A 144,179-nucleotide genomic window follows, 5' to 3' on the forward strand; every position below is an offset into this window, starting at 1 on the left:
AATAATAACGAGTTGAGTTCTAACAAAGAACGTATTACATGCTAGGTAGGCTGATAGAGTAAACTATGATATGAATATGATATGATATTATTATAAGGTATACTGGTCCGTCCGCGAGGATAGCGAGGAGTCGGATAGCCATTAAATGCCATTTGAGAATATAGGCTATTAATGCGAAGCAACGGCCTATATAGCCTATATACATATTATCTAATGTTTTCAAAAGCGTAAAGATACAACAGCTAGATTAATGATCAAGTTAATTTACTGTATGCAGGCTTCGCAGGGCTGTGCCATGTGTTATTATATATGCGCAAGTTACTGTTGCATAGGCTATGGCTGCTATTATATGTAATTCATAGGCTACCTAATACCGACAACAAAATAGATGCCTCTACAAATCATATTATACCCGGTAGCCAATAGAACTAAACGAATAAAGGCATTCATATTCCAGCATGGTTATAATGACACACCAACGCCAAACAGTGGTTAACGAACGGTCTTTATTAGTATTTTGAGCTGTCCAGGCAGAATTGCAGCAATGGTCTTAGGGAGTCGTTGATATCCGACATCACTGTGTACAAGTCCGCCTTTTATTTATCCCATAACACGGGTTGTGTCTTCTTGGTTGACAGCGCCTCAGTGAACAATCTCGCTCGTGGAGTTTCTCATAGTTCGCTCGGGTCAGTCCATTATTTCACATCCCATGGGGGGTGTTTCATTACCATATAATCATGCACGAGCATTGACGGTAGAACAAAGAGGTTTTATCAACGCGGAGGAGCGTAGGACCCGTGTACGCGCGGTTGATAAATCCCAATATTTCTGTGCGTACACACATTCTAAATTCTGTGCTTACGTACGAAAATAGAACACTTTCTAAGAATTGTTGATAAATGAGGGCGTCACCTAATCAGGAGATCGCATATTTTCGTCAAGAAAGCAGATTAAGGCTAACCCTCTCTGCCTCTTGGGCCATTTCAAGGTGCTCTGGTCTTTGGCTTCTGTGCGGATGCTTATGTATGTGTAGTTGTATGGCTATATTTTGCCCTAAAGGAATGTATTCACCTAACAAAGCACTTGTTTTGTCTTGTTCGGTTGTTCCTTTATTCGCTGTGATTTTGTTTTCTACTGCTCCCATGTTCTGGTTTGCAGTATCTGCTTTACTCAGAGCTTTCAGAAGCTCTGTCATGTTTCAATCTGTGTTTCTCGAGATATCTTTTTCCTTTTCCTTGATTATGTTTCTCATGATCAAAATAAAACGTTTAAAATCTGCAACGTCCAACACGTTATTTTGTCTGATGCAATTTCTTGTTTTGCTTAACAGGGACAGGTCAATACTTTCGTGAGTACTGATAAATACTGAACTCATGATACTGAATACCAATATGAGCACTTGACAATGGCATTTACCATTTCGGCAAACTTAGTCTTATAAGGTCACATTTGAATGACTTTGTACATATTAAAGGGGAAAAAACAACTAAAACTCGAAACAGTTTTGCACACATTCATTTAGTTTGATAGTTATTGAGAGTAAATTAGTTTGAATATGGCCATCAGTGATGTAATCGGGGACATTGGATCCTTGTGTTAATTACAGCACCATGATGTAGATGAAATAGCAATATCTTGTCTTATAGGGACTGCTACCTTATCATTTAATTGAGCTGTGATTAACACAACACAAGGATTCAGTGTCCCCGATGACATTACTGGTTGCCATATTAAAACTCATTACTCTCAATAGCTGTCAAACTAAATTAATATTTGCAAAACTGTTTAGAGTTTTTGGATGTGTGTGAGATTATTTGTAAAATAAATTGCCGCTGTTGTTTTGGTGAAATGCCTCTTTAACCTAATCAGATGGCAGCATTCCAGCTAATTTTGCAATGTAAAATATCTGCATCATGTCATTGTGTCTTTACCAGCACAGCACTATGTGGCGTCTATTCGAATCCTAACGCATTTATGCTTCTGCGTTCGCGTTTTGCAAATCTGATTGGCCACTGCCGTTTCTGGGCAGCAAACTACCTAACGCCTAGTTTATCACTGGTTAAGCTTAGGCGACTCTTTCGAAGTTGGTTAAGGTTAGAGTTTGGAATCAGGGCTGGCGTTCTATCGCCCTGCTCTAAGACAAACTCTAACCTTAACCAACTTCGAAAGAGTGCCTAAACTTAACCGGCGAAAGAACTTGCCGTCAGACGATTGGCGCGAACAGAAACGTCAGTGGCCAATCAGAGCGCAAAACGTGAACGTGGAAGCATAAATGCGTTAGGATTCGAATAGGCGCCACCAGGTGGCGTTATTTTTTTCCGTAGCCGCAGTTTGCGGAGACGCTCTCTGATTGGCCACTGACGTTTCTGGTCATGTGACATGTGCGCCCAATCGCGTGACGAGCTGTGTCTTTGCCCATTTCCGCCTCGAACAGCATGCAAACTACCTAACGCCTAGTGTATCGATAGGTTATGAATATAACCGTAGTTCTATGAGTATTAGTGACGCTCAGCGTCAACTGCACATATCTCACTCCAGTGACGTGCACTGAATAAAAACTTCACAATGTACCTTTACATACCAACATCCGTCTGGCCACACCCCCATCTACTACCTACATAAGCAGGGGTGGGGCCACACACTCATCTCCTTCTCAATCATTTCACCACAAGGTAAGATCAAGGGCCGCAGTGGCGTCTAGACGCTGAGCGTCACTAATACTCATAGAACTACGGTTATATTCATAACCTATCGTTCTATATCGTATTAGCTGCCGCTCAGCGTCAACTGCACAACGGGAGCTGAGCGGGAGCTGAAGCTCGACAAATGTACCCCACTGAGGCCCCCCACAACCATCAGAACCGGGGAGGACCGAGCCCCCCGACCCTCCCTAATGGAGGGATACCCTCCCTATTGGAGGACGGGAGGGAGACGGATCCGACCGTGTGAAGAGGAACTCGAGCAACTCAACGCACAGGGTGAGCAGACCGTGGCTTGACCCGACGACTACGCACACGCACAACCCGCATGCCACCAGGGAACGAACGGAAGGAACAAACCTCGTTACTGCCCCCAAAAATCACGGGGTCAAGAGCAAACTCAACCCCGTGGCAAGGCCGTAGCAGCGGAGCGCGAAGGAAGACCCAGACCCAGAAGGGACTGGATCCCCCCGGAAAAAGGGGGCCCGGAGAGGCCAATGACGCCACAGCATCAAGACCTCACCATGCGGTCACTAGTGACACCGCCCCCCACATCGCCAGCGTATTCGGACAGGGCCCATCCAAGAGCAGGCCCTTCCCCCCACTAGCACGCCGCCTGGCACACTGACCCTGGCATACTCAGGCAGTCAGCATGGCCGTAACTCGAAGCACTCAAGAGGCTACACTACAGCGGGAGCAGGCAGCGCACCGGGGAGACGACCTCCAGAAGAGGCCGATCCCTCAATCCAGGCAGCAGGCACTTGACCCGAGCCTGGAGCACTGCGGACGAGACAGGCGCCAAAGGGGTCAACTGAAAACAGCACCCCGGCGGAAGGGGCGTATGCTGGCATTGTTGAGCACCATGTCAAAGCCTCCACCAAAAAACCCCGATGCTCTAGAGGGGCCGAGGCAGAGAAGGCTGACACGATTGGCAGACGTCATGAACGTGCAGGGGGTACACTCAACCGGGTAACCCGGGAGTTGACTCCGCTCCAACACACCAGGGAATCAACCACCCTCTTGGTTCAACATGCGGTGGTTGTTCCTATAACCCCTCAGGAAGAAACTCCAAAACACACCTGCGGGTATACACTGGCTATACCGCAGTACAAGTGTTTCAGTTTTCAAAAAGGGGTTATCCCAGGCCTACGGGTCGACGAAAACGACTTCGGACCGGGCCCGGCGGACCGGGACGTACACAGGGATGCCAGAGGAGTACTACAAAAACCACCTCAACAGCCCCCTCTCAGCCATGCGTAAGCGGGAGAAGAGAGGGGCGAAAAGAATGGAGAACGAACATCTCCATAATATCAAACCCTGTGACACCCGGGCCGACCCGGCATTTTTCCCCCCGAAAAAAGCACAAGTCCCTCAGGGTACCAGAACAGCAGATCTGCGTCCCCGGCGGACAACGGGTTAACTGACCTGGACCAGCATGACCAGAACCAGTCCCGGGTCCTAATCACGCCGACATCCCCAACTCTAGGAGGGGGGGTAGCCCGCGTCTCCTGCGTTGGTGACGAGGGTAATGTCCGCTGCGCCACCCAGCTGCCGTTCTCCATGTTGACGAAGTCCTCGCTGGCATGGCACCCGGTGTAGGGTCGACTAACATCCTCTGTCAAAGATGACGTCGTAGTCAGAGAGTTTAAGGCATGTTATACTCACAGTAACGTTCAACAGTGTAGCATTAAGCTAACAGCTGCTCCCGACTGATAGCAACAAGCTAACGTTTCCTAGCCTAGTGAACACAACGAGCTAGCGCCGCAGCTAACAGCTGACTGGCTAACAGTAGGCCACAAACTAGCACGCAAGCTAAGCAGCTATCACCTGAACTGTACACAACGACATAACAAGCCACACTTCAGACAGGCCGCCGCCTGAAACCCTCCTCATCCTAAGAGGGAAGAGAAAAAGAAATGTCAACACTGTTTTCAACTGTGATTTACCAGACATACAGTGGAGTCTGCACAATTCCCATACGGGCTGCAGCCGACTTGAGCATGGAACTACCGATAAAGAAGATCCAGACCCACATTTCCTCGTGTTTAGGGTGTACTCTCACATTCATGTGAAAGATGGGGCCTTCACGGGACAGAGAAGCATCCGCTTGTCCAGAGAATCCCGGGTTCAAACCAGATCTCGGTCGCGGCCCACTAGTTTGACCATTATGGGCGTCAGACCAGGACCCTCCGTCCGCCGCCTAAGAGGCCGAGCAGAGGACCCCAATCTGGGGCCGGCCTTCGTAAAATTGTCAACTAACCCCCATAGCATTAACAGACAACTGGCGCCCGCATAGCAAAACATTACTCACCCACCCAGAGGCAACCAATGTCTCACAAACAGCCGGTGTCTCCGACAGTCCAGCTGTATAACCGGAGGTTCAATACCTATCCAGCCGCAGCAAGGAGGACTGCAGGTGGGGAGTAGATCAGCGACGCAAGCCCCTAATACGAAAAAGCCGGTGGAGGTCAGAATGATCATCATCTTCCAGACACTCCAGTGACGAAGACATTATCGCCGTATTTTCTCGAAAATAGTGAGAGAGAAAATAAAGATATAACGTCAACGTATCTCCTTGTTCTTCTGTTTTCCTTTCTTCAGCTAAATACTTTCTTTTCCCACGTCAAGTGATTGGTATACAGGCACTCTCTTGGGGTGAAATTTGAGAAGGAGATGAGTGTGTGGCCCCACCCCTGCTTATGTAGGTAGCAGATGGGGGTGTGGCCGAGACGGATGTTGGTATGTAAAGGTACATTGTGAAGTTTTTATTCAGTGCACGTCATTGGAGTGAGATAAGTGCAGTTGACGCTGAGCGGCAGCTAATACGATATAGACCACTGGTTAAGCTTAGGCGACTCTTTCGAAGTTGGTTAAGGTTAGAGTTTGGAATCAGGGCTGGTGTTCTATCGCCCTGCTCTAAGACAAACTCTAACCTTAACCAACTTCGAAAGAGTGCCTAAGCTTAACCGGTGAAAGAAACAAGCGTCACACGATTGGGCGCACGTCACATGACCAGAAACGTCAGTGGCCAATCAGAGAGCGTCTCCGCAAACTGCGACTACGGAAAAAAAAAACGCCACTGGTGGCGTGTATGCTTTTACCAACCAAGTTGTGTTTCCGGGTTCCCGTTTTGCGCTCTGATTGGCCACTGACCTACACGCGTACGCCCCCCCTCGCTATCGCCTTTGGGGGGTGAGATATGAAGACAGATTTAACTGGGTATAGGAAGGCAGTAATAATAAACACACTCGAAACAGCTATTACCAGACAATTACAACAGCAGTGGTGCCTGCTTCAAATGTCACGTATTATAGGCTATAAGCCCGTCACTTGCCACACTATAGTAATCTATACTATTTTTATTCTTATTCTTTATTCCGCCGATTTTCGCCAACAAACTCCTCCCAGAGCGTTCGCGCCCCATACACGTGAAAGGTATCAAAACGACCGGCTTGCTCCAACTCGAGGAGCTATTGCTTTTCGGAAAGTTTCACCGCACCGTTTGGCTACAAATCGACTTTAAACAGGAACATTTCGGTCCCATTGGGAATGCATTGCAATTTAGAGTGTAAGAGCTGAAATAATTTTTTTACCACCACCTTGGGTAAATTGCGACAGTGATCTCAATTTTGGACGTAGATATAAAAACAACACATCAAAACGATGACACGGCTGTCGCCTCGCTCACAAAAGAATAAATGGAATTGGACATTTCTATCTCAACTGATGACCATTTGTTTGAAAGTTATCCTCCCCATAGACACCAATGGCGTTCCACTCTAAGAAAAAGCCGATTTTTGAGCTTTTCCCCCCTTGTGTTATGATCGCCACCGGGGCCACAATTGTCGACGAAATGACACAATATCGCACACAACCCTTCATTGGGATTCTCAGGTGCTCATGTGAAAGTGCCAACGCTTCATCTCTTATCGTTTTCTTTTAATCATCGTGAGAATGAAGTCATGCGTCTGCCCTCATTGAAATACATTGGGTCGAAAGTGCAAGTCATTCGTGATTGCATCAGCCTAATTAGTGGTAACAGGTGTGTGGCTCATGGCTCAAAGGAAGCTGTCAATCAACTCAGTACAGCTGACCTGGCAATGACCGCTCATGGAGTTAACCCTTCATCGCCCCTCTGTGTAGCAGTACTGAATTGATTGACAGCGCCCTCTGTCTTGCGGGTTGTGTCATTGTACTCGTTAGGGATATCCTCTTTCATTGGTCGATGTTGACCACTCCCCCGATCCTTAGACACGCCCCCTTAGGCCACACCCCCTTAGTGTATCTCTTGAACCGTTTGTCGTAGAGACTTGCGGGTTGTGCCATTGTACTCGGTAGGGATATCCTCTTTCATTGGTCGATGTTGACCACTCCCCCGATCCTTGTTTTTTTTTGATCCACTTTTTCTCCTATTTTTCTATATTTTCTCCCATCCCAATTTCGTATCATCCAATTCAACCCTCCCCTGTCACGAACGCTGTTTCTTGCCTCCCACAAGCCGGCTGCAATGTGGACTAAGTCATACATAGCACAAGTCCCCTCCGGTACTTGAGGTAACAGCAGTCGCATCTTTTCACCTGCGCAGCTCGATCTCTCAGTGTCGAGGAGTAACGCGTGGGAGGCTCACGCTGCCCCCGACACTTCCTGATTCTACTGCGCAGGCGCACCAACCGACTTGTAGGAGTCGCTTGTTCACAACGTTCGATCCCCACCCTTCAGTTTTCCCTCCCCGTAATACGGCCAATGTGTATTACTGCGGACGACCAGCTAAACTGAAAACAATGTGGAGAGCTGGATTCGAACACGCGAATCCTAGCGTCTCCACACTGGTGGCGAGTGCCTTGCCCACTACACCACCTAGCCGCCCTCCCCGATCCTTGTAATAGTGTAGTGTGTAATAGTGTGTAATAGTGTGTAATAGTGTAATAGTGTGTAATAGTGTATAATAGTGTGCTATGCGACTTGTGTCATTGCACTCAGTAGGGATATCCTCTTTCATTGGTCTCTGTTGACCACTCCCCTGATCCTTAGGCCACGCCCCCTTTTTGTATCTTTTGAACCGTTTGTCATAGAGACTCGCGAGAGACCCTCTCCCATTGGCCGGCGGTGCACAGGCGTCACCCACACTTTCACAATTTCCCCCTCGTGGAATTGTCTAGTTTTATTTTATACCCAATATCATTATTGTCAATGACTGAGAAACTACATAAACCACAATGCATTTGTGCGTATTTATATGTGCAAGCTCTACCTAGATATATGACAGAGGCTATACCATACATACAGTCATCTGAGCCTAGCAGCAATTTATAGTCGCAGTAGTAATAGTACCCTTGATTTTGTTTTAAAAATGTCTTTATTTGTGATTTTCCTTGCATTCGATCTACAATCATATTATTACAGAAATGATTACAGAAACAGAAATTGCCACGCAAACTCCTGATCATAAGCCACATTATTTCATTGCAGTTACACTCTATGTACTCTTTTCTTCCATGAAACCTCAAATACCATCTTTAACCCTTTCACTACCACACTACAGAAGGTTAACCTTTCACTACCACACTACAGACGGTTAACAGTCTGTAGTGTGGTAGTGAAAGGGTTAAGTGAAGCACGTGTCCCCATAGGATGATGTCAGTGACACATTTTGGTTGGTGAAGATTAAGGAGATGTGCTCATCCTTGAGACGGGTCACCCATTCGACCTGCATATGGAGCGAGCCTTATCTTTAGACACACTAGCAGACAGAGTATCAGCCCTGGGCCGTCGTGCTGCAGAGGCCTTGGCCATGACGGTGTCGGCTAACGCTCTTGATGTTGATATTTGGAAGCCGCAGACATGTTGTTCATAGACCCGTCGTTAGTGGTTGAGGCTGGCAGGCTATATGGAGGATAAGGACCCAACAGCTAGCCGGTCTCCGATCAGTCTCCACTCTAATAGGAAGTCAGACCGTGTGGTGAAAGAGATGCTTTTTGTATCCGTGAACGCCCTTCAACCATATTGAACCTCTGCGATATTTGATTCTTAAGAATGTACAACTTAATTCATGGATTAAAATTAAAATGTGTGCACTGCACGTATGTGTGCGTGTGCGTGTGTGTGTGCGAGCATTCCCTGGTCTATACATGTTAGGCTTTAATGACTCCCAATAAAATAAGAAAGGAATGTGACATTCAAGTATTACAGCAGGTCTGACCAGTGGTGGATATTAGGGTAATCACAACCCATATTAACCCTTTTTTTCTCAATGATGTCAGTCTACTAGATTAACTAGAAGAAGTACAGTATCATTCTCAAAACAATCATTAGTTCAGCCACAGAGGCCACCGGCTGTCTTCCGTCACCGCGCCCCTTCAAAAGGTGCCAGTGTCCCAAAAGACAAACTCCGCCCCAAGTCCTCTTGATCCTCGGGTCACACAGACTCCAGTTCCCCCCGCTGGCACATCATCATCCTCTCTCCAAGACATTCACCGATATATAAAAGCTGCGAACATTCGTTTTAAGTTCAAGTACCTCTGGTCCCCTCTCTCCGTGATACAGTCTGCATCTGTATCTATATCCATATCTATACCGATCCGAACTCGGACATCCAGGACTCGTACTTCTCCAGGTCGCCTGCGGAGACCGACTTGGAGATCTTCTTGAGCGTGAGGGTGAAGTCCTCCATGGTGACGGGCATTTGGAGCTCCTCTTTGGACAGGGCTCGGATCTCCTCGGGGCTCAGGCCTTGGATGCGGCGACGCATAGCCATCATGGACGCGTCCCTGTGGTGGAGACAGGGGTCAGGATGTGGGTCAGGACACCATTATGTTAAATCATCATCAACCTTTGTTTGGAATTCTCAGAGAATCGATTGAGGGTGGCCCTCATTTACAATGATGCCGAGATTACACAGAGGAAAGAAAACACAAATGTACAAAATCAGCAAACAATCAGTTCAAATAAAAATACAACCATATGAATCAACGAGCAAAACAGTTGCAGGCAGGTAATGGACAGTTAAGTGCAAACCATTTACAAATACCACCAACCTGGTTGTGTGGCAATAAAGGTATCTTGTCTTGAACCTGAAGCGTCCAAGAGGTATAAAAGTATTACGTTTTAGGTCACTTTGCAAGAGAGTCCACGAGTCTGCTGCACTAAAACTAAAAGCAGCCAGCCAGTCACTGAACAGTCACTGGAGTGAGATAAAAGTGGACCAGGGTTCCAAAGCAATATAGATGTAACATATGATGGTCTTTTTCCAACCAGGGTTTTGTAGATATACAGATACCAGTGGTTATTGCATTTCTCAGTCAGAGAAAAACAACCAACTTCATCATAGAGAATACAGCGGTGAGTATTGTAGCCATTACTGGCAATAATCTACAGAATCTAAGGGCCTATGTTTTATTTTTATCAATTTCAACAAAACAAAAACACAACATCAATAATAACAACAATAATAATAATGATACAACAATAAGAAATAAGAAATATGTGTTATATATAAACCTAGACTAAAATACTAAATACAAATTAAAAAGTAAAAATACCAATTCAAAATAATAAAGACATCACAAACAACACAAAGACATTAGACAGACAGACATTCCTCCCCCCCCTCCCTAGACCGCCGGCCTCCCCAGGACCAACACCCCACCCCCATTCCGTCAATCTAAGGGCCTATGTGTGGAGGCAGCAGCATATCTGTAAATGACATCCCCATAATCCAGAATTGATAGGGACGTTGATTCACCAATCCTCTTCCTACAAAACAAAGGAAAGCTAGTTTTATTTCCGTAGAAAAAGACACTCTTCTGTCGTAATTTGCCAACAAGGTTCCTGATGTGTTTTTAAATGTAAATTTGTTGAGCCAGATGCCAAGATACTTATATTCTGTAACCCTTTCAATGTTTGATCTGTTGACAGTAGATATATGAAGATTACAGCCGTCTATGTTTTTATTTGCATTAAACACCACCTTAAGATTAATAAGAGCTTCCTGGAGAGCATTAAAGACAAGTTGCAGGTTCTCCGTAGCCAGTTATACAGAAACACCATGTTGGTTTTCTGTTGGTCCGTCTTAACACATTCCCGGCCAACCACGGACATGTCCGTGTTTCGGATCCAACGGTTGAGGGCCAACCACGGACATGTCCGTGGCAAGGTTGTTTTGGCCTTTATTCCATTTTAATAACCTACTCAATGTCACAGAGTGGCACTGCAGAATTACCCTACTCTTGGAATTCGGAAAAGTGCATTACCGGCCAGATCCTCGTAGGGGCGCCGTCTTGATAATGCAGTGTTCCCTGTGGCAGAACGGTCTTTTTTTTCTTTTTTTTTTTTATTATCTTGAATGGACTTTCCTGTTAGGCTGAATCTATGCGTGTAGCATGTAGCATGGAATACGTTTTGGGAGCTGAATTCAGTGTGCAGTAAAGGAATATAGAATCAGCCAATGGACATATGGATCTACCAGATGGCGATCGATAACTGGGAAATCCTTTTTGCAGTCAAACCGGCCCACGGTAAGATCTTTTTCACGTAAATGACAGCCAATCGGGCCTTGCTTTGATAGCCATCCACCCGGTCAGCGAATACGGCTACTGAGGCTAATGCCGTTATTGGTAATCAATAATCAGAAACAACATCCCCCGCCCCCCCCCCCCTTTCATGCATTCATGGTGGAACATGATATCGATCATATGCATTTTGATTTTTAGCTCTAGCTTCTGTAGGGCCGAAACGCCATTCAATTTAACCTTATTAGCTTAGCAGCCTGTATCTTGTTTTGCAGGAAATATACCAGACCAATCCCATATAACGCTTATATTCAAGACGCTATAAAATGGGAACGTATTGATGAAAAAATTATTTCTTTAAGCCATTTTGAAGGGACGGTTTATAGTGTCAATTGACAATGAGAATGGACAGATAGCAATAATATAAAGTATAGATTTAGTTCTACAAACAGCCTCACGCACAATGAAACCTTATTATGATATGCTGGCCTTATAGAGTGGGGCCGTCTAATACCTGTGGCCGTCAATGTGTTAAGGGACAGTGTTAAGACACGTGGTGGGTGTCTTTTGGGATGCATATTTGGCATAATATGTAGTATATTATACTGGCAAGTATTTCATAGCACTTGACCAAAATTAACTATGTCTTTAATTTGCCATGTAAGAGTATAACGAGAGATAAGAATCGAGTGCTGCTTCATTTGCTATGATTATCTCCATTTAAGACAGAGTTTGTGGACTTATAGGACATCACATTGGATGTTCCGTTCAAATGAGCTTTATTAGATTGTAGTGCAGTAATGCCTTTGTTTCCGGCTGGATTTTCTCTTTCATTCTTTCAGCCCACTAGACGTGCTTCCCAGGGCCTGTTTCTCCATCCCCAAATCTAAAGGTAACTATTAGGGATGCTCGATATTGGCTTTTTTACCGATACCGATATTCCGATATTGTCCAACTCTTAATTTCCGATACCGATATATGCAGGGTTTCCCCCCCCCAAAAAAACGGAATAATTTGACTGGATATATATATAACAAATATTGTTATTGTTTTTTTCTTTTTTTAAACCGATACCGATATTTTCCGATATCACATTTTACTGCCGATATCGGCCGATAATATTGGTCGGCCGATAATATCGGACATCCCTAGTAACTATGAAACAAACAGTAGCATTCAGAGTTATCACATAGTATCTCATATATTACTCAAACAACAAGCAAACTGACCGTTAAGAAAATAAACTAGAAAACCTAGAAAATGAATAATAAATTATGATAATGATGATTGATGATACAAAATAATAATGATAATAGTAGCTTGACAGGAATCCAAGTGTTTGGGATGACACTAGAACCTTCTTTGTGGGCTGTGGTTCTGGGAAACGGTCTATAAGTAATGTAATGTACTGCAATGATGCAGTACAATGTAATTGAATTGAGTTTTGTTGTTAAGCATCTTTGAGCATTTGGAAAAGCGCTATATAAATCCGATCCGTATTATTATCATTATTATCATTATTATCATCATTATCATTATCATTATTATTATTATTATTATTATTATTATTATTATTATTATTATTATTATTATTATTATTATTATTATTATTATTATGTGCTGTGTGGACCCCAGGAGGAGTAGCTGTTGCACAAAACCACAGCTACTGGGGACTAAACCAGCCTTTTCTTGAAAGCTATGCCTAATGTGTGCGGGTCCCATGCTGAATTAGGCCCAACCCATACAGTTTTCTTTGCATGCAGTACAAAAAGCCTTTTTTATATAATATATATGCATATATACTAGGGCTGTCAGTTTATCGCATTAATTAGATTAATTAATTACACAGCTAATTATCTTGTTATGAAAATTAACTCAAAATGAATTACAAAAACAAAACAAAAAACAAAAACAAAAAAAGGGTATTTTTTTTATCTCATTCATTCCACGTAGAATAAACATTTACAGACTTTTTTTAAATGGTCCATTTGCATGTTCTTGGTATCTGAATCTATGGATCTCAGGGAATGTATTCCCAGTGTCAGAAATACTGTGTCTGTTACTAGGCGTGAGTAAATTGTAATGAACCAAATGAGAATATCAATTCAATTATTTATTTTTACTGTGAATAACACCATGCTAAAATTGACCAGACCTGAAAAATCTAAGCAAATGAATAAAGGGAAGATGATTAAACAGGTTTTGTAGATACAGCACTGAATTCTGCCATCCGGACACATGCAATTTGAAATATGATTATAGAATATAAAATATCGGGCCTAAAATGGTTATGCGATTAAAATGCGATTAATTAGATAAATTAATTACAAATCCTGTAATTAATTAGATTAATTTTCGCCTGACAGCACTAATATTTTTTGTATTTTATTTTTTTATTATTTTTTAAACAAACACATAAACAAACATGACAACACACAATAAGATATACAAGCATTAGTTGACAGTGTACATCCAATGAAATCACATTTTAGTTAATTGTCATATATAGGATATACCCTTAATACCCGTTATCTAAAAACCTACACACATATGCTCCAGCTCGTACCCCCCCCTCCCGGACCCCCCATTGGATAATCCATCCATTTTCCCTCGCTCCTAACCAGACATTACCATTATATGCTAGCTTTTATTTTCTCCACCACTTCTAACCACAATGTCATTTTGGATTCATTGCGACCCAAAATTCTTGCTGTAGATATTTCTTGATAGATCACATCGAGATATGTAAGAATCCAGACCTTCCGGCACTGACAGCACTAATATATACATTTACATTTTAGTCATTTAGCTGAGGCCTTTATCCAAAGAGTCAGCAGGAAGGGTACAACTCTGGCAGCTAAGTGTAAGTAACATTGTTCATCAAACAATGTCGAACTTGAGAGCTACACTCTGAGTGCATAGTAGTATAGATATATTAGTATGTAGTAGTATAGGCATAGTAGCATAGTACATAGTGGTATAGACCAGTTAAAGATTTGGTTAAAATAAGTGTTAAATAGTTCCAACAGCCATCAATGATATAGAGTGTTTTGTTTGACTTATTTCAATAAATCTTGTCACGCTAAATTAGCTTACTGCACTGGCAGATTATTTTACTTGTTTCAAGCACATATTTGCTTAAAACCTGTTTTTATTTATATTTGTCTAACCATTTGTGCAGTGTGGAGTTCTTTCTCCTGATTGGATAAAGTTGGAACGGGATACCAGAACATTTATTTTCTGTTTACTACAGAGCAGAGGGACTGGGAGACCCACGTTACTGACCAGACAATTTATATCAGTGACGGCTGTCGGAATGTAGAGCTATTATTTAAACATGTAGACCACTTATTTTTATTTTATTTTTTTTAAATCTTTTTTCCCCTCCTTTTTCCTCAGATTTTCTCCCATCCCAATGTTAGTCGTTATGCCAATTCCCAATCCCCTTCCTGGTCGCTGCGCACTTACCCCCCACAGTCGGTCTGGGAGAGTGGAGGCTATCACGTGCTTCCTCCGACACACGTCTAGCCAATCAACCGCTTCTTTTCACCTGGCAGCGCGGACTCTCACTGAGAGGGTGTAACGTGTGGAAGGATCACACTACCCCCCTTAGATCCTATCCGCGCTGAGCAGGCGCCCCGACCGAACTGTAGGAGTCGCTGTTTACAATGACCCGGACCCACCCCGCCAGCTTTCCCACCCTCTAATACTGCCAATTGTATTAGTGTGAACGGCCAGCCAAGCTGGTGACAACGCCGGAGCTGTGAGCTGGATTCGAACAGGCGAATCCAGCGTATCCGGCGTTGGGTGACGAACGCAATCTCCGCTACGCCACCTGACCGCCCCGTAGACCACTTATTTTAACAAACCAAAGAAATACCACTTACAGCACCTTTAACCCAATATTTTCAATCTTTGACAAGATTTTTCTTAACAATGACTGAAAAATCTAACGGCTGTCGTCATTTGACCGATTGAATTCACACGCAACACTTTCAATAAACACCCTAATTGCTCCCGATGAGCAGGTTGGCACCTTGCATGGTTGCCTCCGCTGTCGGTGAGTGAATGTGTGAGTGAATGGTTGAACGTGAGGAACAAAATTGTAAAGCGCTTTGAATAAAAGTTGCTATATAAATGCACCATTTACTATTTACGTTGCAGAGGATGACCAACGATTCTCATCAGGACACCGTATTCAACGCATCTCGCTATATATAGACCCATTCGCTGTATACGTCAGACTCTGTGTGCGCGCGCATCCCCGGAGCAGAAAGGAACGTAATCCTGGTCAGAACAACGGGGCAGACTACAATATATTTGCATTTGTTAGCCATGCTAGCGATCTAAACAATCAATTCATGCCAAAGCTAGATCATGTAAAAGGTGAAAGACACTCACAGCCATGCTGATTTGGCAAGATGACATCCAGCCGTTTTCGTTTGAAAAATACTTTTAGTCAGGGGAGTGCCATGGTTTCTCCATAGAGCCCCGTCGTATTCTTTTAGCGCAGCTGTAACTGAGGGGTACAATTCCCTGACTGTATTGTTAAGTATGGTAATATTAAACCACTACCTCTTGTACTTTAACTTCTGGCCATCCAGTACATGATATAAATATGATGAACACTTTCCCACCTGATGAAACGAAGTCCACACAAATGTACAAATCGAATATTTAATATAGCAAAAGGTATATACAACGTTCACTTGTTTACACTTATGATTTGAAATGCACTTGTATGGCAAATGAGTATTCGTAGGTAAATCAACATTGAATGTCCAATCTCTGGTTACGCAGGGAGTAAGTATACAACCCGGTTCTTTAGGAAACTATAGCGATGGTACTTAAATGATTATAGCTGGATACACTAAGGGGGGGGGGGGGGGGGGGGGGTCCCGCTGGTTGTAAGACAGTAGGAGGGGGGGGTTAGAGAAGCCGCTGGCGGTATCCCATCTGGCCGACGATTTCTTGGGAGAATTCAAAGTCTTGAACACGGTGCCCACAGAACCTCGGTCCGCAGACGAATACAGCTGGACCCTCTGGTGGACGGTAGCTGCCGGTCCACAACGGAGAGACGTGAGGCGACCTCACTGGTGTAGAGCGCCGTCTCACCTTGCTCCTCTCCGGGGGGTAGTTCCAACACTCCGCAGTGTTGGCCGTTATCCATGGAATAATCAAAGCACCCAAAGCATAATCCAAGCCGTGGAAGGCTCGCCGTCGTCCGGGTAGAGTAATCCAATGTACAGGTCCAGTCGCCCTGGCCCGGAGCTCCTCGGATGCAAGCACCACTAGTGGTCTGCCCAGCCTGGTTAAGACTCCAGATAACGTCAGGAACGATGGGGGTACTGATAACTTTATAACTCTAACCGAACGATGCACCATACATAAATAGACTATTATTAGCTTAATAGAATACGTCCAACTCGACGGTATAGTGCCAAACTATGACAATTCAACTATTAATCCACACGATGTCTCAATGCCTATTCTGAGGCCAAGTAGGCCTTACTGCACCACACGTGCGTCGTGGGTGAGGCTTCGCGTCTGTTACTCGGTTGGAGGGTAAAGAACTGGACTAAAAGAAAGTTCTACTTTACTTGCGCCATATATATATGCGCTGTGAACAAATAGTACCATTCGTATTTCGCCAGACGTATTCCTACGCGGAACCGGGCTTGCCACGACATGTTGGGCGGCACGATTGAACTTGAACCTAGGGGTATGGCTGCTGGCGCCAGGTTCTCGTCCAATGGTAGAATGAAACTATTATGGGCTGTTTAGTAGACTAAAGGGATATTCAGTGCATATTGTACAAGGAATATACAGGGGATATCAAACGATATACAAATACTATTTAAATATATATATATAAATAAATATATATATTCGGTTTAATCTGATCCTTCACAACAGCCGCCCCCTAATTAGTCCCACCTAATTAGCTAAGCAGAGACAGATTAACCGCACTGTCTACCACTCAAGGTCCGCTGTAAGGGTCAGTCAACTCACAAAGTCATGGGGTCATGGTCATCATCGATAGTATCTGGGAGTCGGGGCAGTTCTATTAGCCTCGCCACGGGTCGTGTGTAAGTGCGCCCTTGGACGAGTACTTCAGCTGCTCGGACCTTGCCATCAGCACCGGTGATCACTTTGCTTACGCGGCCAGCCGGCCACATAGCTCTGGGTAGTGACTGGTCGATAATCATGACGACTGTTCCTTCTGTCAAATTGTCTCTCTCTTTTACCCACTTCTGGCGGGTCTGTAGAGACGGTAGGTAGTGGAGTAGGAAGCTGCTCCAAAACTTGTCAGCTAGTACTTGACTGTACCTCCACATTCTTCGGCCGTTCGCTTCTTCAGGCCTGTACATTGTCTGGGGTAGCGCGGGGTCCAGCCGCCCCATTAAGAGTGTGTTGGGGGTGACTGGGTCGACATCTGCTACATCACTGGAGACGTAACCGAGGGGCTTTGAGTTCAATACTCCCTCGATCTCCGTGAGGACTGTGATTAGGACTTCTTCCGCCACAGTCTGGGCCCCAAGCACGGCGTACAGGGCTGTCTTTATAGAACGTACTTCTCATTCCCAGGTTCCACCGAAGTGGGGTGCGTTCGGGGGATTAAACTGGAAGTCAATCTGGGATGGAGCGAGGTGGGTCTTAAGTTCTGGGCCCATAGCTTGGAAGCTCTCTCTCAGCTCTCTTTCTCCGCCTTTGAAGTTTGTCCCGTGATCAGACAACAATGTAGACGGTTTTCCTTTCCGTGATGTGAATCTTCGGAAGGCCATAAGGAATGAGTCTGTGCTCATGGTCGGAAGGAGCTCAATATGTATCGCTCTGGTGGTCATGCATTTGAATACAATACCCCACCGCTTCTCGGTTCCTCTTCCTCTCTTTATATACAACGGGCCAAAACAGTCCATGCCTGTGGAGTGGAATGGCTTGTCGCCGAGTCGGAGGCGACAGGGGGGTAAGTCAGCCATCCGTGGTATGCTGGGCTGCGCGCGCCACTTTCGGCAGTCTAGACAGGTTTGCTGGAAGCGTCGCACCGCTTCTCTCCCTTGAAGTATCCAATAGCGACGTCTGATCTCCGCGAAGACTCTCTCTGCTCCTGCGTGGTGTACATCCTCGTCGTATTTCTTTATGATCAGCTCTGTGACCTTGTGTCGGCTGTTCAAGACTATCGGGTACTTAATGTCATCCGGTAGATCGGGGGCTCTCCGCAGGCGACCACCCACTCTGATGAGATTATGGGCGTCACTCTCGGGTGCCAGGTGGAGCAGTCTGCTGTCTGATGGGACGGGCTTTCCTCCCTGTAGACAGTCTAGCTCATCGGGGAACGAGTCTCTCTGGGCTCGTTGTAGTAGAAGAAGTTCTGCTTCTTCGTAGTCAGCTGCTGACATGTCAGTGGTGGACTGAATCTCTGGGTGGTGCCACAGGAATGTCCTCTGCTGCGCACTCTCTAGGGTAATGCAGTCATCTATGTTGGGGTCTGTGGGGGCGACTGTGCTCAGTCCACAGAACATAGGTTTCTTGTTCTCAGCCTCCTCGTTACTTGCTTCCCGTGGGGTGGGCGTAGGCCACTCTCCTTCCGGGAGCTTGAGGAATTCTGGTCCGTCACTGTAGATGTTGCGACGGGTGAGGTCATCCAGAGACATTCCCCGGGTGATGACGTCAGCTGGGTTGTGTTTGGTATCCACATACCGCCAGCTCGCTGCTTCTGTTAACTCTTGAATCTTGGTGACTCTGACTCCCACGAAGACTTTGTATCTGCATGAATCAGACTTGATCCATGTGAGTACTGTCGTGGGATCTGACCACAAGATTGTTCTGTACACACTCCGTCTGGTGGTCGGTGTAGCCGTCGACCTTCCCTGCTCTGGAGTCAAGGGTTTGTGTCTATAGTGGAGCGAGTCTGTTTTGAAGTGCCAGACTAGTCCTAGTGTCATTTCTTGGGCTTCTCCTGGGATGGTCGCCATCCAGGTCTCGCTGCTGGCAGCCTTGTCCGCGGGGGAGAGGCTGCGCAGTACGTGCGGGTCACTGCTGGCCCACTGCCTGAGATCAAAGCCGCCTTTGATCAGGGAGGCGCGTAGCTTGATTAGGAGAGCCTCGGCTTCTTCTTGAGTCGAAACGCTTTGTAAACAGTTGTCCACGTAGAAACTGTTCTTCACGCTGTGTCGGACCTCTTCATCTGCTGTTGGGTCCTCTGCGACGTGTTTCTGTAGTGCAAATGTAGCACAGCACGGGCTGCATGTGGTTCCGAAGGGGAGTACTTCCCACTGGTAGATGGCTGGGTTCTCATCTCCGATCCTCTCTCTCCATAGGAACCGCAGCAGGGGCTTGTCCTCCTCTACTAGTCTCACCTGCAGGAACATCCCTTTGATATCCCCGCTGATAGCCACCTTGTCCTGGCGGAAGCGCAGTAGCACGCCTAGTAGGGAGGGGCCGAGTGTGGGGCCGGGCAAGAGCTCTTTATTCAGATTTTGGGATCCGATCTGGTAGCTGCAGTTAAACACAATGCGATCCTTGCCGTTGTGATGGACCTTGCGATGCGGCACGTACCATGATTCGGTCGTCTGATCGGCCTCTTTAATGTCAATCTTTGTTACGTGTCCCGCTGTGATTAGCTTCTCAATCTCAGCGCGGTACACGCTCTTGAGCGGGGTCTTTGGCTAGGCGCCGCTCCGTGTTCAATAGATAGCGCTCCGTGGCGTCTTTCTTTGCGTGAAAGGTGGGCATTCCCTCTCACCTCAGGAGTGGAGTTGCGTATCTCATCACTCCGCCGACTGTGACTCTCTTTGTCCCCTGCTCGAGTAGGTTGATGGCGTAAATGTCTTCTTTAGAACGAATATCTTTCTTTTCGTTCTTAAAGGGCATTGTCTCTAGTGTCCATAGCCTCTCGACATGCTGCAGGAGAGTGGTGTCTTCTTCTGTCGTTCTGGAGTGGAGGCAGCTAGTGGCTGCTGTTCGGTTGAGAGATTTAGCGAGGGGGCCTTGTAGGGTCCACCCTAGGCGGGTCTCGACTGCTGCAGGACAGCCTCGGGGTCCTGTATGGACCCGGTCAATCGGGACTATGAGTTCTGCATGGTCGGAGCCTATCAGCAGGGTCGGGGTAGCGCCGTCTATGAGCGGGATAGGTAGTTGTCGCAGGTGCACATATTTATCCATCAACTTGGCGATAGGGTAGGTGTACTGCGATAGTCCTATTTCTTGGCTGGTGAAAGCATTTGTAATCTTATACCGTCGCTCTGGCTGCCCGTTTGCTGCGATAGTGAAGGAGACATTCTCGCCCTTTATCGTCTTTAAATCTCTTCTTATTGTCCGAATCGTCATTTCGTTCTTGCTCCCCCGCAGTCCCAGCTGGGCCGCAGCGGACGCAAGCAGAAGGGTCTTCTCTGACCCGTCATCAAGGACGGCGTAAGTGTCCATGACTTTATCTTGGTAGCTCAATGTCACACGGACTACCTTTAAGAGCACTTGGGCGCCGCTGCTGCTGGCGGGGTCAATGTACATGACACTTGCCTTGGTGCCGCTCGATGGTGCAGGTGGAGGCCGTCTTCTGTTACTTTCGTGTAGTATATCTAGATGGGCTCCGTCGCACCGACTGCACCTTTTCTTTAGGCGGCATTCGGCTGCCATGTGTGGTCGCGCACATCGGTAACAGCGCCTGTTGGACTTTATCCATTGACTCACTTCTTCTGCATTCATCTTTGTGAATAGGTCACATTGTGACAGCCAGTGTTCTTTCTCACAGTAGGGACACACTATCTTCCACTTCTCTTTTCTCGAGGGGGTACTGTGGCTCTTACTGCTCGGTACTGACTCTGATTGGTGCATGACAGTCACCGATCTTCTTCCATCATTTATTCTCCTGGGTCCCTCTCTGGAGCTTGGCGTGCTCCGCCCGAATGTATCCAGTCGTAAGCTGCTGACTTCTCTCGCCAGGAAGTCGGCTAGATCAAGGAGGGATGGTTCGGGGCCGCTGGGATCCCGGTAGTCTCTCTGCCGCCTAAAACGCTCTTGTCTTGCGGGTGGCAGCTTCTCCAAAATCCTCTCGACGTTAGAGTTGGCGTATAGCTCATGCATGCCCTTTTCCCGTTGCGCTCCCAGCATCCCTACCAGGGACTGCACTTTGATTGACAGGTCGTCTAATGAGCGATTGTCTGTTGCTGGGGGTAGGCGATCAATATGCCTTATCTCTTGGATTACGTAATCCCATATACGTCCATATCTCTGGTCCAGCGCTGCAAGGGCCGCTGTGTATGGGGTCGTAGAGGTAGCATAGGCCAGCGCTATATTGTGTGCTCGCGGTACTTTCAGGTGCTTCAGTAATATTGCATACTTGTGGCGTTCATCAGCGACATCCACCATCATTGTCTCTAAGCACATCCGGAGCTCCGTGTACTGTGCTCGACTCTCATAGGCGAAGTCTGGAAATGACGGCGTGGCAATGTATGACGCCGTGGATGGCTGATACATCGGCGAGCGTTGGGGGAGAGACCTCCTAGGCGAGTCCCCTCTTGCGCCTCTCTGTGGGCTGGTACCGACAGGGTACCATGGCCCGCTGGTCCAGGTGCTATTCCTCGGGGCTGGTCGTGCGTCGTGCTCACCCGTGAATAGAGTCGGGGGTCTGTAGCGCAGCGCCGCGGGGGTATAGCCTGGGCTGTACTGGACCTCCTGGTCCGGTGGAGTACTGTGCTGTCGTCGGGCTTGGTTCTCCTCCTCTCCCTCTTCTTCCTCTATCAGATCTTCCAGATCCTGTAATCGTTTATTTAGCTTCTCCGCAGTGTATGCCGCTCCTTCCTTGTAGCTGGGTCTCGCTTGGACCGGTCTGGGAAGGGGGTCTGCGGGGGGTATAGGCTCTGCCTGTTGGTCAAGTTCAGGGTCGCTTGCTCGGTTAGGAGACGCTGCCCTTGACTGTTGTCTCGACGAGTTCCTTGAACCCCTGGCGGAGGGAGAGGGTGTTGCCTTGCGGATCAGCTGCTCCATTAGCTGCGCTTGTAACTTGTCGCGCTCGACTTCGCGCTTGGTGAGATCTGCTTCTCTTTGGGCACCGGCAGCGGCGCGCTGGGCGTCGGCCCGGTCTCTTGCCATATTCTCTTCCGTCTGAAGGCGTCTCATCTCCAGGCGTGTGCGCTCTTCTTCGCTCCGTTGCTGCGCTTGGAGGCGTTCTCTTTCAATGGTAAAATGTTCGCGCTCGCTAAGCGTCTGTGCTTGGAGTCGATCGCGTTCGGTAGAGGCTGTCAGGTTGACGAGGAACGCCTGTTGTAGCATCCTCTCCGCTTCGCTGGGGGAAGGCGGTTGTGGAGGTGAGCCGCTCCTGGGTGAGCCGCTCCTGGGTGTACTCGTTGGGGAGTCCTGGAGCTCTATTTCCTCGGCGCTCTCCTCCTCTTCTTCCGTGCAGAGTTCTCTCTCTGTAGGGTTGTCTTCCTCCCGAGGCTGGTCGGGGACTACTTCTTCGGTAGTGGCGGGGGGTAAAGGCATGTCAGCTCCCTCCTGGTCCCCACCGTGAGCTTGGTCAGTTACATTAGAACCTACTAGGGCCCCTGTGGTCGGGGAAACCTGGTCGTTAAGGTCAGACATAATTTTACTTTCTACTTTTACCGCGTTTACCGTTTGTCGAAGGCTAGGTAGTTGACTGACAGCGTAATCCTCTAAGTACTGAGGTGTCTGTCGTCTGCGCCGCGGGCGTTCTAGGTTAGGAGGACCGTTTCGTGGAGTGTTCATCATAGGCCATTTCAATATTAATAACACTATATTAATATTACACTAGTTACCATCCGGCTCGAAGGACCAATTGTAACTGAGGGGTACAATTCCCTGACTGTATTGTTAAGTATGGTAATATTAAACCACTACCTCTTGTACTTTAACTTCTGGCCATCCAGTACATGATATAAATATGATGAACACTTTCCCACCTGATGAAACGAAGTCCACACAAATGTACAAATCGAATATTTAATATAGCAAAAGGTATATACAACGTTCACTTGTTTACACTTATGATTTGAAATGCACTTGTATGGCAAATGAGTATTCGTAGGTAAATCAACATTGAATGTCCAATCTCTGGTTACGCAGGGAGTAAGTATACAACCCGGTTCTTTAGGAAACTATAGCGATGGTACTTAAATGATTATAGCTGGATACACTAAGGGGGGGGGGGGGGGTCCCGCTGGTTGTAAGACAGTAGGAGGGGGGGGTTAGAGAAGCCGCTGGCGGTATCCCATCTGGCAGACGATTTCTTGGGAGAATTCAAAGTCTTGAACACGGTGCCCACAGAACCTCGGTCCGCAGACGAATACAGCTGGACCCTCTGGTGGACGGTAGCTGCCGGTCCACAACGGAGAGACGTGAGGCGACCTCACTGGTGTAGAGCGCCGTCTCACCTTGCTCCTCTCCGGGGGGTAGTTCCAACACTCCGCAGTGTTGGCCGTTATCCATGGAATAATCAAAGCACCCAAAGCATAATCCAAGCCGTGGAAGGCTCGCCGTCGTCCGGGTAGAGTAATCCAATGTACAGGTCCAGTCGCCCTGGCCCGGAGCTCCTCGGATGCAAGCACCACTAGTGGTCTGCCCAGCCTGGTTAAGACTCCAGATAACGTCAGGAACGATGGGGGTACTGATAACTTTATAACTCTAACTGAACGATGCACCATACATAAATAGACTATTATTAGCTTAATAGAATACGTCCAACTCGACGGTATAGTGCCAAACTATGACAATTCAACTATTAATCCACACGATGTCTCAATGCCTATTCTGAGGCCAAGTAGGCCTTACTGCACCACACGTGCGTCGTGGGTGAGGCTTCGCGTCTGTTACTCGGTTGGAGGGTAAAGAACTGGACTAAAAGAAAGTTCTACTTTACTTGCGCCATATATATATGCGCTGTGAACAAATAGTACCATTCGTATTTCGCCAGACGTATTCCTACGCGGAACCGGGCTTGCCACGACATGTTGGGCGGCACGATTGAACTTGAACCTAGGGGTATGGCTGCTGGCGCCAGGTTCTCGTCCAATGGTAGAATGAAACTATTATGGGCTGTTTAGTAGACTAAAGGGATATTCAGTGCATATTGTACAAGGAATATACAGGGGATATCAAACGATATACAAATACTATTTAAATATATATATATAAATAAATATATATATTCGGTTTAATCTGATCCTTCACAACAGCAGCAGTTCGCGCAGGTCCGAGGCAACTTGGTCACGTGACTCAGTTGGTATTACTGATTGGCTCGAGCACGGTATGTTTGTAAACAGCTGACAGGTCTATACTGACGGTGAGTTGAAGAGCTACAGACCGGAGGCCTTGGGAAGCGCGTACAGTATGCACAGAGAGCAGGAATGCAGCTGAGCCCATGGTGCAGAAGGAGCGTGTACAAGAAGCGAGAGTGCCGGCAGGATCAAGCGAGAGTACGGGCAAGATCAAGATAGAGTACCGGCAGGATCAAGCGAGAGTACGGGCAGGATCAAGCGAGAGTACGGGCAGGATCAAGAGAGAGTACCGGCAGGATCAAGCGAGAGTACGGGCAGGATCAAGAGAGAGTACCGGCAGGATCAAGCGAGAGTACGGGCAGGATCAAGAGAGAGTACCGGCAGGATCAAGAGAGAGTACGGGCAGGATCAAGCGAGAGTACGGGCAGGATCAAGAGAGAGTACCGGCAGGATCAAGAGAGAGTACGGGCAGGATCAAGCGAGAGTATGGGCAGGATCAAGAGAGAGTACGGGCAGGATCAAGAGAGAGTACGGGCAGGATCAAGAGAGAGTACCGGCAGGATCAAGAGAGAGTACGGGCAGGATCAAGCGAGAGTATGGGCAGGATCAAGAGAGAGTACGGGCAAGATCAAGATAGAGTACGGGCAGGATCAAGAGAGAGTACGGGCAGGATCAAGAGAGAGTACCGGCAGGATCAAGCGAGAGTACGGGCAGGATCAAGCGAGAGTGACGGGCAGGATCAAGAGAGAGTACGGGCAGGATCAAGAGAGAGTGACGGGCAGGATCAAGAGAGAGTACGGGCAGGATCACGCAAGAGTATGGGCAGGATCAAGAGAGAGTACGGGCAGGATCAAGCGAGAGTGACGGGCAGGATCAAGAGAGAGTACGGGCAGGATCAAGAGAGAGTACGGGCAGGATCACGCAAGAGTATGGGCAGGATCAAGAGAGAGTACGGGCAGGATCAAGCGAGAGTGACGGGCAGGATCAAGAGAGAGTACGGGCAGGATCAAGAGAGAGTACGGGCAGGATCAAGCGAGAGTACGGGCAGGATCAAGCGAGAGTGACGGCAGGATCAAGAGAGAGTACGGGCAGGATCAAGAGAGAGAGTACGGGCAGGATCAAGAGAGAGTACGGGCAGGATCAAGCGAGAGAGTACGGGCAGGATCAAGAGAGAGTACGGGCAGGATCAAGCGAGAGTACGGGCAGGATCAAGAGAGAGTACGGGCAGGATCAAACGAGAGTACGGGCAGGATCAAGCGAGAGAGTACGGGCAGGATCAAGAGAGAGTACGGGCAGGATCAAGAGAGAGTACGGGCAGGATCAAGCGAGAGTACGGGCAGGATCAAGCGAGAGAGTACGGGCAGGATCAAGAGAGAGTACGGGCAGGATCAAGAGAGAGTACGGGCAGGATCACACGAGAGTACGGGCAGGATCAAGAGAGAGAGTACGGGCAGGATCAAGAGAGAGTACGGGCAGGATCAAGAGAGAGAGTACGGGCAGGATCAAGAGAGAGTGACGGGCAGGATCACGCGAGAGTGCGGGCAGGATCAAGCGAGAGTACGGGCAGGATCAAGAGAGAGTACGGGCAGGATCAAGAGAGAGTACGGGCAGGATCAAGAGAGAGTACGGGCAGGATCAAGAGAGAGTACGGGCAGGATCAAGAGAGAGTACGGGCAGGATCAAGAGAGAGTACGGGCAGGATCAAGAGAGAGTACGGGCAGGATCAAGAGAGAGTACGGGCAGGATCAAGAGAGAGTGACGGGCAGGATCAAGTGAGAGTACGGGCAGGATCAAGAGAGAGTACGGGCAGGATCAAGAGAGAGTACGGGCAGGATCAAGAGAGAGTACGGGCAGGATCAAGTGAGAGTGATGGGCAGGATCAAGAGAGAGTACGGGCGGGGCGGTCAGGTGGCGTAGCGGAGATTGCGTTCGTCACCAACCCCGGAGACGCTAGGATTCGCCTGTTCGAATCCAGCTCACAGCTCCGGGGTTGTCACCAGCTTGGCTGGCCGTTCACACTAATACAATTGGCAGTATTAGAGGGTGGGAGAAGCTGGCGGGGTGGGTCCGGGTCGTTGTAAACAGCGACTCCTACAGTTCAGTCGGGGCGCCTGCTAAGCACTGATAGGATTTAAGTGGGATAATGTGATCCTTCCACACGTTACACGTTCTCAGTGAGAATCCGCGCTGCCAGGTGAAAAGAAGCGGTTGATTGGCTAGACGTGTGTCGGAGGAAGCACGTGATAGCCTCCACTCTCCCAGACCGACTGTGGGGGGTAAGTGTGCAGCGACCAGGAAGGGGATAGGGAATTGGCATAACGACTAACATTGGGATGGGAGAAAATCGGAGGAAAAAGGAGGGAAAAAAAAAAAAAAAAAAAAAAAAAATAGAGAGTACGGGCAGGATCAAGAGAGAGTACGGGCAGGATCAAGCGAGAGTACGGGCAGGATCAAGCGAGAGTACGGGCAGGATCAAGAGAGAGTACGGGCAGGATCACGCGAGAGTACGGGCAGGATCACACGAGAGTACGGGCAGGATCAAGAGAGAGAGTACGGGCAGGATCAAGAGAGAGTACGGGCAGGATCAAGAGAGAGAGTACGGGCAGGATCAAGAGAGAGTGACGGGCAGGATCAAGAGAGAGTACGGGCAGGATCAAGAGAGAGTACCGGCAGGATCAAGAGAGAGAGTACGGGCAGGATCAAGAGAGAGTGACGGGCAGGATCAAGAGAGAGTACGGGCAGGATCAAGAGAGAGTACGGGCAGGATCAAGAGAGAGTACGGGCAGGATCAAGCGAGAGTACGGGCAGGATCAAGAGAGAGTACGGGCAGGATCAAGAGAGAGTACGGGCAGGATCAAGAGAGAGTGACGGGCAGGATCAAGAGAGAGTACGGGCAGGATCAAGAGAGAGTACCGGCAGGATCAAGAGAGAGTACGGGCAGGATCAAGCGAGAGTACGGGCAGGATCAAGAGAGAGTACGGGCAGGATCAAGAGAGAGTACGGGCAGGATCAAGCGAGAGTGACGGGCAGGATCAAGAGAGAGTACGGGCAGGATCAAGAGAGAGTACGGGCAGGATCAAGAGAGAGTACGGGCAGGATCAAGAGAGAGTACGGGCAGGATCAAGAGAGAGTACCGGCAGGATCAAGCGAGAGTGACGGGCAGGATCAAGAGAGAGTACCGGCAGGATCAAGAGAGAGTACGGGCAGGATCAAGAGAGAGTACGGGCAGGATCAAGAGAGAGTACGGGCAGGATCAAGAGAGAGTACCGGCAGGATCAAGAGAGAGTACGGGCAGGATCAAGAGAGAGTACGGGCAGGATCAAGCGAGAGTGACGGGCAGGATCAAGAGAGAGTACCGGCAGGATCAAGCGAGAGTACGGGCAGGATCAAGAGAGAGTACGGGCAGGATCAAGAGAGAGTACGGGCAGGATCAAGAGAGAGTACGGGCAGGATCAAGAGAGAGTACGGGCAGGATCAAGAGAGAGTACGGGCAGGATCAAGAGAGAGTACCGGCAGGATCAAGAGAGAGTACGGGCAGGATCAAGCGAGAGTACGGGCAGGATCACGCGAGAGTACGGGCAGGATCAAGAGAGAGAGTACGGGCAGGATCACGCGAGAGTACGGGCAGGATCACGCGAGAGTCAAGTCAAGTCAAGTAATTTATTTATATAGCACGTTTAAAAGCACAAGAGCCAACCAAAGTGCTGTACAATTAAAGCTTAAAATCAATGTCCTAATATAAAATACACAAATACAAAAAGGCACAGCAGGACAAGACAGTCCATTCAGAGAGTAGGACAGTAGGACAACACACGAATAGGGGAACACAAAGTACAGTAGCACACAGGGGACAGAGGAGCATAAGAAGATATACAGGAGGGAGGGGGCAGGATAAAATTACATGGGAGTGTGTGAGTTAGGGTGTGGGAGAATCAGGGTTTATTGAAGGCCAGGGAATAGAAGTGGGTTTTTAGACGGGCCTTAAATGTCTCCAGTGAGGGGGCAGATCGGATCTCCAGGGGAAGCTGGTTCCATAGCTTGGGGGCCACGGCCTTGAAGGAGCGATCGCCTCTCTTTTTGAGTCTGGTGCGGGGGGGGGGGACCAGCCGAGCCTGGTTGGAGGATCTTAGTGACCTGGGTGCTGCGTAGGGGGTGATGAGCTCGGTGATGTATAAGGGTGCTGCACCCGATAGTGCTTTAAAAGGTGAGGAGGAGGATTTTAAAGTCTATTCTAAATGGGACTGGGAGCCAGTGTAGGGAGGCTAGGACTGGTGTGATGTGCTCTCTCTTTCTGGTACCGGTAAGGAACCTAGCTGCAGAGTGCTGGACCATTTTGAGGCGGGACATGGCTGCCTGACTGATGCCGGTGTAGAGGGCATTGCAGTAGTCACGGCAGGATCAAGCGAAAGTACGGGCAGGATCACGTGAGAGTACGGGCAGGATCACACAAGAGTACGGGCAGGATCAAGAGAGAGTACGGGCAGGATTAAGAGAGAGTGACGGCAGGATCAAGAGAGAGTACGGGCAGGATCAAGAGAGAGTACGGGCAGGATCAAGAGAGAGTACGGGCAGGATCAAGAGAGAGTACGGGCAGGATCAAGAGAGAGTACGGGCAGGATCACGCGAGAGTACGGGCAGGATCAAGAGAGAGTACGGGCAGGATCACGCAAGAGTACGGGCAGGATCACGCGAGAGTACGGGCAGGATCACGCGAGAGTACGGGCTGGATCAAGAGAGAGTACGGGCAGGATCAAGAGAAAGTGACGGCAGGATCAAGAGAGAGTACGGGCAGGATCACGCGAGAGTACGGGCAGGATCAAGAGAGAGTACGGGCAGGATCACGCGAGAGTACGGGCAGGATCAAGCGAGAGTACGGGCAGGATCAAGAGAGAGTACGGGCAGGATCAAGAGAGAGTACCGGCAGGATCAAGAGAGAGTACGGGCAGGATCAAGAGAGAGTACCGGCAGGATCAAGAGAGAGTACGGGCAGGATCAAGAGAGAGTACCGGCAGGATCACGCGAGAGTACGGGCAGGATCAAGAGAGAGTACCGGCAGGATCACGCGAGAGTACGGGCAGGATCAAGAGAGAGTACCGGCAGGATCAAGAGAGAGTACGGGCAGGATCAAGAGAGAGTACCGGCAGGATCACGCGAGAGTACGGGCAGGATCAAGCGAGAGTACGGGCAGGATCAAGAGAGAGTACCGGCAGGATCAAGCGAGAGTACCGGCAGGATCGGGAGTGTCTCACCGACCTCTCATCACTTCCCTGGGAGACACGAACAGTGTCTCTCCCAAGGGCAAAAACAAAAAGAAACTTATCGGCAATCACCTCTGCAGCCGTCTCCCTTGATGGGTTTGATTGCACTCAAGCGAGCGCACAGTTCTAGTTCACGCGGACCTGGAGGAAGGTCTGAGTGCAGCGCTCAACGACTACAGCAACGGCATGTAGTGTTGGTCGGGCTGTAGCTTTGTTCGCCAGTTCCATTTAAAATATTGAAAGGTTTTGGATTTGATAAGAAGATTCGAATCAGGATTCAGATTCGATCAAATGCTTTCAAACCCAAACCCTCATGCGTGGTCAGTGTGCGGTAGTTCTCACTCTTAGTCATCCTGCCTCGACACACACAAACACACACACCTGCACACGTTGGTTATGTCTGCTCCTGAGTAGCCTTCGATCTTCTCAGCGATGAACACCAAGTCTACATCGTCAGCGACCTCCACCTCCCTCAGACTGATCTTCAGCAGCTCAGCACGACCCTCAGCTACACACACACACACACACACACACGAGAGAGAGAGACACACACAAGAGAGAGAGAAACAGAGAAACAAAGTGTTAATCAAGGTAATACTACTACTCCTGTGTATAGGGATATAAATAAGGAAAGTGGTAATGTAACATATATATCAGGCACCCAGTTATCATTCCTCAATTCCAGTCTATATGGTGAGATTGAGTGCCCGGTATGATTGGTTGTCCGTTTAGTATCGATTCAGAACCACATGGCGAGCTGTCTGTGACAGCATGAGTGGGGTACAACTGACCCAGAAATAAAATGTCTTTATATTATATTATTATATTGCCATTATTATTAAAGTTATTATTAAGTATTATTTCATAGATTTCTTACCTGAAACCTATTGTTCAGTTGTAAAGAGGACATTTATATCTAATGGATTTGACAGAAGAAATAACTAACTGTATTGACGGTATTTATAGATTTGAAAAAAGCTTTTGATACCATTGACCATATCATATTACTGTATAAAATGGAAAGATATGGGATGAGAGGTGTAGCATTGAGCTGGTGAAAAATGTACATTTCTAATAGACAACAAGGGGCTATGCATTGCTATTCCTAGCACTATTTGGGCAACTTTACACAATTCCTGTTGGTCTATTGAAGACATTTGTAATTTTTTTTTCAAAAAAATGCATTGTTTTATATTTCTAATCAAGTACTCAAAACCATCATTTTTCAGCCTCAAGAAATCAGGCTGTTATGGCCTGGCTCCGCCCATAAGCACTTTGAGTGACAGTGCCACACAGTCTGCACTGGTAGAGGGAGGGAGGGAGGGGGGGAAGAGAGAGAGAGCGAGAGAGGGAGGGGGTGGGAGAGAGAGAGAGAGAGAGAGAGAGAGAAAAGAAAAAGACAGTCCGCCGGCAGCTTGTGTTTTCTTTTTTTCTTTCTTTCAATCTCCCCCCCCCCCCCCCCCCAAGTGCTCTCTATCTCTCTCCCTTTCTCTCCCTCTCGAGTATGAGGAATTTTTTTTTTTCTTTCTTTCAATCTCCCGTTTGCGTGTGTGGCGCGCTGCAGGTCCCCCCCCCCCCCCCCCCCCCCCCCCCCCAAGTGCTCTCTATCTCTCTCCCTTTCTCTCCCTCTCGAGTATGAGGAAATGTTTTTTTTTTTGCTTTCTTTCAATCTCCCATTTGCGTGTGTGGCGTGCTGCAGGTCATCCCCATCCCCCCCCCCCCCCCAAGTGCTCTCTCTCCCTCTCTCTTCCTTTCTCTCCCTCTCGAGTATGAGGAAATGGTTTCGCTGTGTACAGTCAGTCTAGGTAGAATGGGGGCGGGCATTAGCTCCAACCACAGAGCCAATCGCATCACTGTGCGCTACCCACAGCCCGAATGACGTGACTCAGGCCTTCAAATCAAAATGACCCGATTTACTAGAGGACGAAAGGGGCTGGGTTGAATCGGAGCAATCCGCCAATATGGTATTTAGACCCTAAAACACATTGATACAAACTCCTATTACTATAATACAATGCTAGAGACTGAAAAATGACATTTATAATACATAGCCCCTTTAAGATGGGTAATCTTATATCATCATGCCTAGACATTTCCTGTGGAGTCCCACAGGGGTCAGTGTTGGGCCCCATATTATTTATTTTGCACATAAATTACATTTGTAAGGTATCAACTATCTTTAAATGTATTATTTTTGCGGACGACACCAACATCTTCTGTTCTGGAAATAACTCTCCAAACTCTTTGTTACGACTGAATTGTCCAAACAAAAAATATGGTTTGACATTAATAAACTATCATTGAATGTGGATAAAAACAAACTGATTTTGGAAAACTGTGGAGAAAAAGCTCTCCAGTAAACCATTTCCTCATTGACTCCAATTCATTTTGCGTTTTTTTCTCTTCCTGTTTTCGCTCGTGACTTCTCACCTAGATCCCAGATTCACAGATCCCCACGTGGGGTATCATTGGAAAGCCACACTCATATCTTTTTCATTGTTTGTCTTTTTTATTCTATTTAAAAAAAGAAATTCATGTTCAAAATAAAGATTAATTCATTCATCGTCATCAGAGGACATTTGATAATCTTGTGTCGTGTGTTTAGTCTTGTGTTAACTGTGTTTAGTCTTGTGTTAACTGTGTTTGTGTTAGCTGTGTTTAGTCTTGTGTTGGCTGTGTTTAGTCTTGTGTTAACTGTGTTTAGTCTTGTGTTAGCTGTGTTTAGTCTTGTGTTAGCTGTGTTTAGTCTTGTGTTAGCTGTGTTTAGTCTTGTGTTAGCTGTGTTTAGTCTTGTGTTAGCTGTGTTTAGTCTTTTGTTAGCTGTGTTTAGTCTTGTGTTTAGACTTGTGTTAGTGTTTAGTTTTGCGTTAACTGTGTTTAGTCTTGCGTTAACTGTGTTTAGTCTTGTGTTAGCTGTGTTTAGTCTTGTGTTAGCTGTGTTTAGTCTTGTGTTAACTGTGTTTAGTCTTGTGTTAGCTGTGTTTAGTCTTGCGTTAACTGTGTTTAGTTTTGCGTTAACTGTGTTTAGTCTTGCGTTAACTGTGTTTAGTCTTGTGTTAACTGTGTTTAGTCTTGTGTTAGCTGTGTTTAGTCTTGCGTTAACTGTGTTTAGTCTTGTGTTAACTGTGTTTAGTATTGTGTTAACTGTGTTTAGTCTTGTGTTAACTGTGTTTAGTCTTGTGTTAGCTGTGTTTAGTCTTGTGTTAACTGTGTTTAGTCTTGTGTTAGCTGTGTTTAGTCTTGTGTTAGCTGTGTTTAGTCTTGTGTTAACTGTGTTTAGTCTTGTGTTAGCTGTGTTTAGTCTTGTGTTAGAATAGAATAGACTTTTAATTGTCATTGCACACAAGTATACAACGACATTTCAGGGGAGCTCCCACAGACCGTAGTACAATATACATACATGTAACACATAACACTGTACATATAACAGAATATTTTAAATAATAAAGTGCATGATGAGCGGTAACATAGTGGTTATCAAGTCCGGGTAAAAGTGCATGTGCACGTGAGGGGACAGTCAATGAGAGTTTACAGTCTGACTGCTTGGGGGAAAAAGCTGTTCATAAATCTTGAACTCTTGGCATGTATGGACCGGTATCTCCTCCCTGAGGGAAGGAGCTGAAAGAGGTGATGTGCTGGGTGAGACTGGTCCTTGATGATACACTTGGAGCGGTGGAGGCAGCGGGAGGTGAAGCTGTGTTTAGTCTTGTGTTAGCCGTGTTCAGGCTGACCTGTGGGCAGTGGGATGTAGATCCTCTTCTCCAGGCGCCGCCGCAGGGCCTCATCGATGTCCCAGGGGAAGTTGGTGGCAGCGAGGACCATCACCATCTTAGAGGGGTCGTCGTTGTCCATGGCTCCCCCCACGCCTAGTGGCAAATAGATCAGGTTTATTAGATCAGGTTTATCAGCTCTCTGATATAGTGTGATGCTACTACTGGAGGATAGAATCCATGTCACCTTTACACTGTCAGTATCGAGGTCAGTAGTGAAGTTGATTTCTTGTTCATGAAGGCATGCGATATATTATGCTGGATGACTATGTAGAGAAGGCCCAAGGGAAAGAGCACTATATAGGACAATAAAGTAATTTTCCTCTGCACTGCATTGTTTCTACTATGATTTAGGTATTCAGGGATGTATTCAGGGAGGCGTGGTACTGGGGTGAAGGGACATTAAAAAAAGGGACATTCAATTGTACACGTTGTAAATGAGCAACTTATCTGAGCAACATGTCTGCCAGCAGGAAGGCGGCAATATATTGCCCACTTGGCCAATGTTGCTCTACACTGTTGCTCAGTGTATCACGATCCCTATGTGGGTCAGTACACAGGAATGGCAAACAGTAATCCTGACTAATACCACCGTTCCCCTCACGTCCCTCACGTCCCTCACGTCTCTGTCCCCGTCACCATTATAGGGGTGTGGAAAAATATTCATTGCATGATATTGTGATACTTTCCCCCAAAATATTACCCTTTCCAGGCCTTAAATATCCCCTCCTGGTGTATTTTAAACCCTTAAAATGTTCTTTGAATGGGCGGCTACGTGATGCAGTGGGCAAGGCGCTCACCACAAATACTGGAGACGCTGGGTTCGCCTGTCCGATGCTCCACATTGCTTTCAGTTTAGCTGGTCGTCCGTACTAATACACATTGGCAGTATTAGGGGGTGGGAAACTGATGGGTGGGGATCGGGCGTTGTGGACAGCGACTCCTACAGGTCGGTTGGTGCGCCTGCGCAGTAGAATCAGGAAGCGATGGGGGTGGCGCCCCTCCAAAGCGCAGACCCCTGACGCTGAAAGATCGCACCGCGCAGGTGAAAAGATGCGACTGCTGTTACCTCGAATATCGGAGGGGACTCGTGCTATGTATGACTTAGTCCACATTGCAGCCGGCTTGTGGGAGGCATGAAACAGCGTTCGAGACAGGGGAGGGTTGAATTGGATGATACGAAATTGGGATGGGAGGAAAATGGGAGAAAAAGTGGATAACAATTTTGAATAACAATTTGTATAAATGTTTTTTTTCCACCAAATTGTTCAATAATATAGATCAATAAAATACAGAAAATGTCTTAGCACAGTGTGAAATAAGGTTTCAAAGGGTGGGCGATACTGCCACCTAGCAGGATGCGGCCGGTATTGCACTTTTGGGATGATTTCCTATGGTAAGACCGAGGTCCGTGACATTGCATAGAATAAAAAAATCAAATAAAAGAAAGATGAAAACCCGACTATACTCGGGTATGGCGCTCAACCGCTGGCGAGATAACCCGACTACTATCATCGGGTCTGGTGCTGAAAGTGTTAAAGAAAACCCAAAAGAAACATTCTCAAATCTCAGTATATTCCAGTATTTATAGTATTGCAATATATTGACTTGTGACCCCCAGATAACACACAGCCCTGCTCACCGTCCATCTGAACCAGCAGCTCAGACTTGACCCGGCGGCTGGCCTCGTGCTCGTCAGACGTGCCTCGCCTGCCACAGATGGAGTCAACCTCGTCAATGAAGATGGTCGTCGGCGCATAAAACCGGGCCTTGGAAGGGGAGGAGAAATGATACTGTCATTTAAAAAACATCCCATTTATAAATGTCGTTCCTTTGCCACATCATAGCTTGATCCTCACTTAGCCGGTGTAAGCTTTCACTTAATCCCCACTTCAGTTCAGTTCAGTTCAGTTCAGTTCAGGTCAACTTTATTATGCCAGATGGGGAACTTCACTTGCAGTCAGGGGCAAGATAAAAAAAACAGGTTTCTCCTGGACATACAGTATAATATATATATATACATTAGCATGGTTATTGCACAGGGAACAGTATTTAAAGTGTTATATTACATGTGCAGATTGAACAGGGATATTGCACAGGGCACGGTATTTAAATAGCTAGATTACATGTGCAGATTGAGCAGGGTTATTGCCAAGGGTACAATATTTAAAGTGCAAGATTACATGTGCAAATTGAGCAGGGTTATTGCCAAGGGTACAATATTTAAAGTGCAAGATTACATGTGCAAATTGAGCAGGGTTATTGCCAAGGGTACAATATTTAAAGTGCAAGATTACATGTGCAAATTGAGCAGGGTTATTGCCAAGGGTACAATATTTAAACTGCTATATTGTGAAAGCCCCTTGAATATTACTATAATGAAGAGCACTGCTCTGTTGTAATCCAAAATTGAACTATTTTATCACTGTTCTATGTTAAATACCCTGTTGTATGTCTGTTCCATTTTATAATTCTTAGACTATTTCTAAACCGAATCATTTTAAACTATTTTTGTCATTTGTATTACTGAATGAAACTGTAAACAGAGAACCTATTGGGATACTAGGTCCTAATGTGAAACACTGTGATTTACCTTACCTTGCTCATGCTCGCTTATGCCTATATTTTTACTGTTGTGAAGCACTTTGAACTGCAACTTCTGTATGAAAAGTCCTATACAAATAAAGTATTATTATTATTATTATTATTATTATTATTATTATTATTATTATTATTATTATTATTATTATTATTATTATTATTATTATTATTATTATATTACATGTGCAGATTGAGCAGGGGTATTGCATAGGGAACAAATATGGTTTTTACTCCTCTTGCACATAAACAGGGGTACTAAATCTACGTTTCAAACTCAGAGTGAAGGGGGTGGTCTAAACTGTCCAATATAGACCTGGCCTTGTGGAGAACTTGCTGGTCAAATAGACAGCAGGAGAGTCTGTGGAACACCTATGACCTCACCAGCCACTTTCACAATAGAGCTCATGTGGTTTCTATCTCTGATGTTCAGGTTACCGTACCAAGCAGTCATAGAACAAGTAAGAACAGATTCAATAAATGACAGTGATATAATTTCCCTATCTACATTAAAAGCATTTAACTTCTTAAGGAAGTACAAAGGCTGCTGTCCCGTGATATTATAACCAAGGTTATTATAATGTTAACTAAAACTAAACTTAAAACTAAAAGTTTTCATTTTCAGTTCTAATAAAAACTAAACTTTAGAAAAAGACTCAAATAAAATGCAAAATATACAGAACATTTCTTTAGTTTTAATCTTTGTCAATTGGGTCAAATTAGTCAACACAGCAAGTGTGAGGAGGCATTGGTGCATGTGTTCATTGAGACTGGGACGTCTACATGGCTGTGAGTCAACTGCCTTCACATAGTGATGTGTTACACAATACAATACATATTATATCAAATACCACCCATATTATAATAAACAAAACTAAAAACAACTCAAACTAATACTGAGACTAATAAAAATTATAGAGTTAACTGATAAGATATTCATGAGTCTGAGAATTGATTTGGAAGAAGAGATGCCTAGAAAGGTGAGGAGATTAGATTTTGATATAAGGGACAATGAGGACAAGTATATTTTTCACATATTAATTTGTTGAACGGCAAAACAAGTTTTTACGTTTTTTTTTTATTACTATCATACTAAACAGTCCGCCGCACCTTGTGTGTGATCCTGGTAACCCTAACATAATTAGAATTGAAATGACGATCGAATCACGATAGGTGGCAGTCTCGCCTACCTTTTGATCTGGGCTAGTTTCCTGTGCGGAGGGTTTGCTCACTGGCCACAGTAGCCACTAGCCAGCAAACTGCCTCTGCAATGGCGACGTGTGAAGCAAACTATTGGAGATTATTATGAAGAGGACAAAACGATCACACTTATGGATGATAAGGTGCATTTTCACCAGACTACGTTTGACTCAGCACTTCTGGTAAATCATAAAAATACTATAGTCAAACCGGCCAAGGATGTAACGTTATCTGTTCACCGCTCCGCAGTAGTCGCCGCCACCAGAGTTGAGAGCACTCCAGACGAGCCAACTAATGTTCGGCAATGGCGATCGCGTAGAGCAAACTGTTGTAGATTATGATGAAGAGGACAAACGGTGACGATCCATCCATAACATAAAGTGTGTTTTCACCAGACTATGTTGGATTCTAGTATTTTCAAACAGGCTCAGGATGTAACGTTATCTGTTCACCGCTCCGCAGTAGTCGCCGCCACGAGAGTAGAGAGCACCAGAGCCAACTAACGTTCGGCAATGGCGATCGCGAACTATTGGAGATTATTATCCTTTTTTTTTTTTTTTTTTAATATATATATATATATATATATATATATATATATATGTTTATTGAGTTTTCAGTGCAAACCAACATTTACTAATTATATGTGCTTGAAAGTTATCCATTAGGAACACAGAACAGAATACAAAGGACAACAGACATCAAAACAAAGTGACAGACAGACAAACAGTTTCAGAGAAATTATAATAATATTAATAAAATAAAAAGATATTTAAAAAAAATTAAGAAAAATAAGACATAAAAAATAAGGAAATACATTTTAAAAAGTGAGTACAGTGATTCATAGGTCAACCAACTCTGGTATTGGTTTGAGATGTCGTGCTCATACCAAATCTATTGCATTGACAGGTGCATCAAGGGAGAAAGTTTAAAGGGGAGGGAGGAGTGAAGAGTGTGCCACGGATATTGTGTGGGTAAATATCAGTCTGGGACTACGGGGAGGTGGATCCTCTCAACATAGGAAAAGAAGGGAGCCCACATAAAGTAAAACTTGTCTGTAGACCCTCGGAGTGTGTGTTGGACTCAGACCCGGCGCCATGGGTGGGCATTAGGGGGCCGGGCCTGCCCACTGAGTCAGCTGTGCCCACCCTGGTAAAAAAGATTTTTATTTTTTTTTTGTCAATCAAAGTCGACTATCCAAATCCTTAGTCGGGGACAGCCCTAGTGGGCACTGATGTCAACAACAACATTACTGAAGCTAGCACGGCACTCTGTGAGAATTCGTTTTCTACCCTCAAGAACGTCTTTACAGAACATCGCCTTAGTATACTTCATCGACGCAAGGCCAATTTAATTCAGTTGGCATTTGAGAAGGACTTAAAAAAGTTCAGGAATGAGTGGAGGGGCAGTGTTTTAAGAAGATTTCACTCTGTCCCCAAACACTGCTTGCCGCTCTACTAATGATGGTGAGTAGCCTGTGGAGGAATTTTGTTTGCTTTTTTATGCACCTTATTTTTGTCAGTTCAGTTCAGTTTGTCAGTGAATTCAGAAGTGTTGAATAAATGGAGACTTTTCAAAGATATAGAATAGAATAGAATAGAAATGTATTATCCTGAGGGAAATTTGACACTGCAAATCACTCAACATTAAACATTTAGACCGAACAAGTCACGAATAAGAATAACAAAACAAATGGCCTAAGAATAGAATAAAATTAAATAGAATAAAAATAGAATAAAAGATACAGTAAATAAATACAGTAAACATATACTGAAGTCTACAGTAGGTGTAATATTGCACAGTGCTGTTTAAAAAGTAAGACTCCAGGAAGATGGTACCTGTCACTCTGTGCTCAGTGATGCAGTGAGGCACAGTGATGCAGTGTATAGTCTGATGGCTGTTGGAATGAAGGACTTCCTGTGCCGTTCAGTGCTGCATTTAGGTAGTGTGAGCCTAGCACTGAACATGCTCCTCCTGTCCGCCAAGTCTGTGTATAGTGGGTGGGAGGGGTTTTCCCTGATGGCCTGGAGCTTAGCAAGGTTCCTCCTCTCCGCCACCCTCGCTAGAGTCCAGCTCCACCCCAACCACGCTACTGGCCTTCCTGACCATCTTATCCAGCCTGTTTGTGTCCCCTGCTCTCAGTCCACTGCCCCAGCAGGTCTGTTATATATATCAGTTCAGTCTGTTTTTGTATAAGTGGATGTTCTTAAGATAGAGAAATTAGATTTTTCAATTGCCTCTCTGCTGTTTAGTTCAGCACCGTGGGCAGCGCCAAGCAAGCCACAGCGCCGTTGTCCCAGCTGAAACGTATAAAAGGGAACCTGTGTTGAAAAACCATTGTGCCCCCCCCGAGAACATTTTATGCCCCCCCACTAATTTGTTTCTGCAGCCTGGTCTGGTTGGACTTTTTCTAGTTTGATACAGTTAAGAATAGATTTAATCCAAAGGGCATGAGAAGATGGTATGGAGGATTTCCACTGAAGTAGGATTAACCGTCTTGCTAACAAAGTAACAAAAGCCAAAACCTCTTTATTAGGCTTTGTCAGTTGTAATAAGGGCGAGGAAACACCAAATAACGCAGTCAAAGGGTCTGGTTCAACCTGGGTACTGCATATTTCAGAGTGTATCAAAGATATTTTCCCAAAAATCCACTAGGGATAGACGACTCCAAAACATGTGCACGTGGTTTGCTGGGGACCGATTACATCGTGAACAGTTATAATGTCATTGGAGTCCAGTGAGCTCGGTGGATGATTTTGCATTGGATGAGACCATGCCGAGCACAGATGGAAGAGGTGTGAACCTTTTTGAGTGCCTTTTCCCACATGTCGTCAGATATCTCATCCCCCAATTCCTCCTCCCATGAGGACTTAATAATATTATTTACCACCCATCGTAAGATGACCACCCATCGACTCCCCTCCCGCTGACTCTGCCAATTGAGTCAGTATGACGGCCGGCCCAAGCCGGAGGCAACGCCGACAGCCGGATTCGATACCGGTGTCTCGCGCGTTGGTGACGAGCGCTTAGACCGCTGCGCCACCCAGGCCTTAATAATATTTAAGGAGGTGGACTGTAGAGCATAGCTGCCTATAAATTACCAACAGGGAGCCCTTTAGAGTGGGAAGAGGGGTAAGAAAAATGTCGAGTTGTGTTTCACCAGGAAGGGTGGGGAACTGGGTATCTAAACTACGGACATAACTCTGGATCTGTAAAAACCTAAAGAAGTTACTTCTGGGGAGACCGACTTAACTGATAGTTGTTCGAACATAGCAAAGGTATTATCGATATAGAGATCCTTAAATATTCGAATACCGAGACTAGTCCATGTTGAGAAAGCGCCATCAATCATAGATGGGGGGAAAGCCGGATTTGAGGCCACTAGAGCAGCAAAAAAAGTTGTCCGAAAGCCAAAGTGGGGTCTAGATTGGTTACAAATCTTCATTGTTGATTTGACACATACATTTTTTGTAAACAAGATATAAGGGCCTAAACTAGTGGCATGGGCGAGAGAGGATAGTGATGCCGGTACGGACAAGGCTGCCTATTGGAGATTATTATGAAGAGGACAAACGGTGACGATCCATCCATAACATAAGGTGCGTTTTCACCAGACTATGTTGGATTCTAGTATTTTCAAACAGGCTGAGGATGTAATGTTATCCAGGGCTCTACACTAACCTTTTTCCCAATGAGCACATGTGCTCCTAAATTAAAAAAAATTAGGAGCACACAAAGAAAATTAGGAGCACACAAAGAAACAGTGAAAATTGTTCAAGTAACAGAGTTTATTAACGAACTATTTATTACATGCATTATTATACTGTGCGTGTGCATACTAAGGGACAAACATCTGTGCAAATAGGCACATACCACCAAAATCACACATTGGCCCATGCCTACTAGACGCAAAGGATATCGGTTGTCAAGCTGCTTTTGTATGTTGTAGTGTTGTCACAATACCAACATTTTGACTTTGATACAGATAGGAAAGGTCATGTAATATATTATTAGATGACAGAACATGGACAATTCTTTATACAATTATTTAATTCATAATCATTTAATAATTAAATCATGATAATAACAATAATAGTTCATTAATAGTTAATACAATTATCCTGTTACAGCCACTGAGCTATAATTTATACTATAGCTACTGTCCATCAATATCTTCCTTTTGAATGAAATAGGTTCAGGAGAGAGATGTAGAGAGAGGGGGGGAGAGCGAGACACACACACACACACACACACACACACACACACACACACACACACACACACACACACACACACACACACACACACACACACACACACACACACACACACACACACACACACACACACACACACACACAGATGGACACAGAGATTCTCAGCCCCCCCTTCCCTCACTATGCCTCTGAGCATTCCCAGTGATGGCTTACTGTGTGCATGTGTGTATGTGCGTGTGCAAACGGGAACAGGACACACATCTGTGCAATAGCACACACCACCAAAGGCACTGGCTGGCCCACTGTGTGTGTGTGTGTGTTTGTGCGTGTGCTAACTTCGCTAGCGTTATCAGCAGTCTAACAAACGCACTAATGACTAGGGCTGCACGATTATTCTGAAATAAATTGCGATCTCGATTCATAGACCTATGCGATCTCATTTCTAAATTATGACGATTTATTTAGATTTTCTTTTACAAATTTTTTATTTTTATTTCTTTTACTTTTACTTAACTTTTTTAAATGATGACGATTCTGACTTGAGTTATTTTGTATGTTACAAGAGACTTAAGTTTAAGTCAAGCACTTTCATATATGGTATGTTTAAGTTTAAGTCAAGCACTTTGATATATTATGTTGTCCGTTTAAAAAAAAGAGTGCAATAAATGATTTTTTTTTTTTCTTCTTTTTTTAACTTTATTTTTCAGCGTTTATCGCTTTTCTGGTCAAGCATGACCGACAGATACAGGGTGAAACGGGATATAGAGCAGGGGAAGACATTCTGGCAAATGACGGCGGGTCCGGGAATCGAACTCGGAGTCCACCAGATCCGTGACGCAGCACGGTTTTCCCCGACGCAGAAATAGCGCCGAGATATGCGGTGAGCTACTGGAGCTCCCCTCAATAAATGATTTTATTGAAAAAATAAGAATCATGTGAGAGAATCGTGATCTCAATTCTTAGAGAGAAAAATCGTGATTCACATTTTAGCAAGAATCGTGCAGCCCTACTAATGACAAATAAAATCAACCCTGATTCCCCCCCCCCCTCACACACTCTTACCATCTCGAACAGCAGACGGACAAGTTTTTCAGACTCGCCCCTGTACTTGGAGGTGAGGGTGGAGGAGGACACGTTGAAGAAAGTGGTCCCACACTCTGTGGCCACAGCCTTAGCCAGCATGGTCTTCCCTGTGCCTGGTGGGCCGACCATCAACACACCCTGTGGGAGAGAGAGACACAGGGAGCACAATGTTACACATCCCTGTGGGAGAGAGACACAGGGAGCACAATGTTACACATCCCTGTGGGAGAGAGACACAGGGAGCACAATGTTACATATCCCTGTGGGAGAGAGAGACACAGGGAGCACAATGTTACACATCCCTGTGGGAGAGAGAGACACAGGGAGCACAATGTTACACATCCCTGTGGGAGAGAGAGACACAGGGAGCACAATGTTACACATCCCTGTGGGAGAGAGACACAGGGAGCACAATGTTACATATCCCTGTGGGAGAGAGAGACACAGGGAGCACAATGTTACATATCCCTGTGGGAGAGAGAGACACAGGGAGCACAATGTTACATATCCCTGTGGGAGAGAGACACAGGGAGCACAATGTTACACATCCCTGTGGGAGAGAGAGACAGGGAGCACAATGTTACACATCCCTGTGGGAGAGAGAGACAGGGAGCACAATGTTACACATCCCTGTGGGAGAGAGACACAGGGAGCACAATGTTACACATCCCTGTGGGAGAGAGAGACAGGGAGCACAATGTTACATATCCCTGTGGGAGAGAGACACAGGGAGAACAATGTTACATATCCCTGTGGGAGAGAGAGACAGGGAGCACAATGTTACACATCCCTGTGGGAGAGAGAGACACAGGGAGCACAATGTTACACATCCCTGTGGGAGAGAGAGACACAGGGAGCACAATGTTACACATCCCTGTGGGAGAGAGAGACACAGGGAGCACAATGTTACACATCCCTGTGGGAGAGAGAGACACAGGGAGCACAATGTTACATATCCCTGTGGGAGAGAGACACAGGGAGCACAATGTTACACATCCCTGTGGGAGAGAGACACAGGGAGCACAATGTTACACATCCCTGTGTCTGGAGGGCCGGCCATGTTGTTAATTTAAGGTTTGGTGCTACTGCAATTGAATTAGCATATAAGTACAAAGCATTCTAAATAGAAGCCATGTCAGTATAATGCCTTCAAGCATTTCCCCAAACAGATTTGAATTTTGATCGTACCAAAGGACACATTGAGTTAAGAAATAGATGACGAATGCCAATATGTTGGTGGGAACGTTCCTACATACACTGCACGATTAATCTGAAATAAATTGCGATCTCAATTGATAGACTTGTTGTTCAACAAAACCATCAACATTGACTCAGCTAGACCTCTTTCTTATATCCGCGGCGCTAACAGAAATAAAAACAACCCAGGCCTATGTTAAAGTGCAGATTGACTTAGAGGAAGATAATGTCTTGTATGAACTACCAGTAATATAAATCATATTAACAACAAAAATGTGTTCCATCTTCATGTCAGATGATTTTCAAAAAGGTGCATGAGTCGATGCAAAAAAATAACAAGCAAATATACTGCTGAAAGTTCAGAACGTTGAAGATTTTTCACTCCATAGATTAATCTAGATTAATTTATTTTAATGCTTTAAATAATTTAAATTAATTTCCAAAGTTAAAGCATTAACTTTGACAGCCCTAATGCAAACATATCTGATGCTATCCAGAGCTTCATACATATCTGGTTAAATCCAGAGCTTCATACATATCTGGTTATATCCAGAGCTTCATACATATCTGGTGCTATCCAGAGCTTCATACATATCTGGTTATATCCAGAGCTTCATACATATCTGGTGCTATCCAGAGCTTCATACATATCTGGTTATATCCAGAGCTTCATACATATCTGGTTATATCCAGAGCTTCATACATATCTGGTTATATCCAGAGCTTCATACATATCTGGTGCTATCCAGAGCTTCATACATATCTGATGCTATCCAGAGCTTCATAATCATAATTCTCAAAACAGCTACGGTATTCCCATTTTTTCACAATTACAAATGCATACCAATTATTAGTCTCCTAACCACACACTAACAAACAAACAAACAAAGTAATAAAAAGTTGACAAGAGGAACTACAGAATGATCTACCACAGGAATGTGGAACTTTGCACGTCCTTACTGAGCAGGCTGTTTGATTATAGCAAACACAAGCATGCACGCACACACACACACACACACGCACACACACTCCCCCAGAAGACACACAGCCACTTACCATTCACCCTTTGTCTCTGTCTCAGCCTCTGACTCAGCACCTTCCAGTTCATGCACGAATGCTTTATGTATGCAAGAGTGTTTAGACTTTATGCATGAGCAAGCACAGGTATATTGTGTGTGTGTGCGTGTGTGTGTGTGTGTGTGTGTGTGTGTGTGTGTGTGTACCTTCCAGGGGCGACGGATGCCCTTGAAGAAGTCAGGCATCCACATGGGCAACACCACCGCTTCCCTCAACAGCTTCTTAGCATCCTCCAGATCAGCAATGTCATTCCTGCAATGCACACACACAGCTCAGCAATGTCATGCCATTTCTGTACTACATTAGAGCAATGTCATCCCTGCAATACATACCTAGTACGGTACACACATCAGCAACATCATGATCCCTACAACACACACACACACACACACACACACACACACACACACACACACACACACACACACACACACACACACACACACACACACACACACACACACACACACACACACACACACACACACACACACACACACACACACACACACACACACACACACACACACACACACACACACACACACACACACACACAGGGATGCAATATACACACACACCGTGTCCTGTGTGTGTGTGTGTGTGTGTGCGTGTATATTGCAGTGGTAACATCCCTGGTGTGAGTATGTGTATTGTAGGGATGACTTTGCTGGTTGTGTGTGGTGTGTGTGTGTTACCATACCAGTGTACATTGGGGTTGCGGGACACAATGTCTCTCTCCAGTGAGTCCACCAGGTCGCTGTCATAACCAGAGCCATCAAACCTCTTCAGTTCTCCCTCTCCGTCTCCACACACCTTCTTTCCCTGGGGATGTTCCACGTCAATATATTAATGACATCCATGTTGTGCTTTAGACTAGCAGAAACAGACTGCTGATGTGCTCTCCTCCATAGATTGAAATATGAATGTATCCATCTATCCATCTGTCCGTCTGTCTGTCTGTCTGTCTGTCTGTCTATCTACAGTATGTACGGTATGTATGTATGTATGTATGTAATTATGCATGTATGTATGTATCTATCCATCTATCTATATATCTATCTACAGTATGTATGTATGTATGTATGTATGTATGTATGTATGTATGTATGTATGTATGTATGTATGTATGTATGTATGTATGTATGTATGTATGTATGCATGTATGTATGTATCTATCCATCTATCTATATATCTATCTACAGTATGTATGTATGTATGCATGTATGTATGTATGTATGTATGTATGTATGTATGTATGCATGCATGCATGCATGTATGTATGTATGTATGTATGTATGTATGTATGTATGTATGTATGTATGTATGTATGTATGTATGTATGTATGCATGTATGTATCTATCCATCTATCTATATATCTATCTACAGTATGTATGTATGTATGCATGTATGTATGTATGTATGTATGTATGTATGTATGTATGTATGTATGTATGTATGTATGTATGTATGTATGTATGTATGTATGTATGTATGTATGTATGTATGTATGTATGTATGTATGTATGTATTGTTCTTAATTGTGAAAAGAAGTATGCACTGTAATGCCAAAACACGTTCCTTTTTGTACATGTATGAAATGGCGAATAAAGTAATCTGAATCTGAATCTGAATGTATGTAATTATGCATGCATGTATGTATCTATCCATCTATCTATATATATATATCTACAGTATTAGATAACAGTAATTAATAACTGTTATGATATTTGTGTCCTTTGTTAACTCGTCATCACTGTAAATGAGGGAAACCTCAGTGCTTTCACGAGTATAAATAAAGGTTTGAAATGAAATGTATGTATCTATCCATCTATCTATATATCTATCTACAGTATGTATGTATGCATGTATGTATGTATGCATCCATCTACAGTATGTATGTATGTATGTATGTATGTATGTATGTATGTATGTATGTATGTATGTATGTATCCATCCATCCTCCCACCAGACCTTGTCATCTTTGGCCTTGATGCCCCGGCCATCTCTGGATACTGGCCGCTCTGTTTTTGGGTTGGATTGGCCCCGCCCCCCTGGCCCCGCCCCTCTGTGCTGCAGTGCAGGAGAATCCTTCTTCTGTTGCTTCACATTGCTGGGACGCTTCACTGAAATAGGGTTCCTACACAAAGAAAACCACAATGAAGTAGGGTTCCTACACAAATAGAACCACACTGAATTAAAGTTCCTACACAAATACAAACACACTGAAATAGGGGTCCTACACAAATACAACCACACTGAAATAGGGTTCCTTCCTACACAAATACAACCACACTTAAATAGGGTTCCTACACAAAGAAAACCACACTGAAATAGAGTTCCTACACAAATACAACCATCCTACACAAATACAAACACACTGAAATAGGGTTCCTACACAAATACAACCACACTGAAATAGAGTTCCTACACAAATACAACCACACTGAAATTAAATAGAGTTCCTACACAAATACAACCATAATGAAGTAGGGTTCCTGCACAAATACAACCACACACATTGATATTAGGCAGAACAGACCTACAGACGGATACACATCTAATCTGCAAAGGGGAACTGCTTGCTACGTGGTAATCACTTGCTACTTCCTTTCCCATCTGTGCCAGAGAATGTAATTAACTGGGAACCTGCTCTGCCACTTCTCTGTCCAGCATGGAAATACACTTCACTGAACACAAACGCAACATGGATAGTCACAATGTACTGTAAAACACAATAAAACCTATGACCCCTTCATATTCAAGGTGCTTTCTCACAGAGCTGTCTTGTTCCACAGACTTGCTTTGGTTATTATTATTCGAGACTGAAACGAGAGTGGGATCAACCGTAGGTGATGTAGGGGAGTGTCCATTCTCCTTCCATCAGCTGCTACTAACGATTATTTAGATTCAAATCACAAGAAAATCGTATTTTTCTCATTGCATTTTCTTTCAGAAGGTATGTTGATGTCAAATTCATATTCCTATCCTCATGGATATCAACAGAATCAAACCATTTCAGATATGCAGTCTGCTTCCCTGAAGAGATTGCATAATCTACTCAGGTTACTCTGATTGGCCCATTAGTCAGTCTGTAATAATAATAATAGTCCTTAATAATCCTGTGGGCTTTAGGGTATTTCGCGTTATTTCCCAATCGGGAAGAAGAGGACTAAGTAAGTAAGTTAGGGTATTTCTCAGAAGATTGGGAACTTAAATAATGGAGCAATAGGGAGGTGTAGTGGTTATGTCATTGTTGTTTCTGGCCGGTCCACCTCGCTTGAAATCGCAATGTATTTCCCCATTGCCCATTTCTAAATCGTCTCGTTTAAAACAAATAAAGCATGACCATTTGCATGGTGTACCTTTCTGTGCATATTCATCCACAATCTATAGCTCAACATGAAAATATTCGCAATTAATTGTAAAGTAATTACGTACAATTTTATTTCAACCAAAAATGCTTAAACAATAATATTAGTGATAGAAGGGAACTCATTTTGTGCAAAAATGGAAAGCTTGCCAATGTTCATGAGGCATAATTATTACAATAGCCGATAATCCATTTTCCCAATGATAAATCCCTAAACGGTATTTCAGACTACAACTCCCTATAGGCGACCGTTGATTTTGGGCAGAACTTGGAAATATTTTCCAATCCTTAAACCATTTGAAAATGCCCTTCCCAATCAGAACACATCAGGATGCCTCCAAAGCTACGCCCGCTAGGTAGCTAGGTATGTGTTAGTAGCAGGCCTTGTACGCATACAACAGTTATGAGCATAACAAAGCTAGAGGGTTTGATAGACAGCTGGCTCGTTCCAATCCTTTGACTTGGTCTTTCCTTTGATTGGATGTTGTTGTTTTAGCTCCTGCCCCTTACCTTACGACAGGTTCTCATTTTGGTGTCAATCATCTTATTTATTTATTTTTGTACAATCGATTACTGTCGAGATATAATAATAAATCTAAAATGTTCATTCATTTTGAATCTATTATTCTTTGTAATCTTTTTATTTTATTAAAATCACGACACCTCTAAGCCCTTTGTCTGGCGTAATACTGTCTACATCTAGGGTTACATTTTCCCCCAATAGTTTTTCAAAGCATATTGTATATAATAAACATTTTAACAAGACTCGTGCACAGAGCTAAACCTCCACGTGTTAAAGCTGGCACACACGCACGACGAACACACCTGTGCTCTGCAGGGATGGGTGGGGGCCACACGGCTGGGTCCTGGGACCTCTCCTCCGGTTGGAAAGCAGGAAAGTCCACAGGCTTGTCCGATTTAAAGCTCTCGAGGGTTCCCACGATGTCTTTCACCTGCTCGTACTCCTCCGTCAGCTCCTGCCTCACCTGGACACAGACATAGGGGTCTCTCATCACTTGCCGTAGATTTAGTTATGTTTTAACTTAACTTTAACATCTTATCCTACTAAGATGGGATGCCACAGAATGTTTCTAACAGATAATAAAGGATTGGTTATAGGCTCTCAGAGACATTTAGCATGTAGCTGTCTGCAGAGAAAAAAGATGTAATGCATAGTGCATTCAATAGTATAGGCTGTTTTTTGGGGTGGTGTAAAGTGGTCTCACCTGTTGCCATTTGACTTTGAGGGCGGGGTCTCTGAGTGATTGGCAGTGGTTGTGTACCTGCTGAATGACCCCCTGGTAGTACACCATGGATGAGTCATAGTTCCCCAGTAAAGCATACTCACGGCCCTTCTTGGCGTTGTCATATATCTCTGCCAAATTCATACTGGATGATGTCTGGTGAGAGAGAAAAAAAGGTACCTTAGAATACAATAGAACGACAGTGGCTCAGGAGGTAGAGCAGTCGTCTGGTAAACCGGAGGTTCCCGGTTCGATTCCCGCTTCTCCCGGGCAGCGTGTCTAAGTGTCCTTGAGCAAGACACTTAACCCCTATATGCTCCCGATGAGCAGGTTGGCACCTTGCAAGTACTGAGAAAGATCGTTAGATACCGATACTGAATTCCAGGAACTGGTACAGGTACCGGTATCGGTTCAAATGTGAACGGTAGCCAACCCTACTGGTTACAGACCAAGCACCGTCAAAACAGATTGTTATATTTCATGCTGGTCTATTGGACCAGCTGGCGCACACCGAAATATTTGTTTCCTCAATGCACCACCAGCATATCACTGACAGGGCACACGCCGACCTGCAGCATATAAGCAAAGCAGGCGTTTACCCTGCACTCTCCCTTCCGCTCATTTACACTGTAAGGACGGCTCATATTATGCACCTTCAAGTTACAAACTAGAAAGATCCGTCAACTTGCCGTTCTCAATCATGGACAAGATTCCAGCACCACAACGATCCTTTCCCCCTGTGATTTTCCATCAGACAAAAGGACAACTCTACTCTGGGAGTGGACGCTTTCTCTGTCTCCATGGCCGGACGGGCTTCTCAATGCGTTTCCTCCAATCCACCTGATGGATCAGTTGCGGGGAGAGCGAGACCAGTACCTGAGTGCCGGACTGAGTGCCCCCCCCCCCCCCCGATAAGAGAAACCCAATGGAAAAACATGCACAACAGATTGCTGACGCTGTCGCGTCCCTGACGAAGACTGGCAGGAGCACTTGGATTGGTCCCCGGGCGCGGCCCTCGCCGACGCCCTGTCTGCTCCCGGCAGCCCTTGGGGGGAAGGACGACGTGATGGGTTAAGAGCAGAGCTCAATCGCATCGGCGACCCTGAGAGACAATTGCATGTGTGTGTGTGTGTATTCCTCTGTGTGTGTGTGCCACCCATTGCATGTCGTTGTGTCGTTGCATGCCGAATAAAGACCTCTCTCTAAAGAGGTCCTGCATTATTATTATTATTATGCATGTGTTTGTGTTGTGCTGGCAAATCCGTGTGCAAAGGTCATCCGGACCATAGATACGACCCGGACCACAAATGGGGGATCCTGATGTAAACAAGACGAAAGTCTTTCTCTGGTCTGCATCCCCTTAACCCTTTCACTGCCACACTACAGAAGGTGACCGTCGGTAGTGTGATAGTAAAGGGTTAAACCTTCTGTAGTGCGGCAGTGAAAGGGTTAACAATTGTGTGTATTGAGCCGTACTGTATTGTACCTATTCTGCAATCTGTTAATAAAATGTTCAATCAATCAATCCGCCCTTAAAACCTGCGACTATTATGTGTCGTTGTTGCATGAAAGAGGCTAGGAAGGGAGAGTGCAGGACAAACCCTTGTGCAAGTGGGCGTGTGCCCTGGTCAGTGATAGGTGCGTTGAGTGAAATGCGTTCTGTGTGAGCCAGTTGGCGCGAGGAACAGTCCAATAAGCGAAGCGAGACGCTTTGCCAGCAATCATTATGGAATAACTATCGATTTCCCACCTTGATAGACATGAATGAATGAATGAATGAAAACTTTATTTAACATATTGCAGAATGGGTACAATACAGTACGGCTCAATATAGACCAGAGAAAGACTTTCGTCTTGTTTACATCAGGGTCCCCCATTTTCAATTCATAATGAATTGAATGACTGTGTGCAGTCCAGTGGCGTCGTTAGCCCTGGGCTTCCGGGGCTTTAGCCCCGGATGTTTTTCTCCTAGCCCCGAACCTAAAAAAATAAAAAATAAAAATAGTTTACATTTTTTTTTTTAAGATGTCAGCATCCCCATTGTCTGTGCTGAATGTTTGTTAGTGTTTGGTATTTTTGTTGGTTTTTAGTACTTTTAAACATCCATTTTTAGTAAGTAGTTTCATTTGATCCTATAATTTTTTCATTCACCGATTTGTGGACTTTTTTTTTAGTGTCCTGAAAGGCGTCTTATAAATCAAATGCATTATTATTATCATCCAGGAGGGAAAAGACACTTAGTAGGATAGTAGGGACTGCATCTCTGCCTGTCCTGACCAGGAAACACTTTGCAACTGTGATCTCCTCTGGCAATAGTTGGATATTGTAATGTGTGGCGAGGGGTTGCAGCAATTCCACTGAGAGAAAATGGTCTGAGGCTGGATAACATGCCTGTATGCCTCTCATAAGTTGTTATCCAACTCATGAGAACCTGCTCTCAAGCTCTTGCAGCATTCTGTCGACGACTGGATAGAACAGTCTCTGTCTCAGCTGATCTCCTGAGCTGAGGTCTGAGCTTGTGCCACAAGATGACTCAACTACATACTCGTCCATCCTTTTCTGCTTCCTCCTTTGGCTGGTAGTATGTTCCTCAATCCAAAGGCCATTACATATGTATATAATGAAACACACAATACAGTTTTTTTTCCGATTGCTTAAGCATGATTTTGAAAACGGGGCCCGTGTTTCAAAACACACAATTAGCACAACCACACACAATTATCAGAACACCTCAGATCCTTTGCTAAATTAAACACTTGTCAAAACCATACACTAATGTATAAAAACTACATTTTGTTACCATATGAAACACACGTTTCATATGACTTAATTCTGTTTGAACCAGTTACACACACTGCTGTGCTTAACCTAAAACACATTTAGCAATTCTACTTCTCAGTGATTAGAGTACTGTAAGTGAAGTACGCAGAGAATGTGCAAATATACAATAAATTCACCAAACACTACACAAGACCAATGCTGTAGACTGATGAAAATATGTTGTATTGTTTTGCAAAAAGTGTGAGGCTGACATTGTGCTTATAGGGGTGCAAATCTGGGCCTATGTTTTGCTCCTTGAGTGTAAGGTTTTGATAATTGTGTAATACTTTTGATTTGCGTGTTTATGCAATTGAAGAAAACTGTAAAGACTAGAGATGAACTGTTTATTTCTTTTGTACATAGGCTGTGCATATGTTTGTTTGTTTATTTGCTTATGTGTATGATTCTTAACTGTTTTTATTTTGTTATTGGTGTATATGTGTGTATGTATGTACAGTATATGTATATATGTATATATGTATATTTGTACTCCTGTTGGGGCCTCTTGGACCAGATCAATGTTTTATCTGGCTAAATAAAGGTTAAATAAATAGATAAGAAACTGATGATTTGGTCCTGTTAACTTTGAATTTTCTATGGGGACTTTCCAGATCCCTCTCATGGACATGGACCTCACTTTGAGAACCTCTAATGATTCTAGTTCTTCAGTATTCATCTCTAATTACTAGAAAATTGCGTATTTCTGTGTTTAAAAAAAAAAAAAAAAAAAAAAAGGGGGGGGGGGGGAGCCCCCTCCACCCCACCCGGGCTGCCTGTATCAGTTCCGCAACCGTTTCCATTTCCGGGGTAGGCCTGATTGGCCGAGACGGCCACGTGACGCGCGTGGCACGCCCCCGCGGCAACAAGCGCGCTACTGCTGGAGTTCGCCTCGCCTTTCACATCGCTGCCGTTGGCGAAAGCAGGATGAGGCGAGAGCGTAGATTTCGCTGTGTATCATTTAATCATTTATCATTTAACATTTGAAAGGCATACATTGTTGTCATACAGAAGTACAGAATACTTTTATCCAAAATGCTTCTTACTGTTACACTGTGCTAGACAAATGAATGACTAATTCGGTCAGAAATAACGTAACTAATAACGTTAGTAAGCACTGCTTATATGCTTATTATATCTGCGGGGTACAGTAAACGTTTCTCCCGGTACATTCTGAAGAGCACACACCGCTGTATGTTGGAGAACCAGCGGTCTTCCGCTCCTCCTCACTCGAGTGAGAGCAAAGACAGAAGTACAGAATACTTTTATCCAAAATGCTTCTTACTGTTACACTGTTAGAGACTGTGCTAGACAAATGAATGACTAATTCGGTCAGAAATAACATAACTAATAACGTTAGTAAGCACTGCTTATATGCTTATTATGTCTGCGGGGTACAGTAAACGTTTCTCCCGGTACATTCTGAAGAGCACACCGCTGTATGTTGGAGAAACAGCGGTCTTTGAGTTCGAGTGAGGAAGAGCGGGGAGCTTGGACTGGTCAGATGAACTCAGTGGTACACAGGTTGAAGAAACATGGCTTGGATTCAAAACCAAATTCACAGCAATACTCAACAACATGGCACCCATAAGAACCACCAGGGTTAAAAATCGCGCTGAGCCATGGATGCACACTGAAATACTGGCCGCTATGAAAACCAGAGACAAAAAATGCTCTGAACTTCATAAAAGTCAGACAAAGCTTTCCAAAAGCTCAAACAGTGAACTCCAAGCCCACGTGGTTGAACAAAAAATTCAAAGAAACAGACTAAGAAATGACGTAAACACCATGATCAGAACCGCAAAAAGAAATTTCATCAACGACAAAACTGAGGAAAACAAAAACAAACCCTGAGAACTTTGGAAATTACTCAATAATCAACTAGGCTGCAGTAAAAAACTTAAAACCAGATTCTCAAACATAAACATAAAGACGGACAACACGCTCATCACAGACAAGCTGGATGTAGCCAATTACTTAAACATCTTCTTCACAAACATAGCCACAACACTGGTAAACAAACTACCCTCCCACTCAGGGCATTATGGGGTAGAACACATAGTAGCATACTACAAAAACCTAGGGGTCCACAAAGACGACTTCAAACTTGAAATGGTAACAACCGATGAGGTACTCAAAAAATTGAGCGCCCTCCAACCTAACAAGGCCACTGGCCATGACAACATCCCCTCCAAATTCCTCAGAGACGCAGCAGCCGCCATCACCCCAGTCATCACACACATAATAAACCTCTCTATAAAACAGGGGCACGTCCCCAAGGACTTTAAAATTGCGAGAGTGACCCCTCTGCACAAAAAGGGCAGCAAATTAGACCCAGGCAACTACCGCCCTGTTTCAATTCTTACCTCCATCTCGAAAGTCATGGAGAAAATAGTCTACGAACAGGTTGAAAAGTACCTGGCGGAAAAAAATCTAATCTACGAATTCCAATCTGGCTTCAGAACGTCCCACTCTACTGACACATGCCTCCTCTATTTGAACGACCACATCAAACAAGAGGTGGACGCGGGCAAATACTGCGGCATGGTCATGCTGGACCTACAAAAGGCCTTCGACACTGTCAATCACTCCATTCTAATGGACAAGCTAAAAGCAATTGGTTTTGATAGCTTATCAGTGAGCTGGATGCAATCCTACCTGGAGGGGAGAGAACAGATGGTAGAGGTAAACGGTACTTTATCCCCCCCCCTCACAGTGAGCTGTGGTGTTCCACAAGGAAGCATACTAGGACCGCTACTCTTCCTAATTTATGCAAATGACATGTCGTCAGCCTGTGACTGCAACTTGTTCCTGTTTGCGGACGACTCAGCCCTGCTGGTCTCTGACAAGAACAAGTTGCAGGTTGAAAAAACCCTCAGCTCGGAACTAGGCAAAATCTGCATATGGCTCGCTGATAACAAACTATCATTACACATGGGCAAAACAGAGTCCATTCTCTTCGGTTCAAATAACAAACTCAGCAAGACCGACGGCTTCTCAGTTACAGTGGGTGACAATATTGTCACAAGGAAAGACGAAATTACCTACCTGGGTTCCATCCTAGAGGCAAATCTTTCCTGTGACAAAATGGCATCCAATGTAATAAAAAAAATCAACCAACGAACTAGATTCTTGTACCGGATCACCTCTCTGGTAAACAAGAATACCCTTAAGACTCTGGCAGGAGCACTCATTCAAGGGTACTATGACTATGCGTGCACCTCGTCATGGTACCAAAGCACCTCAAAGGCGCTTAAAACAAAATTACAAACATCACAAAACAAACTGGTCAGACTACTACTTGACCTGAACCCCAGAACCCACCTCACCCCTGCCCACTTTGACAACCTAGGATGGCTTAGAGTAGACGACAGAGTACAGCAACTTGCAATGGGCCTGGTCTACAAGATACACTATACGACCGGGGTGCCCATGTACATGTCAAAATACTTCCCAAAGGTCAGTGAATACCACAACCACTACACCAGAGGAAGCTCAACAAATCATGTTAAACCCAGATTCGGCTCAAACAAGGGACTAAACACGTTTCGCAATTATGCCACAACAATGTGGAACGCCCTACCCAAAGCTGTAAAGGAATGTGAATCCCTGCCAACATTCAAAACCGCTCTTAAAGAGCACCTACGGGAGGCTGCAATTCGAAACTGGCCACCATAAATACCCAAAACCCCCACCACCTCCTAATAGACAGTCTCCTCCCCACCGCATGTATATATCCCCTCCCCGCCGTATGTATATTTCTCTCCCACCCACCCACCCCCTCCTAATGTACAGTCCCCTCCCCATCATATGTATATACTCTGTCAGGATCTAGGGGTAACAGTACTGTATATTTGAATACCGTTTATGTCACAAATGTATCAGTACTAAATACCTATATGTCCCTATGCCTTAAATGTCATGTATGTTGTGTATGTCATAAATGTCTATATGAATTGAAAATGGGGGACCCTGATGGAAACAAGACTAACGTCTTTCTCAGGTCTGCATCCCCTTAACAATTGTATGTATTGAGCCGTACTGTATTGTACCCATTCTGCAATATGTTAAATAAAGTTTTCATTCATACATTCATTCAAGACCGCTGGTTCTCCAACATACAGCGGTGTGCTCTTCAGAATGTACCGGGAGAAACGTTTACTGTACCCCGCAGACATAATAAGCATATAAGCAGTGCTTACTAACGTTATTAGTTACGTTATTTCTGACCGAATTAGTCATTCATTTGTCTAGCACAGTGTAACAGTAAGAAGCATTTTGGATAAAAGTATTCTGTACTTCTGTATGACAACAATGTATGCCTTTCAAATGTTAAATGATAAATGATTAAATGATACACAGCGAAATCTACGCTCTCGCCTCATCCTGCTTTCGCCAACGGCAGCGATGTGAAAGGCGAGGCGAACTCCAGCAGTAGCGCGCTTGCTGCCGCGGGGGCGTGCCACGCGCGTCACGTGGCCGTCTCGGCCAATCAGGCCTACCCCGGAAATGGAAACGGTTGCGGAACTGATACAGGCACCCGGCCTGAAGCCCCCAATGTTTTCTAACCCTAAAAACGCCCCTGGTGGCTGGTGCAGTCCAGTGCAAATCGTAATGCCACTGTCCAAGAGACCGATCATAAACATTATGGGAACTAACGCGTTAGTCCAATAAAATTCAATACATACAACTGGTTAGTATCAGATCAGGAGACAGACATCTCGGACAGTTAAAGAGTTCAGAACATCCCACTCCACTGACACATGCCTTCTCTATTTAAACGACCACATCAAACAAGAGGTGGACATGGGCAAATACTGCGGCATGGTCATGCTGGACCTACAAAAGGCCTTCGACACTGTCAATCACACCATTCTGATTGACAAGCTAAAAGCAATTGGTTTTGATAGTCTATCAGTGAGCTGGATGCAATCCTACCTGGAGGGGAGAGAGCAGATGGTGGAGGTAAACGGTACCCTATCCCCCCCCCTCACAGTAAGCTGTGGTGTTCCACAAGGAAGCATACTAGGTCCGCTACTGTTCCTAATTTATGCAAATGACATGTCGTCAGCTTGTGACTGCAACTTGTTCCTGTTTGCGGACGACTCAGCCCTGCTGGTCTCTGACAAGAACAAGTTACAGGTTGAAAAAACCCTCAGCTCAGAACTAGGCAAAATCTGCATATGGCTCGCTGATAACAAACTATCATTACACATGGGCAAAACAGAGTCCATTCTCTTCGGTTCAAATAACAAACTCAGCAAGACCGACGGCTTCTCAGTTACAGTGGGTGACAATATTGTCACAAGGAAAGAAGATATTACCTACGGGCTGTACGTTAACTTTTTTTGCACATAGCACTGGTGCTACAGAGGTTGATAGTTTTGTAGCACAGGCCAAAATCTTGTAGCACAAGTATAAAACGTGTTATATTTGTAACAGTCACAAATGTGCCTATTGTATTTGTGTTATTTAGTTGCAGTGCCATGTTTGGCTGTCATTTAGTATATCGCCATGTGTTATTATTACTATGATACTCTCATATGCTATTTTAAATTAATATCATAAACAACATAAGGAATATTAGCATAATTTTGAGTGGACTGAAGGAATGAGTCAGCGTTAATAGTTTTAAATGCAAATAATTTATTGAAACATAGAAGTGGGGTCGGTTGGGACACACACACACACACAATGGGGGACCCTGATGTAAACAAGACAAACGTCTTTCTCTGGTCTGCATCCCCTTAACAATTGTGTGTATTGAGCCGTACTGTATTGTACCCATTCTGCAATCTGTTAAATAAAGTTTTCATTCATTCATTCACACACACTGTTTCAACTCACCACCCCCGCATCATATTGTAGTCTAGTCTGTCTTCAAACTTCCACTCCTCTCGAAACTTGTATTTGAATATCATCATTATCTGTCCATCCTCAGTTTACTATAATATACTCCTGTCCCGAGTCCTGACTAGTGACTTCATCGTCTTTCCAAACGCACGCACGCACACACACACACAGGGAAGGGGAGAGAGTGCCCCCCATTTCCCTTTCCACACTGTGTCTGCTGGCTCTGCGCCCTCTGCTCAGGATTAGCTTGTTAGCTTGCTAACGTTGTAGTGATTGTAATGGTACATAAACGTTAATTTCGGGCGATGTGCGCATAAAGGAATGGCGACGGTGCAAAGCATGTAGATGCATTTGACCCGTTGCGAGAAAGAAAAAACACCACGGACTTATTTCGGGACGTGTAGGCGCACTGCTGTGTTAACGTGCACCAACCGACCAACGCGCTGCTCTTCTAGCAGAAGCACGGATAGGGCGGATACGACTCGTCGAGTTGTCACAAGAGTTTTTTCAAAATAAGAGTATCATATGCACCTGAACGTTGCTAGCTTTCGGAGCCTAGCTGGAGCTGCGCGTGGGCAGAAATGAGACCCGCTACAGGATTTTCAAAATAAGAGTATCTATATGAACCGAATCCCTATCGCACCAGTGCTACTGAAGTAAATCCATCCATCGCACAGACAGCTGTTGCTGTAGCACGTGCGAGATATATGGAACCTGGGTTCCATCCTAGAGGCAAATCTTTCCTGTGACAAAATGGCATCCAATGTAATAAAAAAAGTCAACCAACGAACTCGATTCTTGTACCGGATCTCCTCACTGGTAAACAAGAATACCCTGAAGACTCTAGCAGGAGCACTCATTCAAGGGTACTACGACTATGCTTGCACCTCATGGTACCAAAGCACCTCAAAGGCGCTAAAAACAAAATTACAAACATCTCAAAACAAACTGGTCAGACTACTGCTTGACCTTACTCTTAGAACCCACCTCACCCCTGCCCACTTTGACAACCTAGGATGGCTTAGAGTAGACGACAGAGTACAGCAACTTGCAATGGGCCTGGTCTACAAGATACACTACACGACCAAGGTACCCATGTACATGACAAAATACTTCCCAAAGGTCAGTGAATACCACGATCACAACACCAGAGGGAGCTCCACAAATCATGTTAAACCCAGATTCGGCTCAAACAAGGGACTAAACACGTTTCGCAATTATGCCACATCAATGTGGAACGCCCTACCCAAAGCTGTAAAGGAATGTGAATCACTACCCACTTTCAAAAACACTCTCAAAAAACACCTAAGGGAGACTGCAACTCGAAACTGGCCCCTGTAAATGTCCTAACACAACCCCCTCCAATGTACAGTCATTTACCTAGTATGGTTTTGTCAATAGTTCAATGTACAATTGTGTTTGTTTGTACAGTGTCTCCTCCCCCCCCCCCCCCTCAATGTACAGTGTTACTTGTTTATACAGTGTGCCCCCCGCCCCCCCCCCCCCCCCCGCCTAACCCCCCCCCCCCCCCAACCACCTCCAATGTAAATTACCCAGTATGGTTGTCAATATCCCAATGTACCCAACCCCCCCCACCCAACCTCCTCCAATGTACAGTTTCTACGTCAAATGTATATACTCCCTTTTCTTGACTCCTTCTGTATCACAAACAGTACTGTATTTGCAAATCTGGTATGTCATAAATGTATAGATGTAGCAGTACTGACTATCTGTATGTCATGTATGTCATATATGTCTATATGAATTGAAAATGGGGGACCCTGATGGAAACAAGACAAACGTCTTTCTCAGGTCTGCATCCCCTTAACAATTGTATGTATTGAGCCGTACTGTATTGTACCCATTCTGCAATCTGTTAAATAAAGTTTTCATTCATTCATTCATTCAACTAGCGTTAGCCAGCTAGCTTAACGTTAGCTAGACCAGACAGACAATACAAATAGTGTGTCAAAGTGAAAGTGAAAAAAACGCTAGACAACTGAACTAATGTAATTGTAGACATTAATGCATGGAAATAATGCTACGTACCAAAATGAAAAGAAGTTGTACGTTAACGTTCATGCGTAGGCTATTGTTGTTTGGCTCAGCAGTCCTGTGTTGTTGTTGCCATGGTCGCAGAGAGACGCCTGTGGAGAAGTAATGACGCCAGTTCGTTATGGTGCGTTCGAAAACTCCTCGCAAATCACACGACCAGTTCGTATTCGCTTGCGTAGGACAATTCTGGATCGATTGATTGATTGACTGAAAATTTTATTAACAGATTGCAGAATGGGTACAATACAGTACGGCTCAATACACACAAATGGTTAAGGGGATGCAGACCAGAGAAAGACTTTCGCCTTGTTTACATCAGGGTCCGGCATTTTCAATTCATCATAACATAATATGACATACACGACATACAGATAAACAGCACTGTTACATCCAGACATTTATGACATACAATATACCTACAGTACTGTTTAAGAGACAGAGTTTCTAAAAGAGAGTATACATTTGAGGGGGAATAAACTGTACATTGGAGGGGGGTGGTGTTTGGACATTACAGGGGCCAGTTTCGAATTGCAGCCTCCCGTACCGTATGTGCTCTTTGAGAGCGGTTTTGAAGGTGGGTAGGGATTCACATTCTTTTACGGCTGTGGGTAGGGCGTTCCACATTGATGTGGCATAATTGCGAAACGTGTTTAGTCCCTTGTTTGTGCCGAATCTGGGTTGAACATGATTTGTGGAACTCCCTCTGGTGTTGTGGTCGTGGTATTCACTGACCTTTGGGAAGTATTTCGACATGTACATGGGTACCTTAGTGGTGTAGTGTATCTTGTAGACCAGGCCCATTGCCAGTTGCTGTACTCTGTCGTCTACTCTAAGCATAGGCGGCGGGTGAGCTGGACATTAGGGTAGGCTATAGATGGGATGGGAGTTGTGCGGAGCGCGCAAAATTTTCCCTTTTTCTTTTTTGCTTGCACGCAAACGGTGCTGTCCAGGTTCTGATGTCATACAATACACACCCACGTCTACTAGGCTACTACAGCGAGCCCCACTCATTTCATATAGTGCAAATTAATTGTTCAAATGAAGGCATCCAATATGATTAACCATTGTCTTACCTTAATGCAACAAAAGTTTCGGATGGGCCTCATTGGGAAAGGCCGTTCACAAGTTGCGGTGCCGACGGCAATGAAGGAAACATTTTCCGTAATTTGGATCTCATCATGCTTTGAAAACAATGTACATAGTAGCTCTAAAAGGTTTCCACGGTTTGATTAACTCTGACTCAGTCTCATCATGCCCTCGTAGAGCAAGCCCTTGGCCTCAGGTGATCCGTGTTATGCCCAGGCGGCATGTAACTTGGAATGGAGTTCCAGGTCTTGGCAGCTCTCACGGAGAGGGCTGATTTGCTAAATGTACTTGTCCTTAATGGTAATTAGCGTTAGGATTCTAATAGACGCCACCCGGTACAACAGTTCTGAACCCGAACGCGGAACTGCAAGTTTGTTGGTAAAAGACTACACGCAAACCTGGATGTGAAAAATCGGAAAGTGGGGGTGGGGCTAGAGTCAGACCATGGAGGATTTTGAAGACCAGCCTGGCATCGGTTAGTTTGGTGATGCGGCGTGATTGGTTTCTGCCTGCAGTCTGGAATGTTAAACGGCCACCACACCTACTGCCATTGACACCTTGGTTGGCCGACCCTTGCGTATTGTCACCACCGGGCTGCAGCAGCCCACACACACACAATATCGTAGCCTAGGCTGCCTATAATAATGCACAGACTGGGTCGGCATAGCCTCCCCTGGCCTTATATACGCGCCGCCTATGACTCTAAGCCATCCTAGGTTGTCAAAATGGGCAGGGGTGAGGTGGGTTTTAGGAGTAAGGTCAAGCAGTAGTCTGACCAGTTTGTTTTGTGATGTTTGTAATCTTGTTTTTAGTGCCTTTGAGGTGCTTTGGTACCATGTAAGTGCAAGCATAATCATAGTACCCTTGAATGAGTGCTCCTGTTAGTCTTCAGGGTATTCTTGTTTACTAGAGAGGAGATCCGGTACAAGAATCTTGTTCGTTGGTTGACTTTTTTTTATTACATTATACATTATTCCTGTGACAAAATTACATTTTGTCACAGGAAAGATTTGCCTCAGGCGGCTGGGTGGCGCTGCAGACATTGCGCTTGTCACCATTCACCAACGCAAGAGACACAGGTATCGAAGCCGGCCGTCATACTGACTCAATTGGCAGAGTTAGCGGGAGGGAAGTCGATGGGTGGTAGTCTGGTCGCTGTGAACAGCGAGAACAGCGACTCCGACAGGTCGGTTGGGGCGCCTGCACAGCAAAGTCAGGAAAATGGCGGGGGCAGTGTGAGCCTCCTACACGTTACTCCTCGCCAAATGAGAGTCCGCGCTGGCAGGTGAAAAGATGCGACTGGCTGCCTGCACATGTATCGGAGGGGACATGTGACAGGCTTCTATCCTCCCTACAACCGGCCAGTGGGGGGCACATGCAAGCAACGATCAAGACAGGGGAGGGGAGAATTGGCACGGCTAAATTGGGATGGGAGAACATTTTGAAAAAAGGAGGAGAAAAAGTGGATCAAAACGGAAAGATTTGCCTCTAGGATGGAACCCAGGTATGTAATTTCATCTTTCCTTGTGACAATATTGTCACCCACTGTAACAGAGAAGCCGTTGGTCTTGCTGAGTTATTTGATCCGAAGAGAATGGACTCTGTTTTACCCAGGTGTAATGATCCCTAGTATGCTTCCTTGTGGAACACCACAGCTCAACGCATCTATCACTGACCAGGGAACATGCCCACTTGCACAAGTGTTTGTCCTGCACTCTCCCTTCCTAGCCTCTTTCATGCAACGACACATAATAGTCACAGGTTTGCATCCAGCTCACTGATGAACTATCAAAACCAATTGCTTTTAGCTTGTCAATCAGAATGGAGTGATTGACAGTGTCGAAAGCCTTTTGGAGGTCCAGCATGACCATGCTGCAGTATTTGCCCGCATCCACCTCTTGTTTGATGTGGTCGTTCAAATAGAGAAGGCATGTGTCAGTGGAGTGGGATGTTCTGAAGCCAGATTGGAATTCGTAGATCAGATTTTTTTCCGCGAGGTACTTTTCGACCTGTTCGTAGACTATTTTTTCCATGACTTTCGAGATGGAGGTAAGAAGAGAAACAGGGCTGTAGTTGCATGGGTCTAATTTCTGCCTTTTTGTGCAGGGGGGTCACTCTCGCAATTTTGAAGTCTTTGGGGATGTGTCCCTGTTTTATGGAGAGGTGTGTGTGATGACTGGGGTAATGGCGGCTGCTGAGTCTCTGAGGAATTTGGAGGGGATATTGTCATGGCCAGTGGCCTTGTTAGGTTGGAGGGCACTTTTCTGAGTACCTCAACTGTTACCATTTCAAGTTTGAAATCTTTTCACAGGGTTTGTTTTTGTTTTCCTCCGGTTTGTCATTGATGAATTTTTTGTGTGCAAATTTGATCATGGTGTTTACATAGTTTCTTAGTCTGTTTCTTTGTAGTTTTAGTTCAACCATGTGGGCTTGGAGATCACTGTTCGAGCTTTTGGCAAGCTTTGACTGACTTTTATGAAGTTCAGAGCATTTTTTGTCTCTGGTTTTCATAGCGGTCAGTATTTCTGAGTGCATCCATGGCTCAGCGCGATTTTTAACCTTGGTGGTTCTTAGTAGTTTTGCCAAGGTTAGCCTATATCAATACTATGTGCTATTCCTGAAATGCAAACAAATAGTGTTGGCAGTATAAGCTTACAAACTATCTAGAAAAATCCCTGTACATTCTGTAATTTGGCAAATAGATTCTGCTCTCAGTAATTTCTCCATGTGATGTGATCAGTTTTCGTATGTGGAATGATTAAAAACCAAAGCTGCTCGTGCCAGGTGAACTAGACAGTTGTGAAGTCTCAAGTTTGGAGTTCTCTCATATACACTCCTATACTATACCTGGCATGAGGCCATCAAACAAATGTTCGGCTAGTCAAGTTGCAGAGTTGGTTGTATTATTTATTCTTCAACAGTATTTTCCACAGTGATATCATTATTCATGCTACAATTGACAGTTTTCTCCAGGATAATTGTATTAAAAAAAAGGTTTCATGTTCTTCTTCACAGTTACATCTTGTCCCATTTAATTTTTCCCACTGAAAAGCCATTTCAATGTCATTACTGTCTTGATTCGAGAACGAAGCTTTATTGCAGCTACTTGATTGCTTGCTTACCCGTTGTCTACATAGCTACTGTAGTGCAACATACTGATACAATGTTTGATTCAAACAAGCATTTTGTGCAAATCGAGCTGCGATCATTTTAGATGATTACATGTTTGCATGCATTTCACTGAGTTGTCCATTAAATTGGTGCAAACCAAACATAATGCCACTAATAAGATGCGTTACAGCAAAGACACAGGTTCATATAGTAAGCCATTCCTGTCTCATTCTATCTGCTGATCAAAACAGACCTCGGACACCTCCTTCCACGTTGTTAAGGGAAGGGAGTTTGGAGAGAGGTGACCCTCAGCATTGACAACTTCCTGCCTCCTGCTCTCTCTGCTCCCACAGTTGCCTAATGCTGTTCACGCTAGGCTGCTTCAGCCGCAGGGGCTTATGGCTCTTCAACCTATAGGCCAATGTCAGGAATATGGCGTCTACGTGCTCCTTCTCAGCCGGGTCCTTGGCCGACGTCTCAAACAGGGGGAAGTTGTAGCCGTCGGCAAGGCGCTGGGCGAGCGACCTGGGCACCTCCAGGCGGTCTCTCAGGTCACACTTGTTGCCTACCATGATGCGCGGCACCATGGGGCAGACGGAGTGGCGGCTGCACTCGTCGATCCATTCAGGGATGCTCTGGAAGGACGAGAGGCTGGTCACATCGTACACAAAGATGACGGCGTGGACACTGCGGTAGTAGTGCTCCACCATGCTCTTCCTGAAGCGCTCCTGACCGGCCGTGTCCCATATCTGCAGCTGACACGGGACAAGACACAGTGATGGTAACATTTCTGAAGAATAACGTTGCTAAGGGAACCGCTTGGGTCACATTTATTTCCTGTCAAGTTCAAGTTCAAGTTTCTTTTATTGCCACACGGCCAGGCCGGTGGAATTCGAGCACGGTGCAGGTGGTAGCTGCGACAATACACCACAGTCCACAAAGACATAAGAAGACACATGGAACATAACATAACATCAACATAACATAACATACATCACAATACATAACAGCAGGGGGTGAAATTAGGAGGAGTTGGAGTTAAGTAATTGTATGGCCTTGGGGAAGAAACTGTTGTTGAACCTCACTGTGCGGCTGCCCAGTGACCTGAACCTCCTACCAGAGGGGAGGAGTTGGAAGAGGTGATGAGCTGGGTGTCTGCTGCTGTATTAGCAAACACTACAACAGGAAATACATTCCGGCTGATTTAGAATGTTTATGTTTTCGTGTTTGAAATGGTCTAGAAGTTGGTCTACAACAATCAAAAAGGCTTAAGTAGTATCAGGCATTGCTACTCTTTTTTGTGAACAATATTTTGTGTTTTTTAAAGGTCAGGTAGCACAATGCAACACTTGTTTATATTCCATCCCCTCTTTCCTGCTCCTTTCTGAACCCCACCCACCATCCCTAACCCTGGCAGCCCCCAGCAACCCAATTTATATGATAAACTGAACATTTATGACCCCTAGAGAAAGGCACTGATTGATTTTGGTGACACCATGACCTTTTCTCTAGCACCACCAGGTAACTGAAAACAGGATATCTCAAAAAGTAATGGCCGAATTGCTTTAACATTTGCTGTGCACATCCGGGCCCCAACAGGAAGACGCTGATTTATTTTGGTGACCCTGTGACCTTTCCTCTACCACCAGGCCAAACTTTCAAATGAGCACATCTTCTAATGCATTAGTCACGGTCAAAACATCTGGGGTGAAGATTCATGATCCCTTGACCTGGTGATTTGTGACCCTGCAACCTTTCCTCGAGCCGTCGAGCCACTATATGGATTCATAGCCCAAGTCTGTTGAGAATGCCAATATTGGAAACAAACTAAAGATTGTTAGGCCCTGGCAGAAGTCTTGAGTGCATTGTTCTAGTTGTTTATGGAGCAGCCCCAGCTGACATCACATCACACATTTGAGAGTTCTCACTTGAGTTAGGTTTAAGGAGTGGCGCAAATATTGACTGAACTGGGGCACAAAATGTGAATTATTTATTATTATTAGTATATATTATAATAATAAAGAAAAAGAACAAAACAAAAACATTTGTATTATTAATAATAATAATAAAGAAAAAGAACATACATAGGTAAACACAGAAATGCATACAAAACAAAACCATCTAGCTAAGTTTACATAAAAACGTTCAAATATATTAATTTATTAATTTGACAGCTTCCTTCTATCTAGTAGTATCAGTGTGTGTGATGGTTTGTTTTCATGTTAAGTTACATTTCCCTGTGAAATATTAAAACGTTTTATTTATAGTGAATTAGAAAGTTAATTCTTAAAATGACGTTCTAATTATCTTGACATGTGATGATTATGTTTAAGAGAGGTATTGGAATGTAATCGTTTTACTCGACTTTCTGGGATGTCGGACAAAATTCAACAGAGGTCTGGCGATTACTCTACTTTGAGACCTATGTTCAAACCGTGGCAGGGGGGCAGGGCACCCTGTCTCGTCTAGTTGTTTTATTATTATTATTATTATTATTATTATTATTATTATTATTATTATTATTATTATTATTATTATTATTATTATTATTATTATTATTATTATTATTATTATTATTATTATTATTATTATTATTATTATTATTATTATTATTATTATTATTATTATTATTATTATTATTATTATTATTATTATTATTATTATTATTATTATTATTATTATTATTATTATTATTATTATTATTATTATTATTAGTCGACTGCGTCTATTCCCACTTACCTTGATACTTTCTCCATCGAGCTCCAGTGTCCTCTCTCTGAAATCAACCCCGATCGTTGCTTCTGGGTTTTTGAGGAAGGTACCCCCACAGAATCTATACGTCAAACACGTCTTTCCCACATTGGAGTCCCCAATGACTATAATCTTGAAGATACGAGCTTGAGCTTCATTTTCATGATGCGACGACGGTTCGAGGGAACAATTTCGACTGAAAACGGTATCAAATTCTTCCTCCAGCTTGTTTTCTATTGCCATCGCTCATGTTCAGTCTTGACGTGCGCCGCACAGTATCACGACAACGCGAGACTATGCAGTTGATTGCAATTTGCAAGTACTGCCAGCAGATGGCACTAGAGACACTGTTGCGTTTAACAGATAGTAGCCTAGCTATTTCAATGTCCATATTTTACAGGTTTATTCGGTACAAATACAAATACAGCAATCTAATCCAGGCCGTGTGCGCGGGATATACACGTTCCAACTAGGATGCGGGAGACATATGACTAATTAAACGTAACCTACAGTACCTCAAAGTGAATGGAGCCTAGGAGCAAAAGCAGTTTCTACTTAAACAAATTATTACCCCCCCATCCTTCCACACCTCAAGATATCAAAAGTAGTGTGACTACCAGTGGTGAAAAATATTCGTACTATTCCCAAGCTACTTGTACTTTACGTGAGTATTTTCATTTTAGGGAACTTTATACTTTTACTCCACTACATATCAAAGGAAATATTGTACTTTTTACTCCACTACATTTATCTGAACCCATCAGTTACTACTTACTAGTTACTTTGAAGAAAAATATTTTGCATAGAAAACATGGCAAAAGTGTATTAGATTATATACTTTGACATTTGAAGCATGTCAACTTCAAGAGGACGTAATCAGAGCAGCATAACTGGACCACATACCACTTTAACACAACCTTTAATCAGAGCAGCAGCACTGGACCACATACCACTTTAACATAACCTTTAATCAAATAATAAAAAAAATAAAATACAAACATAACCTTTAATCAAGAGCGGAACTGAACCACATAACGATGACCTTTAGAGTAGGGGTGGACGGTATGGTCTAAAATTTATATCACGGTATAATCTGAAGCATAGACGGTAACGGTATATATCACGGTATCATCGTTTTTGATAATTTTTATTTTTTATTTTATATAATTATATATATATTTTTTTTTATAAAATATATATATTATATAATTAGACTTGTACTTGTATTATCTGCGAGACATCGCCACCACGCAACAAGCTCCACTGTCTGTGTGTACTCTAGTAGCCTCCAGCTACGGCCAGGATTCTCCAGAGCTGCATCTGGACCTATACTCGAGTAGCCTCGAGCAGAGCTACGGCCAGGATTCTCCGGCGCTGCACCTGGACCCTATTGGCATAACGTTACTTGACTGTGCTCAGCAAGCCCTCAGCTCGAATACGCATCGAATCAGTGTTATAAGACATTGATATCAGGAGCTATCTGTAGCTACTGCTAGCCGGATATATAACGTTAATACAACGCCTCAGTGAATTATTTAGTTCAATGGGACATTTCGTTTTGAACGGTGAACTAACTTGCGTTAACGTGAGCTAACGGCTAACGGAGCTATCATACACGTCTACTCTCTTTGTTGATGTCAGGAGCTATCGGTAGCTGGCCGACTAGATACCGTTCGGTTAGACAATGCCTCATCATGTATTAAACTAAAAGTGAATAGTTGACTGGGTCATTTTGTAACGGTAGCTAAGCTAACGTTAGCTCAGGGAGACGTCCCGTCCCACTAGACTACTAGTAGACCCGTGTTTACATGCGTGCGGGAGGGGCTGGCACTGCGCGAAGCCTCCTAAATAACTTTTTCCAGTTCGCACATATCTATTATCTATGACTAATTCTATCTATTTTTAGGGGCAAATGCGAGTGAAATAGTCGCGCTGTGGTTACATGACGTCATTGCTATTTTAGAGCTGCACTACCGGTTACACGGTATAGGCAAAATCCATACCGTAGAGCAAATTCATACCGTTTATACCGTATACCGTTTATACCGTCCACCCCTACTTTAGAGGTCAATGGATTGAGGGTTGAATGCTTCCAAGCAATGGAATACACAAATGTTGAATGCATACTTTTACTTTAGATACTTAAGTTCATTCAATAGCAAATACTTCTCTACTTTTACTTAAGTAGAATTTTAGGACTTTTACCAGAGTACTCATTTATCATCTGGGTGTGTACTTCTTCCACCACTGGTGACTACTGTGTGGTTTACAGTTTGGCTCGGCACCAAGGATGTGCGTTATTTAATTTTTTCTGAATGTGTGCTAGAATCAGACATCAGTTTCTTTCTGATGCTAGAAAACACCTGTAACCACTGATCCAACTCATTCCCAGGTTTTTATTTAGTTGATGCTGTCGATAATGTTTTTGTCAGGATTGTATGTAGTGCAACTGGCTATTTGTTTTGTATATTAATATTTGTTTCATGTGCTACAGAACAGGAACCTGCTGAAAACCAGTTTGTAACTGAGTCAGGCCAGTTTAAATGTACATGTGAAATGTCATTTGAACCCTTTCCTGTATAAACAGTGAAATAAAATGAAAATTAAACAAAGTGTATTTGTGGAGAAAAAGAGGGTCAGGGACACAAGGGCTTTACAATACTTTCATTATTATTATGTGCAGCAAAAATTATCTCTTTAAGAAGACTCAATAGAACAGACGACACTATACAAGTTTTTGCACCTTAAACTTCAGTTTCCTTTTCGAGTTTCACACAATGGATACAGGAAAACTCCATACAAGTTATTTGAGTAAACATACGCGACAAAAATAATTTCACCGATATAATCTTCACAACAGACAGGATATAAATTCAAACAAATTTAACTTCTACTATTTCAGTAATGGCATACAGGCTTTCTGAAGCCCGACCTGAGTTAACATATGATACAGTACATTGGCTTCATCATCACATACAGTAGATTTCACAATGCTGGCTGTGTGAAGTCTTAACATGTATTTCAATAGCGTAGAGGGGGCAGCAGACTTGCAAATACGTAAATTCTGGCCTGTTGTTGTGAAGGGCCAGATTAACGCTGAGAATCTACGTTTTATTGTTTTATATAACTTGTATATTATTTATATATATAAGCTATATCCCTTTAAGCCTCCGTTTGAATCATAGTAATATTCGCTTCCCTCATTGGATAATGCCCTTGACGTTCTCTGCGCCAAGTACCGCGCCCCTGAGTCAGGTTCAAAGGCGAGTCTGGACATGTTGGGACATGCCTGGTGCCGGCGCATTGATTCCAGACGAGAGCTGAGGCTTGGCACTAGAAAGCCCTTTAAGTATATATATCGTGGAAGGCGCAGCAGTAGTGTGTGAACCTAATCTAGTGAAACCTAAACACGTGAAGTGCGAAGTGAACAAGTGAAAGTAGCAGTTGTATTCAGTAACGTCAAGTTCGACCTAGCTTAATGTGAAGTAAAGAGTCGTCATTTAGTGTGAATCGTGTTATAGCAGTTCGTTCGGTGTGTAGCATTACCAAGCAGTTCGTTCGTTTAGTAGCTAGTGTAAAACCTTAGCAAGTGTGTGTGGACTTAGTAATTAGTGCCAGCACACGAGGTGGGCCTAGTCGCAGAACTACTGGACATGTGCATATTGGAACCTGCTGCGGCGATATTGTAGAACCAGTATTGGTTGGATTATAGTGATTGTGGAACGTACTACCGTGGAGAAGAGCATCGTTAATACCCACTGTCGTTTGGATTTAACCACCTTGAAGATCTTACCTCGGGCTAGCTTCGAGGACCGAAGCTGGCTGGCTGTCATCATTGCTATCGGGCATTGGATTACAGCTATTACCCTGCTACTGAGCACTTGGATTATAATTACTGGATCCGTATGAGACCTCCTTTTCTTCAAGTGAACAGACTGAGTATCCGAACATTCTTCCTTCCTCCAGAGCTTACATCTCTGGGAGGATACCCCCTGTCTCCAGCGGTACCATCGTTTGCCCCCTATAGTGCCATCCCACGCCAGGCGGCGTTTGGTCTAGTATACCCAGCTTAGGAATTATTCATTCCAACTGACTTTGCTACTCACTGACTTTATCATATTCTTCGCCATAAAAGCGCGACTAAGTAATTCCCATTTTGTACAATTACTGCATAATAATAAATACTATAAATAATATTTCCTTGTCACCGTGCCGTCTATTCTGAGTGTCTGCCATAATTAGCTGTACTGTCTGGCAAGTAATAATAAGTACATGTAGTAGTGGTTTAATCTATCACAATATTTAATACAGTCAGGGTTTTGTAACCCCTCAGTTACAATTGGTCCTTCAAGCCGGAGGGTATCAGTAATACTAATCATATTAATAGTGATATGGCCAGCGGCGGACACTCTCCAAACGGCTCTCCCAAACTATCGCGCCCTAGGCGCCAACGTCAGCCCCCTCCACAATTGGAGGACTACGCTTTCGTTTTACCCCCTAGCTTATCTAAAAAGACGTTAAGCACGGATAAAACTAATAGTTTAAGCATGCCCAATCCTATCGACTTGTCGGCCCCACTAGTAGAGACCCCAGCGGGTTCAAACGAAACTGACTTAGCTCACGGGGGGGACAAGCGGGACATGACTTGACTATGCCCAACGACCACAGCGCCACCGAGATGGACCTCGGAGCGCCAGAGGATAAAGAAAGCGCACCCGAGATGGACCTCGGAGCGCAAGAGGATGAAGAGCGCGGACCCGAGACGGACCTCGACGCGCACCAAAGAAAAGAGTACCGCGTCTCAGAGATGGACCTCGGGGCGCGGGAGAAGATAAGAGACGGCGCCCTCGAGATGGACCTCGGAGAGCATAAAGAGAACAGGTCAACGACAAGCCCTGTCAACTCCAGATCACCATCTTCGGCGTCATCCCCAAGTAGAGACCCGGGGCTAGCACAAGCCTTGATCGCCACACTGACAGCTTCAACCGAAGAGACCGCATCCAGGGTGAGCGCGACCGTCTCCAAGCGCAACAACAGAGTGAGCGCGAACATTCTGCAGTGGAAAGAGAACGTCTCCAAGTGCAACAACAGAGCGAGCGCGAACACATCCGACTGGAAGAGAGGCGCCTCCAGGCTGAAGAAAACATGCAGCGAGACGCCGCCAACGCGCAACGCGATGCACAGCGCGACGCCGCCAATGCACAGCGCGACGCCGCCAATGCACAGCGCGAGATGGAAAGAGACCGGCTGCAGGCGCAGATGATGGAGCAATTGCTCCAGAGGGCGACTCCCCACTCCTCCACCCGGAGCTCCCGGAGATCATCACGGCACGGGTCGAGGGCACATACCCCTCCTTGACAAATCTATACGGGACCCAGCCAACGGGAAGATCCCGCCTACGTCGCCGAGAAACTGACTAAGAAACTTCAAGGCCTAGCGGAGGACGAGGGAGAACCTCAAGCCCCCCAGCACGAACCTATTTCGGACCAGGAGGCACAGTACAGCCCCGACCTCAGCCCAGAGACGCTGCGTTACGAGCCCCCGACCCAACCCAGGGGTGAGTTTAATCAACAGTCAGTACCGAGGAGCAGTACCTGGGGGCCCGGCCTCTGGTTCCCACCCAGCACTGACCCACGACCCCACGTACGGGGAGACTCGCCAAGGAGGCCTCTCCCCCTACGCGCATCGGTGTCACAGCCATCCATGGCATCTTACATTGGGACACCCACATTCCCAGACTTTACGCGTGAGGACAGAGCACAGTATACTGAACTACGCATGTGTTTAGAGACTATTATGTCCGAGGTACATGACGAGTCCTATAAATATGCCATCCTCCTCAAGCACCTTAAAGTACCCAGAGCGCATAACATAGCGCTGGCATATTCGAGCTCAAGAACCCCCTATTCTGATGCCCTGGTGGCCCTCGACGCGCGCTATGGACGCGTATGGGACTATGTAATTCAAGAAATACGGGAGATCGACCGCCTCCCCCCAGCTAAAGACAATAGAGCCCTAGATGACCTATCTATACAAGTACAATCCCTGGTAGGGATGCTCGGGTCACAAGGAGAGAAGGGGATACACAAGCTATACGCCAACTCCAACGTGGAGCGGATACTGGAGAAGCTCCCCCCAGCCCGTCAAGAGCGTTTTCGGCGGCAGAGAGAACACCGTGACCCCCACGGCCCAGAACCATCCCTCCTAGACCTTGCTGACTTCCTAGCCAGGGAGGTCAGCAGTCTACGAATAGACACATTCGCGTGGGGTGGCTCTAACCCTAAAGATGGACCGAGAAGGTTCAACGACAACCGCCGGCCCGTCACCGTGATGCACCAGGCCGAGGCTGTGTCACGGCAGACGAGCCACAACCCCCACGCCAAGGAGAAGTGGGAGGCTGCCTGTCAGTACTGTGACAGTGAACACCAGCTGTCACAGTGCGACGCCTTCAAAGAACTAACTACAGCCGAAATAGGTCAGTGGCTTAAGGATAAACGCCGCTGCTTCCGCTGCGCGCGCGGCCACATGGCAGCCGAGTGCCGCCTTAAGAAGCGGTGTGGCAAGTGTGACGGCGCCCACCTGGAAGTACTGCACGAGAGCAATAAACGCCCACCAGGAAACCCAAGTAGGCCCATCACGGTGATGTACCAGGCTGAGTCGGTGTCACCACAGACCAGTCTTGACCCACCCCCCTGGTGTACCGACTGCCGCAGCGGACACTGGGAGTCACGGTGCTACGCGTACCAGGCCGAGTCGGTGTCACCACAGACGAGTCACAACGCCCCCGTCACAGAGGAATGTAATATCTATCTGACACAGAAGAGTCACAACCCCCCCGCCAAAGAGGAATGGAAGATCGCATGTTACTACTGCCACAGAGGACACTGGCTGGCACAGTGCGACGCGTTCCAGGGACTGACCATCGCCGAAATGGATCAGTGGATTGAGGCTGACCCCCCAGACGCCACTTACCGCGAATCACTGTGCGAGGCCCACAAGAGAAGACTAGCCCTACAAGGCAACTCACCAACAGGAGTGCTCCACATCGACCCCACGTATCATGGGAGCCCCCGAGTACTCATCAAGGTGGTCAGAGTGCTCCTGAGCTACGAGGACAAGGTCCTGGACACTTACGCCGTCCTCGACGACGGGTCAGAAAAGACTCTCCTCCTCGCTTCCGCCGCAGCCCAGTTGGGCCTGCGGGGTACCGAAGAAACAATGACCATCCGCACTATTCAGCGAGACCTAAAGACCATAAAGGGCGAAAACGTCTCATTCACAATAGCAGCGGTCGAGCAGCCCGAGAAGCGGTACAGCATCACTAAGGCATTTACAAGCAATGACATAGGTCTGTCACGCCATGACTACCCCATCCCACAGCTGATGGAGAAGTACGCGCACCTATGCAGACTGCCTATACCGCTCATCGACGGCGCCACGCCGACCCTGCTCATAGGCTCCGACCACGCGGACCTCATTGTCCCAATCGAGGCGGCCCACATCGGACCCAAAGGATGCCCAGCCGCGGTTAAGACCCGACTGGGGTGGACGCTCCAGGGCCCCCTCTACGGACCTGCCAGCCAACCAACGTCCACACGCTGCCTTTACACAAAGGTGAGCGACACAGGCCACTCTCTCGTACAGCCCGTTGAGAGGCTATGGACATTCGACGCGATGCCTGTGAGAGAACCGTGGGCTCAAGAAGAGGGAGTTCCGAACTCCACCCCCCTCAGCTACGCTCCAAGCGACGTAGCTGACCTCGAAACCAGCACCCCAAACTACCTCTTGATGGGGCGGCCGGACCCGGCCCCTCCTCAGACGGTGTACAGACAGGACAACAGGAACGGACGGAGGATGTGGAGACACAACCAAGCACAGATCGACCAGTCTTGGGCCCGCTTCCTCCTACGCTACCTACCATCCCTTCCAGCCCGTCAGAAGTGGGTAAAGGACAGGGACAACCTGAAGGTGGACACAGTCGTCATGATAATAGACCAGTCACTACCCCGAGCTACGTGGCCGGCCGGCCGCGTGAGCAGAGTGATTACTGGTGCCGATGGGAAGGTCAGAGCGGCAGAAGTCATAGTCCAAGGGCGGACTTACACCCGACCTGTGGCGAAGCTGATAGAGTTGCCGGAGCTCCCTGACTCCCCTGATGACGACCATGACCCACTGACTTTGTAGATTGCCCTACTCCTCACAACAAGTATGGAGCAGTCCATTAATCTGTCTCCCTTAACTAATTAGGTGTGGACTAATTAGGAGGCGGCTGTTGTGAAGGGCCAGATTAACGCTGAGAATCTACGTTTTATTGTTTTATATAACTTGTATATTATTTATATATATAAGCTATATCCCTTTAAGCCTCCGTTTGAATCATAGTAATATTCGCTTCCCTCATTGGATAATGCCCTTGACGTTCTCGGCGCCAAGTACCGCGCCCCTGAGTCAGGTTCAAAGGAGAGTCTGGACATGTTGGGACATGCCTGGTGCCGGCGCATTGATTCCAGACGAGAGCTGAGGCTTGGCACTAGAAAGCCCTTTAAGTATATATATCGTGGAAGGCGCAGCAGTAGTGTGTGAACCTAATCTAGTGAAACCTAAACACGTGAAGTGCGAAGTGAACAAGTGAAAGTAGCAGTTGTATTCAGTAACGTCAAGGTCGACCTAGCTTAATGTGAAGTAAAGAGTCGTCATTTAGTGTGAATCGTGTTATAGCAGTTCGTTCGGTGTGTAGCATTACCAAGCAGTTCGTTCGTTTAGTAGCTAGTGTAAAACCTTAGCAAGTGTGTGTGGACTTAGTAATTAGTGCCAGCACACGAGGAGGGCCTAGTCGCAGAACTACTGGACATGTGCATATTGGAACCTGCTGCGGCGATATTGTAGAACCAGTATTGGTTGGATTATAGTGATTGTGGAACGTACTACCGTGGAGAAGAGCATCGTTAATACCCACTGTCGTTTGGATTTAACCACCTTGAAGATCTTACCTCGGGCTAGCTTCGAGGACCGAAGCTGGCTGGCTGTCATCATTGCTATCGGGCATTGGATTACAGCTATTACCCTGCTACTGAGCACTTGGATTATAATTACTGGATCCGTATGAGACCTCCTTTTCTTCAAGTGAACAGACTGAGTATCCGAACATTCTTCCTTCCTCCAGAGCTTACATCTCTGGGAGGATACCCCCTGTCTCCAGCGGTACCATCGTTTGCCCCCTATAGTGCCATCCCACGCCAGGCGGCGTTTGGTCTAGTATACCCAGCTTAGGAATTATTCATTCCAACTGACTTTGCTACTCACTGACTTTATCATATTCTTCGCCATAAAAGCGCGACTAAGTCATTCCCATTTTGTACAATTACTGCATAATAATAAATACTATAAATGATATTTCCTTGTCACCGTGCCGTCTATTCTGAGTGTCTGCCATAATTAGCTGTACTATCTGGCAAGTAATAATAAGTACATGTAGTAGTGGTTTAATCTATCACAATCTTTAATACAGTCAGGGTTTTGTAACCCCTCAGTTACACCTGTGTTTTGGGTTTTATGAAATGGGAGGCAGCTAAGGAAGGACGCTTGTCCCTAGGGGGCGGGGAAATATATTGACACGTCGCGTCGCAATATCAAAATACTTTCCCCCGTGATATTGGATCAATACACTGATGCCCAGTACTAGGATATTGTATTCACATTTCAAGGTTCTTGAAAATGAAAAATAAATTGTTGGAGAAAGTGCTTGAAAGTCTGAATTTCACCTGTAATAGAATTAAATTGGTTTTTCTTTCACGTTTCAAAAAATAATTTATGTAGATTTCTATTGCTACTTTGGTCAAATAAAAAAATGTGTGATGAAACACAGTATATCAGCAATACCCAAGGTGTTGTTGAACATTAAGAGTTACAAAAATCTTGTATTATGGCTTAAGTATGACATGGCACCAGGAACACTGGTCTTTCCCACCCCTACTGTCAATCTCTCCCCTATACTGTCATTCTCTCCTTTCCCACCCCTACTGTCAATCTCTCCTTTGCTGTTGCTCTGAAATGTGTTGGTGAACGAGAGCTAAATAAAAGTAAACCTGCTTAGTACGGTATTTTATTTAACTCTAGTGACAATGGTCAACAACCTATAGCGATGGATATGTAAAATGTCTTGCCTTCGATTCAGTGGCGTCATTTCAGTAAAAGGCAAGGTATGGCGAGGAGGGTGGGGGGGGGGTGAAGGTTTTTTTTTTTTGTCAAATCAGTTGTGCAATAGTCACTTTTGGTGAGTTGTTTCTATACAATTCAGTTATATGACATTTAGGTATGACATAGGACTACACAAGCATTTTTAGTATAGAAATGTGTCAACAGACTAAAGCAGGGAACCACAATATTTTGCATACGAATTATGCAGAATGTAATATCATAACTGTCTATTACTTTTCTTGCAATTGAGCCAATTTTCCTTAGGTACGGTTTTGAGGTGTGTAACTGAGGGGTTACAAAACCCTGACTGTATTAAAGATTGTGATAGATTAAACCACTGCTAATTATGTACTTAGTATTACTTGCCAGACAGTACAACTAATTATGGCAGACACTCATAATAACACGGCACGGTGACAAAGAAATATCATTGAGGGTATTTATTATTATGCAGCAAATTGTACAGATATGAGAATTAAGGTCGCGCTTGTATGGCGAAGAATATGCATAAGTCAGTCAGTAGCAAAAGTCAGTGGGAATAGAATAATTCCTACGATGGGGTACTAGGCTAACGCCGCCTGGCGTAGGATGGCAATTATAGGGGGAAACGCTGGTACCGCTGGAGACAAGGGGTTTCCTCCCAGAGATGTAAGCTCTGGAGGGAAGAAGAATGTTCGGATACTCAGTCTGTTCAATTGAAGAAGAAGGGGGTTCACGTACAGAATGCAGTCCTTGTAATCCAAATGCTCAGCAACAAAGCAATAACTGTAATCCAATTGCACGATAGCAATGATGATAGCCAGCTAGCTTCGGTCCACGAAGCCAGCCCGAAGTAGATCCTCACGGGGGTTAAATCCAAACGACAGTGGGTATTAACGATGCTCTTCTCCAAGGGTAGTACGTTCCACAATCACTATAATCCAACCAAATACTGGTTCTGCAATCGCCGCCGTCGGTTCCAATATGCACATGTCCAGTAGGTTCTCCGACTAGGCCCTCCTCGTGTACTGGCACCAATGTATTTAGTCCACGCACACTGGCTAAGGTTCCACTAGCTAAACGAACGAACTGCTGGGTAATGCTGCACACGAACGAACTGCTGTTGGCACGATACACAATAATTAACGACTCTTTACTTCACATTAAGCTAAGTCGAACTTGACGTTACTGCATTAAATCTGACACTTTTACTATTCACTTCGCACGTGGTTCTCAACGCTCTGTTAGACGAACTGCTTCTCACTACATTAGAATCACACTGAACTTGATGAACAGCTACTGTTCGCACCTGCCGCGATATATATACTTAAGTGGCTTTCTAGTACCAAACCTCAGTTCTCGTCTCGAATCAATGCGCCGTCTCCAGGCATGTTCCAACATGCCTGGACTCGCCTTTGAACCTGACTTTGGGGGCTCGCCGCCTGGCGCCAAGAACGTTATCCAATGAGGAAAGTGAATATTACTGGGATTCAAACGCAGGCTTAAAGGGATATTGTTACGAAGGATCAGATTAAACCGAATATATATATTTATTGATTGATATATATTGCATAATATTTGTATATCGTTTGATATCCCTTGTGTATTCCTTGTACATATACACGGAATATCCCTTTAACCTAGTACAGACCATAATATTTCGTTCTCCTATTGGACAGCGGTCCCTTAGGCGACATTGCCATACCCCCAGGGTCTAGTTCAAAGTCACCGTCAAAGACATGCCTAGGCATGAACGGCTCTGCGCAAGGATACGAGACAGGAATAGGGCTGGTACTAGTTTGTTCACCTAACGTATAAATACGGCGCAGGTGAATACAGAAGTTAAGTTACCCAATAAGTTGAAGCCTCACCCACGATACAACGTGCGGTGAAGTATGGCCTGTTTGGCCCCAAATAGAGCATTGAGACCGCGTGCGAATTAATAACTAAAGTATCAGAGTTTAACGCTGTACCGTCGAGTTCGACCTATTCTATTAATTCAGTCTATTTATGTATAGTGTATCGTACCGGCTACCGTTCTACAGTGACCAGCATCACCAACGTTTCCTCGTACCAGCTAGTGTGCTTATCCAGGCTGGGCAGCTTACCCTGGCGCCTTCACCCGAGGAGCCCTAGACGAGGACCGTGTGGACATGTACACTGGATAACCTACCCGACGACTACATAGCCCTTTTCGGCTGGATTATATTTGCTTTGGTCCTGTAATTGATGGAGCGGAGAATCGTCTACACCCACAATTGTGTGGGATTTACCCTGTGAGGAGCAACGTCGAGCCCGCCTCTCAGAAGCCTGAGGCTGGCTAGCTTTCTTCCATGCGGAGCTGCATGCCACGGAGAACAGCTGTTATTCGTCTGCGGATCAAGAGATTATTGCACCGTCTCCTGTACTTGGAGTCTCTCTATTCATCGTTGACCCAGACTATACTACCGACAAATCCTCTCCCCTTGCTGGCTTACAACCGGAGGGACCCTACCAGTATCTCCCGCTGCCTTACTAGTGTACCATAGATATAATTCCTAAGATTCAGGTTGTATTCATTATCTCCTGCGTAATATGAGAATGGACTTACGTTATTGATTTGCTCACGCACATTCTTTTGCCTTATAAGCGCAACCCTACGTAAAGTATTGTTATATACTATCATTGCTGCTAATAAATATTCTTAAACCCAGTTTTGTGTGGAACCGTGTCATTGTGGGAAGTGTTCATCTAATATACCTGTGTACTGTATGGCCAGTAGTAATGTACATAAGACAGTAGTGGTTTAATGATACCATACTTATATAATACAGTCAGGGAATTGTACCCCTCAGTTACAATTGGTCCTTCGAGCCGGAGGGTAACTAGCGTAATATTAATATAGTAGTATTAATATTGACATGGCCAATGATGAACACTCCACAAAACGGTTCTCCTAAAATAGATCGCCCGCAGCGTAGACGGCAGACACCTCAGTACTTAGAGGATTACGTTGCCAGTATACTACCTAGCTTTCTACAGACGTTAAACGCGGAAAAAGTAGATAGTAAAATTATGTCCAACCCTACCGACCAGGCTACCCCGCCAGTAGAGACCCTAGTGGGTTCTAACGTAACTGACCAAGCTCACGGTGGTGACCAGGAGGGACCTGACATGACTTTTCCCCCCCGCCAACGTCGAAGAGGTAGTCCCCGGAGAGCTCCAGTATAAAGAAAGCTCTCCAGTGATGGAACCCGACCCACCACAAGAAGAGACGCGCACCCAGGAGATGGATCTCCTCGGTACGCGACAGGAGAACGGATCTCCAACGAGTACTACCAGGAGCCGATCACCTCAACCAGCGTCTTCCCCCAGCGAGGCGGACAAGATGCTGGCGCAGGCCTTCGTCGCCAGCCTGGCAGCCTCAACCGAGCGCGATCGACTCCAAGCACAGACGCTTAGAGAGCGCAAACATTCTTCCATGGAACAAAAACGCTTCCACGCGAAACTCCAAGCGCAAGCCCTTAGTGAACGCGAACATTCCGCGACAGAGCGAGAGCGCTTTCAGGCGCAGCAACGGAGTGACGAAGACCGCATACGCCTAGAGACTAGACGCCTCCAGACGGAAGAGAATATGGAAAGAGACCGCGCCGAAGCCCAGCGCGCCGCCGCCGGTGCCCAACGCGAAGCAGAGCGCGACCTCGCTCTCACCAAGCGCGAAGCCGAGCGCGACCGATTACAAGCGCAGATAATGGAGCAGCTGATTGCCAGGGTAACCCCCTCTCCCTCCGCACGGGGCTCCAGGGCCTCGTCAAGACAAGGGTCAAGGGCACCCTCCCCTACCCGATCAAGCGACCCTGAGCCCGACCAACAGAGAGAGCCTATACCCCTCTCCGAACCCCTTCCCCGACCGGTCCAAGCGAGACCCAGCAACAGGGAAGAACCGGCCTATACCGCGGAGAGGCTAAATAGAAGACTACAGGACCTAGATGACCTGCCAGAGGAAGAAGAAGAGGGAGAGGAGGAGAGTCAAGCCCAACAGCATCACCGTACTCCACAGGACCAGGAGGTCCAGTACAGCCCAGACTTTACCCCCGCGGCTCTGCGCTACAGACCCCCGACTCAATTCACGGGTGAGCTTGACGCATGACCAGCCCCGAGGAACAGCACCTGGGTACGCGGGCCTTGGTACCCGGCAGGTACCAGCCCACCACGACACGTAAGAGGAGACTCGCCCAGGAGGCCTCTCCTCCAACGCTCACCGATGTGCCAGCCATCCATGGCATCGTACCTTGGCACACCGACGTTCCCGGACTTCACATACGAGAACAGAGCACAGTACACAGAGCTACGAATGTGCTTAGAGACAATGATGTCCGATGTAACTGATGAACCGTACAAGTATGCTATCCTACTCAAGCACCTCAAGGTGCCCCGAGCGCACAATATAGCGCTGGCATATTCCACCTCTACTACCCCATACACCGCGGCTCTAGCAGCACTCGACCAACGATATGGACGCATATGGGACTACGTAATACAAGAGATAAGGAATATTGACCGTCTACCCCCAGCCACAGACAATCGCTCACTAGATGACCTGTCTATCAAGGTACAATCCCTGGTAGGGATGCTGGGGGCGCAAAAGGAAAAGGGTATGCACGAACTGTACGCGAACTCTAATGTTGAGAGGATTTTAGAGAAGCTTCCGCCCGCCCGACAAGAGCGCTTCAGGCGGCAAAGAGACCACCGTGATCCTAACGGTCCCGAGCCATCCCTCCTAGACCTAGCCGACTTCCTGGCGAGAGAAGTCAACAGCATACGGTTGGATACGTTCGTGCGGAGCACCCCAAGCTCCAGAGAGGGACCTAGGAGAGCAAACGATGGCCGCAGGCTGGTGACCGCCATGCACCAAGCCGAATCAGTACCGAGCAACAAGAACCACAGTACCCCCTCGATGAAAGAGAAGTGGAAGATTGTATGCCCGTACTGCGAAAAGGAACACTGGCTGTCACACTGTGACACGTTCAAGAAGATGACCGCCGACGAGGTGAGTCAATGGATAAAGTCCAACCGACGCTGTTACCGATGTGCGCGCAGTCACATGGCAGCCGATTGCCGCTTAAAGAAGAGGTGTAGTCGGTGTGACGGAGCCCACTTGGACGTCCTACATGACAGTAACAGAAGAAAGCCTGCACCCTCAAGCAGCACAAAGGCAAGTGTTATGTACATTGACCCCGCCAGCAGCGGGGGCGCCCGGGTGCTCTTGAAGGTGGTCCGCGTAACACTGAGTTACGAAGACAAGGTCATGGACACCTACGCCGTCCTTGACGACGGGTCAGAGAAGACCCTTCTCCTCGCGTCCGCTGCGGCCCAGCTGGGGCTGCGGGGGAGCGAAGAAACGATGACGATTCGGACAATAAGAAGAGACCTGAAGACGATAAAGGGCGAGAATGTCTCCTTCACTATCGCAGCAAGCGGGCAGCCAGAGAGACGGTATAGGATCACTAACGCTTTCACCAGCCAAGACATAGGCCTGTCGCAGTACACCTACCCCATCGCCAAGCTGATGGATAAATATGTGCACCTGCGTCAACTACCTATACCGCTCATAGACGGTGCCACCCCGACCCTGCTGATAGGATCCGACTATGCACACCTCATCGTCCCGATGGACCGGGTCCACACTGGGCCCAGAGGCTGTCCTGCAGCAGTCGAGACCCGCCTAGGATGGACACTACAAGGCCCCCTCTCTAGGTCTCCTAACCGAACAGCAGCCACTAGCTGCCTCCACTCCAGAGTGACAGAAGAAGACACCACCCTCCTACAGCACGTCGAGAGGCTATGGACACTAGAGACAATGCCCTTTAAGAACGAAAAGAAACATATTCGTTCCAAGGAAGACATTTATGCCATAGCCCTCCTCGAGCGGGGGACAAAGAGAGTCAAAGTCAACGGAGTGATGAGATACGCAACTCCACTCCTGAGGCGAGAGGGTATGCCTACCTTCCACGCCCCAAAAGAAGCGACGGAGCGGTATCTATTGAACACAGAGCGGCGCCTAGCCAGAGACCCCGCTCAAGCTACTGTGTACCGCGCTGAGATTGACAAGCTAATCACAGCGGGACACATAAAGAAAATTGACATTAAAGAGGCCGATCAGACGACCGAATCATGGTACGTGCCGCACCACAAAGTCCACCACAACGGCAAGGATCGTATTGTGTTCAACTGCAGCTACCAGATCGGATCACAAAATCTGAATAAAGCGCTCTTGCCCGGCCCAACACTCGGCCCCTCTCTACTAGGCGTGTTACTACGTTTCCGCCAAGACAAGGTGGCCATCAGCGGCGACATCAAAGGGATGTTCCTGCAGGTGCGACTAGTGGAGGAGGATAAGCCCCTGCTGCGGTTCTTATGGAGAGAGAGGATCGGGGACGAGCAACCATCCATCTATCAATGGGAAGTCCTCCCTTTCGGAACCACATGCAGCCCATGCTGTGCTACGTTTGCACTGCAAAAACACGTCGCCGAGGACCCAGCAGCTGATGAAGAGGTCCGACAAAGTGTAGGAAATAGTTTCTACGTGGACAACTGTCTGCAAAGCGTCTCGACGCCAGAAGAAGCCGAGGCCCTCCTACTCAAGCTCCGCGCCTCCCTGATCAAAGGCGGCTTTGATCTCCGGCAGTGGGCCAGCAGCGACCCTCAAGTATTGCGCAGCCTCTCCCCCGAGGACAAGGCAGCAAGCAGCGAGACCTGGATGGCGACCATCCCAGGAGAAGCCCAAGAAATGACATTAGGACTAGTCTGGCGCTTCAAAACAGACTCGCTCCATTATAAACACACACCCCTGACCAAGGAGCAGGGAAGGTCGACTGCACTACCGACCACAAGACGGAGTGTATACAGAACACTCGCCAGACAATATGACCCGTTGGGATGTATTCTACCTTACACCACCAGGGCAAAGATGATTGTAAGAGCGTTATGGGACAAGGACCAGGGCTGGGACGACCCCATACCCGAACACCTTGCCTCCACATGGAGAGAGTGGGAGACAGAACTCAGCTCACTCCCAGGTGTCAACATACGCCGCAGCTACTTCCCACCCACAGTGAGGCCGGAGACGTGCCAGATGGACCTGCACGTCTTCAGCGACGCCTCCGAAGTAGCCTACGGTTCGGTGGCCTACTTGCGTGCCCGAGAGGAGGGAGGAGAAATACATACTGCCTTCATCCTGGCTCGCTCAAGAATAGCCCCCCGCAAGCAACAATCTATCCCGCGTCTAGAGCTCTGCGCAGCCCTAGCAGGAGCGCAACTCGCCACGTTAATCCAACGTGAACTCACCATTCCGGTGCAAAGAACAATCCTGTGGTCAGACTCCATGACCGTACTCACATGGATCCAGTCTGATTCGTGTAGATACAAGGTCTTCGTGGGAGTCAGAATCACAGAGATCCAAGATTTAACAGAAGCAGCAAGCTGGAGGTATGTGGACACAAAACACAACCCAGCTGACGTCATCACCCGGGGAATGTCCCTGGATGACCTCACCCGTCACAATCTATATAGTGACGGGCCCGAGTTCCTCAAGCTCCCGGAAGAAGAGTGGCCTACACCCACCCCACGGGAGGCGAGTGAAGAGGAGGCAGAGAAGAAGAAATCTATGTTCTGTGGGTTGACACACACACTCGTCCCCACAGACCCCAACATAGACGACTGCCTCACCCTTGAGAGTGCGCAGCTAAAGACATTCCTGTGGCACCACCCAGAGGTTCAGCCCACTACTGACATTACTGCAGCTAACTACGAAGAAGCAGAACTCCTTCTGCTACAGCGAGCCCAGAGAGACTCGTTCCCCGACGAGCTAGACTGTCTACAGGGATCAAAGCCAGTCCCGTCAGACAGCAGACTGCTCCACCTAGCCCCTGAGAGCGACGCCCATAATCTCATCAGAGTGGGTGGTCGTCTGAGGAGAGCCCCAGACTTACCGGATGACGTCAAGTACCCGATAGTCTTAAACAGCCGACACAAGGTCACAGAGCTTATCATAAAGAAATACGACGAGGACGTGCACCACGCCGGGGCAGAGAGAGTCTTCGCGGAGATCAGACGTCGTTATTGGATACTGCAAGGGAGAGAAGCAGTACGACGCTTCCAGCGGACTTGTCTAGACTGTCGTAAATGGCGAGCACAGCCCAGTATACCCCGGATGGCTGACCTACCCCCCTGTCGCCTCCGACTCGGCGACAAGCCCTTTCACTCCACCGGTATGGACTGTTTCGGCCCGCTGTATGTAAAGAAAGGAAGAGGGACTGAGAAGCGGTGGGGTATTGTATTCAAATGCATGACCACCCGAGCGATACACATAGAACTCCTTCCAACCATGAGCACAGACTCATTCCTTATGGCCTTCCGGAGATTCACATCGCGGAAAGGGAAACCGTCTATATTATTGTCTGATCACGGGACAAACTTCAAAGGCGGAGAAAGAGAGCTGAGAGAGAGCTTCCAAGCTATGGGCCCAGAACTTAAGACCCACCTCGCTCCATATCAGATTGATTTCCAGTTTAATCCCCCGAATGCACCTCACTTCGGTGGAACCTGGGAACGAGAAGTACGTTCAATAAAGACAGCCCTGTACGCCGTGCTTGGGGCGCAGACCGTGGCGGAAGAAGTCCTCACGACAGTCCTCACGGAGATCGAGGGAGTATTGAACTCAAAGCCCCTCGGTTACGTCTCAAGTGATGTAGCAGATGTCGACCCAGTCACCCCCAACACTCTCTTGATGGTGCGGCTGGACCCCGCGCTACCACAGACAGTGTACAGGCCTGAAGAAGCGAACGGCCGAAGAATGTGGAGGTACAGTCAAGTATTGGCTGACAAGTTTTGGAACAGTTTCCTACTCCACTATCTACCGTCTCTACAGACCCGCCAGAAATGGGTGAAAGAAAGAGACAATTTGACAGAAGGAACAGTCGTCATGATTATCGACCAGTCACTACCCCGAGCTATGTGGCCGGCCAGCCGCGTAAGCAAAGTGATCACTGGTGCCGACGGAAAGGTCAGAGCGGCAGAAGTGCTCGTCCAAGGGCGGACATACACCCGGCCCGTGGCGAGGCTGATAGAGTTGCCAAGGCTCCCCGACACTCTTGATGACGACCATGACCCCCTGACTTTGTGAACTGCCTACCCTCACAACAGACATTGAGTAGTGGACAGTGCGGTTAATCTGTCTCTGCTTATCTAATTAGGTGGGACTAATTAGGAGGCGGCTGTTACGAAGGATCAGATTAAACCGAATATATATATTTATTGATTGATATATATTGCATAATATTTGTATATCGTTTGATATCCCTTGTGTATTCCTTGTACATATACACGGAATATCCCTTTAACCTAGTACAGACATAATATTTCGTTCTCCTATTGGACAGCAGTCCCTTAGGCGCCATTGCCATACCCCCAGGGTCTAGTTCAAAGTCACCGTCAAAGACATGCCTAGGCATGAACGGCTCTGCGCAAGGATACGAGACAGGAATAGGGCTGGTACTAGTTTGTTCACCTAACGTATAAATACGGCGCAGGTGAATACAGAAGTTAAGTTACCCAATAAGTTGAAGCCTCACCCACGATACAACGTGCGGTGAAGTATGGCCTGTTTGGCCCCAAATAGAGCATTGAGACCGCGTGCGAATTAATAACTAAAGTATCAGAGTTTAACGCTGTACCGTCGAGTTCGACCTATTCTATTAATTCAGTAATAGTCTATTTATGTATAGTGTATCGTACCGGCTACCGTTCTACAGTGACCAGCATCACCAACGTTTCCTCGTACCAGCTAGTGTGCTTATCCAGGCTGGGCAGCTTACCCTGGCGCCTTCACCCGAGGAGCCCTAGACGAGGACCGTGTGGACATGTACACTGGATAACCTACCCGACGACTACATAGCCCTTTTCGGCTGGATTATATTTGCTTTGGTCCTGTAATTGATGGAGCGGAGAATCGTCTACACCCACAATTGTGTGGGATTTACCCTGTGAGGAGCAACGTCGAGCCCGCCTCTCAGAAGCCTGAGGCTGGCTAGCTTTCTTCCATGCGGAGCTGCATGCCATGGAGAACAGCTGTTATTCGTCTGCGGATCAAGAGATTATTGCACCGTCTCCTGTACTTGGAGTCTCTCTATTCATCGTTGACCCAGACTATACTACCGACAAATCCTCTCCCCTTGCTGGCTTACAACCGGAGGGACCCTACCAGTATCTCCCGCTGCCTTACTAGTGTACCATAGATATAATTCCTAAGATTCAGGTTGTATTCATTATCTCCTGCGTAATATGAGAATGGACTTACGTTATTGATTTGCTCACGCACATTCTTTTGCCTTATAAGCGCAACCCTACGTAAAGTATTGTTATATACTATCATTGCTGCTAATAAATATTCTTAAACCCAGTTTTGTGTGGAACCGTGTCATTGTGGGAAGTGTTCATCTAATATACCTGTGTACTGTATGGCCAGTAGTAATGTACATAAGACAGTAGTGGTTTAATGATACCATACTTATATAATACAGTCAGGGAATTGTACCCCTCAGTTACAGATATAACGTGTATATATAAATAATATACAAGGTATATAAAACAATAAATGTAGATTCTCAGCTTTTAATCTGGCCCTTCACAACAGCCGCCTCCTAATTAGTCCGCACCTAATTAGTTAAGGGAGACAGATTAATAGTCCAGTCAACGGCTCAATACTTGTTGTGAGGAGTAGGGCAATCTACAAAGTCAGTGGGTCATGGTCGTCATCAGGGAAGTCAGGGAGCTCCGGCAACTCTATCAGCTTCGCCACGGGTCGGGTGTAAGTCCGCCCTTGGACTACGACTTCTGCCGCTCTGACCTTCCCATCGGCACCAGTAATCACTTTGCTTACGCGGCCGGTCGGCCACGTAGCTCGGGGTAGTGACTGGTCTATGATCATAACGACTGTGTCCACCTTCAGGTTGTCCCTGTCCTTTACCCACTTCTGACGGGCTTGGAGAGACGGTAGATAGTGGAGGAGGAAACTGGTCCAAAACTGGTCAGCCAATACCTGACTGTATCTCCACATTCTTCGGCCGTTCACTTCCTCAGGTCTGTACACCGCCTGTGGAAGGGCAGGGTCCAGCCGCACCATCAAGAGATAGTTTGGGGTGACTGGGTCGAAGTCTGCTACATCACTTGAGACGTAACCGAGGGGCTTCGAGTTCAAGACGCCCTCGATCTCCGTGAGGACTGTCGTGAGGACTTCTTCCGCCACGGTCTGGGCCCCAAGCACGGTGTACAGAGCAGTCTTTATAGAACGGACTTCTCTTTCCCAGGCTCCCCCGAAATGAGGGGCGTTCGGGGGGTTGAACTGGAATTTGATCTGAGAGGGAGCGAGGCGGGTCTTAAGTCCTTCACCCATAGCCTGGAAACTCTCTCTCAATTCTCTTTCTCCGCCTTTGAAGTTTGTCCCTTGATCGGACAACAACACAGACGGGCTTCCTCTTCGGGCTTGAAATCTCCGGAAGGACATGAGGAATGAATCCGTACTCATGGTCTGGAGGATTTCTATATGAACAGCTCGTGTGGTCATACACTTGTACACAATGCCCCACCTCTTCTCTGTCCCTCTTCCTTTCTTGACGTAGAAAGGGCCGAAGCAGTCCACGCCTGTGGAGTGGAAGGCCTTCTCGCCGAGTCGGAGGCGGCAGGGAGGCAGGTCGGCCATCATAGGTATACTGGGCTGTGCTCGCCACTTGCGACAGTTTAAACAAGTCCGTTGGAAGCGACGTACTGCTTCTCTCCCTTGCAGTATCCAGTAACGTCATCGGATCTCAGCGAAGACTCTCTCTGCCCCCACGTGGTGCACATCCTCGTTGTACTTCTGTATGATCAGCTCGGTTACCTTGTGTCGGCTGTTGAGGACGATAGGATGCTTGACATCATCCGTCAAGTCCGGGGCCCGTCTCAGACGACCACCCACCCTGATGAGGTCCTGGGTGTCGAGCTCGGGAGCCAAAGTGAGCAGTCGGTGAGGGGATTGGCTTTCTCCCTTGCAGGCAGTCTAGCTCATCTGGAAATGAGTCTCTTTGGGCTCTCTTTAGCAGAAGGAGTGCTGCCTCTGCGTAGTTCGATGCGTCAATGTCTGTGGTGGGGGGAACCTCAGGGTGGTGCCACAAGAATGTCTTTTTCTGAGCACTCTCAAGGGTTAAGCAGTCGTCTATATTGGGGTCCGTTGGAGCTGGGACGCGCGTCAGCCCGCAGAACATAGACTTCTTGATCTCTGCCTCCTCTTGACTCGCCTCCCGTGGTGTGGGGGTAGGCCACTCCTCCTCCGGGAGCTTGAGGAACTCAGGACCGTCACTGTAAATGTTGGGACGTGTGAGGTCGGCTAGGGACATCCCCCGTGTGATGACATCTGCTGGGTTCTGCTTGGTGTCAACGTACCTCCAGCACGCTGATCCTACCAAGTCTTGAATCTCGGTGACTCGGACTCCGACGAAGACTTTGTATCGACAAGAATCGGACTGGATCCATGTGAGCACAGTCATGGAGTCTGACCACAGGATTGTCTTTCGCACCGTTATGGTGAGTTCACGTTGTATCAGCGTGGCGAGTTGCGCGCCTACCAGAGCTGCGCAGAGCTCTAGACGCGGGATAGATTGTTGCTTGCGGGGGGCTATTCTTGAGCGAGCCAGGACGAAGGCTGTGTGTACTTCTCCTCCCTCCTCTCGGGCTCTCAAGTAAGCCACCGAACCGTAAGCTACTTCTGAGGCGTCACTGAAGACGTGCAGGTCCATCTGACACGTCTCCAGCCGCACTGTGGGTGGGAAGTAGCTCCGGCGAATGTTCACATTTTGGAGCGAGTTGAGTTCTCCCTCCCACTCTCTCCAGGTGGAAGCCAGGTGGTCGGGTATGGGGTCGTCCCAGCCCTGCTCCTTGTCCCACAGTTCTCGCACAAGCATCTTCGCCCGAGTGGTGTAAGGTAGGATACACCCCAGCGGGTCGTATTGGCTTGCGAGTGTTCTGTATACGCTCCGTCGAGTGGTCGGTAGAGGGGTCGACCTTCCCTGCTCCTGGGTCAGGGGTGTGTGTTTATAATGGAGCGAGTCTGTTTTGAAGCGCCAGACGAGGCCCAATGTCATTTCCTGTGCTTCACCTGGGGTGGTCGCCATCCAGGTCTCGCTGCTTGCTGCCTTTGTCTCTGGGGAGAGGCTGCGAAGTACTTGAGGGTCACTGCTGGCCCACTGCCTAAGGTCGAAGCCGCCTTTGATCAGGGAGGCTCGGAGCTTAAGTAGGATGGCTTCGGCTTCTTCTGGCGTTGATACGCTTTGTAGGCAGTTGTCCACGTAGAAACTCCTCTCTACGCTTTGTCTGACCTCCTCGTCAGCTCCAGGGTCTTCGGTTACGTGCTTTTGGAGTGCGAACGTGGCGCAGCATGGGCTGCATGTGGTGCCGAAGGGGAGGACCTCCCATTGATAGATGGAGGGTTGTTCATCGTCGATCCTCTCTCTCCACAGGAACCGCAGCAGGGGCTTGTCCTCCTCCATCAGTCGCACCTGCAGGAACATCCCTTTGATGTCGCCGCTGATGGCCACTTTGTCTTGGCGGAAACGTAGTAGTATGCCGAGGAGGGAGGGGCCGAGTGTCGGGCCGGGTAAGAGCAATTTATTCAGGTTCTGTAGTCCGATCTGGTAACTGCAGTTGAATACAATGCGGTTCTTGCCGTTGTGGTGGACCTTGTGGTGGGGCACGTACCAGGATTCAGTCGTCTGGTCTGCCTCTTGATTGTCGATTTTCTTTATATGTCCCGCTGTGATCAGTTTGTCGATCTCAGCGCGGTATATAGTGGCTTGAGGGGGGTCTTTAGCTAGACGCCGCTCGGTATTCAGTAGATAGCGTTGTGTCACTTCTTTTGATGCGTGGAGGGTGGGCATCCCCTCTCGCCTCAAGAGTGGAGTTGCGTATCTCATCACTCCGTCGACCTCGACCCTCTTTGTCTTCTGCTCGAGGAGAGCTATGGCATACTTGTCTTCCTTGGAACTAACTAGTTTCCGTTCGTTCTTGAAGGGCATCGAGTCTAATGTCCATAGTCTCTCGACGTGCTGCAAGAGGGTGGTGTCGTCGTCGCTTACCCTCGTGTAGAGGCAGCGGGTGGCTGTCGGTCGGTTGGAAGACCCGGAGAGGGGGCCTTGTAGCGTCCAACCCAGGCGGGTCTTGACCGCGGCTGGGCAGCCTCTGGGTCCGATGTGGACCTGGTCCGTTGGGACGATGAGGTCTGCGTGGTCGGAGCCTATGAGCAGGGTCGGGGTGGCACCGTCGATGAACGGTATAGGCAGTTGGCGTAGGTGCACGTATTTCTCCATCAGCTGTGGGATGGGGTAGGTATAACGTGACAGACCTATGTCATGGCTTGTGAAGGCATTAGTAATGCTGTACCGCTTCTCGGGCTGCTCGACCGCTGCTATTGTGAATGAGACGTTTTCGCCCTTTATGGTCTTTAGGTCTCGCCGAATAGTACGGATTGTCATTGTTTCTTCGGTACCCCGCAGGCCCAACTGGGCTGCGGCGGAAGCGAGGAGGAGAGTCTTTTCAGACCCATCGTCGAGGACGGCGTAAGTGTCCAGGACCTTGTCCTCGTAGCTTAGGAGCACTCGGACCACCTTCAAGAGCACTCGGGAGCTCCCGCTCTTCGCAGGGTCTATATACATGACATTTACTCTCGAGCTGCTTTGTGGTACGGGTCTCCTCTTGTTGCTGTCGTGTAGGACATCCAGGTGGGCGCCGTCGCACTTGCTGCATCTTTTCTTCAGGCGGCACTCAGCTGCCATGTGGCTGCGCGCGCAGCGGCGGTTCGCTTTGATCCACTGACTCACTTCGTCAGCAGTCAGCTTCTTAAAGGTGTCACATTGAGACAGCCAATGTTCATGTTCACAATACTGGCAGGCAATCTTCCACTTTCCCTTCGCGGGGGGGGGTATTGTGGTTCTTGTGCTGCGGCACTGACTCGGCCTGGTGCATAACGGTCACGGACCGGCGGTTGTCATTGAACCTCCTCGGTCCATCTTTAGGGTTAGAGCCACTCCACACGAATGTGTCTAATCGTAGACTGCTGACCTCCCTGGCGAGGAAATCGGCCAGGTCTAGGAGGGATGGTTCTGGGCTGTGGGGGTCACGGTGGTCTTTCTGCCGCCGAAAACGCTCTTGACGGGCTGGAGGGAGCTTCTCCAGTATCCGCTCCACGTTGGAATTTGCATATAGTTCATATCTCCCCTTCTCCTTTTGTGACCCCAGCATCCCCACAAGGGATTGTACCTTGATAGAGAGGTCATCTAGTGCTCTATTGTCTTTGGCTGGGGGGAGGCGGTCAATATCTTGTATTTCTTGGATCACGTAATCCCATATACGTCCATAGCGCGCGTCGAGGGCCACCAGAGCATCTGAGTAGGGGGTTCTTGAGTTCGAATATGCCAGCGCTATGTTATGCGCTCTGGGCACTTTAAGATGCTTGAGGAGGATGGCATATTTATAAGACTCGTCGTGTACATCGGACATTATAGTCTCTAAACACATGCGTAGTTCCGTATACTGTGCTCTGTCCTCACGCGTAAAGTCTGGGAACGTGGGTGTTCCAAGGTAAGATGCCATGGATGGCTGGGACACAGATGCGCGTAGGGGGAGAGGCCTCCTGGGCGAGTCTCCCCGTACAGGTGGTCGTGGGTTAGTGCTGGGTGGGTACCAGAGGCCGGGCCCCCAGGTGCTGCTCCTCGGAGCTGACTGTGTATTAAACTCACCCATGGGTTGGATCGGGGGTTTGTAACGCAGTGGCTCGGGGCTGAGGTCGGGGCTGTACTGGGCCTCCTGGTCCAAAATAGGTTCGTGCTGGTGGGCTTGACGTCCTCCCTCGTCCTCCGCTAGGTCCTGGGCCCTCATGCATCAACGTGTTCTACGCACAGATCTGTGCTTACCCTGTGCGTACGATCATTTCTAAGCAAAGAGTGGGATTCATCAACTTCAACTTGAACTTGACTTCGTGCTTACATCTACGCACAGGTCAGACCTGGCGTACCTAGCTCCCAGTGGTAGAATATATTATTACAACAAGGAAATGAGCTTCTGTGCATAATAACACCGGCATGTTCTGTACGAACCGTAGTTCATTATAGTTCATTGTAGAATAGCAACAGTAGTGTAATTATGGTCAAAACCCTATAAATAGCATTTGGAATAATAGATCTTTCTCTCAGAATGAATGCAGCATGGTTTATATAGCGTTATCGGAATATACGGGGTGTAGGCTACTGACTGACTGCGCTCCGCGTAGCTTGATTGATTGATTGATTGAAAAGTTTATTAACAGATTGCAGAATGGGTACAGTACAGTACAGCTCAGTACATACAATTGTTAATTGGGGATGCAGACCAACTTTCGTCTTGTTTACATCAGGGTCCCCCATTTTCAATTCATCATAAATCATAAAGCTCAACTCGTTATTATTCTGCGCAGACCGCAGAAACACGGGAACGTTTTGATTATATTTAAAAGGCTTTACGTTAAACGAAACAAGTGGAACTTCGAAGCTGTACGCAGAATACAAGTCATATTAATATAGTGTTCTTCCCCCTTTTTACTGTATAAGAAAGAATAGAAAACGCATTGCAATGACACTATAGTGGACAGACTATGTATATGATGGGATTCAAGTTCATGTATTGAAAGGCAGGCTATCATACATGCAGTGAGATTCATTGTTCTTGTATATGCTCTCGTATTATATTGTTTATATAGGCTACCCAATACTGACATCAAAATAGATTGTAGTATGCCTCTAGAAATCATATGCAGCAGGTAGAAAATTGACGGGAGATCCATCGCGATTTGGAATAAAATTGAGGAGAACTTTAATCCCTGGGGTATTAATCAAACAACACGGGAAAAGGCAGTCATATTCCAGCGCGGTCTTTATTAGCCGACAACAAAATAGATGCATCTAAAAATCATATAGCCAATCGAACACAACTAATAAAGGCATTCATATTACAAGCACGGTTATAATGACACACAACCAACGCCAAACAGTGGTCAACGAACGGTCTTTATTAGTATTTTGAGCTGTCCAGGCAGAATTGCAGCAATGGTCTTAGGGAGCCGTTGATATCTGACATCACCGTTTACAAATCCGCCTTTTATTTATCCCACAATACGCGATAGTGTCTTCTTGGTTCGACAGCAGTGAATTTCTCAGGGTTCCGCTCGGGTCCGTCCATTATTTCACATCCCATGGGGGGTGTTTCCTCATTTTCATGACCATATATGGATAATCATGCACGAGCATTGACGGTAGAACAAAGTGGTATTCATCAACACGGAGGACCATAGAGCCTGCGTACGCACGTGTGATGAATGCCGACTTCCCTGTGCGTGCGCTAGTTCTACATTCCGTGCTTACGTGTGGAAGTAGGTCAAGTTCTACGTCCACATTGATGCATGAGGGCCCTGGAGTCTCCTAGTTAGTTTCTCGGCGACGTAGGAGGGATCTTCCCGTTGGCTGGGTCCCGTATAGACCGGTCGGGGAGGGGGCTCGGCGACGTAGGCAGGTTCTTCCTGTTGGCTGGGTCCCGTGTAGATTTGTCGGGGAGGGGAAGGTGCCCTCGACCTGTGTCGTGATGATCTCCGGGAGCTCCGTGTAGAGGAGGGGGGGGTCGCCCTCTGGATCAATTGCTCTATCATCTGCGCCTGCAGACGGTCTCGCTCCGCTTTGCGCTGTGCATTGGCGCGGTCTCGCTGGATGTTCTCTTCAACCTGGAGGCGCCTCTCTTCCAGTCTGATAGTCATCGCTGCGTCAGCCTGGAGGCGACTCTCTTCCAGTCGGATGCGTTCGTGCTCACTCTGTTGTTGCGCTTGGAGACGTTCGCGCTCCACTGCAGACTGTTCGCGCGCACTCTGTTGTTGCGCTTGGAGACGTTCGCGCTCCACTGCAGAGTGTTTGCGCTCACTAAGTGTCTGTGCTTGGAGACGGTCTCTTTCGGTTGATGCAGTTAGTGTGGCAATCAAGGCTTGTGCTAGTCGCTGGTCAGCCTCGCTGGAGGATGACACTGATGGAGGTGATCGGGCGCTGACAGGACTTGGTGGGGACCTGTTATCTTGGCGCGCTCCGAGGTCCATCTTGGGTGCGCGCTCTTGGGTCTCTTGCGTTCCGGGGTCTATCCCGGTGGCGCTTTCTTTATCCTTTGGCGCTCCGGGGTCTATCCTGGTGGCGCTGTCTTGGGGTATAGTCACGTCATGTCCCGCTTGTTCCCCCCTGTGAGCTAAGTCAGTTTTGTTTGAACCCACTGGGGTCTCTACTGGTGGGGCCGACAAGTCGATAGGATTGGGCATGCTTAAGCTATCAGTTTTATCCGTGCTTAGCGTCTTTTTAGATAAGCTAGGAGGTCAAACGAAAGCGTAGTCCTCCAGGTGTGGAGGTGGCTGACGTTTGCGCCTAGGGCGCTCTAGTTTGGGAGAGCCGTCTGGAGAGTGTCCGCCGCTGGCCATATCACTATTAATATGATATTAAGATTACTGATACCCTCTGGCTCGAAGGACCAATTGTAACTGAGGGGTTACAAAACCCTGACTGTATTAAAGATTGTGATAGATTAAACCACTGCTAATTATGTACTTAGTATTACTTGCCAGACAGTACAACTAATTATGGCAGACACTCATAATAACACGGCACGGTGACAAAGAAATATCATTGAGGGTATTTATTATTATGCAGCTAATTGTACAGATATGAGAATTAAGGTCGCGCTTGTATGGCGAATAATATGCATAAGTCAGTCAGTAGCAAAAGTCAGTGGGAATAGAATAATTCCTACGATGGGGTACTAGGCTAACGCCGCCTGGCGTAGGATGGCAATTATAGGGGGAAACGCTGGTACCGCTGGAGACAAGGGGTTTCCTCCCAGAGATGTAAGCTCTGGAGGGAAGAAGAATGTTCGGATACTCAGTCTGTTCAATTGAAGAAGAAGGGGGTTCACGTACAGAATCCAGTCCTTGTAATCCAAATGCTCAGCAACAAAGCAATAACTGTAATCCAATTGCACGATAGCAATGATGATAGCCAGCTAGCTTCGGTCCACGAAGCCAGCCCGAAGTAGATCCTCACGGGGGTTAAATCCAAATGACAGTGGGTATTAACGATGCTCTTCTCCAAGGGTAGTACGTTCCACAATCACTATAATCCAACCAAATACTGGTTCTGCAATCGCCGCCGTCGGTTCCAATATGCACATGTCCAGTAGGTTCTCCGACTAGGCCCTCCTCGTGTACTGGCACCAATGTATTTAGTCCACGCACACTGGCTAAGGTTCCACTAGCTAAACGAACGAACTGCTGGGTAATGCTGCACACGAACGAACTGCTGTTGGCACGATACACAATAATTAACGACTCTTTACTTCACATTAAGCTAAGTCGAACTTGACGTTACTGCATTAAATCTGACACTTTTACTATTCACTTCGCACGTGGTTCTCAACGCTCTGTTAGACGAACTGCTTCTCACTACATTAGAATCACACTGAACTTGATGAACAGCTACTGTTCGCACCTGCCGCGATATATATACTTAAGTGGCTTTCTAGTACCAAACCTCAGTTCTCGTCTCGAATCAATGCGCCGTCTCCAGGCATGTTCCAACATGCCTGGACTCACCTTTGAACCTGACTTTGGGGGCTCGCCGCCTGGCGCCGAGAACGTTATCCAATGAGGAAAGTGAATATTACTGGGATTCAAACGCAGGCTTAAAGGGATATAACGTGTATATATAAATAATATACAAGGTATATAAAACAATAAATGTAGATTCTCAGCTTTTAATCTGGCCCTTCACAACAAGGTGTGTGTTCAACAGAATGTAGTATCAAAAACACGTTCACAAAAAGTATGGGTTACTGAATGCTGAACTGCACTATTATAATCACTAAGCCAGACCTTACCTGTGTCCATGTATCACTTGTCTCTGCTGCCCTTTGATTAAAAAACGTCCCTATGTCCATTTTCCTTTTTTTGGGCATATTTCAGTTAGTCACAGTAAAAGTCACCTAGTAAAAGTGAGATAATTGACAATATCAAAACATGCTAGGGCTGTACCGAATAGTTCGAAGCTTTGTTCATAATGTTGACATTCGAATTCTAAATCAACATAAAAAATTGTAAAAAAGAAAAGAAATTACATAAATATTTTTTTGCCAAGGTATGGCGAGTGCCATACCTTGCCATACCAAAATGACGCCCCTGCTTCGATTGACTTTTGAATACACTGAAAAATGACTTTAACACTGATTTGCCTCTGGCATCGCATCACAGTCAGAGAATGAACTAGAGCTTCCAGAGTCAGAGTCGGCGACTCTGGACTCAAAGTCCCAGTCGCGGTCATCATACTCCTCCGTGCAGAAGCTCTGCGCCCAGCCCAAGCACGCCGGGTACACGCGCATCGACACGCACACGGGCACCAGGGAGGGCACATTGACGGCCATGACGTTCTTCCAGCTGTCCCTGCCCGGGTCGTACTCGTGTATGCGGACCCGGGTCTTGTTTTGCTGCAGTACGGTCTGGCTGAGGAGCAGCAGCTTGCCACTGTGCTGATTCACCTGGTAGTTCCGGGCGAGACCGTCGAATCTGTCGATGGGAATGTCCCCCATCCTCTTCCACTCTCCCCTGGTCGGGCTGTAGGCCTTCAGCACCTTGTCACACACGCAGATGATCTGGTCCTGGAACACACAGGCCTTGTGGTGCTTGTCTCTCCTCAACGAGCCGCAGTGGCGCCGCTGGCGCCATTGGTTGCTCCGCGGGTTGTAGCAGAGCATCCGCCTCTTGTTCACCACGTACAGCTGCTCGTTCAGAGCCACCACCTGCATCTTGCCCAGGGAGTGGGGCAGGGGGGCCACGAACCTCCACTGGTTCCTAGTCTGCACGCTGTAGCACTCCACCTCCTTCAGCCGGGCGTCCGTGACGGGGTTCCTGCCGCCCAGGATGTACACGTGACCGTTGAGGTAGCCCATCCCGGAACTCATCCTGGCCAGGGGTCTCTCCGCTAACTCCTGCCAGCTGTTCTGCACGGGGTTGTACGTCCAGAAGTGCTTTGAGCGGTGGGAGGCCAGATACAGGTTGTTTTCAGGGGTGGCGCAGGCGATCAGGGACTCGATGGTGGAGCGTTTGTAGTCCTGACTGCTGAGGTCCACCAGCGGTGGAGCCACGAAGTACAGCTCCTCCGAGTACGGGTCACAGCACATGATGTTGTCGTTTGGTTGGCCAAAAAAAGAGGATAATTTCTTTAGCGTTCACACCTATTCTGTGTTTCGGTATGTCCACTCTTGCAGACAGTGCAAGGTTTTCCTCTGTAGACTTGTTGATGAAATGGGCAAGGTACTTCTCTATGACGGGCCGGGCCACGAGGCTTTCCAAGTAGGCTTTGTCCTTCTCAGTGAACAGCTTCCAGCGTACACACCTGAGCACCTGCAAGTCTGCAACACATCCTCCCTTCCCTCTGGTATATTAGCATCTATCCACTGTAGAGCAGCTGAGCACACCTTCCTTTCACAGTCTACATCCAAGGTGTCTAGAGACAACACCTCTCTCATTTGTACAAAGTCCAGCTCACAAAGCTCCCGACCATTGCAAATCTGACCAAAGTGCCTAGCTATGAAAGCTTGAGCCTTCGCCTTTAACTCGGGATTGTCATAAGTGTCTGCAAACTTTAGAATCCCAACGCAGTTGGACAGGTCCAGCCTCCTTGTCATAAAACTCGAGCACGCCTGTGTTACAGGTCTCAGGTGTGAGACCTGAACAGATCTGAATTTAAGCCTGCTCTCGACCAGGCTCAAACTTTTTGATCTGTTGTCATGGTGATTTAGACAATCGAGCGTCGGGGAACAGAAAGGTCCGGCTTAAGTCAGGCTATGCTGGAAATTATCCGGCTAACTCAGTTAGCCAGGTACGGGGAACGGGGCCCTGAACAGATAGGATTCTGTTGGTAAACAGATGAAATGAGGAGACAGAAGATGTTATTGTTTCCCATTGACGTCCTGTCACAGAATGAATTTATTAAAATACATCTGAATCCAACTCTTTTGGTATAGATCTCAATTAAATAAAGAACAATTGCAAATATATATAACATATATATATTTAACCGTATCACTCATTGTAAATGAATGAGGCAAATGAAGAAACAGTATAGCAAACAATAGAGGCATCAGGTAATTATACCCCAATAACATTTGTGAATATATATAACATATATATATTTAACCTTATAACTCATTTAAAATGAATGAGGCAAATGAAGAAACAGTAAATATATATAACATATATATATCTAATCATTTAACTCATTGTAAATGAATAAGGCAAAAAGTATAGAAAATAATATTCCTCTAACTGTACCAAACAAGCAGCTATGACGTTCGTTTCCACCTGTCCTGCGTGCACAATAACACTGTTAGCAGCTAGCTAGGTGACTGCTAGCTAGCATCCACATTCTCCTCATCTACAGACATCTGTTACGAAATTATACAATAAGCAATGTCCACATCCATATCATTGCTTTACATACATTTTGTGAATGTTTTGAGTGCTTATTTAATGCTACTGACCTGTTGGTAAACAGATGAAATGAGGAGACAGAAGATGTTATTGTTTCCCATTGATGTCCTGTCACAGAATGACAGGAAGCAGCACGGAGTAATAGTTACAGCTCCGCTGTGGGCTGTGGCTTAAGACTCCACTGCCATCTGCTGGCTAAACTAAATAGTCCCTTAAAGGTGCATATGTATTCAAAACAAATAAAAACACTGTGACCACATACAGTCTATGTGTGTCACACACTCCCCCTCAAAGAAAAATGGCTCCTGACATAACCTATTGGCCTACATTTTCCTGTCGATATACATGTGTAGGAGTGATGTAAGGCACAAGGTGGTTGTATGGTGACCCATGGTAGGGTACGTTGAGGTACGGTGGCAGATATGGAATGTAATGTCGTTGCATTCCCCAAACTGGTGTCGATGCTACCCCATAGACCCCTACAGTGTTGGCGGTGCTGGGAAGGTAGTAAGAAGGTTCACCTAATAACTCATAAGTCAACATCTGAGGCGGCCTCCTATCACGGGTAGACGTTCTAGTTTCTGTCAGCCTAGGCTGAATACTGACTGTCTCAGGTATATCAAAAATAGGCTGCGGATCTAGCTGGTCACTCACTGACTGAGGGACTTGAGCTTCCTCTGATTGAAAAGCTGACTCATCTTCCTCTGGTCCACCCTCTTCATCTGTTGGCAAGGGATCTGCAGATCTGTTCTCAGGGACATCACTCACAGGTAAGTTTCTTCTGGTCTCTGATATCAGTGTTGGTGGGACTGTTCCATAAGCTGAGCTTCCCGCAGGCTCACGAGCGGGTCGCAATGGGGTGTTCTCAGGCTCCCTCACTACAGGTATTCTCAGCCAGTATCGTGGTTCATCATCTAAGTATGAGGAGTCACTGCTCACAGATTGGTCTAATTCTCTGTCTCTTCTTTGTTTTCTCCCTTTAGGTGGTGCTGACGGCGATGATGCAGGTAGGTCTCTTCTCCTTCCAGGTGGTGCTGACGGCGAGGATACAGGTAGGTCTACTGGTAGGTCATTCACTAGGTGTAGGAGGTTTCGATGCAGGGTACGGACTCTGTTTGGGACACCCTTCTCTGGATACACTCTGTAGACAGGGCCGTCACCCACACGCTCTTTTACTGTGTATACTGCATCCTCCCAGTAAGCCCTCAATTTCCCTGCCCCCCCCCCCCCCCCTTTCGCTCAGGTTTCGGACTAGGACACGGTCACCCTCCTGAAGGACAACCCCCCTCATATGACGGTCATAGTACCGTTTCCCCCTATCGCTTGACTTGCGGCTGTTTTCAGATGCCACCTTGTACGCCTCTTTCATCCTTGCAGCCCACTTTTCAGCGTAACCTCTGGGAGTCGTGGCTTCCTTCTCAGTTGTCAAGCCAAATAACAGGTCAACAGGCAGATGCGGATGACGTCCATACAGTAAGTAGAATGGTGAGTACCCTGTCGCCTCGTGTCTGGTGCAGTTATAGGCATGAACTATCTGTGGCAGATGCTCCTTCCATCTATCCTTCTCTTTCTCCTTTAGGGTCCTCAGCATCTGGAGCAGGGTTCTGTTAAATCTCTCTGCTGGGTTGCCCTGGGGATGATACGGTGTGGTCCTGGAGTGTCCCACTCCTGTCATCAGCTGTAAGGCCTTGAACAGGTCATTCTCAAACTCACGACCTTGATCATGGTGGAGCTTTCCTGGGTAGCCAAACCGTGGAATGAAGTCATTGAATATCTTTTCTGCTGCGGTCTTCCCAGACTTATTTCTTGTAGGGTAGGCCTGGGCAAATCTGGTAAAATGGTCCACGACGACCAATATGTACTCAAAGCCCCCTTTGCTTGGCTCTAGGTGCATGTAATCGATGGACACAAGTTCCAGAGGTGAGTGAGTGGTGATACTACCCATGGGCGCTCTGACGTGCAATGCAGGCTTCTTTTGTTTAATACAGGGACATTTCCGTGTCACATAGGCTTCAATTTCACTCTTCATATATGGCCAGTAAAATCTGTCTCTGGCCAGGCAAAGGACCCTTTCAGTTCCCACATGTCCCATGTCATCATGGAGGTGTTTCAGAGCAATGGGTCTGTACTTTTCAGGTAAGACAAGCTGTCGTCTCTGGATGGTGTTCCTGTACAATACACCATTTTCTATCTGAAGCTTTCCCCACTTGTGTAAGAGTCTCCTTCCAGGACCACTGACACCCCGCCTTGTGTCATTAGTTAGGGTCTGATTTGTCTCCTTCAGCTTGATGACTTCACAGATACTCGGGTCATCTCTCTGGGCTTGTACAAGCTCCTCATGACTGATAGCTGGGAGAAGTCCAGGTGTATGGGGCTCAGAGCTCTCCAGTGACAGGTTGAACGCAGCTACATAGGCCACATCCTGTTTCTCTGCTGCCTGGCTGCCTTCCCACACTGCCTGGATTGTGTCTTTGGACATTTCCTCAGTGCATCCTGCAACATACTCATCCATCTCCAGGGGTAACCGGGAGAGTGTGTCAGCATCAATGTTCACTTTGCCAGGTCTGTACTTGACCTCAAACCGGAAGTCTGCCAGTTCTCCAACCCACCTGTGGCCTACAGCATTAAGTTTGGCAGTGCTCAACACATAGGTTAGGGGATTGTTGTCTGTATATACACTGTAAAGTGAGGGGCATAGAAAAGGTAATCCCTGTACTTTTCGCACACAGCCCACTTTAAGGCTAGAAATTCAAGTTTCCCTGAGTGCATGTGATAGTTTTTCTCTGCAGGTGAGAGTGTTCTGGATCCGTATGCAATGACCCTGAGCTTCCCTTCCTGACGCTGGTACAATACAGCTCCAAGCCCTTTTGCTGATGCATCCGTGTGTAACACGAAAGGTAGGTCAAAATCAGGGTAGGCTAATACAGGTGGATTGGACAGGATGTTTATCAACTGGTCAAGGACGCCTTGGTGTTCCTCAGTCCACTGTATGGGGGTCCGTGATGGCATCTGGGCACCTTTCCCCTTTCTTGACTTGGACCGAGTTGTCACCATGTGGTCTCCTTTCCCCTGTAGAAGCTCATAGACTGGCTTTGCAATCCTTGCGAAGTCCTGCACATATGTCCTGTAGTAGCTGAGAAATCCCAACAGCTTACGGACTTCTCCAACTGTGCTCGGGGTTTTCTCTCTCAGTGCTTGGACAGCTGCTATATCTCTAGGATCGACACACACTCCATTGGCAGAGACAAGTCTCCCAACATACCGCACCTCCTCCTTGAATAGCTTGCACTTGGCGGGCCTGAGCTTGACACCGTGATGCTGCAGAGCCCTCAGGACACGTCTCAGTCCGTCGACATGGGCCTCAAACGTTTCAGCAAAGCAGAGCACATCATCCAAATAAGGAATGCAGCATTCATCACGTAGAGTATTCAACATCTCCTCCATACTTCTCTGGAATGCAGCCGGGGCATTTGAAAGCCCGAAAGGGATGCGTACCCACTCATACAACCCCCAGGGTGTGACGAACGCGGTTAGGTGTCTGGACCCCTCTGCAATGTATCCCTGATGGTACGCTTTACCCTGGTCTAGGATGGAAAACCAGCTGTAACCTCCAAGTGTATCCATTAGGTCCTGTATGCGTGGGAGTGGGTGTCTGTCTGGGACAGTCTTTTGGTTTAAGAGGCGGTAGTCTATGCAGAGTCTCAAAGTTCCATCTTTTTTTCGCACGCACACCACCGGGGCTGCGTATGGGGACTTGGACTTCACTATCCACTTTCTGGCAAGCAAGTCTTGGATATAATCCTTAACTTCTTTATAAAGTGGCTTAGGTACCGATACATACGACCGCTGCACTGGGATGTCATCTTTCACAGTTATAGTCATTTGGAGACTTGGAATGCACCCTAGGTCGTTATCGTCACGGGCGAATGCGTTGGATTCTTCATAAAGCATTTGCTTCACTACGGTCTGCTGTTCTTCACTTAGATGGCTAACGTCAACTGTGGGATGCCACTGAGTTGTTGAGCTATTCTTTTCATCTCTACTGATGGGGGAAGGTGAGTTAATTTCATTCACATAGACTCGGTCTGTCTGGTCTGTCTGTACTATTCTGTCTATCGGCTGGATGCTGCCTAGGGCTGTACGACTGGGTACGGTTACATTGTGCTTGGTGTTGTTGCTCACAGGGATTCTTACAAATGGTCTCTCAGTATGATGCACCTCGACTAGTCCATCACCTACATCTAACTGTTCCAAATGCCGGTCATGGTAGTTGACCTCGAATAGAGCGACAGAAGAGGAGAAACCTGCAGGCACTGGACACTTCAGGTGAGTAACTTGACCAGGGCGTACAACGACCTCATGGTAACCTACTTTGACAGATACTTGCTCATCAACAGGTTTCTGGGTCTGGAGAAAACTCACCACAGCCTCTGCTTTCTCACTTCCAATCTCCATGGCCCCTCTCAGCAGGTCAACGATGATAGACAGGACTTCCATTCCATCTCCTTTCCCTTGGATTAACTCTTGAATGACGTTAAAGCCCAGCAGTGGCCTTAACAGGTCCCCACGGCTCACCAGGAATGGCACTTTGATGGAGAGCCCGGGGTCATCATTGCCAGGTAAGTTGACGGTCATTTCAACCCAGCCATCAAAGGGTATTGTTTCTCCATTAGCAGCGTAGACATCAAGGTCACGATCACCCATCAGCTCACTGAGAGGGCGGGTCTCTTGATGAGGCAAGTATTTCTTTTTCCATGTCCGATCGATAAGGCTAACTTGGGCACCCGTGTCTAACAGAACACTCACAGCATGGCCATTCAAGTGACACTTAAGTAAACATTGCTTCCCGATTAACTGTGCTACTCTTTCAGATGGAGACTTGACACTGGTGGTAGGTGATTGAGGGGCGACAGGGAAGTGACCATTATATGGGGCTGAATCAGTTCTGCGCACTCCTGAGTGGGACTGGGGTTTGGGGCCGGTCACTGGTTGTCCCTCTGCCGTGACCGCAGCTGGTTTCCCGACGACTTGAACCTTTTAAGGCACCCCAGCGCACGGTGTCCCTCTTCACCACATGCAAAGCAATGATTACAGTTAGGTAAGTTCTGTTCAACACAGGTAGGACAGCCATACGTTCCCTTTCTCTGTGGTGTTTGTCTTGCCTGGGAACTCGCACAGTAGCATGAATGTTCAGGTTGGCGCTGGGGTGTGGCTGGCCGTGACGCTGCTTGTGGCGGTTTTAGGGATTCCACCATTCGTGTTAACGCATGTATCTGGGCACTCAGTCGTTGGACTTCCTCATCCCTGTCTGTGCGGTTAGTGTCTTCCTTACCTTTGGTCGACTGGTCTGTGTCAACTTGCCCGCTGTGAGCGTAGGTAACTTTTCTATGTGTGCTCTGACCCAGTCGACGTCTCCTTTCACTCACTTCACTGGTCGTTTTGATGACTTGCCTCAACAGCGCCTCATCTGTGATTGTTGGGTTAGAGAGCAATGGCTTAAGCTCCCTCCGGATGTCATCGTGCTTCTCTCGTAGACCCTGGTAGATGGTGTGGAGGAATACATTCTGTACAGTTCCTGCCTCATATTTTATGTCAGTGTCTATCTGTTTTGATGTGAAGACCACTTTTTGCTTGAGCCCCATCATCCGGTAGAGGAACTGTTGTGGTGTTTCTTGTTCATGCTGCCGTGCATTTATCAGTTCTTGGAAGAGCTCCGTTGTATTCTTCTCTCCCAGGTGTGACTGTAGGAAGCTTTTAAGCTCCATCACGGTCAGTTCATCTTTGCTAATCAACATGTCCTTGAAGTTGCCAGGTTTGATGATGCGCAGCACTGCTCGGATAACTTCACCCTCAGTGTGCTTTTCTTTTAGTCCCTCTGTTATCTGTTTACAGATATTACCATAACTAATATCAGATGCACTATCCCCTATCTGGCCTCCATGTATCTTAAACTCCTTTCTCTGAAGAAGAGCTAGATCTTTGAGAGCGATTAAGCTTTCACTTCTGTGAGGGGACTGACTGGCCTGTGCGCAGTAGGACTGGCTACCGTTATCTGCAGTTGGCTGTTGGTATGTAATGGGTGAGGATTGTAGGTATTGCAACTCACTGTTTAACTTGTTAGATTGTGACTCAAGGGTATCAGTTTTGGAAGCAGGGGTAAGGGTGTTTGTGTTTACACTAATTGCTGATGCATCGACAATGTCAGGACTTGTTCCTCCCTGTGGAGTCACTGGACTATGACCATGCCCTGCAACCATCAGATCAATTACATCCTTCAAACACAACAACTGAACTATGCCCTGATCTTCTAGTTGTAATAAAGTAGTAGAAGACATGTAACCACAAATATGATCAAAACACGCCCCCTCATCTTCCAACTTAGCTGGATCCTGGTCAGATGATACCAAGTCCTTCGCCACCAGGAGGATCTCATCATAGGAAAGATGGAGCAGTCCTTTTTTTATGGACCAAGTCAGTTCTTTACGGGTACTGTTGTCCGCCACGATGAACACTCTACAGACGCTCTGGATACTTGTGTACTCCCCGCTCTGCTGAAGTGTAGACTGTAGACAGGTACCCTGGACTAGCGTGGTCCACAGCTCTGATGATGTATCTCGTTTGTCCACAGGTTCAATGATCTCTGGATTGACGACCTCCGACCACTATGGCGCCAATCCCGGCTCGAGCCCCCATGAATCTGTTACAGGTCTCAGGTGTGAGACCTGGGCCCTATTCCCCGTACCTGGTTCAACTAAGTCGATCAAGAGTCCCATTATCCAGATTCAATTAACCCGATGTTTGAAGCCGGGATTTTCCTGTTCCTCGAAGGTGGATTCAGTCTCGTTAACTCGAACCAGACTTGAGACCCAGGATAAGTGCGCGCGGCCCCTTCAGTTGAAAAGCCAGCAAGTATCGATAGCAGAAATCCTGATTTTCTAACGGCATTGATTGATTAATTGATTTAAAACTTTATTAACAGATTGCAGTACGGCTCAATAGCCTCGCCGACAAGTTAAATGCATAATCTATAGGCTAATTTTAAGTCCCTCATTACCCCAATCAATCAGATTATATTTCTTTAAACTTGCCTGCTGGCAGTAGGTTTATGGAATGGATAATCAAATGAGATCTTGCTAGCGAAAATAATTAGTTCAACTGTTATACAGAATAAGGATACGGCTCTCTTACCCATTGATTGATGTATGGTGGATGTTTTACTTATCTGCACTGTGGTGTGACGGTTTGTCGTTTTGACTTTCACGCAGACGACCCGCGTTCGAATCCCACTTCTTCTAGTCTTTTTCTTCTTTTTGCAATGTAGGAATAATTCAATTTGGTGCACGTTGAGAGCTATATAAAGAATGACATCCTCAATGCATGTAGATTTATAATATTTTAACTTAAAACTAGGCTACTTTTGCATATAATCATTAATATTATATTCCAAAAAAATTATATTGGAAACGCGGGGTCTCGAACTCGGGTCGCCCGCTTGCCAGGAGCGAACACTGGCCGTTGGACCACTGTGCCAGACGGGATATATCCATTGTGTATCCATCAATGCACAAGAGACCTGTGTTTCGAATATTTTTCTTTTGAATGAAGTTTTATCTCTTTATTCTCAAATGCATTAATGTGACGTCAACGGCTCATTCAATTTCTCAAATCTGTCAAACAGCGCATCTCATCAGACATTTTAATCCCAGTTACAATATCACAATAATGTGTGAGTGATGATACAATTCAACAATCCTCAGAGTCCTCGTAATTCATAATCCACAAAAACCACAATCCACGCATAGACACTTCAATTTTATGCTTGAATGAAACACGATCTGGGCGCTCCGTTAAGCAAATCTACAGCGGAGAATATATGAAACTAATCAGAGCCAAACGGCCGATAGGTTTCATTCATTAAAAATATCCCCGCGGGATTCACATTTGCAATGCGCCGTTATTAAAATAACCACATGCAGCGTGTATCACACTCAGAGCGCCGTATATGACGTGCATTATTTTATTTAGGACAAAGTAAATCTATAGGCTGAATATGATTTATTATCAGCATTTAGTTCTATTATTATACATTTCAAAAGCCCCCTGTAGGAAAACGAAGCACAGAAACATAATTCAGAATGGTATAATGCAGATCTAGACTGTGAGAATCATTTCAGGAAGCGAGCTGCCATTTCTTTGCGGGGGCGTGGCCATGGTTCATCCAGCTAACTGAATTTAAGCCTGCTCTCGACCAGGCTCAAACTTTTTGATCTGTTGTCATGGTGATTTAGACAATCGAGCGTCGGGGAACAGAAAGGTCCGGCTTAAGTCAGGCTATGCTGGAAATTATCCGGCTAACTCAGTTAGCCAGGTACGGGGAACGGGGCCCTGAACAGATAGGATTCTGTTGGTAAACAGATGAAATGAGGAGACAGAAGATGTTATTGTTTCCCATTGACGTCCTGTCACAGAATGAATTTATTAAAATACATCTGAATCCAACTCTTTTGGTATAGATCTCAATTAAATAAAGAACAATTGCAAATATATATAAAATATATATATTTAACCGTATCACTCATTGTAAATGAATGAGGCAAATGAAGAAACAGTATAGCAAACAATAGAGGCATCAGGGCCCCGTTCCCCGTACCTGGCTAACTGAGTTAGCCGGATAATTTCCAGTATAGCCTGACTTAAGCCGGACCTTTCTGTTCCCCGACGCTCGATTGTCTAAATCACCATGACAACAGATCAAAAAGTTTGAGCCTGGTCGAGAGCAGGGTTAAGTTCAGTTAGCCGGATGAACCATGGCCACGCCCCCGCAAATAAATGACAGCTCGCTTCCTGAAATGATTCTCACAGTCTAGAGATCCCATTTATACCATTCTGAATTATGTTTCTGTGCTTCGTTTTCCTAGAGGGGGCTTTTGAAATGTATAATAATAGAACTAAATGCTGATAATAAATCATATTCAGCCTATAGATTTACTTTGACCTAAATAAAATAATGCACGTCATATACGGCGCTCGGAGTGCGATACACGCTGCAGGCGCATTGCAAATGTGAATCCTGCGGGGATATTTTTAATGAATGAAACCTATCGGCCGCTTGGCTCTGATTAGTTTCATATATTCTCCGCTGTAGATTTGCTTAACGGAGCGCCCGGATTGTGTTTCATTCAAGAATAAAATTGAAGTGTCTATGCGTGGATTGTGGTTTTTGTTGGTTATGAATTACGAGGACTCTGAGGATTGTTGAATTGTATCATCACTCACACGTTATTGTGATATTGTAACTGGGATTAAAATGTCTGATGAGATGCGCTGTTTGACGGATTTGAGAAATTGAATGAGCCGTTGACGTCACATTAATGCATTTGAGAATAAAGAGATAAAACTTCATTCAAAAGAAAAATATTCGAAACACGGGTCTTTGTCCATTGATGGATATACAATGAATATATCCCGACTGGCACAGTGGTCCAACGGCTAGTGCTCAAACCTGTCAACCCACGCTTCCAATATAATTTTTTTGGAATATAATATTAATGATTATACGCAAAAGTAGCCTAGTTTTAAGTTAAAATATTATAAATCTACATGCATTGAGGATGTCATTCTTTATATAGCTCTAAACGTGCACCAAAGTATTTACATTGCAAAAAGAAGAAAAAGACTAGAAGGAGGGGGATTCGAACACGGGCCATCTGCGTGAAAGTCAAAAGCACAAGCCGTCACACCACAGTGCAGATAAGTAAAACATCCACCATACATCAATCAATGGGTAAGAGAGCCGTATCCTTATTCTGTATAACAGTTGAACTAATTATTTTCGCTAGCAAGATCTCATTTGATTATCCATTCCATAAACCTACTGCCAGCAGGCAAGTTTAAAGAAATATAATCTGATTGATTGGGGTAATGAGGGACTTAAAATTAGCCTATAGATTATTCATTTAACTTGTCGGCGAGGCTATTGAGCCGTACTGCAATCTGTTAATAAAGTTTTAAATCAATTAATCAATCAATGCCGTTAGAAAATCAGGGTTTCTGCTCTCGATACTTGCTGGCTTTTCAACTGAAGCGGCCGCGCGCACTTATCCTGGGTCTCAAGTCTGGTTCGAGTTAACGAGACTGAATCCACCTTCGAGAAACAGGAAAATCCCGGCTTCAAACATCGGGTTAATTGAATCTGCATAATGGGACTCTTGATCGACTTAGTTGAACCAGGTACGGGGAATAGGGCCCAGGTAATTATACCCCAATAACATTTGTGAATATATATAACATATATATATTTAACCTTATAACTCATTTAAAATGAATGAGGCAAATGAAGAAACAGTAAATATATATAACATATATATATCTAATCATTTAACTCATTGTAAATGAATAAGGCAAAAAGTATAGAAAATAATATTCCTCTAACTGTACCAAACAAGCAGCTATGACGTTCGTTTCCACCTGTCCTGCGTGCACAATAACACTGTTAGCAGCTAGCTAGGTGACTGCTAGCTAGCATCCACATTCTCCTCATCTACAGACATCTGTTACGAAATTATACAATAAGCAATGTCCACATCCATATCATTGCTTTACATACATTTTGTGAATGTTTTGAGTGCTTATTTCATGCTACTGACCTGTTGGTAAACAGATGAAATGAGGAGACAGAAGATGTTATTGTTTCCCATTGACGTCCTGTCACAGAATGACAGGAAGCAGCACGGAGTAATAGTTACAGCTCCGCTGTGGGCTGTGGCTTAAGACTCCACTGCCATCTGCTGGCTAAACTAAATAGTCCCTTAAAGGTGCATATGTATTCAAAACAAATAAAAACACTGTGACCACATACAGTCTATGTGTGTCACACCTGTCTGATGTACTCGAGTTGCAGCATATTGGCAGCCGCGTAAAGTCTCTGCACGTTGCCCTCCGTGATGGTAACCCTGCCCGTGTAGCAATAGTCAACGATCACGGACATTGACTCGGCGTAGACACCGTGAATGATCACTTTCTTCTGCACACTCTCGTTTAAACCACCGGTGAACATGCTTTTGAAATAAGGACTGGCGGCGGTGAGGATGTTTCTGTTGCACCGGAAAAGTTTCGCTATGTCACCTTTGACCTCCTGGTCCGCCTCCACTCCGATAGTAACGTCTGCAAGTGTAGCGTGATCCAATCTGCGTTGTGTCTGGTTTGAGGTGGAAGTAGACTCCGACAACGGTACTCAATTGATGGTTGTTTTATTGGTGATCTCCTGTTATTGAACCAACACAGCACACACAAAACATGGCGTGAGCTACCATCATCACCGTGTAGTCCACCTCTGCTCTCGTTCATGACAAACTCAAAGAGAGCGCGAGCGCGCGCGCACATTCAAAACAGCGCGCCATCCACAGTTACAACAATTGTTAGCTACTATTAAATACATGTAGCTCAGTACAAGTCAACTTCAGCAAAAACATATGAAATAATATGAAATGAAAGACAGTGTGTAAGCATTAATTAAACCGAAATACAAAAACAACGGTTCATACCTGTTATTGAACCAACACAGCACACACAAAACATGGCGTGAGCTACCATCATCACCGTGTAGTCCACCTGTGATTGCCAAACAGAATACTAGTTAGCACACAACGGTACTGTGGCTGTTTTACACAGGGTGAATTAATGTCATCACACAACAGGGTATTTCAGTACCAAAACCAAAACATAAATCAATTTTACAAGTTATACATAGCAATTAAACCAGATATTAGATAACCGAAAGGGCGTACCTCTGCTCTCGTTCATGACAAACTCAAAGAGAGCGATCACTTCCGCCGGCGTGTCTCTCGTCGACAAACCGGCTAAACCATTTTGTACATTGGTTGAAAGTATTTACTATACAACAATTACTCAACTGGAAAGATGACCTATCCTCTCTAAACCCATTATAAAAGACCAAAAGGGATTTCGTTTGGAGAATCAATAACTCAATATGAGGAAATTAATATAAACTAGTAACCAAGGCACCCCTCCAAAAACACTAGAGTGAGCTCGGTCCACTTTGTTCCTTCAAAGTAAGAGTGTTTTCGTCTTGGCCTACTTATTTAAGATGAAAGATAACAGTTTCTGTCCATGATTCTAGCATAACAACTTCACTCTGCTACATTCTCCCCTACTGTTTTATGCCAGATCATGGACAGTGTTCCCTTCAATCAACTCAACAGCGTAAGTATAAACCAAAGAAATAGAAAATAATATAAAAAATTACAATGAGTCAACGCGTCACATGTAACTCGGTGTATTCCCTTAATTCCAAACCTAGAAAATAGGTTGACCAGCTCAAAAGCTATCCGGTGAAGGATCAGGAAAAATAAAGGGGTAGCTAATCCCTCATCTAACCATAGAAAAAAACATGCCATGTACATATTTATACCATGGAATACACCAAAATTACCAAATCATGTCTAATGCAATAGACAACCATAACTACCAGTATGACCCAAAGAAAATCACACAGCAAAATCAAAGAAAGAAAAGAAAAGAAAAAATTATAATTAAAAAGAATCACTAAAAAAAAAATCGAGACATCTTTTAAGATGACAGCAGCGTCCTGACTCTCTGTACAGCCATCGTCTGAATGAGCCTGTTAACTGGCCTGATCAACCTCCCCAGCCTAGTGTAAACCCCTAGAGGTACCCCAACTACACTCGGTTTGACAGTGACAACGGCCGACCCAGGTTCACACAATGGAACAAGTAAGGATGAACTACAGGGGGCCTTCCCCGGAGCCATCATGTCCTCAGTGCCTGACATGGCCGACTCAGGTTCACACACTGGAACAAGTAAGGATGAACTACAGGGGGCCTTCCCCGAAGCCATCATGTCCTCAGTGCCTGACATGGCCGACTCAGGTTCACACACTGGAACAAGTAAGGAGAACTACAGGGGGCCTTCCCCGAAGCCATCATGTCCTCAGTGCCTGATTCCACAGTCGTCGTGTCTGACGACTGATCACTGTCCTGATAAACAATTACAGAGTATGACTCCTCTGATTCAACATCTGCATCTGGTCCCTCCATCCAAAAGTGGCGTGGTTTCTTCAGTTTACACTCCTGCTCCCCACCATTATGTGTCTCAAGTGTAATTCTATGATGTTGATCACTACCCATACTTCCCACCTGCTCCTCTGCCGGCTCTGATACACCCGTCCCTGTCACGGTATCTACTACCCCCTCCACACTGGACTCAGGAAGATGAGCAACCCACCGGGCAGTTCTCAGCTCATCCTGATCAGAATCATCTGTCATTTCCTCACTCGGAACAGTGCCAGGAATAGACACCTCAATCTCTGGCTCATCCCATGACGGCAGAGGCAGGAAATTGACGGGCATAATCAAATTCCTATGAACAGTCTTAATCCTCCCTGTGACAGGATGACGGATACTGTATATGTTCAGCACACTGTTTTTACACACTACAGTATAGACGGCACTCTCCCAGCGGTCAGCTAGCTTTTTCTTGCCTCGCTCCCCCTTATTTGCCAGCAAGACCCGATCCCCCTTCTCTACCGCATGTCCCTTTAACTGTCTATTATACACCTCAGCTTGCCTGGTCTGTTGCTTCTCAGCATGCTTTTGAGCAAGTGCCATTGCTTCCCTCAGATCCTTTCCCAGTGACTGGACATACTTATCCACATCCACCGTATCTCCATCCAAAAGGACACTCTCAAACATGACATCGACAGGTAATCTTGGAGTGCGGCCAAACATCAAAAAGAAGGGTGGGAGCCCTGTGGTCTCATGCACTGTGCAATTATAAGCAAACGTCAAAGTGTTCAACATCTGAGGCCATTTCACCTTGGAACGAGGTGGCAAAGCACGGATCATACTACCTAAAGTGCGGTTTAGACGTTCTGCTTGCCCATTTCCCATAGGATGGTATGGCGTGGTATGGGATTTTTCAACCCCTGCCATCTGAAGCATTTCTGCTATGAGTGCACTCTCAAAATTAGCCCCTCTGTCGCTATGAATGCAGGCCGCAAAACCATAAACAGAAAAAAATTTATTCCAGAGCACCCTAGCCACTGTCTTGGCAGATTGATTGGGACACGGGTAAGCACATGCTAGTTTGGTAAAATGGTCAGTTATAACAAGCACATCAATGGACTTATTATTGGCATCCTCAGCCGACCAAAAGTCAATACACACCAACTCCAGTGGTGCAGTGGTGCGATTTAGGCAACACAAAGGAAATGTCTAACCACTGCTCCCCAGACCTGGAGTTTATCACGATAAAATGTCGACCCTTCTTCCTCCCAAGAGAGTTAACGTCCATCATCCTCATCGGAGTGTACATTCCACCACACGCGAACACTGAGGTCGCACTTTCAAAACTTCACGACGAGGTAAACAAACTCCAGGCAGCTAACGTTGACGCGGCCATTTTGGTCTTGGGGGATTTCAACAGCGCGCGTCTTAAAAAGGTGCTGCCGAATTTCTATCAGCATGTGACCTGTCCCACCAGAGGCGAGAACATATTAGACCATGTATACTCGCAATTTAAGAATGGGTACAAGTCACAGGCTCTTAGTCCATTCGGTAAAAGCGATCACGCCGCAATTTTTCTTTTGCCTAAGTACAAACAGTGTCTCAAGCGAACGCCGGTGGTCTCGCGAGAGGTTAAGCGTTGGACCGTGACGTCAGTAGAGTCACTCCAAGCAGTGCTGGGAAGCACAGAATGGAGTGTACTCCGTGATAACACAGCCAATATTAACGAATACACCGAAACGGTGATTGACTATGTCTGTACTCAGGTAGAAGTAATAATCCCCACCACCAAAATTAATATCTACCCAAACCAAAAGCCCTGGGTAGACAAATCCGTCCGTGAGGCTCTGAAAGTGCGCACATCAGCATACAACACCGGGCTGGTGACAGGCAACATGGAAGAACACAAGATGGCAAGATACAACGTCAGGAGAGCAGTAATAGAGGCAAAACGGCGTTACAGGGATAAAGTTGAACTTCAGTTTGAACAGGCTGACTCTAGAGGCATGTGGCAGGGCCTCAGAACAATGACAGACTACAAAGGAACCCCCCTCAAACTGAACAGTGACATCTCCTTAGCAAATGATCTCAACTCCTTCTATGCGAGGTTTGAGGCTGTGAATAACAACACCAGCCTACAAACCACGGCAATGGGGGGGGGGGGGTCTGCTGATGGAGACTCAGTGTTCAGGGTAACAGAGCATGAGGTGAGACGGATCTTTAAAAAAGTGGATATCAGGAAGGCAGCAGGACCGGACGGCATCCCCGGCCGCGTCCTAAAAGTCTGTGCCGACCAACTGGCCCCGGTATTCACTGACATCTTCAACCTGTCCTTGGAACAGGCCGTCATCCCCACCTGTCTGAAGAAGTCCACCATCATCCCTGTACCCAAAAAATCTACGCCCGCTTGCCTCAACGACTACCGCCCTGTAGCCCTCACCTCCATAGCCATGAAGTGCTTTGAGAAGCTAGTGAAGGGCTACATCTGTTCCTCCCTCCCCATCAACCTGGACCCTCTGCAATTTGCATATCGCCCCAACAGGTCCACGGAGGACGCCATAGCCCATGTGCTGCACACAGCAGCATCACATCTGGACAAGAGGAAGGGGAACTATGTGAGAATGCTGTTCATCGACTACAGCTCAGCATTCAATACCATAGTCCCCTCCAAACTCATAGCCAAGCTCAGGGACCTGGGCTTGAACTATGACCTGTGCCAGTGGGTCCTGGACTTCCTGACGGGCAGACCCCAGGTGGTAAGAGCCGGCAACTGCACCTCCTCATCCATCACGCTCAACATAGGGGCCCCCCAGGGCTGTGTTCTGAGCCCCCTCCTCTACTCCCTGTACACACATGACTGCGTAGCACAGCGGAACAACAACACCATCATCAAATTTGCTGATGACACAGTAGTGGTGGGCCTGATCTCTGCCAACGACGAAAGGGCCTACCTGGAAGAGGTAGAGAACCTGTCACAGTGGTGTCAGGAGAACTGCCTCTCCCTGAACGTCAGCAAAACAAAAGAGATGATTGTGGACTTCAGGAGGTCGGGGGTCAAGGACTACAGCCCCCTCAGCATCGACGGGGCACCAGTTGAGAGAGTGAACAGTTTCAAGTACCTCGGAGCCCACATATCCGAGGACTTGACATGGACCACACACATTGACAGTGTTGTGAAGAAGGCACGACAACGCCTCTACTTCCTCAGGCGCCTAAGGAAGTTCCAAGTCAGTCAGAAGATCCTTAGGAACTTCTACTCATGTACAATAGAGAGCATCCTGACCGGCAACATCACCTCCTGGTTTGGGAACAGCACTGCACAAGACCGTAGCAGACTACAAAGAGTGACACGTTCAGCCGAACGCACAATTAGAGGGGGGCTTCCCACCCTCCAGAACATTTACAACAAGCGGTGCAAGGGGAAGGCTAAGAGAATTATTAAGGACTCGAGCCACCCGAACAACTGCCTCTTTGAACTGCTGCCGTCAGGCAAGCGATACCGGAGTCTTATGGCGAGCACAGAAAGACTCAGAAGGAGCTTCTATCCCCAGGCCATCAGGCTGCTAAACGAACAATAATCGCTAAACGAACAATAATCACTATGCAACAACCATCAAATGCACACAGCACACACACCCACACGCACACACACACTCACTCAAACAAACAACACACTGCAGCACCCACTCTCCACACTTTAGATCACACAAACACACTTACACTTTATATTTATTGATAAAGGATTTGCACTACAACTCGTACACCTACTGTGAATTGTACCTAAACTGCACCTCGTCCATTTATGCCTTGCACTATATAGTATTGTATATTAGTACACTGCACAGTATTGTATATTGTATGGTAACTACGTCTACGAACATTGTACATATGTCTAAACTGAACACTGTGACCTCTTTTTTTTCTTCTAATTTTTACTATGTTTTTATTTCATACTATCTTGTCATGCACAGTCTCTGGAGCGCAACAGTAAGAAGCATTTTGTACAAAAGTATTCTGTACTTCTGTATGACAACTATTAAAGAAACTTGAAACTTGAAGATACCAGCGGAGCCCTAGCCTCAGGCTCAGGTGCTTTGCTCAATACACATCTCTTACAATGACTCACATATTCTTTGACATCCTTTTCCATGGAGTCCCAATAGAAACGTTGTCTAGTGAGCCACAATGTGCGCTGCTGGCCCTGGTGACCAGCCTCATCATGTACCCCTTTCAGCACCTGTCCTCTCAGAGCGCTCGGTACAACATATTGAAAGACCTTCTTCTTACTCACAACGTGTTTTGAAACACGGTACAACACTCCTAATTTGGTTGTGAGTTTTCCCCACTGTCTCAGTGTGCGGTTTGTTTCTTTTGACTCATGAACTCTCTCTCTTCGAGATGGGCGGCGGCCTCTATCTACAAAGAATTTAACTCTACTAGTAACAGGGTCCTGGCACTGCTTGTCGTACAATTCCTCATGAGTGATGACCGGCAATGGGCTCTGTCCCATGGACACCAGCCTTTCTAACTGCTGCACATGAGAGACTGCTCTCATAGCTGCGCCATCCTCCCAACAGCGATGTGTGTGGAGTACAGCAGATACCTCGTCACGGGATATGCTCCCACTGTCACTACCCACCTCACCACTGGCCTTAAGGGAACTCTGAGTGGACAACCCTAGGCCCTCCCTTCTCACCTCTGGTTCCTCACAGGTAAGACGGAACATGTTCTGTACGTCATCCACCTCCAAACCCTTAGCCTCCCGCAACAAGACATCATACGAGGTCCTTGTCAGCCGGTGCATCACCCTAGGCTTTGTAAAAGGCTCCCTGCTCAGTGCATCAGCTACTGTATTTTTAGGCCCAGGAATGTACTGAATGTCAAAATCAAAAGGTGCCAGCTTAGCCACCCATCTCTGCTCGCACGCATCGAGTTTTGGCTTTGTGAGGATGTACTTAAGTGGATTATTATCTGTCCACACTGTAAATTTATGTCCTCGCAGCCAATGGCTAAACTTGTCGTGTATAGCCCATTTCATGGCAAGAAACTCAAGCCTATGAGCTGGATATTTAGACTGAGCATGATTCAAAGATTTACTAGCAAAAGCTATGGGCCTGGCTGTGCTACACCCTTCCTGCACTTGTGAAAGCACAGCTCCCAGTCCACTAGTGGATGCATCTACAGACAATAAAAATGGCTGAGAAAAGTCAGGGTGAGCCAACAGAGCTTGTCCCACCAATGCGGCTTTTAACGCCTCAAAGGCCTCCCTACACTCCACAGTCCAGTCTGCTGCACTAAGCCTACGAAGGGGGGCAGCTCTCTTCCCTTTTACTTTGCCTCTCCGTGGCTTTTTCACACCCGTGGTCAACTGAAACAGTGGTCTTGCAACTACAGAGCAGTTCTCAATGTAATGTTGATAATACACCACCATTCCTAAAAATGACCGGATCTTATTGGCAGACGGGGTGACCCCATCCGACTCCATAATATCGCTCTCCGTCACACCCACTATAGCCTGCACCTTATCGGGGTCTGTGGCTATCCCTTCCCGAGAAACAATGTGTCCCAAAAACTTCAGTGACTTTCTCAGAAACTGACACTTAGACGGAGACAACTTCAGATTGTGTTCTCGTAAACGCTGAAATACCATCTCCAGCCTCTGCAAGCTCTCTTCTTCAGACTTGCCAAAGACCAGAAGGTCATCTAAATAACAGAGAAGACTCAATGAGTTCTGATCACCAAAGATTGTGAGCATCATTCTCATGAACGTAGCTGGACTGTTACAAAGCCCCTGGGGCATACGGTTATATTCATGTAAACCGAGAGGAGAGGAGAACGCAGTGTATTTCTTATCATCCTCATGCAGTGGGACATTGTAATATCCGGATGTCAAATCCATAGAACTGAAAAAGGCATTGCCTCCCAACGCTGCAAGTACATCTGCTTGATGAGGTAATGGATGTGCATCTTTCACTGTGCGAGCGTTTAACCACCTGAAATCTGTGCACAGTCTCAAGTCCCCATTCTTTTTCCAACAAAGAACAAGGGGGGATGCATACTCTCTACTCGACTTCCTAATTATCTCCCTGTCCTCCATCTCGTTCAGAGTCTCTCTCAACTTTTGGTAATGGGCGGGGGAGAGCCTCCGGTAAGGTAACCGAAAGGGCCGATTGTCAGTCAGTCGGATACGGTGACAGAAGCCACTAGCCTCACCACAATCCAACCGGTGTCTAGAAAACACATCCTCATAGTTCTCAATTAGGTCAGTCAGTCTATCTTTCCAGACTGGTGAGACCTGACAGTCATCAACTGACAGGTTCTGGAGCCCTAGACTAGCCAGTCTATCATTCCCCCTAGCTACATTGTGGCTAGCACAACTCTTAGCTGTAAGACTGCCATGAGAGCTGCCACTACTTACTCTACCGGCATTCTGGTGGACTGACGTGTTCGTATCACTGTCAAAATCTTCTAATGCAATGCATGGATACACGTCAGCCACTTTCGCATTCCTTCTCAAGGTGATAGCTTTGGTAGTCGGATTTATAATCTTGACAGGAAGCCACCCATCCCCCCAGAGAGGTGTAACTACCCTGCCAACTAGTATGTTACGGTAGGGCGGGCCATACTTATTTTTTTTTGGAAAATCAATCGAGTGGGGTGTCTAAAATATGTGTTTTTTTGTGGGGAATTCAAATATGGGATTATTTTTCTAATCGGATAACTCCTACCTACATTGTTTTGGATTTCAAAATGGCCGATTTGACCATTTTTCACCCCTTGGCCATACATGGATGCCAACATGAATCTGAAGGAAATCCTAACATGCAAGGTGTCTAAATGATGTGTTTCTTAATGGGGAATTCAAATATGAGTTCATTTTTGGGATAGGATAACTCTAACCTACATCATTTTGGATTTCAAAATGGCCGATTTTACCATTTTTCACCCCTTGGCCATACATGGATGCCAACATGAATCTGAAGGAAATCCTAACATGCAAGGTGTCTAAATGATGTGTTTCTTAATGGGGAATTCAAATATGAGGTCATTTTTGGGATAGGATAAATATAACCTGCATAATTCTGGATTTCAAAATGGCTGATTTTACCATTTGAACCCATTGGTATTGTATTACAAAATTGCAAAGATAAAAAATATATGGGAAATCATTTATAATGACAAAGCCATCAAATTTATTAACAAGTGAACTGTATATAACTGGATACAACTCCAAAGATCAATAATAATAATACTAACAATAATAAATTGTATTTGTAATGCACACAAACACCTAAGTGCTAAATCTCGATCTCCTGACTTCTTGAACTTTGCCAGGTTCCAATATCTTGATTGGACTCATTCTTGGATGGCAAGATCTCCTACTGTACTGCTTTAGCCACCAACCTACAAACACAAACTTAAAGTCAACGTCAGCCATAAATAGGTGAGCTCTTTCCAGAACTACTCAGCAGAAACCTCTGTAACCATTTTAACAAACGTCTCAATGTATTGAGAAAATCCATGGGGCTCCATCAATCCTCTATCTTCTTAAAACATTGGAAAGGCAGGGGATGGAAAAGAAGGCAGAGAAAAGGAGAAGGGGCAAAGAAGAAAGCTTTGCAGCAGCAGACAAGGTTGCCAGGAAGGATGTTGAGAGCTTCCTTACAGTCCCTGAAGTTGAGCTCATTCCTGAAACTGACCCTGCAGCTTCAGCAAAGCTACGGAAAAATTATGATGAGATTCCAAACATCGCCCTTGCTAGTGTAAGGTATGGCATAGGTCTAAGGCCAACTGCAGCTATAGCAACTGCAGCTCTGATTGATGCAGGACTCATCTTAGAAGATGACACAAGTAAAGTGATTGATAAGAACAAGGTCAATAGAGCACAAGAAAAGTTGATGCAAGAGCTGGGGGAAGAGTTTGAGGAGAAGTGCAGGGAGGAGGGGGGGATCTCCTGTATCCTCTTTGATGGGCGGATTGACATGACCAATGTGATGATGGAAGCTGAGGGCAGTGACCAATCTTTTCCTGCAAAGATCAAGGAAGAACACTATAGTGTTGCTAGTGAGCCTGGCAGCAACTATCTGTTCCACTTTACACCAGAGAAAGCAACTAAAGAGGAGTCCCATGCAGAGAAGATTGCTAAGGTCCTGTTTGCCTGGCTGAAAGAGAGAGGTTCTGATAAGACCTTGTGGGCCATTGGAGGAGACTCGACCAATGTCAACACTGGAGTGAAGGCAGGTGTAATGCGGAAGCTGGAGCTGCACCTGGGGAGGAAGCTGGTCTGGTTGGTGTGCAACCTGCACACTGGTGAACTTCCACTGCGCCGTCTCATTGTTGAAGTTGATGGGGCTACTCTGTCAGACAACAAATTGTCTGGGCCAATAGGACAGCTCCTTGATTCTGTTACAGACTTGGAGATCAATCCTAACTTCACCAGGATCTTTCTTGGCCCTCCGCTGATCAAGCTGCCTGAGAAGATCATTCAAGATCTCTCAACTGATCAACACTATGGCTATAAGCTGGTCTGTGCAATCAGGGATGGAGTGCTTTCTGCAAGGCTGGCTCTGCTGGAGATTGGACCGGTAAACCACAGCCGCTGGCTCACCACAGCAAACAGACTCCTCAGGCTCTGGGTGTCAAAGCATCAACTTAAAGAAAGAACCTGAATAATCTACAATGCATTGTGGAATTCATCATTAGAGTGTATTAATATCCATGTTGGTTCAACATGAAGGTCAAGCACTCCTGGATCGAAGGGCCTAGGCACATCCTGTTTCAGCTGGACTGCCTCAAGTCTCAGAGGAAGGAGGTGCTGGATGTTGTGATGCCAACTGTGAGAAGATCTGCTTGGTATGCCCACAGTGAAGCCATCCTCCAAACACTGCTGTGCTCTGAGGATCAAAAAGAGAGAATTGAGGGGGTGGAGAGAATCCTGGCCATCAGGGGAGAGGGGGATCCAGACACTCAGCTGGGAGACTCCTGTGTCAGGATCAGAAGAACACCTAACATCAATAGTGACGCTTCCAGCATTGGTGGCTTAATCAGCTGGTCAGAAGATTTGTCAGAGCCACCTCTCACCTGCTCCCTAAGCACCTCCGAGGTGAATAACTTAATCAACACCCCCATGGAGGTTCTCGACTGGCCTTGCCACACACAAAGCATCGAGAGGGTTGTTAAAGTGGTGACTGAGGCCTCTGCTAAGTACTTTTCACAAGAAAAAAGGGATGGAGGGATCAGGGCTCAGGAGACCAGCAGGAGGCTGATGTCCAAGAATGAATCCAAGCAGGACTTGTGCAACCTGATCAAATTTAAGAAGATAGAGGATTGATGGAGCCCCATGGATTTTCTCAATACATTGAGACGTTTGTTAAAATGGTTACAGAGGTTTCTGCTGAGTAGTTCTGGAAAGAGCTCACCTATTTATGGCTGACGTTGACTTTAAGTTTGTGTTTGTAGGTTGGTGGCTAAAGCAGTACAGTAGGAGATCTTGCCATCCAAGAATGAGTCCAATCAAGATATTGGAACCTGGCAAAGTTCAAGAAGTCAGGAGATCGAGATTTAGCACTTAGGTGTTTGTGTGCATTACAAATACAATTTATTATTGTTAGTATTATTATTATTGATCTTTGGAGTTGTATCCAGTTATATACAGTTCACTTGTTAATAAATTTGATGGCTTTGTCATTATAAATGATTTCCCATATATTTTTTATCTTTGCAATTTTGTAATACAATACCAATGGGTTCAAATGGTAAAATCAGCCATTTTGAAATCCAAAATTATGCAGGTTATATTTATCCTATCCCAAAAATCATATTTGAATTCCCCATTAAGAAACACATCATTTAGACACCTTGCATGTTAGGATTTCCTTCAGATTCATGTTGGCATCCATGTATGGCCAAGGGGTGAAAAATGGTAAAATCGGCCATTTTGAAATCCAAAATGATGTAGGATAGAGTTATCCTATCCCAAAAATGAACTCATATTTGAATTCCCCATTAAGAACCACATCATTTAGACACCTTGCATGTTAGGATTTCCTTCAGATTCATGTTGGCATCCATGTATGGCCAAGGGGTGAAAAATGGTCAAATCGGCCATTTTGAAATCCAAAACAATGTAGGTAGGAGTTATCCGATTAGAAAAATAATCTCATATTTGAATTCCCCACAAAAAAACACGTATTTTAGACACCCCACTCGATTGATTTTCCAAAAAAAAAAAAGTATGGCCCGCCCTAATGTTACGGTGCACACAACGAGAGGCGCTGGGCTCAACAATAACAGTACTTCCCATAGAAAGTTTTGTCCTGGGTGGGAGACGACCCCACACTACATGCTCACTCATCGGTTCAAGTGTTACGGCCTGTTTCAACTTGACTGTTCCCACTTTGTCAGGAATTTCCTCCCCCCTCCATCTCTCAAGGTTGGCCATGAACCTGATAAACTGACTGTTTTCGTCCTGACATGGTGACTCAGCTTTTCCCAATATGCGCCAGTAGGCCCCCGTGGATTTGAACTGTCTGATTAAGGGCTTCATCACATTGGTGCCTATAATGAGCTCATCAACCTGACCCTCCACTATCAAGACTGGTACTATGTATTCAAAACCGTAAAGCTTAAGTTTCAGCTCACACGTTCCCACCGGACTAGTCTGTTTCCCACCACACCCCACAAGAACAACATTGGTAGTCGATATCAAATCACCCATCACTACTCCTGCCTCCCTCAGCCGAGGAACCACATCAGCGCGCAGAGAAGTAGCCATGGATCCGCTATCTAACATCCCCTGTAACTCAACCTTGTCTCCTGTTAATACGGTGGTGAAAAATAAACTGTCACTTTGGGATGTTCTGGTCACATTCTGCATAATTACTGTCTTGTCTTTGGGTGCTGCTTCACGAACGGACGTATATACAGACTGAATATCATCATTGCAATTGGAGGAAAAACCATAGGGGCCCACATTGTCCTCCTTTGAATGAGGGCCGGCTAGTTTTCCTGAGGAGGACCAGCCTGTCTCTGACCAGGGGGCTGTCTAGGAGTGGTCTGCCCACAATAGATACCAATATGCCCTGGACCCAGACACTTGAAACACAGCCTGTGCGTCCTACAGTGCGTCCTAGTGTTGTGCTCCAAACTGCCACAAACCTGACATTCTTGAGAATGTTTGAGGAACTGTTTATGGGGGCCATTTTGTACATAAGGGCCATTTTGTACATAAGGGCCATTTTGTACAGACTGAGTGTTGTTGCCTAAAGCCATTTCTAACACTCTCAAAACTCTATCCATTGTGTTATTCTCAGATACAGACGACAGCTGCTCTAGCTCTGGACTACTGACAGCCATAGGTGACACACGCTTTGTTCGTGATTAACAACCACCCTCTCCTGTGATGACTCAATGGCGACCACATGTTGTGTCAACCGACCTCGACTCGCTCTATGTTCTCTCAAATATTCATCCAAATGTCCCTGCACCTCACCTGCTGTCCACTCACGAGATGGCTTACTTTTGAACACTAAAGACAACTCCTTATCGGGGCAGTTACGGATGAACATGAGAACTAGATGCTGGCTCAGGCTAGTCTGAGATTCCCCCTTACTAAGAAGACACTGCTCTGTGGCTTCTGCTGCTTTGTTAAGCCTAATCCAATAGTCAAGAGGATTCTCGCTTGCATATGCTTTGACTGCATAGAAGTCAGCTAATGGAAGATCTGAGTGAATAATATCACCAAAATGTTGTCTCAGAATGCTAAAAATAACACCCACCTCACTGACAGTTGAGCTGCTACGCATCCATACTTTGGTAACGTCCCGGGCCCTCCCCATTAGCTTGTTCATAACCTCCTCAACTTGTTCAGCTCCAGTACAGTTATTTTTCTTTCTTATATACGTCCTCATGAGTTCCTCCCACTCAAAAACAGAGCACTTATCTGTGCTGTCCCCTCTAAAATAGGGGGGGGCATTTGCATCTGAACGTAACACAAGATTCATTTTGGATGCATCAATCACAGTATTCCCACATTGATCAGGTTGGAACGTCGGTTGGGGATTTTGAGAAGCTAATACAGGTGAAGTTCCCGTGATTGTGTTCTGCATTAACGTCATTCTAATAGCTTCCCCTATTTCTGACCCAATGGATTTTATCAAATTGGCCATTTGACTGGGGGATGTTTCAACACTAGTGTTGTTAATTTCACCAGGTGAGGGAACAACCGGGGTGAAAAGTAACGATTGGGCATTTCTCTCAGAGTGACCCTCTACACTCCCCCTTCCAGGACTAGAGGAACCTGAACCACCTGGACTCGCCGGAGTAGACTGCATAACCGGTGTGTAACTTAGAACCCCTCTCCCTCTCCCCACAGTCAAGTTCCCTGTAGGAGTGTTTCCTACGTTCAAAGTCATTTTCAGTATCAAATGGTACTTTTACCGTTATACTCACAGCGTGTTTTAGGTAACACACTCAAAATCATTAAACTTGATGAGAGACCGTATCTTTTTCAAAGGATTCAGTGCTCTCCAGCCTCCTCAGGAACAGACCTCAGGAACAGACGGCGAATGCAGCGTCCCCGTGACCAGGCCGCGCCGGCAGCATCCACGCGTCTAGGCCGCACATGAAGCCTCCACGTCTCTCCAGCAACACCGGTGGTCGGCTTCCGCTGACCAGTTGATCCGGGTTGTCTCGGCACCAGTTTGTAGCGTGATCCAATCTGCGTTGTGTCTGGTGTGAGGTGGAAGTAGACTCCGACAACGGTACTCAATTGATGGTTGTTTTATTGGTGATCTCCTGTTATTGAACCAACACAGCACACACAAAACATGGCGTGAGCTACCATCATCACTGTGTAGTCCACCTCTGCTCTCGTTCATGACAAACTCAAAGAGAGCGCGAGCGCGCGCGCACATTCAAAACAGCGCGCCATCCACAGTTACAACAATTGTTAGCTACTATTAAATACATGTAGCTCAGTACAAGTCAACTTCAGCAAAAACATATGAAATAATATGAAATGAAAGACAGTGTGTAAGCATTAATTAAACCGAAATACAAAAACAACGGTTCATACCTGTTATTGAACCAACACAGCACACACAAAACATGGCGTGAGCTACCATCATCACCGTGTAGTCCACCTGTGATTGCCAAACAGAATACTAGTTAGCACACAACGGTACTGTGGCTGTTTTACACAGGGTGAATTAATGTCATCACACAACAGGGTATTTCAGTACCAAAACCAAAACATAAATCAATTTTACAAGTTATACATAGCAATTAAACCAGATATTAGATAACCGAAAGGGCGTACCTCTGCTCTCGTTCATGACAAACTCAAAGAGAGCGATCACTTCCGCCGGCGTGTCTCTCGTCGACAAACCGGCTAAACCATTTTGTACATTGGTTGAAAGTATTTACTATACAACAATTACTCAACTGGAAAGATGACCTATCCTCTCTAAACCCATTATAAAAGACCAAAAGGGATTTCGTTTGGAGAATCAATAACTCAATATGAGGAAATTAATATAAACTAGTAACCAAGGCACCCCTCCAAAAACACTAGAGTGAGCTCGGTCCACTTTGTTCCTTCAAAGTAAGAGTGTTTCCGTCTTGGCCTACTTATTTAAGATGAAAGATAACAGTTTCTGTCCATGATTCTAGCATAACAACTTCACTCTGCTACACAAGGAGTTGAGCGTCATATAATGACTTCAATTCTTTGATCAAGCCCCGGGCATGATTGACATCTTCCAATTGTTCGGGGCCAGTGAAAAAACTCAGCGCCACCGAAAAAAACGACGCCATCGATGCGATCTGTCCAGTATTATTATTTACGCGTCGGCGGCGCTGCTGACATTCGGTTGGGTTGAGAAGCGCTGCGTAACAGTTATTTATCCATTTTCTTTGAGGGTTATCTTTCAACCATATTCGATATGTAGTTAGTTAGGCGTCTCTGACTCGGTCTTTACGCAGCAGCAGTCGATACTAGCAGCAGTGTCTTCCATTGCAGGCTCTCACACAATCTTGCTAATAGAATTGACTGGCCGCCGTATAGAGACAACGCGAGACTTGTGCAGTCTTGATGTGCGCCGCACAGTATCATGACAACGCGAGACTATGCAGTTTGATTGCAATTTGCAAGTATTGCCAGCAGATGGCACTATTGATTGATTGATTGATTGATTGATTGATTGATTGATTGATTGATTGATTGATTGGTTGATTGAAAAGTGTATTAACAGATTGCAGAATGGGTACAGTACAGTACAGCTCAATACATACAATTGTTAAGGGGATGCAGACCAGAGAAAGACGTTTGTCTTGTTTACATCAGGGTCCCCCATTTTCAATTCATATCGACATTTATGACATACACAACATACATGACATTTATGGCATAGGGACATACAGGTTTTTAGTACTGATACGGTATTCAAATATACAGTACTGTTACCCATAGATCCTGACAGAGTATATACATATGATGGGGAGGGGACTGTACATTAGGAGGGGGTGGGTGGGTGGGAGAGAAATATACATACGGTGGGGTTGAGACTGTACATTTGGAGGGGGTGGGTGGGTGGGAGAGAAATATACATACGGCGGGGAGAGAATATATACATGCGGTGGGGAGGAGACTGTCTATTAGGTGGTGGGGGGTTTGGGCATTTACGGTGGCCAGTTTCGAATTGCAGTCTCCCGTAGGTGCTCTTTAAGAGCGGTTTTGAATGTGGGTAGCTTTCACATTCCTTTACAGCTTTGGGTAGGGCGTTCCACATTGATGTGGCATAATTGCGAAACGTGTTTAGTCCCTTGTTTGAGCCGAATCTGGGTTTAACATGATTTGTTGAGCTTCCTCTGGTGTAGTGGTTGTGGTATTCACTGACCTTTGGGAAGTATTTTGACATGTACATGGGTACCTTAGTCGTATAGTGTATCTTGTAGACCAGGCCCATTGCAAGTTGCTGTACTCTGTCGTCTACTCTAAGCCATCCTAGGTTGTCAAAGTGGGCAGGGGTGAGGTGAGTTCTGGGGGTAAGGTCAAGTAGTAGTCTGACCAGTTTGTTTTGTGATGTTTGTAATCTTGTTTTTAGCGCCTTTGAGGTGCTTTGGTACCATGAGGTGCAAGCATAGTCGTAGTACCCTTGAATGAGTGCTCCTGCCAGAGTCTTCAGGGTATTCTTGTTTACCAGAGAGGAGATCCGGTAAAAGAATCTAGTTCGTTGGTTGACTTTTTTTATTACATTGGATGCCATTTTGTCACAGGAAAGATTTGCCTCTAGGATGGAACCCAGGTAGGTAATTTCGTCTTTCGTCTTTCCTTCCACGCTGAGCACGCTCACACACTAGCAGCCACTTTAACACTCATGCCGCACACACGCACACTTACTGTATGGCCAAGAGGAAAGGCCACTTTAAATTAGTATAACAACAGGAACAGTGTATTGCACTACTAAAGCTACCTAGCATGTCCTATATGCTCTGTAAATACTATGTACAGATACCGAGATGTCACACCATGTTACCTGTTTATTGCACTGTTGTTTTTTATTGGATTCTATTATATGTTGTACCACTGTATTTTTATTGGATTCTATTATATGTTGTACCACTGTATTGCACATCGTCGCGGGCAAGACCACCCGCATTTCATTGTATACTTGTATGCCGTGACAATTAAAACTCTTGACTTGACTTGACTTGATATTGTCACCCACTGTAACTGAGAAGCCGTCGGTCTTGCTGAGTTTGTTATTTGAACCGAAGAGAATGGACTCTGTTTTGCCCATGTGTAATGATAGTTTGTTATCAGCAAGCCTAGCTATTTCAATGTCCATATTTTACAGGTTTTTATTCTGTACATTCGGTACAAATACAAATACAGCAATCTAATCCAGGCCGTCGTTCCAACTATGATGCGGGAGACATATGCCTAATTAAACCTAACCTACCTCAAAGTGAATGGAGCCTAGGAGGTGCAAAAGCAATTTCTACTTAAAACAATTATTAACCCCCCCCCCCCCCCCCCCCCATCCTTCCACACCTCAAGATATCAAAAGTAGTGTGACTACCAGTGGTGGAAAATATTCTTACTATTCCCAATCCCAAGCTACTTGTACTTTACGTGAGTATTTTCATTTTAGGGAACTTTATACTTTTGATTGATTGATTGATTGAAAATTGTATTAACAGATTGCAGAATGGGTACAGTACAGTACAGCTCAATGCATACAATTGTTAAGGGGATGCAGACCAGAGAAAGACTTTCGCCTTGTTTACATCAGGGTCCCCCATTTTCAATTCATCATAACATATATGACATACAGATAGACAGTACTGCTACATCTATACATTTATGACATACCAGATTTGCAAATACAGTACTGTTTGTGATACGAAGAGTCCAGAAAAGAGAGTATATACATTTGACATAGAAACTGTACATTGGAGGAGGTTGGGGGGGGGGGGGGTTGGGTAGGAGGAGTGGGTGGGGGACACTGTACAACTGAACAAGCAAAACTGTACATTGGAATATTGACAAGACCATACTTGGTCATTTAATGTACATTGGGGGGGGGGTTGTGTTAGGACATTTACAGGGGCCAGTTTAGAATTGCAGTCTCCCGTAGGTGTTTTTTTAGTGTTTTTGAAAGTGGGTAGTGATTCACATTCCTTTACAGCTTTGGGTAGGGCGTTCCACATTGATGTGGCATAATTGCTAAACGTGTTTAGTCCCTTGTTTGAGCCACTACATATCAAAGGAAATATTGTACTTTTTACTCCACTACATTTATCTGAACCCATCAGTTACTACTTACTAGTTACTTTGAAGAACAATATTTTGCATAGAAAACATGGCAAAAATATATGAAGATTATATACTTTGACATTTGAAGCCTAATCAGCGTAATCAGAGCAGCATAACTGGACCACATACCACTTTAACACAACCTTTAATCAGAGCAGCAGGACTGGACCACATACCACTTTAACATAACCTTTAATCAAGAGCGGAACTGAACCACATAACACTTTAAGATGACCTTTAGAGGTCAATGGATTGAGGGTTGAATGCTTCCAAGCAATGGAATACACAAATGTAGAATGCATACTTTTACTTTAGATACTTAAGTACATTCAATAGCAAATACTTCTCTACTTTTACTTAAGTAGAATTTGAGGACTTTTACCAGAGTACTCATTTATCATCTGGGTGTGTACTTCTTCCACCACTGGTGACTACTGTGTGGTTTACAGTTTGGCTCGGCACCAAGGATGTGCGTTATTTATTTGTTCTGAATGTGTGCTAGAATCAGACATCAGTTTCTTTCTGATGCTAGAAAACACCTGTAATCACTGATCCAACTCATTCCCAGGTTTTTATTTAGTTGATGCTGTCGATTGTATTGACTGTTATTATGACTGCATGATTGTTGTTCCTGTCCACAATGTTGATAATGTAATGTTTTTGTCAGGATTGTATGTAGTACAACTGGCTATTTGTTTTGTATATTAATATTTGTTTCATGTGCTGCAGAACAGGAACCTGCTGAAAACCAGTTTGTAACTGAGTCAGGCCAGTTTAAATGTACATGTGAAATGTCATTTTAACCCTTTCCCGTATAAACAGTGAAATAAAATGAAAATTAAACAAAGTGTATTTGTGGAGAAAAAGAGGGTCAGGGACACAAGGGCTTTACAATACTTTCATTATTATGTGCAGCAAAAATTATCTCTTTAAGAAGACTCAATAGAACAGACGACACTTGTATATACTATATATATATATATTTTTTTCTTTTCTTTTCTTTTTTATGTTTAAAATAGTACACTCATTTGAGTAGTGGAAAAGGGGTAGGATTAAATAAGTGTATACTTCTTCCTACTCCTTTTCGAACATGCAGATTGAGTTGTTTTTCTTTTTTGTTATTGTTTGTTGTATTCATTGCATGTTCGAAATAAAGACTTCAAATCAAAAAAATCAAATCAAATCAAATACTCTATACAAGTTTTTGCACCTTAAACTTCAGTTTCCTTTTCGAGTTTCACACAATGGATACAGGAAAACTCCATACAAGTTATTTGAGTAAACATACGCGACAAAAATAATTTCACCGATATAATCTTCACAACAGACAGGATATAAATTCAAACAAATTTAACTTCTACTATTTCAGTAATGGCATACAGGCTTTCTGAAGCCCGACCTGAGTTAACATACAGTACATTGGCTTCATCATCACATACAGTAGATTTCACAATGCTGGCTGTGTGAAGTCTTAACATGTATTTCAATAGTGTAGAGGGGGCAGCAGACTTGCAAATACGTAAATTCTGGCCTGTGTTTTGGGTTTTATGAAATGGGAGGCAGCTAAGGAAGGACGCTTGTCCCTAGGGGGCGGGGAAATATATTCACACGTCGCGTCGCAATATCAAAATACTTTCCCCCGTGATATTGGATCAATACACTGATGCCCAGTACTAGGATATTGTATTCACATTTCAAGGTTCTTGAAAGTTCTTGAAAATGAAAAAAAAATTGTTGGAGAAAGTGCTTGAAAGTCTGAATTTCACCTGTAATAGAATTAAATGGCTTTTTCTTTTACGTTTCAAAAAATAATTTATGTAGATTTCTGTTGCTACTTTGGTCAAATAAAAAAATGTGTGATGAAACACAGTATATCAGCAATACCCAAGGTGTCGTTGAACATTAAGAGTTACAGGTTCAATGTTTTTTAATGGCAGCCTGAATAAATAGCAGACATGTTTTGGACAATGTCCTTCTTCAGTGATATGGCTAGCTATATCACTGAAGAAGGACATTGACCGAAACATGTCTGCTATTTATTCAGGCTGCCATTAAAAAACATTGAACCTGTGAGTGCTGGTCCGGCTACCCTGCTTTTTGATATACTGAACTTTATGGGATTGCAGCACCCAGTGTGAGAACTTGTGAGCGCGGTCTAACTTGACTATACATTAAGAGTTACAAAAATCTTTTATTATGGCTTAAGTATGACATGGCACCAGGAACACTGGTCTTTCCCACCCCTACTGTCAATCTCTCCCCTAATCTCCCCTATACTGTCATTCTCTCCTTTCCCACCCCTACTGTCAATCTCTCCTTTGCTGTTGCTCTGAAATGTGTTGGTGAACGAGAGCTAAATAAAAGTAAACCTGCTTAGTACGGTATTTTATTTAACTCTAGTGACAATGGTCATCAACCTATAGTGATGGATATGTAAAATGTCTTGCCTTCGATTGACTTTTGAATACACCGAAAAATGACTAACACTGATTTGCCTCTGGCATCGCATCACAGTCTCTACTGGCGTACAGAAAACCATGAAAAAGCTCATTAGTGGGGGACCCTGATGTAAACAAGACGAAAGTCTTTCTCTGGTCTGCATCCCCTTAACAATTGTGTGTATTGAGCTGTACTGTATTGTACCCATTCTGCAATCTGTTAATAAAGTTTTCAATCAATCAATCAAAGTGACACAAGAGTGAACGGTCCTTTTTGACACAATTACCACAGTGTTTGCTACCAATTCTCGTCAGAGAATGAACTAGAGCTTCCAGAGTCGGAGTCGGCGTCTGTCATCCCGTCAAAGTCCCAGTCGGCGCTGGAGCCGCTGTCATCGTCCTCCTCCGTGCAGAAGCTCTGCGCCGAGCCCAAGCACGCCGGGTACACGCGTGTCGACACGCACACAGGCCCCAGGGAGGACACGTAGACGGCCATGATGTTCTTCCAGCTGTCCCTGCCCGGGTCGTACTCGTGTATGAGGACCCGGTTCTTGTTGTGTTGCAGTAGGGTCTGGGTGAGGAGCAGCAGCTTGCCACTGTGCTGAACCACCTGGTAGTTCAGGGCGCGACTGTCGATGGGAATGTCCCCCATCCTCTTCCACTCTCCCCTGGTCGGGCTGTAGGCCTTCACCACCGGAATGTCACACACGCAGATGATCTGGTCCTGGAACACGCAGGCCTTGTGGAGCTTGTCTCTCCTCACCGAGCCGCAGTGGCGCCAGCGGTTCCTCCGCGGGTCATAGCAGAGCATCCGCCTCTTGTTCACCACGTACAGCTGCTCATTCAGAGCCACCACCTGCATCTTGCCCAGGGAGTGGGGCAGGGGGGCCACAAACCTCCACTGGTTCCTCTGCACGCTGTAGCACTCCACCTCCTTCAGCCGGGCGTCCGTGACGGGGTTCCTGCCGCCCAGGATGTACACGTGACCGTTGAGGTAGCCCATCCCGGAATGCATCCTGGCCAGGGGTCTCTCCGCCAACTCCTGCCAGCTGTTCTGCACGGGGTTGTACGTCCAGAAGTGTTTTGAGAGGTGGGAGGCCAGATACAGGTTGTTTTCAGGGGTGGAGCAGGCGATCAGGGACTCGATGGTGGAGCGTTTGTAGTCCTGACTGCTGAGGTCCACCAGCGGTGGAGCCACGAAGTACAGCTCCTCCGAGTACGGGTCACAGCACATGATGTTGTCGTTTGGTTGGCCAAAAAAGAGGATCATTTCTTTAGCGTTCACACCTATTCTGTGTTTCGGTATGTCCACTCTTGCAGACAGTGCAAGGTTTTCCTCTGTAGACTTGTTGATGAAATGTGCAAGGTACTTCTCTATGACAGGCCGGGCCACGAGGCTTTCCAAGTAGGCTTTGTCCTTCTCAGTGAACAGCTTCCAGCGTACACACCTGAGCACCTGCAACACATCCTCCCTTCCCTCTGGTATATTAGCATCTATCCACTGTAGAGCAGCTGAGCACACCTTCCTTTCACAGTCTACATCCAAGGTGTCTAGAGACAACACCTCTCTCATTTGTACAAAGTCCAGCTCACAAAGCTCCCGACCATTGCAAATCTGACCAAAGTTCCTAGCTATGAAAGCTTGAGCCTTCGCCTTTAACTCAGGATTGTCATAAGTGTCTGCAAACTTTAGAATCCCAACGCAGTTAGACAGGTCCAGCCTCCTGGTCATAAAACTCGAGCACGCCTGTCTGATGTACTCGAGTTGCAACATATTGGCAGCCGCGTAAAGTCTCTGCACGTTGCCCTCCGTGATGGTAACCCTGCCCGTGTAGCAATAGTCAACGATCACGGACATGGACTCGGCGTCGACACCGTGAATGATCACCTTCTTCTGCACACTCTCGTTTAAACCACCGGTGAACATGCTTTTGAAATAAGGACTGGCGGCGGCGAGGATGTTTCTGTTGCACCGGAAAAGTTTCGCTATGTCACCTTTGACCTCGGCGCTGTGGTCCAGCAGGGACTCCTGGTCTGCTTCCACTCCGATAGTAACGTCTGCGAGGAGCTGAGCGTCATATAATAACTTCAATTCTTTGATCAAGCCCCGGGCATGATTGACATCTTCCAATTCTTCTGGGCCACTGAAAAAACTCAGCACCGAAGCCATAATAGATGCAATCTGTCCAGTATTATTAATATTTATGCGTCGGCACTTCTCGTAAACAAGGCGCGGACATTCGGTTGGGTTGATAATTGCGCATTAGTTTGATCAATTAAAGGCCAAAAATGTGCTATGAAGATAGATTCGCTGTGGCTTGCTATAGGAGGGCAGCTGCTTGTTAAGATGCATGCAATTGTGTCCGTTTCCGAATGGTCACCATCATAGTGTTCTGTCCGAATCATAGTTCCGATGCAAATTGTGCGTCGAGAAGCGTAACAGTTATATATCCATTTTCTTTGAGGGTTATCTTTCAACCATATTCGATATGTAGTTAGGCGTCTGTGACTCGGTCTTTACGCAGCAGCAGTCGACAGCAGCAGCGTCTTCATTGCAGGCTCTCACACAATCTTGCTAATAGAATTGACTGGCGCCGCATATAGACCACCGCAACACTTCCGGTATTTTGAGTTTATGTGATAGAGCGGGGGGATGTTGATTATAGAGCCTTAACGTAAGTGGTTGTAGCTACGGCTGTGGCCGTTGCTAGGGTGCTAGAGACATGATCCAATAGACTTTATTATTTGATCCCCCCAAAGCTCTCTGGACAATCTGCGCATGCGTTGGTGGGGGGTGTAGGTGCGGAAAAGTGCTCGACCGAGAAAGTGCCGATCGGCTTGGGATTGGTCTCTCCGCTCCCTCACGACCTCCATGTAACGCGGAAGTGCAGTGGTCTGATGGCTCTGATAGGTTGCCTTCGAACGGGAGACAATTACGTCTGGTTGACCGCGATCCATGCGAGGCCTTCTCCTCCTATAGGTGGGTTATATATTAATTTAACCAGACTACAGTATCGGAATAACTAGAGCAAACATGAAAACATAGGTTTGCATTGGCTCAACACAATTATGATTGCGGGCATACTTTCAATATTTATAGGAACCTATATAATCTATATCCCAGCTGCTTTCTTCTACTAATTCTCTAAAACGATAAGGGGAAGTAGTATCAAATTAAATGTACAATACCGTCAGAGGTCTAATAGATTTAGCTGAGGATTAAGGTCAAATACACAAGTGCAGTGAGTGCGCATGTCTCTATGTAATCTAATGTAAATGTGATTTAACGTTGTATAAAATGAAGTAACACAGTATATATATATTTTACTGGGGAATTTTTATGAAGCACACGAAGAAAAAGAAAATAATAATAATAATAAGGCATAGACTAGGTCAGCCGATGATGGACAGATTATGTTACCACGTCCAAAACAGAGGACGGTTGTTTATCGTGCCATCAATCATTGGAATCACTGCCCACTGAACATAAGTAAATTGAATAGCAAAGTGTCTTTCAAATACCACCTAAGAATGCACTACTTAAATATGTGAGCAAATACTGTTTGGGAGTGGAAATACCTACTGTAGGAATGTAATAATGAAATATTTACTCATGAATGTAATAACCTTTTCTGAAAATATTCATGTCTACCCATGAATGTAACCTTTTCTGAAAATATTCTGATGTTTATAAAGATGTCTACAATGTTTTACTGTTTTTAGATTATCATTGTTAATGTGAATTGTGATTGTCATATGTATCTCATGTATTGTTTTGTGTTGTCTTTCTGTGTGGACCCCAGGAATAATAATAATAATAATAATAATAATAATAATAATAATAATAATAATAATAATAATAATAATAATAATAATAATAATAATAATAATAATAATAATAATAATAATAATAATAATAATAATAATGGGGATCCTTTTAAACAATAAACAATAGACTGGTTGAATGACTTCTTAGATGTTATAACAAAAGGTTATCTTCAGTGTTTAATAAGTCGTTTTATGGCTTTCATGTTATTTACAAAGGTATAAACAAAAAATACGAACATATTACTGTCTCATAAAAGATAGTTATAGTGACCTCTGCCAGTGGGTCTTGGACTTCCTGACGGGCAGACCCCAGGTGGTAAGAGCAGGCAACTGCACCTCCTCATCCATCACGCTCAACATAGGGGCCCCCCAGGGCTGTGTTCTGAGCCCCCTCCTCTACTCCCTGTACACACATGACTGCGTGGCACAGCGGAACAACAACACAATCATCAAATTTGCTGATGACACAGTAGTGGTGGGCCTGATCTCTGCCAACGACGAGAGGGCCTACCTGGAAGAGGTAGAGAATCTGTCACAGTGGTGTCAGGAGAACTGCCTCTCCCTGAACGTCAGCAAAACAAAAGAGATGATTGTGGACTTCAGGAGGTCGGGGGTCAAGGACTACAGCCCCCTCAGCATCGACGGGGGACCGGTTGAGAGAGTGAACAGTTTCAAGTACCTCGGAGCCCACATATCCGAGGACTTGACATGGACCACACACATTGACAGTGTTGTGAAGAAGGCACGACAACGCCTCTACTTCCTCAGGCGCCTAAGGAAGTTCCAAGTCAGTCAGAAGATCCTTAGGAACTTCTACTCATGTACAATAGAGAGCATCCTGACTGGCAACATCACCTCCTGGTTTGGGAATAGCACTGCACAAGACCGTAGCAGACTACAAAGAGTGACACGTTCAGCCGAACGCACAATTGGAGGGGGGCTTCCCACCCTCCAGAACATTTACAACAAGCGGTGCAGGGGGAAGGCTAAGAGAATCATCAAGGACTCCAGCCACCCGAACAACTGCCTCTTTGAACTGCTGCGGTCAGGCAAGCGATACCGGAGTCTTAAGGCGAGCACAGAAAGACTCAGAAGAAGCTTCTATCCCCAGGCCATCAGGCTGCTAAACGAACAATAAACACTATGCAACAACCATCAAATGCACACAGCACACACACCCACACGCACACACTCACTTAAACAAACAACACACTGCAGCACCCACTCTCCACACTTTAGATCACACAAACACACTTTATATTTATTGATAAAGGATTTGCACTACAACTCGTACACCTACTGTAAATTGTACCTAAATTGCACCTCATCCCATTTCTGCCTTGCACTATATAGTATTGTATATTAGTACACTGCATAGTATTGTATATTATATGGTAACTCAGTTACGTCTATTCTGCATCGAACATTGTACATATGTCTATACTGAACACTGTGACCTCATTTTTTCATACTTATCTTGTCTTGCACAGTCTGAGCGTAACAGTAAGAAGCATTTTGTATAAAAGTATTCTGTACTTCTGTATGACAACTATTAAAGAAACTTGTAAACTTGTAGTGCAGAACCTTATGTAAAGTATAATTTAAACAATGGACAAAGATCCCATGTGCACAGATTCAGTCAGGGACATTACCACTAGCCCTAGAGACTGCCAGGTGTAGTGCCACTCCAGAGGAGGACAGACTTTGTTTGGTGTGTGAGCTACAGTAGGAGAAATTGAGAATGAGGTTAATTTATTGTTTTACTGTCCTGTTTACAAGGACGTATGGGAAGTACTTTTAGTAAAATGTCCTCCATTTATGTTGATTTTCTTGAGCAAGATGAATATGAAAAACTTGAGTTGTGCTTCAGGAAGAGATTTTTATTGTTTATTGAGTTGTATAATAATCTGTAATTATGTAATGAAATTAAATGTAATGAAGTAATCCAACACTGCAACAGTATTTTTGTGTCCAAACTTTGTGTGCATGACACAAAGTTTTGTGTGCATGACACAAAAATAAAATAATCAATCAATCATTGGTGCTATCAGGGGCTGCAAAATCCTCAACAAATGATTTAAATATTTATAAAGGTGTAATAAATCAGTTGTTGAAGCAAGTTGAAGCAACGTTATGTCTAGTAATTACTAGTAATTACTAATTTAGTAAAAAGGTCCATTGGTCAGTATGTCTCAACTGATTATTTGACTAGGATCAACTTACCCCCAAACTGGGAGCAAGTTGAGCCAGATGACCAATTTAAAAAAATATATATATGTATTTCTACAATTTAATTCAAATTAAATAATCCAATTGATGGTCATCATATTGGACAGCACAGTAATGGGACGTGTAATATTAATGTAGTCAACAAAATAGTGTACCGACATCAATCAATGATAAATGATGAATATGGATATCTTGCCCAGCCCTAAGTGTAGGCTTGTATACAGTACTGTGGCTCTTTGCATGTGTATTGTCTTCTCTCTCCCAGCCTCCGGTCAGGTGTATCTGCGGTTCAGGTCGTTGATCCTGCGAAGGCCGTCCTGGTTGTAGATGGTCTTCTGTACAGTGATGAGGTAGGGGAAGGCAGAGGGCAGCTCCACCCTCCGGCTCAACTTCTGGTGGCCCCAGTGCAAGCAGCGCAGCCTCTCGGCCAGGTCACGCCTGCCTGTGCGTTCCAGGCCGTCTTGGAGCAGCTTGGTCTTATTGGGCTTGTCCCATGACCTCTCATACCTGTGGACAGAGACATGCGTGAGAGAGAGACAGAGAGAGAGAGAGAGAGAGAGAGAGAGAGAGAGAGAGAGAGAGAGAGAGAGAGAGAGAGAGAGAGAGAGAGAGAGAGAGAGAGAGAGAGAGCGAGGTGAGAGACAAAGGGGAGAGAGAAAAGAATGACATACAAACACACTAAAAACTGTGTGAAATGGATCAGTCTCTCACAGGGGAGAAGATGGGGTTAAAAGTTATAGCCAAAATTCAATTTCTGTCCAGAAAGGCAAAATGTTTAGATATTAAAACCTTGAAATTGCTGGCTATGACACTAATTCAACCCCACTATGACTATGCAAGTACAGCGTGGTACACCACCCCTAAGTACATCAAAACAAAACTACAGACATCCCAGAATAAAGTGATTAGGACTGTTTTTTTTTTAAACTTAATTTTTTAGCGTTTATCGCTTTTCTGGTCAAGCATGACCGACAGATACAGGGTGAAACGGGATATAGATCAGGGGAAGACATTCTGGCAAATGACGGCGGGTCCGGGAATCGAACTCGGAGTCCACCAGATCCGTGACGCAGCACGGTTTTCCCCGACGCAGAAATAGCGCCGAGATATGCGGTGAGCTACCTGAGCTCCCCGATTGAAAACTTTATTAACAGATTGCAGAATGGGTACAGTAAAGTACAGCTCAATACATACAATTGTTAAGGGGATGCAGACCAGAGAAAGACTTTCGTCTTGTTTACATCAGGGATCCCCCATTTTCAATTCATCATAACATATATGACATACACGACATACAGATAGACAGTACTGCTACATCTATACATTTATGATATATCAGATTTGCAAATACAGTACTGTTTGTGATACAAAAAGAGTCCAGAAAAGAGAGTATATACATTTGACGTAGAAACTGTACATTGGAGGGTAGGTGGGGGGGACTGTACATTGGAGGTGGTTGGGTGGGTGGGGTGGGGGCACTGTACAACTGTACAAGCAAAACTGTACACTGGAATATTGACAAAACCATACTTGGTCATTTACTGTACATTGGGTTGGGTTAGGACATTTACAGGGGCCAGTTTCGAATTGCAGTCTCCCGTAGGTGTTCTTTGAGAGTGTTTTTGAAAGTGGGTAGTGATTCACATTCCTTTACAGCTTTGGGTAGGGCGTTCCACATTGATGTGGCATAATTGCGAAACGTGTTTAGTCCCTTGTTTGAGCCGAATCTGGGTTTAACATGATTTGTGGAGCTCCCTCTGGTGTTGTGATCGTGGTATTCACTGACCTTTGGGAAGTATTTTGACATGTACATGGGTACCTTGGTCGTGTAGTGTATCTTGTAGACCAGGCCCATTGCAAGTTGCTGTACTCTGTCGTCTACTCTAAGCCATCCTAGTTTGTCAAAGTGGGCAGGGGTGAGGTGGGTTCTAGGAGTAAGGTCAAGCAGTAGTCTGACCAGTTTGTTTTGAGATGTTTGTAATTTTGTTTTTAGCGCCTGTTGGCCTCTCCCAGTTCACAGAACTCAAATGGTTGTCAGTTGAAGACAGAATCAATTATTTGAAGCTGAGTATTACCCATAGAATAATGAATAGTTCCGTTCCGAAGTATTTAAAAGATTATTTTAAACTCGTCAGGGAGACTCATGGCTATGCCACCAGAGCAAGTGGAACGGATATTGTCCCCTGTAGGATTAAGAGTGAGGCTGGGGAAAATACCTTTCAGTATTCAGCAGCTATACAATGGAATGAATGAATGAAAACTTTATTTAACAGATTGCAGAATGGGTACAATACAGTATACGGCTCAATACACACATGGAACCAGCTACCATCTCATATAAAATAAATTGTCACGATTAGGCATTTTAAAAGAGCAGTGAAGGGATGGTTGCCTAGCCGCTCGACAATTATAAACTGAAGCAGTTTATTTTGTATACATGTTGTTCTATATTGTAGTGTAAGAATTGTATGTATTTTTCTAAATGTATAAGAGCTATCTTAAGTGTTTATTGGGAAGAATTCTTGTTTTAATGTGTTTTTTGCACCTTGCTGAGACCTACATGTGCCAACTATTGCTGTGACATATGAGGACCACAATGGAAGTAAAGTCTCTGACTTTATTGTGTGATAATTCCTCAAACAATGTAATGCATGTGATGGTTGTGGCCCAATTGGGGTTTAAATCCTGTGTGTATTTTAACATGTCTAAAATAAATTCATTCAAACACGTTTTGGGCTAAGTGTATTGTATGTAGATGGTGGAGTGCTAATCTGGAGCTCAGCGCTCCAGATGGGTAAACTGAACATGGTTCACCACTAGTCTGACTTTCTGCTCTCTGTCCATGTTCAAAATGCATCCCGGGGCAGTTCAGGATGGTAGTATTTCTTATTCTTAAAGGTTCTATAGATAACATTCAGCCACTATGTGTCGCACTAGAGCAGTAGCATGTAATTTATCAGGTGCATTCCATGTGGGGAAATGGAAAGTAGGGAAGTAATACATGCACACAATATGTAAACGTTTATTTTTTTTTAAATCTTTTCAATGATAAATTCATTCATTAATAAAATGTTTTTGGGGAAAACCAATACTTTTATTACTCTACATAAATGTTTATCTATAGCACCTTTAATCCCTTCTTCTACTCCTCTCCCTATACTACATCTCAACGATATCTCTCCCTCATGCTTGTTTAGGTGCCTGCCAACAACCCAAACGTAGGAAAGATGCAGGAGAGAACCGCATCAGGCCCGGGGGCAAGCGGGTGAAGCTGCGTCATCCCAAGCTGAAGGAGAAGGACGCGGGAGAGAGAGGCCAGTCCCTGCTCACACAGGTCCTGGACAAGGGCCGCTTCCTGCGTCTGGCCGACAGCACCACCCTGACTCCTGGCAGGGCTATGGAGCTGCGGTGTAAAGGTGGCAACATCGGCTGGTCCTACCCCCCCTACCTGGACACCTTCAACGACTCCCGCCTCAGGTATTTCACTGAGAGATGATCCTTTCCCTTTGTTAATATTATATCAGGTTTGTTCAAATTTTGAGGGGAGCCATCCATCCCAATAAACCCTGGGTTTCTCTTCCTGCACATGCTTCTTTAAAATACCCATGTGTTTCTTTATTATTGTTTTAATTATGTGCAAATAAACTTAATCGCAGTGTGTTTATAATGAAGGATTTGTCTGTGAGTGTATTTACCTTTGCTCTCCCCACTTCAGCATAAAGCAAAGTGACAAGTACAGTCAGTTGATCCTGACGTCACCCTCTGCTGCCGACACGGGGTCGTACAGCTGTTGGGTTCTCCTGTGCGATGGAAACGAGTGTCACAAGGACCCTGATCGCACCTCTGTCTCATACATCTATTTCACAGGTGAACATGTGACATCCAACAGCCCTGAGGCAGCGGGTCTGAATGTGTGGTCCGGGGAAGGGTCCTTGAAGGGGTCCCCAGAAAATCTTTGAATAGTTTGCTATAGGTGCTATAGATAACATTCAGCCGCTAGATGTCACACTAGAGCACCAGCATGTAATTGATCCAATCATGTATATTCCACGTGGCGCAATGGGAAGTATTGATTGATTGATTGAAAAGTTTATTAACAGATTGCAGAATGGGTACAGTACAGTACATCTCAATACATACAATTGTTAAGGGGAGGGAGGGGATACATGCACACAACATGTAAACGCAAAATTTATAAAATATTCTGCACCTTTCTAAAATCTTTTTTTCAAATGATTACTCTACATAAATATTTTATCTATAATATACCTTAAATGTCTCAACAATTTAGCTCAAGGAGAGGATATAGGAAAGAGTGTGGAAAGTTTTGGAGTTATATATATCTTATAATATTCTCAGATGGGGTCCCTCAGAAATAATCGTATTAAATGGGGGTCTGTGGCCTAACGGGTATAAATGTGGGTGTCCTTGACATACAAAACAGTTTGGACAACAGTGTCCTGTATAGGGCATACAGTATATTTTTGTTTTGTTTGTATACTCATGAGGGAGATACATAATACCTGACTTCCACTGGCTCCCGGTTAAATACAGGACTTCAACATTTTACTCACCATCTACAAGGCCCTCAACAACTTGACCCCCCCCCCCAACCTTTCTGACCTCCAACAACATGCCCCTCCCGACGCATAAAAAAATGCCCCCACACTGCCAACATTCAAAACCACCTCTTCACAGGCTTCACACCTAAACTGCTGTCAACCTCCCTTGTTGACACAGAATTGTATCATTATTTAATTTTTTTATATTTTTATATGATCCATGTAAAGTCTTTGGGTACCCAGAAAAGCACTATATAAGTCTGATATATTATTATTATATATACTTTTTATATATATTTTTTCTCAAACTTTTTTCTCAAACCAGAAAGGGACAGTCTTTTTGTCCCTTCCGCCATCCACTTTGAGATCGTCTACCTGCGCCCGGACAATCCCGCCATCGTGCCCTGTCGTGTGAGTGACCCGTCGGCTAAGGTATCCCTGCACAAGGAGGTCCCCCCAGAGGAGATCCCAGCGGACGGGACCCTGGTGTCCTATGACCCCACCAAGGGCTTCATCCTGCAGAACCCCAGTCTGGAGCACAGGGGAGTCTTCTACTGCAAGGCCGTGACCCGGGCCACCCCGCAAGTCTCCACCAAGTACCAGCTGCTCTACGTGGAGGGTACCGCAATCACGCATGTTGTTTTATTGATTGCAAGCATCAGAGGCTTTTTCACTGAGTCATGAATCAAGAAATGCGTCAAAAGCGCACTTTTATGGTGCTGCTCTCTGCTTTAAGTGGATCCCTGCCAAGTGAGATTTTCCCTTCAATGGATGGAATTTTCTGTCTTCTATGTATTCTAGCTGCAAGTTGTGTCAGTGGTGAATTTATGACATGGAAACAGGGTGCGGTTCAGTCTGAAGGAATTTCACAATGTTGACTGATACAAGGGAGTAGATCATTTCACACATGCTGCTTAGATGTCAGCTGCACGTGCTCCCGTCTGACCATGTCGATATGCTGATTTTCCTCAACAAGAACAAATAAATCGGGACCATGTGAGTCAGTCTGACTGGCTATTATGCCTTTATCTAGGCTATCTTGTTGCAACATAATGCTTGTAATCTGTTATTTAGTTAGGCCTATTGGACATTTTCGTCAACATAAGTATATTTTTAGTTTTTGTTTATTTATTTAAGTTAATATAACAAATTTGACTTTGTTAAATACATGCTTTAGATTTTTTTAAGTGGCGTTTTTTTGTTGTTTGCTCATTTCTAGCCACATATCAACCATACAGTTAGGCAAATTAACCTGTCCACACTGAATTAAACCCTCTATTTTACTCCCAAGACTGCTATTCTTTTGGATTTATCCATGGTTAGCTTACTGGGGGTCGGAAACTCAAGATTAGTCA

General features: G+C 45.7%; 5 protein-coding genes and 1 pseudogene across 7 annotated transcripts in view; 1 reads left to right on the top strand and 5 right to left on the bottom strand.

Moving 5' to 3' along the window:
* Nucleotides 1–8,191: 8,191 nt before the first annotated feature.
* katnal1 (katanin p60 subunit A-like 1) lies at nucleotides 8,192–60,257 on the bottom strand. Of its 2 annotated transcripts, none has more exons than XM_084310929.1 (11): nucleotides 60,173–60,257; nucleotides 49,436–49,609; nucleotides 49,035–49,195; nucleotides 46,811–46,976; nucleotides 45,539–45,660; nucleotides 44,982–45,087; nucleotides 42,541–42,699; nucleotides 35,109–35,235; nucleotides 33,428–33,562; nucleotides 30,078–30,204; nucleotides 8,192–9,466 (listed from the first exon to the last, which is right to left on the bottom strand). In XM_084310929.1, the coding sequence occupies exons 1-11, from the start codon at nucleotides 60,203–60,205 to the stop codon at nucleotides 9,268–9,270; spliced, it is 1,509 nt and encodes a 502-aa protein (XP_084167055.1). In that variant the 5' UTR covers nucleotides 60,206–60,257; the 3' UTR covers nucleotides 8,192–9,267. The 2 variants fall into 2 exon arrangements, with proteins under 2 accessions (XP_084167055.1, XP_084167056.1); XM_084310930.1 differs by lacking the exon at nucleotides 60,173–60,257 and adding an exon at nucleotides 58,118–58,480.
* A 3,975-nt stretch (nucleotides 60,258–64,232) lies between these two features.
* LOC311225276 (ras-related protein Rab-33B) lies at nucleotides 64,233–67,369 on the bottom strand (the record flags this gene model as incomplete). Its single annotated transcript, XM_084310498.1, has 2 exons — nucleotides 64,233–65,130; nucleotides 67,115–67,369. 2 exons carry the CDS (start codon nucleotides 67,367–67,369, stop codon nucleotides 64,684–64,686), a joined length of 702 nt encoding a protein of 233 aa, XP_084166624.1. The 3' UTR covers nucleotides 64,233–64,683.
* A 30,264-nt stretch (nucleotides 67,370–97,633) lies between these two features.
* LOC311226123 (kelch repeat and BTB domain-containing protein 7-like) lies at nucleotides 97,634–111,707 on the bottom strand (annotated as a pseudogene). Its single transcript has 3 exons — nucleotides 111,692–111,707; nucleotides 110,782–111,068; nucleotides 97,634–99,115 (listed from the first exon to the last, which is right to left on the bottom strand). The product of its transcript is annotated as a kelch repeat and BTB domain-containing protein 7-like (transcript).
* Nucleotides 111,708–132,072: 20,365 nt separating this feature from the next.
* On the bottom strand, nucleotides 132,073–134,676 carry kbtbd7 (kelch repeat and BTB (POZ) domain containing 7). The gene has a single exon (XM_084310506.1). It carries the CDS (start codon nucleotides 134,373–134,375, stop codon nucleotides 132,504–132,506), a length of 1,872 nt encoding a protein of 623 aa, XP_084166632.1. The 5' UTR covers nucleotides 134,376–134,676; the 3' UTR covers nucleotides 132,073–132,503.
* A 3,858-nt stretch (nucleotides 134,677–138,534) lies between these two features.
* The window catches only part of LOC311226124 (uncharacterized protein), a gene marked incomplete at both ends in the record, with an annotated part of 109,877 nt that continues 104,232 nt past the window's right edge, over nucleotides 138,535–144,179 (bottom strand). The window contains one exon of the mRNA XM_084311498.1: nucleotides 138,535–138,769. Within this exon, the coding sequence (XP_084167624.1) occupies nucleotides 138,535–138,769 (235 nt within the window). The remainder of the gene's footprint in view (nucleotides 138,770–144,179) is intronic.
* LOC311225094 (platelet-derived growth factor receptor-like protein) overlaps nucleotides 138,784–144,179 on the top strand; it is a gene marked incomplete at its 5' end in the record, with an annotated part of 24,155 nt that continues 18,759 nt past the window's right edge. The window contains 4 exons of the mRNA XM_084310299.1: nucleotides 138,784–138,787; nucleotides 141,460–141,739; nucleotides 141,978–142,129; nucleotides 143,150–143,443. Of these exons, the coding sequence (XP_084166425.1) occupies nucleotides 138,784–138,787; nucleotides 141,460–141,739; nucleotides 141,978–142,129; nucleotides 143,150–143,443 (730 nt within the window). The remainder of the gene's footprint in view (nucleotides 138,788–141,459; nucleotides 141,740–141,977; nucleotides 142,130–143,149; nucleotides 143,444–144,179) is intronic.

Source organism: Notolepis coatsorum, assembly GCF_963971535.1.
Source record: "Notolepis coatsorum genome assembly, chromosome: 3".
In the NCBI taxonomy this organism is placed as follows: domain Eukaryota; kingdom Metazoa; phylum Chordata; class Actinopteri; order Aulopiformes; family Paralepididae; genus Notolepis; species Notolepis coatsorum.

What these genes read in the sequence shown, in the direction of transcription:
- kbtbd7 (XM_084310506.1), bottom strand. Translation starts at nt 134,375, where the DNA reads ATGGCTTCGGTGCTGAGTTTTTTCAGTGGCCCAGAAGAATTGGAAGAT.
- katnal1 (XM_084310929.1), bottom strand. Translation starts at nt 60,205, where the DNA reads ATGAACGTTAACGTACAACTTCTTTTCATTTTG. An exon ending in CTACATCCCACTGCCCACAG is followed by an intron (nt 30,205 to 33,427) that starts GTCAGCCTGAAC and finishes GTGTGTGTGTAG; the next exon opens with CTGAGGGTCGTGCTGAGCTG. An exon ending in GACATAACCAACGTGTGCAG is followed by an intron (nt 9,467 to 30,077) that starts GTGTGTGTGTTT and finishes TCTCCACCACAG; the next exon opens with GGACGCGTCCATGATGGCTA.